The 101,557-nt window shown below is 43.0% G+C and overlaps 4 protein-coding genes, 1 long non-coding RNA gene and 1 pseudogene across 9 annotated transcripts; 4 read left to right on the top strand and 2 right to left on the bottom strand.

The window, feature by feature from the left end:
• The first annotated feature begins 11,316 nt into the window (after window positions 1-11,316).
• ehd1b (EH-domain containing 1b) lies at window positions 11,317-40,472 on the top strand. The gene is made up of 5 exons (XM_029769736.1): window positions 11,317-12,144; window positions 18,321-18,418; window positions 37,603-38,015; window positions 38,179-38,343; window positions 38,497-40,472. The coding sequence occupies exons 1-5, from the start codon at window positions 11,756-11,758 to the stop codon at window positions 39,016-39,018; spliced, it is 1,587 nt and encodes a 528-aa protein (XP_029625596.1). The 5' UTR covers window positions 11,317-11,755; the 3' UTR covers window positions 39,019-40,472.
• On the bottom strand, window positions 36,729-37,586 carry LOC115204284 (uncharacterized). The gene is made up of 2 exons (XR_003880343.1): window positions 37,066-37,586; window positions 36,729-36,977 (listed from the first exon to the last, which is right to left on the bottom strand). It is a non-coding gene; the product is annotated as an uncharacterized LOC115204284 (long non-coding RNA).
• Window positions 40,473-53,262: 12,790 nt separating the features above from the next.
• Window positions 53,263-61,176, top strand: LOC115204283 (adenylosuccinate synthetase isozyme 2-like). Its single transcript, XM_029769737.1, has 13 exons — window positions 53,263-53,525; window positions 54,539-54,641; window positions 54,736-54,804; window positions 54,909-54,959; window positions 55,056-55,122; window positions 55,376-55,483; window positions 55,617-55,698; window positions 58,322-58,448; window positions 58,556-58,710; window positions 58,875-58,999; window positions 59,174-59,271; window positions 59,398-59,547; window positions 59,654-61,176. The coding sequence occupies exons 1-13, from the start codon at window positions 53,301-53,303 to the stop codon at window positions 59,704-59,706; spliced, it is 1,413 nt and encodes a 470-aa protein (XP_029625597.1). The 5' UTR covers window positions 53,263-53,300; the 3' UTR covers window positions 59,707-61,176.
• A 667-nt stretch (window positions 61,177-61,843) lies between these two features.
• Window positions 61,844-70,036, top strand: LOC115204281 (syntaxin-5). 3 transcript variants are annotated; one of them, XM_029769733.1, is made up of 11 exons: window positions 61,844-61,940; window positions 63,774-64,011; window positions 65,827-65,897; window positions 66,038-66,093; window positions 66,173-66,243; window positions 66,403-66,519; window positions 66,633-66,689; window positions 66,831-66,912; window positions 67,889-67,989; window positions 68,209-68,330; window positions 68,524-68,683. In XM_029769733.1, exons 2-11 carry the CDS (start codon window positions 63,796-63,798, stop codon window positions 68,681-68,683), a joined length of 1,053 nt encoding a protein of 350 aa, XP_029625593.1. In that variant the 5' UTR covers window positions 61,844-61,940; window positions 63,774-63,795. The 3 variants fall into 3 exon arrangements, with proteins under 3 accessions (XP_029625593.1, XP_029625594.1, XP_029625595.1); XM_029769734.1 differs by having other exon boundaries at window positions 61,854-61,940; window positions 63,777-64,011; XM_029769735.1 differs by lacking the exon at window positions 61,844-61,940 and having other exon boundaries at window positions 63,796-64,011; window positions 68,524-70,036.
• Window positions 70,037-80,434: 10,398 nt separating this feature from the next.
• LOC115204277 (potassium channel subfamily K member 4) lies at window positions 80,435-96,641 on the top strand. Of its 3 annotated transcripts, XM_029769725.1 has the most exons (9): window positions 80,435-80,618; window positions 82,366-82,495; window positions 83,024-83,288; window positions 87,699-87,816; window positions 87,913-88,073; window positions 88,190-88,376; window positions 89,948-90,090; window positions 90,291-90,923; window positions 91,035-91,734. In XM_029769725.1, the coding sequence occupies exons 3-8, from the start codon at window positions 83,100-83,102 to the stop codon at window positions 90,906-90,908; spliced, it is 1,416 nt and encodes a 471-aa protein (XP_029625585.1). In that variant the 5' UTR covers window positions 80,435-80,618; window positions 82,366-82,495; window positions 83,024-83,099; the 3' UTR covers window positions 90,909-90,923; window positions 91,035-91,734. The 3 variants fall into 3 exon arrangements, with proteins under 3 accessions (XP_029625585.1, XP_029625587.1, XP_029625586.1); XM_029769727.1 differs by lacking the exon at window positions 80,435-80,618 and having other exon boundaries at window positions 82,310-82,495; XM_029769726.1 differs by lacking the exons at window positions 80,435-80,618; window positions 82,366-82,495; window positions 91,035-91,734 and adding an exon at window positions 96,567-96,641 and having other exon boundaries at window positions 82,789-83,288.
• Window positions 95,768-97,562, bottom strand: LOC115204280 (high choriolytic enzyme 1-like; annotated as a pseudogene).
• Window positions 97,563-101,557: the final 3,995 nt, after the last annotated feature.

The raw sequence follows: 101,557 nt of genomic DNA, 5'->3' as shown, positions 1-101,557 counted from the left end.
CTGAATGACAACTGATAACCTGACTCTCGCCCTGAGGACATGATAAGGGAAAATACATATTTTAAGAGGAAAAGCACATTTTTACCACCCAAAAGAAATCCCTCTCTTGAAACATATTTCCGCCTAGTTGAGAAAGATGTACATAATCTCCTGGCTAAGAAAAAACAGTACAAGGTATTCCACAATATGTCCAAAGCAGAGAAATAATCTCTTATGGAACTGAAAAATGACTCCAGTATCATTATAAAACCTGCCGACAGAGGTGCAATAGTGATACTAAATGCAGCAGACTATGAAAAGGAAATTCTGATGATGAATTTTACAAAAGACTCCCAAAGGACCCTTCTAATCAATTGAAATCGCTGATCCATGATAAAGTGTCACAGTTTTTTGAATGAAGGGGAAATTACAAAGACAGAATATGAGTTTATGAAAGTTGACTGTCCAACCACACCTGTCATATACGCTCTACCCAAAATTCACAAGAACATGACACCACCTATACCAAGCAGGCCCATTGTGAGAGGTAACGGATCTCTGACAGAGAATATCTCTACCTTTGTAGACCATTTTGTGAAACCCTGGGTGATCTCCCTCCCCACATACACTAGAGACTCTATTGATTTTGTTAATCTGTATAAATCTGTGGACCATATACCTGAAAATTCTATTCTGTGTACTTTTGATGTTATCAGTCTATATACTAACATCCCCCATCAGGGCGGCCTAGAGGCCCTTATGTTCTACCTCAATGAACGTCCCCCTAATGCTCTACCCAGCACCAATTGTATTGTGGACTTCGCTGAACTGGTACTAACCTCCAACTATTTTCTCTTCAGAGGAGACTTCCTCCAGACCAAAGAGACAGCAATGGGGAGCACTATGGCTCCTAATTTTGCTAACCTATATCTAGGAATGTTTGAAAAGCAGGTGGTGCTGACCAGACCTTAACCCTTTTCTCTCCAATATTCTCCTAATTCTGAGATATGTGGATGACATTTTCGTGATCTATACAGGCACCCAGGAAGAACTTTTGGAATTCCATGCTAAACTCTATGAATGAACACCTTCACTTCACCATTAACTATGACCTATCACAAATCAGTTTTCCTGATGTGATGGTTATTAAGGACAAAACATCCCTCTCTACAGATCTCTACAGGAAACCTACAGACAGGAATACCCTCCTTAAAGGTGACAGCTTTCATCCACGTCCACTTATTAAAAGTCTCCATATGAGTGAGTTAAGTCGAATCAGAAGAATATGCAGCTCTGATGCCTCTTATCAGAAAGAGACCACAGACCTTACTCAAAGGTTTAAGGAAAGGGGGTACAAAGACAATTGGGTAAAACATGCCAATGATCATTTTGAAGGACTAACACAGTTGGAAAGCCTTCAACCAAAAGTCAAAGAAAAAGCAGAACATGTCCCATCATGCTTCACCCAATACTCACCATTGGGGAAGGCATTTAAGGACATTATCCGGAAGCACTAGTACATTATTGATACTGACCCACAATTAGAAACCCATTTTTAAATATCCCCCACGTATGGTTTTTAAAAGACCCCCAAATGTGAGAGATATTGTGGTTAAATCTGATTACCCTCCAGAGAAAAGGGAAACTTTTTTGGACAAGGAGGGTAATTACAAATGTGGCCAATGTGCTCAATGCAGCTTTACGTACAAATGCAACTAATTTACCCACCCCCACACAGGACAAAGATTTAAGATCAAGGGCCTGATTACCCCTATGTCCACGAATGTTATTTACATGTTGAAATGTCCTTGTGGTCTGTTTTACATAGAGAAAACCCATAGAAGCCTTAAGACACGGATCAGTGAGCACTGCAGCAATATACGGACAGGTGAGACAAAACATCTGGTTGCTGCTCATTTTGTACAAGCTGGACATCCTATTAGTTTTCTGAGATACATTGGAATAGAAATGGTCAAGACGTCACACAGGGGAGGGGACATTGAGAGGAAACTTCTTCGAAGGGAATCTTTCTGGATCCACAGGCTCAACACACTGTCTCCTCTTGGCCTTAACGAGGAGTTTGACTTGAAATCATTTTTATAGTTTCAATATGTCTAAATTGTGTTTTTTAAATCCTAATTGAATATTGCACGTGTATGTATATTACTGTAAATATTGATCACGTTCCCTGTGTATGATCATATTTTTTGATACATTGAATGTTAATATTGTGAAACTATGTTATACATTTTTTACCTCCTGTTTCAGGAAGTGAGGGCACTGAGTACTGCCCCTATATATATATATATATATATATATAGGACCTTCCACCCCCACCTGGGATATGGATGCCTGATGAAGACATAAGGGTCGAAACGTTGTTGTAAATAAATATCACCTGGGACCATGAGCAGCAGTGTGCAGCATTTTCCTTTCTGTTTTCCATGAGTTTGCCTATAACTCCAGAACCTGCGAAAAATACCTGGATGTACAGTTGAAGTTGGAAGTTTACATACAGTTAGGTTGGAGTCATTAAATCTCGTTTTTCAACCAGTCCACAAATTTCTTGTTAACAAACTATTGTTTTGTCAAGTCGGTTAGAACATCTACTTTGTGCATGACAAGTAATTTTTCCAACAATTGTTTACTGGCAGATTATTTAACTTATAATTCACTGTATCACAATTCCAGTGGGTCAGAAGTTTACATTCACTAAGTTGACTGTGCCTTTAAACAGCTCAGAAAATTCCAGAAAATGATGTCATGACTTTAGAAGCTTCTGATAGGCTAATTGACATAATTTGAGTCAATTGGAGGTGTACCTGTGGATGTATTTCAAGGCCTACCTTCAAACTCAGTGCCTCTTTGCTTGACATCATGGGAAAATCAAAAGAAATCAGCCAAGACCTCAGAAAAAAATTGTAGACCTCCACAAGTCTGATTCATTCTTGGGAGCAATTTCCAAATGCCTGAAGGTACCACGTTAATCTGTACAAACAAGTATAATACGCAAGTATAAACACCATGGGACCACGCAGCCGTCATACCGCTCAGGAAGGAGACGCGTTCTGTCTCCTAGAGATGAATGTACTTTGGTGTGAAAAATGAAAATCAATCCCAGAACAGCAGCAAAGGACCTTGTGAAGATGCTGGAGGAAACAGGTACAAAAGTATCTATATCCACAGTGAAATGAGTCCTATATAAAAAAAACTGAAAGGCTGCTCAGCAAGGAAGAAGCCACTGCTCCAAAACTGCCATAACAAAGCCAGACTACGGTTTGAAACTGCACATGGGGACAAAGATTGTACTTTTTGAGAAAGTCCTCTGGTCTGATGGAACAAAAATGGAACTGTTTGGCCATAATGACCATCGTTATGTTTGGAGGAAAAAAGGTTCTTGCAAGCCGAAGAACACCATCCCAACCGTGAAGCATGGGGGTGGCAGCATCATGTGGGGGTGCTTTGCTGCAGAATGGACTGGTGTACTTCACAAAATAGATGGCATCATGAGGTTGGAAAGTATGTGGGTATATTGAAGCAACATCTCAAGACATCAGTCAGGAAGTTAAAGCTTGGTCGCAAATGGGTCTTCCAAATGGACAATGACCCCAAGCATACTTCCAAAGTTGTGGCAAAATGGCTTAAGGACAACAAAGTCAAGGTATTGGAGTGGCCATCACAAAGCCCTGACCTCAATCCTATAGAACATTTGTGGGCAGAACTGAAAAAGAATGTGCGAGCAAGGAGGCCCACAAACCAGACTCAGTTACACCAGCTCTGTCAGGAGGAATGGGCCAAAATTCACCCAACTTATTGTGGGACGCTTGTGGAAGGCTACCCAAAACGTTTCACCCAAGTTCAACAATTTAAAGGCAATGCTATCAAATACTAATTGAGTGTATGTAAACGTCTGACCCCCTGGGAATGTGATGAAATAAATAAAAGCTGAAATAAATCATTCTCTACTATTATTCTGACATTTCACATTCTTAAAATAAAGTGGTGATCCTAAGTACGATCTTTATCCCCATGTGCAGTTGCAAACCGTTTCCGGATTTTTTATAGCGGTTTTGGAGCAGTGGCTTCTTCCTTGCTGAGTGGCCTTTCAGGTTAATTCGATATAGGACTCGTTTTACTGTGGATATAGACACTTTTGTACCTGTTTCCTCCAGCATCTTCACAAGGTCCTTTGCTGCTGTTATGGGATTGATTTGCACTTTTCGCACCAAAATACGTTCATCTCTAGGAGACAGAACACGTCTCCTTCCTGAGCGGTATGACGGCTGCGTGGTCCCATGGTGTTTATACTTGCGTGTTTGTACAGATGAACGTGGTACCTTCAGGTGTTTGGAAATTGCTCCCAAGGATGAACCAGACTTGTGGAGGTCTACAATTGTTGGAGGTCTTGACTGAAATTTCTTTTGATTTTCCCATGATGTCAAGCAAAAGAGACACTGAGTTTGAAGGTAGGCCTTGAAATACATCCACAGGTACACCTCCAATTGACTCAAATTATGTCAATTAGCCTATCAGAAGCTTCTAAAGTCATGACATCATTTTCTGGAATTTTCCAAACTGTTTAAATGCACAGTGAATTTAGTGTATGTTAACTTTTGACTCACTGGAATTGTGATACAGTGAATTATAAGTGAAATAATCTGTCTGTAAACAATTGTTGGAAAAATTACTTGTGTCACGCACAAAGTAGATGTCCTAACCGACTTGCCAAAACTATAGTTTGTTAACAAGACATTTGTGGAGTGGTTAAAAACAAGTTTTAATGACTCCAACCTAAGTGTATGTAAACGTCCGACTTCAACTGTATGTTCTTCAGCTTTTATCTATAATGCATGACATGATTTATACACATGTATGCATAAAGAATAATTAGGCACTCATAAAGAAACGTCTCCGTTGGAGGACAAAATGTCATGCTTTGGCGCAGGCATTTACATTATTGTTACTATTAAAATCTTTATTTTGGCTTGACAGCTGACAAAAAAGAACTTCCCTAATTTTGTTGTATAACCCACAGTAAAACAAGGCATGAACTTCAGTTTCAGTAGAACCATCTTTACAAAATGTACATACACATTTATCTAGGGAGTGTTTGTGTATCGACCAGTCGTGGCCACTCCACACAAAAATGTTGCTAAAGTATGAGAAGCACACAATAACATAAGCGGTGGGGGAAAAAATACACTGTCACGACTTCCTCCGCAGTCGGTCCCTCTCCTTGTTCGGGCGACGTTCGGCAGTCAACGTCACTGGTCTTCTAGCCATCGCCAATCCACCTTTCATTTTCCATTTGTTTTGTCTTGTCTTCCCACACACCTGGTTTCAATTCCATCAATTACATGTTGTGTATTTTACCCTCTGTTCCCCCCATGTCCTTGTCCGGTATTATTTATTGTAAGTGCTTGTGCACGTTATGTCTTGTGTGCGTCGGGTTTTGTACCCATTTATTGATTGTTCTGTTTTCCGGTGGTTTTTATTATTAAACTGCGCCGTTGGAAACACAGTTTTTGCTCTCCTGCGTCTGACTTCTCTGCCGCCAGTACGCACCCCTTACATACACAATATCTTTGGGGAAATGTAACACTCCAAATTAGCCTAAATAATTCCCTAAATGTACTTTTTTCTCCTAGGAATTATTTTTTTTTTAAATTCAGGTTTTGTCATTATATAGCTCCTTCCTTGTTTTAGGCTATACTGCTTCCATTTAATAAATGTGAATACAAACAGTCTATTATTATCTGCCCTGTTGTCAGGCCAGAATGGTTAGGGTTTCCCTTGCAAATTCATAAAGCTCATCAGAATTGTATAAAGGGGTATTTTTATTTAGTTAGTGTGTTCTAGCTAGCTAGTGTGCATGTAATGACGTAATGCATGTAGTGACACAATACTAATAGAGAGAAATAGTAATGACGTCTTTTTGTAGGCACTAACTCCGCCATGAATGGAGTTTTTGGATAAACGGCAAAAAATAAGGTCTGTGGTAAACACAGGTTTATGAGATTTTGTCCATTTTGGTCCATTAGATAATCTTCATCGGCTAACGTCACGTTTTGTGAAATTTGAAGCAATTATTTAATTTAAAAAAGCACATAAAGGCTTCATTACTCATAAAGGTCATGTTAACTGACTGATATTATCTCATAGAACAAAACGTATAAGATCTCCTAAACCTGTGTTAATCTCAGAATTTATTTTTGTCATCTATCCCAAAATGCTATTGTTTCCTCATTCATTTAAGACTCACCTTTATTCACCAAGTACATTTACACATACTCAGAAGTTTACTTGGTGATGTGGTGTTGCTAGTGACAGACAACATTTACAGACAGAATACAGACAACAGAGTTTAAACAAAGTTTACATACATTATATACAACTAGGTAAAGTGAGCATAGAGCTGTAAAGAGAGAGAGCAGACATACAGATGTACAGTGGGTATACGGCTGATATACAGTGGGTATACGGCTGATATACAGTGGGTATACGGCTGATATACAGTGGGTATACGGCTGATATACAGTGGGTATACGGCTGATATACAGTGGGTATACGGTTGATATACAGTGGGTATACGGCTGATATACAGTGGGTATACAGCTGATATACAGTGGGTATACGGTTGATATACAGTGGGTATACGGTTGATATACGGCTGATATACAGTGGGTATACGGTTGATATACAGTGGGTATACGGCTGATATACAGTGGGTATACGGTTGATATACAGTGGATGTAGAAATGTACAGTTTCAGTATGAATATATCTAAATACAGAGAGATGAACAGAGTGCAATGCAGTATAGTGCAGTTATTTTGTGTACAAATCAGAGATGGCTTGATGCGTTGTCCAGAATAGAGTTCATAGTTCTTTAGATTATCTTTCCTGTACGCTTCCTTGCCCTGGAGTCGTGCAGGACTTTGATAAAGGGCAGGTGGCAGCCGATGACCCTCTCTGCAGACCGGACAGTGCGTTGCCATTTGTCCTTGCAGCTGCAAGATGTAGACCCAAAACAGATGGTGATAGAGGAGGTGAGGATGACTCAATGATTGATGCATAAAACCGGATCAGGAATGACTGGGAGATTTAGTTTTTTCAGCTGCCGCAAGTAGAACATCCGCTGGTGTGCCTTCTTGGTGACTGCTGTGATGCTGTCTTCCCACTTGAAGTTGTGGGAGATTATGGTCCCCAGGAATTTGAATGATTCAGTCGTGCTAACAGCTGAGCCATCAATCTCGAGGGGGAGAGATGGTGGCTGGCGTTTTCTGTAGTCAACCACCATTTCCATGTTTTTTTTCTGTTCTGAGTTCCAGGTTATTGTGACTGCACCAGGCCACTAACCGGTAGACCTCTCTATGTTACAAGGACTCATCGCCGTCGGTGATGAGACCGACCAGAGTGGTGTCATCTGCAAACTTCAGTAGTTTGACCGATGCGTTGTTGGAGGTGCAGTCATTGGCGTTGAGTGAGTATAGTAGAGGTGAGAGCATGCATACTTGCGGTGCATCAGTGCTGAGGGATAAAGAGTACGAAAGGTGTTTTCCCAGCTTCACGTGTTGTGTCCTGTTGGACAGGAAGTCAGTGATCCACTGACAGATGGAGCTGGACATGTTCAGCTGAGAGAATTTGTTTTGTAGCAGTTATGGGATGATGGTGTTACAGTTTTTTCTGATTGCTTAGTTTCAGATAGTGCATCTTTGAAACTATAGACTATTTTTGCAAAACTCAACACACTAACCACAAACCCTTTCACTAAACCAGCAAAACAGTATACATCTCTTGCAAAAGCAAACAATTCTTGCAAAACTCAATACAATACACACAAACCATAATTTGAATAAGCACACGAAGCTATGCACTGAAAGTATAAATGAAAAACACTTGGCTTTTTCTTTTTCTGTGTGCAGGGCATAGCAGTTTGCAAGAAAGTTTTGTCATTCATGTAGTAAACACACATACACACAGGTATCCAAATGTGTAAAGTATTGATGTGTATTCCGAACATAACACACTATCAATACAAATAAGGTGTAATGTTAAAAAAAAAGTTTTAATGTTCTAACACTCCTCAAACAACAAAAGCGCAGTAGGAGAAAACAAAAACATTTGTGCTAGAAAAAAAAGAACAGAAAGAAATAGGCTACAGCTCGCCTTCTTTGTGGGTCTGGCCGTATCCAGGCCTGGCATGACCCCTGATTGATGTCTCCACAAGCCTCCTCCATTGCCTGTAGAAGGCGTATGCATTGATGGGACTGACGATCATACACCTTCCAACGCCATGCAGAGAAGAATTCTTCAATAGGATTCAAGAACGGAGATTATGGGGGGAGATTGAGTGCGATGAAAAGTGGGCGACCTGTGAACCAATTGCGGACCACAGCAGCCCGGTGGAAACTAACATTGTCCCAAATGATAACATACCTGGGCTACTCTGGCCCCTGGTCATTAGGGATCAGTCTGTTGTGGAGGGTGTCCAGAAATGTGATAATGTGTGCAGTGTTGTATGGGCCTAGGATTGCATGATGGTGAAGGACACCGTTTGACTCATAGCCGCACACATTGTTATGCTGCCACCACGGTGTCCCGGGACGTTGATGATGGCACGGTGCCCGATGATAATGGCCCCTTGTTTTTGCAAGGTTGAAACCTGCCTCGTCCACATATATTAGCTCATGATGCACTGCATCTGCTTCTAGCTCCATGTCTCTCTGAAAGAGACAAGATAAAACAATGTAGCACAGTACGAAAAGACAGGGATCAATCAATATGATGTAGCACCATACACTTCCAGATCCAGTACCAATGATAGGATAGTATAACTTACCTGCACATATTCATATCTCAGTTGTTTTACACTGTCTGAGTTTCTTTCCAAAGGAACTTTGTACAGTACTGATTCTATTGAGTTTCAGTAAACGAGACAGTGCATAGAGACTCACTCTGTTGACGTTTTGGAATATGGTGTTATCTGCCATTATGTGGTCCTGCAGTCGGATGCAGTTATTTGCAAAGACCATATTTAAATTGTGGGTCTCCTGCTCTGGGGTGAACAGTCGACCTATTCCACCAGATACTGGTTTTCTTGCAGTTAATTAAAAACATTTGAATGGTTTTATTGATAGATCCTTCTCATTATGAAAGTACAGTACATATTACTGTACCAGTAAGACTACAGCACTTACAGTTACTTACCGGTTCTCATTTCGAAATATCCGGATTATACCTGCAACAATATAGGGGCTCAGATTTGGTTGAACCCGTTGCCCAGCCTCCCTCATGTTCATCCCACGGTTGACAACATGGTCAACCACAGTCGCTCGGATTTCATCAGTTATTGTGTTCCTGACTCCCCTTCCCTGTCCTCTCCTTATAGCAGCTCAGATTTGGTTGAACCCGTTGCCCAGCCTCCCTCATGCTCATCCCATGGTTGACAACATGGTTGACAACATGTCTTCCCTGTGGCTCAGTTGGTAGAGCATGGTGTTTGCAACGCCAGCATGGTGTGTGCAACGCCAGGGTTGTGGGTTCGATTCCCACGGGGGGCCAGAAAAAAAAAAGAAAATGCATGAAATGTATGCATTCACTACTGTAAGTTGCTCTGGATAAGAGTGTCTGCTAAATGACTAAAATGTAATGTAAATGTCAACCACAGTCGCTTGGATTTCATCAGTTATTGTGTTGCTGACACCTCTTACTCTCTGTCCAATATTGGCCTCCATTGTTGTCCAAATCAAATGTTTACCTGTGGCCTATTTATAGTGCTCAAGCTCTGATTTGTAAGTGAACTCATTATCTGAAAGTGTTTTCACATGTGTCAATGTGGAAAGGCAATTGGCGAAATAGTGTAGCAATGTAGAGACCAATGTTTAGAGTTTTGTTTGAAGTGTTTTATTAAATTGCAAACTGAGTGTAAAGCAGAGAATGTGCATTCTGTTCGGCACACTTGGTAAATGCATTGGCTACAAGTGTTAATGGTTTCAGAGATAGTGCTTCAAGAATCACTGTTAGTGTTTAAGCATTCCGAATTTTTTTTAAATGCAGAGCTAAAATCCACAAACAATATCCTTTGGGTTATTGAGGTGTTTGAGAATGTAGTGTCGGCCCATGTTGACAGCGTCCTCCACAGACCTGTTAGTTCTGTAGGCAAACTGCAGTGGGTCGAGAGGGGTGTCAGTAATGGTTTGGAGATTTTCCCCATAGGAATGGATGAACAAACCAGAGATAACTCATTTGTGTTTTTTAGGACTGGGAGCCCATTATATTGATCACATGCTCTAGTGGCCACTCTAAGGATGAAAAAAAAATATCTTCAAAAATGAGAGGCAGTTGGGACCAATGAGAGGACAGATACACATGTGAACAAGTTCACAACGCTGACATTTATTTTTAGCATGTATCTAACAAATTCTTATTTACAATGACAGCCTACCCTGGCCAAACCCTAACCCGAACTAAGCTGGGCCAATTGTGCACCACCCAGTTGTGATACCAGGATCTGTAATGACACCTCTAGCACAGAAATGCAGTGCCTTAGACCACTGCGCCACTCGGGAGCCCCGATATAAAGTATTTTTTCCTGAAAGTTGCCGGGATGTCACGTGTCCGTACTACCTAAATCAGTCCTCCTTATACTTATAACTTCTATTCGATCAAATAAACCCCACGTTGCAAATAAGCCATTCAATTTTTGTTAACCAAATTCGACACTCTCGTTGACCTCCATACAAAAACTCATCGCTAGGTGAGTAGAAAAAACGCCAACTGCTGGAGAAGACAGATTTTGGGCCCAATTATACCTCTCGCTTTGCCTTTTACTCTGCTATACAGGCGTCATATTGAATCGATTCAATTATCCTGAGCCGCAAGACACCGGTCTATGGCCAGTGAGGTGAACGGGCAAAAGTGGTAAGGGAGGAGTGCCCGTATCAAATCTAACAGTAATCTGCACCGCTCGGCCATGTTGTCAACAAAGCAGCATGGTGCATTGGCCAGAAACATACATCTCTTTCACATAAAATATATGTTTGAATTTTAAAACTAGTTTTCATTGGGAAAGCAGATAAAGCGTTTTTTAAAAAAGCAATCACGTTTGTATGTTAAAACACAGAATTATACTCATTACTCATCGTGCATAATGACATCACTTTTGTTTTGAGCCGACTTCGCCGTTGGCTTTGAACGGGGCACCTGGCTCACGCCCGGGGGTTAGCCCTTTTCCAAAACGAATGCAATCAACTTTCACCCTGTGCAAAACACGCCTACCCGGGCGCCCGGGCAATATTAATCGAATCCCCTCACTATTATAAGCCTTCTGACGTTCCACTAGGGAGGGCTCGAGACCTGACTGGAGAAGCACGGTTGTCTGACAAGAGACGGTTTCTTGGTCTGCTGCTAGCATTGCGGGTTGAGTTCCAGAGTTGGAGCAAACGTATTTGATAGCTTCATTAATCTATTGTAAAAGTAAATAACTTCGAACAGATAAACCGTCTGTTAATTTGCACAAATTGTGCTAGCCGAAACCCTCAGACCGTTATCACATTCTTCTCAGTGAAGAGGAGACACTGAGCTAGCTAGCTATTTAAGACACTTACAAAGCTAACCGGCTGGCTGGCTAGCAAATTTACTAATTCAAACTTTCTACCTCATCGGGGACAGACACAGAACCGTTATCCAGCGATATCAACAGCTGTACTTCATTGAACAACTACCGCTGCATTGAGACAACAAGTACATCTGCAATATTTGCGAATTCGGGCACCATGTTTAAAAGGGATGGCAAGAAGGACCCAGAACTATTCCAAAATGTCTCTGAAGGGCTGAAAAAACTGTACAGGACCAAACTCTTTCCATTGGAAGACACCTACCGCTTCCACGATTTCCATTCACCCGCTTTGGAAGATGCCGACTTTGACAACAAGCCTATGGTGCTCTTGGTTGGCCAATACTCTACAGGTAAAACCACATTTATCCGGCATCTAATGGAGCAAGATTTCCCCGGCATGCGGATAGGGCCCGAACCGACCACCGACTCCTTCATAGCGGTCATGCATGGAGAGCAGGAGGGGCTGATCCCAGGCAACGCTCTAGTAGTTGACCCCAAGAAACCCTTCAGAAAACTCAACGCTTTTGGCAACGCTTTTCTTAACAGGTGAGTCCCAGTCTAGTGTAACTAGTTAGCGAAATACTAGTTTATTTGGACAGCTAACTGGGAATATTTTATGAATCCCCCAGCCAGGGAATTAAAAAGATGGCCTGAGCTAGCACTGTTGGTGGATAGCTAACGTTAGCTAGCTCTTCTCTATTGATTCTTTATTTGCCCGAGGATAATTGGATAATCATGCAACTTCTTTCTCTCTCCATATATTCATATTTGGTATTTATTCTTATCCTCTGTTCAGTTTGTGACAGTATGGAGGGGAGTGACTGTGTGTTTGTGTTGAACGTTGAAGAGCCACCTCTGCTCAGCCCATGTCCTTTGACTGAGACTGATCAAGTTAACAAGTTTACTACCTGAACCCCCCCCCTCCCCATCTATGCTTTCATAATGCTCCCACACAGAGCTGTCATGGGAGTATGACAAATATTATTAAGGTCATGTCTCTTAAAGTGAGATGGGGTGTGGTCAATAGGTCCATCCTGATTTGACATGACCTTGCAATCAACTTCTGTACATGAATGCAATAACTGTCATAGCTTATGTAAGAAATGAGAATCAACTCTGATAGTAGCTAGACTATTACCCTTACTCTGAGAAAATGTGTGATCTATTAATTACACTGTACGTATTGTAAGTATGATAATTGTATTGCAGAATGTTTCCTCCCCTCAGAGGACCCATCGACACAGCCTCTGTCCTGGTACAAGCTCCAGAAGCTGCTGTCGAGTTTGATCAATTATTAACTGGCGCTGCTTTCATTGTTACATTGCTTCCCACATTCATGCAGAATACCTGGACAGACAGGGTCGAGTAGTACTTTACTAATCCCAATTTGGGACATTATTTTATCACTTCAGCATCAAATCGGTTAAATTACAAAGACCGGACCCGTATCGGTGAGAAAAAAAAACGCATGATAAAACACATATGACACCTGCGTGTTAATGGCCAATAAATATGTTGTCTATCCTCCTGGGAAACTGCAACAAGTCATTAAAAAGGCATACATTTATAATTTACACCAATTCTACAATGTTGTATCCTGACTAACTATTGTTTTATTTAATGTGTAACTGATGTCAGAAACATACTCATCTTTAGTGGATTGTCAGTGGTATGGACCTTTTGCTTCACTAAAACTATGCTAAATCATGACCATTGCTCTATGAATCATTTCACTTGCAACAGTCTATGGCGATTCCATGCCATGTGGGAGCGGAAAATATTTTTGGAATCTCAGATTGTTCCAGCAATTCTCACAGTTCCTCCCGTGAGGTTTCTGTTTGACATGCATTTTAACATTTGTATCACAAACCATTTTTGAGGAAATCATGATGGAAGTAGCCCTCTTTAGACCTATACATTCAAATCAAATTGTATTTTTCACATGCGCCGAATACAACACCTTTATCATATGTGAACCGTATATGATACAGACAACATCTTGGTGTCATACTACTTATAGTGTGCGCTAATTTATGGAGTATGTCTAGATTATGAAATGCACCTTTTCACAGTAATTTATTCAACATAAAAAATATGAATGTCAACTCAAATGGTTTATAGCTATGTTTCCATCCATTTGGTGACAGATTTTCAGGCGATTATTCAAAAATCCACATGTAGAACATTTTGTGTTTTCCCACCAGTGGTGCGTTTCCACCAAAACGATAATTAAATAAATCACGTCCCTGAACCAACACTTGCACTTGACTCCCCTCTACCGATAGTTTTGTCACAAACCGTTGTGTTAAATGGCAAATGTGACTTCTCTGGACTGGCCTTGGCACTTGTGCTCTAGCCAACAGCGTGCAGATACAGTGGGTAGGCTAGTCTACACGAGAACATTTTTCTGTCGAAGGGTTGTCAAGCATTGATCATCATGTCAACAGAATAAGACCCACCTCCATTTTCTCACATAATTAAATATATTATTTAGGTTACACATTGAGCTGTGCTACTGTAGCTACATTTTGTGACTACCTGGACTGTGCATCACTTTATCCTGCATTCCAGTAGTGCATATGGAAAATAATGTTTTTTGGGTGGCAGTTGAAAAGCAGATGCTGTATTTGACATGTGGGCTTCTTTTGCTTTGTGTAAAATGTTTTTATATATATATATTACACTCACACACACTCTAATGGATTTTGAAATATGAGAACAGAAATAGAGAACAGAGACTGTACAACCCCCCCCCCCCCTACTTAAAATTGCCTTTGAAAGTTGAGGTGGATGTGTCATGTCACATGTCAGTGTTTTTATCACTGTGTTCAGAACCTCTATTTTCAATCAGTTGTGCTTTTCCCTTGGGTGTGACCCAAGTTGACACTAGCCTGCCACTTGAGGAATGGGATCCTCTGTATTGAATGTTGTCATGTGGAGGGAGTGGGGACTGGGGTTTTAACAGTAGGAGGGAGTGGTGACGCTCTCCTGGGGAAGCGCTGATAAAAAGCTACAATAGCGGTACTTACCAGCTGAGTTTATACTTGGCTCTATGCAACTGTTACCCCCTGCCCTGAAACATTTGGCCCGTTAATTGACTATTTTAGTGCAGGGGTTCTTAAATTCTTTCTGTGTCTGTGGACTGGTCAAGCTTTCTGAGCAGAAAGGCCAGAGTCAGTCCCTTACTTCAGCTTTGCCTTGGCAGAAAGAACTTGGGTACTGAATCAGCCGTTTCTCCTTCAAACAATAGGCAGCTCATTCTGACCCGTAACGTGTTTCCTTTCTCTCTTGGCAATCATGCATAGCACTGTCATCCATAACCTTGCTGTTCTAGCCAGCCCCACTCTGCTGCATCTCTCAACCTCTAAACCCCCTAACAGTACTCCAGATGCATGATGAACCTGTCAGGGGGGTGTATGCTGCTGCTGTCAATGCCTCCCAGAGCCCCCTTTCTGTTTTGAGTTTGCAGCTCACACACAGAACACGTCCGTTGGCAACAGAGCCAAGGGAACGCCAGGAATTCGGGATGAGAGTAGATGTGGGGAAAAAATTGAGGGAGCGGAGACTCTGAGGAAGAGACCCAACATGGATGGGGCTTTGGAAAATCTAAGGGAAACATCCAGGAAGGGTGGGTGTGTCGTGAAGATAAGGGCTGCCTCTGGCTGAGTGATATGTGGAGGGTTGCAATTGAGGGGTTAGTGTTTTAAATTTTTTAATGTTATTTAATTTTATGACTGCAACCGGCAAGTATGTTTCAGGATTGGGTGATGGTGGCTGTGTGAGCGACATGGAGTGGTTTAGTCAGGAGTTATGCACACGCATCCAGATACACTGAGGAAACTGTTTCCATGATCAGATGAGGTAAGGGGTTAGAAAGATAAGACCTCTGCCACAATAAGGGAATTCCTGCCACTCTGTCACATTGGGGGGAGAGGAAAGCGAAAATCACTTTTTCCGGTATGCTCTGCTTTTTGCCATTACTCTCATTTCTAAGAAAATGAGCTCATGTACAGGTTCACTATATCACTCCACTGAAGGCCCTTCACACAAGACTCTACTACATTTGAATTGCCTGACAACGGCTAGATAAGTCTGTCTCGTCTTGTAAATGTCTAGATTGCCAACTAAATGTACTGACTGCCTCTGAGGGCGGATGAAAAATGAAAGCTACTTCAAGTACATGGTGTTCAAATAATCATGCAGGAGTCATGTGTTTATTGTTCTCCGGTGTTAAGGCCTAGCTAGCTGCCAACATTTCCACAAGTGATTTTTGTTGAGCTCTTTCTCTAAATAGTTTTATAACAGAGTGGACAGAAAGTGTGTGGGTGTGCTTGTTGTATTGAGTGTAGCATATGGTTTTGTGCCTTGATTTGGAGAGTCTCCAAAAACAATAGTCAGTCTATTTCTAGAGGAGCTGGACAGCTCAGATACAGCTCCTCATCTATTGTCTTGTAAGATGTCGGAGGATGTAGGTTTGCATCAAAGCTCAGTTCCAGTAATTTACTTGTCATCCGAACGTATAAATAAGCATAAATTAGATCAAATGTGTTGATAATGTGAAGGGAAAAACAGGATCAACTAAACTATATAAACGAGGGAATGTTTATTGGTTACTCAGGCGGTAGAGGGGAATTCAGATATGTGAAATAAATTTGACTAGTTGTGGAAAATACTGGCGATTTTTAAGAAAAGGTCAGGAGCAAGTGCTGCATGCCAAACAGGTGCTGTTAGATTACAATATCATTTTTCTGAACATTTGGAACATTGTAAACACTAAATCAATTATAAGCATACCAGAATTTTTTGTTTTTGTAAAGCCTTTATTACAGAAAAAACAGTTGCATTCATTTGTGAATTCAATTTCTGAAGTGGAACGGTTTAGGCCTATTTATTGCTTAGGCTAATTATTCAATGGTTGCTTTATTTTTAAACTAAAATGCCTGATTGCATTTCAAACTGACTCGTATGCTGTGTGATGACGAACAAATAATTGATTGATACAGAAGCCTAGAAGTATTGAAATATAGGCCTAAGTTAGGGTATTGAAACTAAACAGGATGTGCTCTACAGCTCGATGGTGATTATACTAAGCCTGCTAATGAATGACATTACTTATTTTAATGATTGATGATGACAATAACAGACAAATTTGCGAAATTGTTTAAACAACGTGTTGTGTGAGGCTTGGTGCTCACGGAATCAGTAGGTTATTAAACAAACACTCACACAGGCTTTATTAAATAGTTTTTTTCTCCCCTCAATCCACACACCACCACATAATGACTAAGCAAGACCAGGTTTTTGGACATTTTTGCAAATGTATTAATGTAAAACACACATTTAGATAAGTATTCAGACCCTTTGCTATGAGACTTGAAATTGAGCTCAGGTGCATCCTGTTTCCATTGATCATCCTTGATGTTTCTACAACTTGATTGGAGTCCACCTGTGGTAAATTCAAATGATTGGACATGATTTGGAAAGGATCACACCTGTCTATATAAGGTCCCACAGTTGACTGTGCATGTCAGAGCAAAAACCAAGCCATGAGGTCGAAGAAGTTGTGCGTAGAGCTCCGAGACAGGATCCTGTCGAGGCACAGAACTGGGGAAGGTTACCAAAACATTTCTGCAGCATTGAAGGTCCCCAAGAACACAGTGGCCTCCATTCTTAAATGGAAGAAGTTTGGAACCACCAAGGCTCTTCCTAGAGCTGGCCACCCGGCCAAACTGAGCAATTGGGGGAGAAGGGCCTTGGTCAGGGAGGAGACCAAGAACCTGATGGTCACTCTGACAGAGCTCTAGAATTACTCTGTGGAGACCTTGAGAGGATCTGCAGAGAAGAATGGGAGAAACTCCCCAAATACAGGTGTGCCGAGCTTGTAGCGTCGTACCCAAGGAGACTCGAGGCTGTAATCGCTGCCAAAGGTGCTTCAACAAAGTACTGAGTAAAAGGTCTGAATACTTATGTAAATGTGATATTTCTTTTTAAATATGTTTTTTTCTTTGTCATTATGGGTTATTGTGTGTAGATTGGTGGAAACAATTCAATCCATTTTAGAATAAGGCTGTAACGTAACAAAATGTGGACAAAGTCGAGGTCTGAATACTTTCCAACTGCACTGTATATATGGATGATTTAGAAAGCCAGGCACTTAACATTTTAGGGTATTGATTATAGACAAGTTGGTTTCCTCTCCTCACTGTTCTTAAGACAATTAAGGCAAGGGCTGTTTTCTCATCTCCTAACTCTTTGTTGGTGCCTCAGCCGCATGGTTCTCAACACCAATATGCTTGTTAACTTTGCTATTATGCACATAGCAGCATGGTCTAGGAAGGTGCCAATTCAACAGCGCAATAATGTTTCAGAACCGTGGACAGCTACCACTATCCAACGTGGGAGAAAGCGCATTTGTTATAGAATAATATCATTTTTATTTGTGTTGCACCGTTCTTACATAATATAACTATATACAATTTCAGTAGCACGTCTTAGACTAATAGATCACATCACTAATGTGCCAGCCCCACGGCATTCACAATGGATTAGTCCACTCAGACAGGCACCATCAAACAGGTGTCAGGTACACCATGATTTTAGTAAAACATTATTATTGCAGCTGCTCAACTGAAGAAATGCCGGCCGGTCGACCAAACAATCAACCATTTGACTAAATGGGGGTCTGCCCTACTACATATAAACGCTCTGTCTCTTTCTTCCAGGTTTGTGTGTGCGCAGATGCCCAACGCTGTATTGGAGAGCATCAGCATCATCGACACCCCAGGAATCCTGTCTGGAGAGAAGCAGAGGCTTAGCAGAGGTTGGTCCTTTACCTCCTATTTTTCATTCTTTTACTTCCCCATCTTTCTTCACTTTCTGCATTCTTCCCTCTCCCCCCTCTCAATTACTGTCCTTTATTCCTCTCCCCCCTCTCAATGACTGTCCTTTATTCCTCTCCCCCCTCTCAATGACTGTCCTTTATTCCTCTCCCCCCTCTCAATGACTGTCCTTTATTCCTCTCCCCCCTCTCAATGACTGTCCTTTATTCCTCTCCCCCCTCTCAATGACTGTCCTTTATTCCTCTCCCCCCTCTCAATGACTGTCCTTTATTCCTCTCCCCCCTCTCAATGACTGTCCTTTATTCCTCTCCCCCCTCTCAATGACTGTCCTTTATTCCTCTCCCCCCTCTCAATGACTGTCCTTTATTCCTCTCCCCCCTCTCAATGACTGTCCTTTATTCCTCTCCCCCCTCTCAATGACTGTCCTTTATTCCTCTCCCCCCTCTCAATGACTGTCCTTTATTCCTCTCCCCCCTCTCAATGACTGTCCTTTATTCCTCTCCCCCCTCTCAATGACTGTCCTTTATTCCTCTCCCCCCTCTCAATGACTGTCCTTTTATTCCTCTCCCCCCTCTCAATGACTGTCCTTTTATTCCTCTCCCCCCTCTCAATGACTGTCCTTTTATTCCTCTCCCCCCTCTCAATGACTGTCCTTTTATTCCTCTCCCTTGATAATTTCCTCTCCTGCTCTCCATCTAATCTCTCCATATTCTGTCTCATGATTAGCTTTTTTTTTGTGCCCTTGAGAATTCAGATTCATACTGTAGGCATTTCGGACACACCCGTAGTGAAGCAGAGGAATGAAATTGAATAAGTTGCATTACCAGAGCATAACACAGCATGTATTTTTAGCCGTCCTGTTTATTACTGCAGAACAGCCTACACTGATTTCTAGGCTGAATTCCTGTGTGTGTGATCTGCGTCAGAAGACTACTACCTCCTATATATGGTCCTAGGGCAAGTGCATTGGGTGGAGATATAGCCTAGTGGTTTTGTTCAGGAAACAATTGTTCACCTTTTTGTTTAGAGTGTAGGGTGTTAAGCGGTGTTACCTTCCTGTTGGGAGTGTGTGTGTGCTGCAGAAGAGAGGATGTCAGAACCTCTCCTCGCCCCTGCCCCCCTCATGTTGTACACAGTGACAGAATGTGTGTGAGTGCCATCCCACTCTAAGATAAATGTCCTGACAAAGAGGAAGGCCATCAGGGTCCAGGAAACAGTGGGAGCCTCAAGAGGGACAGGGCTGGAGGATGGATGGTTAGGGCAAAACACTGACTCCTGGGCAGGATGACGGGAAGAGTTGCTAGTTTAACTCAATGTTGAGCCTGGAACTTTTTGACTTCATCCAAAGCATACATTGAGTTCTAGGTATGTGTTTTTACACACACTTTCAGGGATGGGCAACAGACTAGTCTTGTGAGGCTTGTGGGTGCCCTAGAGCACGTGTTTGTGAGTCTCCCCTTTCCAGCTACACCCTGACTGGTTCACCCTTCACTTTTCACCTTTCACATGTTCTACCCTGGTTAAATAAAATAAATATCCTGGTCCTTACGCCTTAGCAGATTAGTCACCTTGGGTGTGAGGATGCTAGCATAACCACCACAGGGTCACCCCAGGGTAAAACAACCTTCTGGGGACAGAAGAGAGATGCAGTGGTAGGTAGGTGAGAAAACGGGGAGGCTTTTATAGTTGGTCTTTTACTAAAACCTTGGTGGTATAAAAGTTGACTTGTCAAGTTAAATTAACTCTTTGATGTTGGGAGTGCTGAAGGCAGGAGATCGAATGAGTGTTTGAAGTCCAGCGGAGTTGATGAGAGTGGAACGATGGTGTGCTGTACCGTCCTTGACTTTAGGTGGGAGAGTCGGGGACTGGGACATTGCAACAGGGCTTTCATGCACTTACTGGAGAGAGTATTGAACACCTCCGTACCCACGAGTCACATGAGCACCATGGTGAAGTAAAATTGGGCAGGCCAGAATGTATTTGAATTCACATTTTGACACAGTATATTGAACCAGGATTGATGAAACTGGGGTTACAACAGTTTGTAGAGTGCTTATTGTGGTCAGAATACATTTTTCATTAGGCAATAGTGGGGCCAGTTGCAACAATGGGGAAGCCCTGCTACAATCATTAGTCACTGATGGAAAATAGGTTGTTGGTTGCATTTTCCCCAAGCTGTCCTCTTATCTCTCTATAACATGCATACTACACAGACACGGGCTAAAACACACATAGGAAACACGCATAGGAAACCCACACCATAGTCAATGCAGGGTCACTGCAGTACACTTCCCCATTGTCCCTGTGACTGTGGCACATGTCCAAATTGAACGCTGTCAGTCCATCTCCCTTCACAAATTCTCTCATCCCATTCCAAACTACTTTCCCTTTCATCTTTTTGTTTTCATTTTCATTGAATAGCTCTGTTAACAGAATGGCTTTGTTGGACATTATTTCTTTGCCCAAACCTAGCTGAAATTCCAGATGTCTGATTAAAACGAGGCTACAGCATCCATTTAGTGACCATTAGACTTTCCACCTTTCAGACTGAATATGTTTGTAGGAATTTAAATAGATTTTGCTATGGCAGGTTTTTCACATGGCTGAAGTCATTTGTGTACTGTAATTTCCGGACTATTAAGCGCACCTGAATATAAGCCGCACCCACTAAATTAAAAAATATATATTATTTTGAACATAAATAAGCCGCACTTGTCTATAAGCCACAGGTGCCTACCGGTACATTGAAACAAATGAACTTTACACAGGCTTTAACGAAACACGGCTTGTAACAAAAATAAATAGGCTTTAACGAAACACGGCTTGTAACAAAAAATTTGTGCTAGCATTGAAAACAATGACATCCGGTTTGCCGTCTACCATCTAAAACGCTACAAACCCTGTCATGAACGCATTATCTTGACACTATTTAAAATGGAAAGTCTGGTGATGACAGAACACTTGTTCTTCATTCACTCAGTACTGATTGAACTTTGTTTTAACCATGCAAGAGAAGTAAAGTCTAAAACAGTTGATGTGTTGAAAACAGTCACATAGCTAACCAAGTATTGCGTTCTTTTGACTGTGCAAAGGTAGCGCAAGCAACGATGTTGGTGTATAACCTGGGTGCACCCTCACCCTCTGGCTGCTTTTTACTTGGATGGCGGCTTAAGGTTTTTAGGGAATACATTGAAAAGTAACTCGACACTTAATCAATAGGCACAAACTTGGATAAGGACAAGAAGAAAATTGCATTGATAGAGGGAGCATACTAAATCAATGCATAAGGTAAGGACTGCAACGTTAGCTAGCTACATTTGTAAGCAAGCAGGATTGACTAATGTATGGAGTAACGTTAGCTAACGTTAATTGATCGATCCCCATTGCATGCATAATGTGTGGCAGTTTCCCAAAGTTGCGCATTGACTAGGAACTTTACTTAGCTAGCTGTGATTTGTTTGTGGAAGAATGCGGGATAGCTAGATTGTGCCGGGGCATGATCCGTCCATTCAGCTAACATTACAGCCTTGGTGCTAGCTAACGTTACAGGCTAAAGTTAGTTGGCTAGCCAACTGGCAACATAAGCCAAGGACGTTTGCTATGCTATTTGTGCTTATTACACGCAAGTGTCAAAGACCAACAGTTTACCGTAAATTCCGGACTATAAGCCGCAATTTTTTTCCCACGCTTTGAACCTCGCGGCTTAAACAATGACGCGGCTAATATATGGATTTTTCCCGCTTTCAATTTTAATTTTTTTAAAAACACATTGTGACGTGCTCAGTTTTTTGGCGGCATGAAGCATTCATTAGACCAATGAAATTGCCGAACGGGTTAAGGTCAAACAACTTTTTGTTTACTGTTTAGATTAAATCGAGCGCTCTCAAACTTCCCATCATTCTGATTACGGTAGTAATTTTGTCACCCTCATAGCAAAGACACGGAGAAATGCATATGATGCAGCTTTCAAGTTGAAGGCGATTGATCTGGCTGTTGGAAAAGGAAATAGAGCTGCTGCACTGGAGCTTGGTCTTAATGAGTCGATGATAAGACGTTGGAAAAATCAGCGTGAGGAATTGACTCAGTGCAAAAAGACAAAGCTTACTGCTAATTTTACATTTTTTGTTACAAGCCGTGTAACAAAAACAAATGTATTTTGTCCCTCCACACCAAACGTGATCACGACACGCAGGTTAAAATATCAAAACAAACTCTGAACCAATTATAATAATTTGGGGACATGTCGAATGCATTAAACATGTATGGCAATTTAGCTTGCTGTTGCTAGCTAATTTGCCCTGGGATATAAACATTGAGTTGTGATTTTACGTGAAATGCACAAGGTCCCCTACTCTGACAATTAATCCACACATAAAACAGTCAACCGAATCTTTTCTAGTCATCTCTCCTTTTTCCAGGCATTTTCTTCTCTTGACTTTATAATGCAATTGGCAACTTTCATAAATTAGGTGCATTACCGCCACTGGTTTCGTTAGTCTTTCAGTCACCCACGTGGGTATAACCAATAAGGAGATGGCACGTGGGTACCTGCTTCTATAAAACAATGAGATGGGAGAGGCAGGATTTACAGCGCGATATGCCTCAGAACTAGAACTGACTTCTAATTTAGCCCTTGGCAACGAAGACGCTCATTGGCGCGCGTGAGCAGTGTGGGTGCAATAATTGAATAACATAGATGTCTACATTTATTTTGCAACGCTCGCACATGCGATGGGAGCGGTGTAGTCAGCCTGTAAGCGTTAACGTTAGTCATGGAATCTGAAGGGTTGCCACAGTCAAAATTGGTTATCGTAAAAATTCATAAATATTAGCTTTTTGGTTTTAATTTATGGTTGGGGCTAGGCATAAGGTAACCTGTGTGGTTAGGTTTAAAATCAGATTTTAAGATGCGAAATGGTAGAAATAGGCAGGGTTTTAACCATTTCTCTTTCGTGTATAGTTTTGACACCCCAGTCCCAACATGCGCGCACGCACACACACACACACACACACACACACACACACACATGCGGTGTGTGCTTATTAGTTGGCTCTTCAGAGCATTGCAGAGTTGCAATGGACAGGGACTGTGTGTGTACTAGTGCGCGCGTCTTGCCAATAGTGTGTGATTGCGGCCCGCAATTCAGACCTCGAGCATCCCATTGGGTTCCTGATAGCTAACTAGCTAGCACCGTGTCCTTTGCTCCTGCATGCCAACCACCTGCAAAGTACGCTGTCTACTGGTGTTCGAGCTAGCTAACAATCCCGCCTGCTATGTACTGAAGTCCTACTTAGCTAGCTAGCAACCAGTGTCCTTCGCTAACACCTACCAAACACCTGCCCTCGCCGTCGTTCACAGAACTGCAGGAAAACAGTGCCCGACAGGCTGGGGTGAAGGACACTGTCTACTGTTGTCCTAGCTAGCTACCAACCAGCGTTGTTGCCCCCGCCTTTTCTTCTGTGGAGTTTATCGGCAGTTGGCATCCAACGTTATGGTGAATTACCATCTACTTTACTGGAGTGCTCCCGCCAGTGTACCGGAGTCCTAGCTTAAAAATTACCAATAGAAGTATAAAGAATGCCCAGATGCACTCCACCCCTACGGTACATCCCAGGGACACACTGCTTAGTGGCAGGGTGGTGGATTGTGTTCCCTGAAATGCGTACACCAGCTGATTGATGGAGCACAAGGCCCTCTCTGCACTAGTTTATTCTGGAACATCCAGCTTCTATGCTGTGTGATATCAGAGACGACCACCGTTGTCCCGGGAAACCTTTGGATGACCAAATCCGTGCATCTGCCACACCAGTGCCGTCCCCTAGGTGTATCCCAAATCGTTTACATCGGGGGGTGACTAGGATGTCATGGGGAGAAGTAGCACAGGCACTCTGCTGGCGCAGAACACAGCGGTTTGTGCCACTTCATGCCTTGCTCTCCGAGCCACCTAATGTGACTGTCAATAATGTATGTAAATGGTTGATGGGTAGGCTACATATTGATTTTTATTTTCCAGGAGCTTGCTCGATTTTCTTTTTTCCCAGTTAACGCCATATTGACTTAAATGGGTTTCTGGTTTTTCGCATCCCTCTGAAAAATCTGCTATTTTACTATTAAATAAATATTAATTACTACACTATTTCTGTTGCCATTTGTCATTGTGTATTTTTACTTATGTATTTTTGTGTTATAATGTAATCACCTTCCGATGTAAAAACCATGGATATTCAAAACAAAAACATTTAAGTGAAGTATGCATCAGTCTTAAACAAAATAGGAAATTCACATGAGCACCACAATTCCTACTTCACCCATGCTCTACCAAGGTTTTCCAGCACACAGCTTTGACCTCCTACAGCAGCTTTGTTGGTCTATTGTACTTCAAACAATGTGTATGCAGGTTGCTTAGGATTCAAACCTACGCAAACAGCCTAATTCTTCAGTGGAATAACTTTAGTGTCCTGTTATTAAAATGTTTATAAATTGGGTGGTTCAAACCCTCAATGCTGATTGTCTGAAAGTCGTGGTGTATCAGACCACGGGAATGACAAATTACTTTTTACTGTTTTAATTACCTTGGTAACCAGTTTATAAAAGCAATAAGGCACTTCTGGGGTTTGTGGGATATGGCCAATATACCATGGCTAATGGCTGTATCCAGGCAATCCGCGTTGCGTTGTGCAAAGGAACAGCCATATACCACACCCCTCCGTGCCTTAATGCTTAAATATATACTGAGTCAACAAAACCAAAAAATTTAATATTGAGTTGCACCCCTGTTTTTAATACATTAGCAAACATTTCTAAACCTTTTTATGCTTTGTCATTATTGGGTATTGTGGGTAAATTGAAACCATTTTAGAATAAGGCTGTAACGTAACAATGTGGAAAGTCAAGGGGTCTGAATACTTTCCAAATGCACTGTATATAGATGTCCTAGCCTACCCCTTTCCGGTAATGAATTCAATGCAGTATTAGCTTTATTTAATTCTGGGTTATGCATAATAAGCTTAACTTATAGCCACTCTCTTGCGCAAGCACCTGTGCTCTGCTGGCCTCTACTTTAACAAATGCTCCTTAGCTCTTGGAGTCCCATGCAGAAAATGCTAGACTAGAATAGCTTGCTGGACATTATTTTTCTTAAACCAATAGACTATTCAAAGAGGGACACAAGCTCTTTTTTTGCCTAATGTTAAATACAGCAGCCCAATAGAACTCACAGGTACATTGAAAGGAGCGAACCCGTGATGGCGGTAGGCTATAGCAGTTATTTATTTAGACCCATAACCATTCAATCTTCCTGAAGAGAAGTGAAAGTCTTCTGCTTCTAGTCCTATATTATTCAAGGATGTCATTCGAATGAAGATAAGGACAAACATATTTAACTTCTGAAAGCGAGGAATGAATGACGCAACAATGGAGAGGAGGAAGGCTAAAAATACTAGGGGAAATATTGTGCGCGCGTCAGCCTACTAATTATACAATTGGGCCCTATTATATTTCACTAACCTATACTTGTGACTTTGTAGGCCGTGTGCTTCACCAGAATCGCATGTTCTCTTCTGCTTTGTCATAGTTTGAACCATGTGTAATTCCACTCCCTATAATACAGTTCACACTCAAAGATTAGCCTACTGGAGCTAGTTTCATTTATTTACCCAAGAGGGCATATACACTATATATACAAAGGATTTTTCAGCCACAACCGTTGCTGATCGGTGTATACAATATAGCACACAGCCTTGCAATTTCCATAGATAAACATTGCCAGTAGAATGGCCTTAATGAAGAGCTGTGACTTCCAACGTGGCACCGTCATAGGATGCCAGCTTGTCAAATTTCTGCCCTGCTAGAGCTGCCCTGGTAACTAAGTGCTGTTATTGTGAAGTGGAAATGTCTAGGAGCAACAACGGCTGAGCCGCAAACTGGTAGCCCTCACAAGCTCACATAACGGGGCCTCTAAGTGTTGAATGAAGTGCATAGCCCCTTAGTTCCAGTGAAGGGGAAATGTTAATGCTACAGCATACAATAATATTCTAGAAGATTCTGTGCTTCCAACTTTGTGGCAACAGTTTGGGAAAGGCCCTTTCCTGTTTCAGCATGACAATGCCCCCGCGCACAAAGCAAAGTCCACACAGAAATGGTTTGTGAAGATCAGTGTAGAAGAACTTGACTGGCCTGCACAGAGCCCTGACCTCAACCCCATCGAACACCTTTGGGATGAATTGTAATGCTGACTGCGAGCCAGGCCTAATCACCCAACATCAGTGCCTGACCTCACTAATGCTCTTATGGCTGAATGGCAGCAAGTCCCCGCAGCAATATTCCAACATCTTGTGGAAAACCTTCCCAGGAGAGTGGAGGCTGTTGTAGCAGCAAAGGGGGACAAACTCCATATTAGTGCCCATGATTTTTAATAAGATGGTTGAGCATGTGTCCACATACTTTCGGTCATGTAGTGTAACTAGCTACATCTATTGGCTTTTTTGTGTGCGTAATGTGCAGTAGCCTATATCATTTTGGCCATGTATTGGATAACAGCACAATAATTTGGGCTTGTGCTCATAATGTATTTAATACAGTTGAAGTTGGAAGTTTACATACACCTTAGCCAAATACATTTAAACTCAGTTTTTCACAATTCCTGACATTTAATCCTAGTAAAAATTCCCTGTCTTAGGTCAGTTAGGATCACCACTTTTTTATTTTAAGAATGTGAAATGTCAGAATAATAGTAGAGATTTATTTCAGCTTTTATTTCTTTCATCACATTCCCAGTGGGTCAGAAGTTTACATACACGCAATTAGTATTTGGTCGCATTGCCTTTAAATTGTTTAACTTAGGTCAAATGTTTCTGGTAGCCTTCCACAAGCTTCCCATAATAAGTTGGGTGAATTTTGGGCCATTACTCCTGTCAGAGCTGGTGTAACTGAGTCAGGTTTGTTGGCCCCCTTGCTCGCGCACACTTTCAGTTCTGCCCACACATTTTTTTTTTTATGGGATTGAGGTCAGGGCTTTGTGATGGCCACTCCAATACCTAGACTTTGTTGTCCTTAAGCCGTTTTGCCACAACTTTGGAAGTATGCTTGGGGTCATTGTCCATTTGGAAGACCCATTTTGCGACCAAGCTTTAACTTCCTGACTGATGTCTTGAGATGTTGCTTCAATATATCCACAGAATTTTCCAACCTCATGATGCCATCTATTTTGTGAAGTGCACCAGTCCCTCCTGCAGCAAAGCACCCCCACAACATGATGCTTCCACCCCCGTGCTTCACGATTGGGATGGTGATCTTCGCCTTGCAAGCCTCCTCCTTTTTCCTCCAAACATAACGATGGTCATTATAGCCAAACAGTTCTATTTTTGTTTCATCAGGCCAGAGGACGTTTCTCCAAAAAGTACGATCTTTGTTCCCATGTGCAGTTGCAAACCGTAGTCTGGCTTTTTTATGGCGCTTTTGGAGCAGTGGCTTCTTCCTTGCTGAGCGGCCTTTCAGGTTATTTCAATATTGGACTCATTTTACTGTGGATATAGATACTTTTTTTTCTAGCATCTTCACAATGTCCTTTGCTGTTCTGGGATTGATTTGCACTTTTCACACCAAAGTACGTTCATCTCTAGGAGACAGAACACGTCTCCTTCCTGAGCGGTATGATGGCTGCGTGGTCCTATGGTGTTTATACTTGCGTACTATTGTTTGTACAGACGAACGTGGTACCTTTAGGCGTTTTGGAAATTGCTCCCAAGGATGAACCAGACTTGTGGGGTCTAGGTTTTTTTTCCCCTGAGGTCTTGGCTGATTTCTTTCGATTTTCCCATGATGTCAAGCAAAGAGACACTGAGTTTGAAGGTAGGCCTTGAAATACATCCACAGGTACACCTCCAATTGATTCAAATGATGTCAATTAGCCTATCAGAAGCTTCTAAAGCCATGACATTTTCTGGAATGTTCCAACCTGTTTAAAGGCACAGTCAACTTAGTGAATGTAAACTTCTGACCCACTAGAATTGTGATACAGTGAAATAATCTCTGTAAACAATTGTTGGAAAAATTACTTGTCATGCACAAAGTAGATGTCCTAACTGACTTGCCAACACTATAGTTTGTTAACAAGAAATTTGTGGAGTGGTTAAAAAACAAGTTTTAATGACTCCAACCTAAGTGTATGTAAACCTCTGACTTCAACTGTAAATGTCTCATCAGGCTCAAGTAGAATCAAGTTTTGCATTTCCATGCTGATCAAAGCTCTAATCAACTCCAGACATTTATGTTTTAATATTCTTTTGAATGACACTTCCGGTTTCTGTGGGAAATACCAGGTTACCAAGAAGAATAGGTATTTTATTTTCGAGATGGAATTTAATATTTACAGTACCAGTCAAGTTTGGACACTCGGGATTTTCTTAATTTTTACTATTTTCTACATTGTAGAATAATAGTGAAGACATAAACTATGAAATAACACACAGTGAATCATGTAGTACCCAAAAAAGTGTTAAACAAATCTAAATATATTTGAGATTCTTCAAAGTAGCCACCCTTTGCCTTGATGACCGCTTTGCACACCCTTGGCATTCTCTCAACCAGCTTCACCTGGAATACTTTTCCAACAGTCTTGAAGGAGTTCCCACATATGCTGAGCACTTGTTGGCTGCTTTTCATTCACTCTCTGCTGTCCAACTCATCCCAAACCATCTCAAATGGGTTGAGGTCAGGTGACTGGAGGCCAGGTCATCTGATGTACCACTCCATCACTCGCCTTGGTCAAATAGCCCTTATCCAGCCTGGAGGTGTTTTACAGTAGTTATTTTTTGTTGTTGTACTCCTGTCCTTCCTCATCTATTTCTGATGTCCATCTGGTTTAATTTCTATTTGCCATATCTTTCAAACTGTTCTTTCTCAAAAGTTCTTAACTAATGTAAAACGTATATGGGTTATCTTATTATTTGCTGTCATTTGTCCTAACCTTCAGCTCCATTCAACCCCTCCCATCTATCTCTTAATACCATTGATATTGGATTTCTATATGCCATGTATTTTTCAACTGTGCTGTGATGTTTCATAAAAGTTCTAAACGTTTCTATTCTCATTTGTTTCTACAGATTTGTAAAGTTAATACTTTTAGCAATTTTTATTTTATATTATTGATCGATTGACTTTTCAGATCACCCAGTAGTGCTATCTGCAGGGTTAGCTCCAGGTAAATATTGTAATTCTTCAGCCATTCCTGGCCCTGTGACCAAAAATGGACAGTACCAAAACAAATTATCTAATGATTCAGTCTCTTCGCAGCCAAATCTGCAGAGCTGGGATGGTTTTTATCCCCCATATAACGTTCTATTGGTTGCAAGAATTGTGTATAATTTAAATAGGAAAATTCAACGTTTTGAGTATCAGTTCATTAACCATGTGCGTCAAAAATATCTTACCAACTATTTTGCAATCTATGGCACTGCTATCAATTTTCTGGTCCTTAAATGAAACTGGTATTTTTTTTATCACAATTTTACTTAACCAGTTATGCTTTTTAATACAGGACCGACGGATAAGTCCCCCCCCCCCCCACTTTCCTTTTCCCGCTTTCTTTTACATTTGGAACGTTTGTAAAATTCTGGGGAAAATTTTCAACCCTACTACTGACCCAAAATATTTAGATTTTTTTTCTCGCTATATGTATTTCTAAATGAGGTTTAAGAAAATATAGGCAGGCACCACATTACTGCAAGAAAAAAAAACGCTCAATCAAGCATGATGTAAGTATAAAAGCAAAGCATGTTTTCATATAATTTAACCTTCATACACCTGCAGTGTTTGAATTACAATAGACCAACATAGCTACTGTAGTAGGTCAAAGCACTGTGCTGGAAAACCTTGGTAGAGCATGGGTGGGGTGTAGGCATTGTGGTGCTGATGAATTTCCTTTTTTGGCCTCATACCGATGCCTACATGTCACTTAAAACACTTTTTGAATTTTTTTTAGTTGTAGTGGTGTTATCTGCCTCAAAGTGATACTTGTCTCATTTGCCCTGGCTTTGACCTTGCAAGGGCAGTTAATAATCTCAAGTCTTCTGACTCTGTATTTGTCCACTAGCTCAGCTCCACGGCTGCTTTACAATTCTGTTAATCATAATACTATGGCCTGCTTGACTAGGCTATATGGAAAAAAGAGTAGGCTATTTAGCTACCTTTCTTTTAGGGTGCTAGAGTGGACTTTTCCTAATAAGGGCACTGCTATTTTGCCTCAGGGTTACAGTAGTGAATCTAGGTTACTACTTCATCTGTGAAGGTCCGGCAGGTGAATGAGGCGATGTCCTTGCCACTCTAGCATGTCCTGCAAGGTTCACTAGACAGACCGTTCATTATTTACTGTATACATGTTCAAGGTCCTCCTCGGTGACTCCCAAGTTTTCTCCCGGTTTCGGGTGTCACGGGCATTCTCTCTCACGCTTAGACAATTCCTGGCAAATTAAGGCTGGTAATAAAGGGGTTGCTGTGTCTGCTGTCAGCAAGCGAGTTGGAAGAGATTTGAACCCATGTGGTTAACCAGTGACAACAAACAGCTTATGCAATGTGGCTGGTTCTTTAAGGAGAAAGTGTTCATGTCCACCACCCTATGCCTGTTTCTTTTATATTTCTGAAATGTATTAACTTCAGTTTTTTTGTTTATTGAACGCATGCATACATTCACACACAACCCACAATGAATCGTTTGACCTCAGGCCATACAGGATACCAACATGTTCTATCAAAAGCAGGCCCTGTGCCAACAAATAAGTAATGATCCATTGTATTGTGGAATTCTAATTTCCATTCCATGAACATATTCCTAGATCCTTCCTCTGTTCCAAGCCTTTCTATTAACTGGAGAGGGGATGCCATGCGTATGACCCCCCCCCATTAGTGTGAAAAGCTAGCCATTTCCCAAGGGGACACAGAGGAGATAGTTATTACCCAGGCTCCTGTTCTATCCACCAGGACATTGATAATGACCCTGCCTATTGTTAGGGGTGAAGGAGTTGAGTTGTTGGGGACTACCATGTACCAAACAACCAGTAATGTAACTCTCATGACAAGGCCAGCGGTGTTCATGACCAACAAGTACACGTCAGTAGGACCACATAGTAGGAAGTGATGCCAGGCAGGGGGTGGTTAACTGTCAGTCTTTTGAAAGCATTCTTTCTCTCCCCCCCCCCCCCCCCCCCCCCCCCACCCCACATGGATCAGGTTTCACTAGCATGGTTTATTAGGTTCAGACATGATTTACACAGTTAATATCTAAGCCAAACTGATGGAATGCACTGACAATAGGTTATGAATGTGTGGATGTCTATCTGGACAGTATTTTGAGTAAGCTGTGTAGGTGCCTAGGCACATACAAACATGCATGCTGCTATCAGACAGCTGGGTATGTCTATTTCTGAGCCCTGCAAGGATTGTCTCAAATTTCTAACCTATGCTTCATATAGGCATCTGAGTATGACGTGGACATTCTCCACCAGCTCAGCATACAGTGATCATTCTCACCCTAGATAGTGCCACATTCTCTATTACATCATTTTGAAATGAGAAATCATCTCCCCTAGTTTGGTATTGTTTTCAACTCCATACGTGTGTTCATAGCAGATAGTTGCTGATATTTTTGGCCATGTGTATCTGCTCTGTGGACACCTGCTCGTCGAACATCTCATTCCAAAATCATGGGCATTAATATGGAGTTGGTATTTGTATTTATTATGGATCCGCGTTAGCTGCTGCCAAGGCAGCAACTATTCTTCCTAGGGTCTAGAAAAATTTAAGGCAGTTAAATGTTTTAAAACATTACAATACATTCACAACATTAAGTGTGTGCCCAATATGTGTTGCTTCACAGTCCCAGTTGTTCCTTAAGGTGTTTAAAATATTTGTTTAAATCATTTTACTGCTTTGTTATTTGATGTGGAACAGAGTTCCATGTAGTACTGTGCACCTACCATAGTCTGTTCTGGACTTTGAAGAGATCTCTGGTGGCAGGTCTTGTGGGGTATGCATGAGTATCTGAGATGTGTGCCAGTAGTTCTCGCCTCCAATTTTGAGCCAGGAGAGCTTGACATGCATATTATTGTTAGCTATCTGTGTACGTCCAATGTCCCCCCCCCTTTGCTGCTATAACAGCCTCTGCTCTTCTGGGAAGACTTTCCACTAGATGTTGGAACATTGCAGCGGGTACTTGCTTCCATTCAGCCACAAGGGCATTAGTTTGGCACTGATGTTGGATGATTAGCTAGATGTGCTGCTGGAAAACACAACTGAAAAATTCCTTCCATTAGGTGCACTTTCACCTCTACCAATAATTGGCTCCATAATTGGGGGCAATTCTACTCTAGTTATTGCAAGACAAGCAGAATTGACCCTGACCGTATCTGTATCAGGCAGATCAGTGAATAAGGTGATAAATAATGCCATTGTTTGAAACAGACTTTGGGTGGGCCTGATATACAGTTGATTGGCTGGTAAGAGTTGAGGTTGAATATTCAGAATGTCCCTTCTCTCTTGTGATTGAGCTCACCTTGAAGTGTTCAACTTTATTTCACCAGAGATTGATTGTTCAGTTACAATGTGGTGTGGCAACAATTAACCTTCAGGTTAAATGTGAAGAATTGTGACCTGCAGCGCTGGGCTTTTTGATCTTCTCAGTGTAGATTTGACATCCCTGACTTTATTACCAGCACATCCCTCAGAGGGAGTAGAGATAAGCGGAGCTATTCTCGTGGACTTTGCCAGGTAACGCCCTCATTGGATCGGTCCAGAGATCACACATCCTGCTGACGTTGACACAAAACCCAGACTGACGGAAGAATACTTTCCTGTGATTCACTACAGCCAACTATTATTACTCTTTGTGCTTATTATCCTAGTGAATAACAATCCTAACAAACTACTGTACTGGTTAATTGGCTCTTGGATCTTGTCAAAAAAGTTTGACAAAACAACTTGCATACATACAGTTGAAGTCGGAAGTTTACGTACACTTAGGTTGGAGTCATTAACTCTTTTCAACCACTTTCTTGTTAACAAACTAGTTTTGGCAAGTCTGTTAGGACATCTACTTTGTGCATGACACAAGTAATTTTTCCAACAATTGTTTAGACAGATTATTTCACTTATTCACTGTATCACAATTCCAGTGGGTCAGAAGTTTAAAGGCACAGTCAACTTAGTGTATGTAAACAGCTTGGAAAATTCCAGAAAAATGTCATGGCTTTAGAAGCATCTGATAGGCTAATTGACATAATTTGAGTCAATTGGAGGTGTACCTGTGGATGTATTTTAAGGCCTACCTTCCAACTTAGTGCCTCTTTTGCTTGACATCATGGGAAAATCAAAAGAAATCAGCAAAGACCCCAGACAACAAGTCTGGATCATCCTTGGGAGCAATTTCCAAATGCCTGAAGGTACCACGGTCATCTGTACAAACAATAGTACGCCCGTATAAACACCATGGGACCACGCAGCTGTCATAACACTCAGGAAGGAGACGCATTCTGTCTCCTAGAGATGAATGTACTTTGGTGTGAAAAATGCAAATCAATCCTAGAACAACAGCAAAGGACCTTGTGAAGATGCTGGAGGAAACGGGTACAAAAGTATCTATATCCACAGCAAAACGAGTCCTATATCGAAATACCCTGAAAGACTGCTCAGCAAGGAAGAAGCGACTACTCAGCAAGGAAGAAGCCACTGCTCCAAAACCGCCATAAAAAAAAGCCAGACTACGGTTTGCAACTGCACATGGGGACAAAGATTGTACTTTTTGGAGAAATGTCCTCTGGCCTGATGAAACAGGAATAGAACTGTTTGGCTATAATGACCATTGTTATGTTTGGAGGAAAAAGGGGGATGCTTGCAAGCCGAAGAACACCATCCCAATCGTGAAGCACGGGAGTGGCAGCATGTTGTGGGGGTGCTTTGCTGCAGGAGGGACTGGTGCACTTCACAAAATAGATGGCATCATGAGGTTGGAAAATTCTGTGGATATATTGAAGCAACATCTCAAGACATCAGTCGGGAAGTTAAAGCTTGGTCGCAAATGGCTCTTCCAAATGGACAATGACCCCAAGCATACTTCCAAAGTTGTGGCAAAATGGCTTAAGGACAACAAAGTCTAGGTATTTGAGTGGCCATCAAAGTCCTGACCTCAATCCCATAGAAAATTTGTGGGCAGAACTGAAAAAGTGTGTGAACAAGGAGGCCTACAAACCAGACTGTTACAACCGGCTCTGTCAGGAGAAATGGGCCAAAAATCACCCATCTTATTGTGGGAAGCTTGTGGAAGGCTACCCGAAACGTTTGACCGAAGTTCAACAATTTAAAGACCATGCTACCAAATACTAATTGAGTGTATGTAAACGTCTGACCTACTGGGAATGTGATGAAAGAAATAAAAGCTGAAAATAATTCTCTCTACTATTATTGACATTTCACATTCTTAAAATAATGTGATCCTAACTGACCTAAGACGGGGAATTTTTACTAGGATTAAATGTCAGGAATTGTAAAACTGAGTTTAAATGTATTTGGCTAAGGTGTATGTGGACTTCGACTTCAACTGTACATGCATACTAACACAACATTGAACAAATCTATAGAGGCACAACAATTACGTAAAGTGATATTAGTCGAGCACTAATCCTTCGACAGAGGAAGATCGGGCTCTACGAACACAGGTTGACAGGCTTCTCTTCTGGTTTAATCAGCAGAAATGCGATTTAAAAAATAAATTCATTAATTTTTACTAGGCTATAAGTAAGTAGCCTAGTTATTGCATAAAAAAGAACAGCTCTGCACCATTTTACAATGGATATTTTTAATGTGTTAGGGAGAGTGAGAGAAACAATGAGATCGGATGAAGACAGCTGTTTCTCGCTGCTCAAATGGAACGCTGAGTCAGACTGTTCTCTGCATTGTACTTCCCAAGCACTTTTTAAACTGTGGACGTTGATGGTAATTGTGGCCTTTCCCTTTTAAACAGTTTTTTTTTTTTTTTAAGTCTCCGGCACAGCGTGCCAAGGCAGAGTCAGTGCCCTGCTGCCCTCTAGTTCAATTCAGAATGAACAAATAAATAACCGTTCTAAACAGAGGTGAGGAAGAGGTCTCTTTGTGGTCCCAGTGTCTCCCCGCTGCACAATTAATGCGCCAAAGGCTCTTTCCTGTTTGTCATTCAGGGGAGGATATTGTGTGGGGCGAAGCCATCCCTGTTGTAGAAAGAGTGAATAGAATTTACTTTCATTCATTTAAAAGATAAGTGTGAATCAAGTTTGATGGGACAAATTTTAATGTATAAAGCGTCTCTTCTCATTCAGAACCAAGAATTTCTTACGATTTCCTTTGAATGTTGATCGTAAACGCTTAAACATTGAATTCTATTTGAGTGAAGTAAATATTACACACACACTGAATAAAAATAGAAATGCAACATGTAATGTGTTGGTCTCATGTTTCATGAGCTGAAATAAAAGATCCCAGAAATGTTCCATATGCACAAAAAGCTTATCTCAAATGTTTACATCCCTGTTAGTGAGCATTTCTCCTTTGCCAAGAGAATCCATCCAGCTGACAGGTGTGGCATATCAAGCGGATGATTAAACCGCATTACATAGGTGCACCTTGTGCAGGGGACAAAGGCCACTAAACTGTGCCGTTTTGTCACACACAATGCCACAGATGTCTCGTGTTTTGAGAGCGTGTGCAATTGGTGTACTGACTGCAGGAATGTCCACCAGAGCTGTGTATGGCGTTGTGTGGGCGAGCAGTTTGTTCACAACGTTGACATCAGCAAAGTTCCCAAGGGTGGGGGTTATGGTATGGGCAGGCATTAGCTACGGACAATGAACACAATTGCATTTTATTGATGGCAACTTGAATGCACAGAGAGAACCTGATGAGATCCTGAGGCACATTGTTGTGCCATCCATCTGCCGCCATCAACTCATGTTTCAGCATAATGCATGGCCCCATGTCACAAGGATCTTCTCACAATTCCTGGAAGCTGAAATGTCCCAGTTCTGCCAAACATGCTCATCCGTTGAGCATGTTTGGTATGCTCTGGATCGACGTGTACGACAACGTGTTCCAGTTCCCGCGAATACCAACAACTTCGCACAGCCATTGAAGAGGAGTGGGACAACAATCAACCAACTAATGCATATCTGTATTCCTGGTCATGTGAAATCCATAGATTAGGGCCTAATGAATGTATTTGAATTGACTAATTTCCTTATGAACTGTAAATCTAAATTGTTGCATGTTTTATATTTTTGTTGTGTTTTTATATAGGGTAGACCTAGTGTTCAACAAATTGTGCTCCAGAAAACAACTATGAATAAGACCTGCCGCTTATCTTTTAGAACATGAGGGTGAAATGTGAGGCCCAAATTCGCTTGCATCATCACATCAATTTCATAAGGCTTTACTAAGTGTGTCACGTACAATGAACTGGATTCTGCTTTATCCATTTCTATGCTCTTGGAGGTCATGGGTGAAGGGTCAGTGTCGGTGTCACACTGTGAGAAGAGGAAGATGGAGGGTGTTTGGTTAAGGTTTTCCTGGCACAGGAAAAACACATTTTGTGTGTCTCATTGTGAAATATACCTGTTTTTGGATCTGTAGCTGGGGGGTGTCTGTTGCCGTGTGGAGAGGGACCATGGAGACAGGATAAGCTGGAATCTGAGTGATTTGAATAGAGAAACAACCACACTCTTACTATAGTCTAGTCTAACGGTCACACACCAAAAAATGTTGTTCAGAAAACCACTATGGTTAACATATTTCCTTGGATCATAATTTTGATTAAAGATAAAACTATTGATGTTAAACTTACAAGTTTTGAACCACTGTGTTCATATTCATAAAATGATCTATGTAATGATGTTAACTTGCAAATTTGTTTCCTGGGTCACATACCTTTTTCTGAAGCCTTTTTTTGTGGGTGGCCCATGAACTCACACCAATTGAAATCAAATTGGTGTTGATTTATGTGAATATTTCCACTCCTTACATAATCAGATGCCATAAACTTGTTGGAATTTGTTTGAATGCGTCTCACACAATTTTCATATGATTTAAATCTTAACCTTTTTGATAAAAGGATTTAATTCACTACTTTTAACAATTCTCTTTCCTCTTCAGGTTATGATTTTGCTGCAGTGCTGGAGTGGTTTGCAGAACGCGTTGACCGCATCATCCTGCTCTTCGACGCCCACAAACTGGACATCTCAGATGAATTCTCTGAGGTGATCCGCGCCCTGAAGAACCATGAGGACAAGATGCGGGTGGTTCTGAACAAGGCTGACCAGATTGGCACGCAGCAGCTGATGAGGGTCTATGGCGCCCTCATGTGGTCTCTTGGTAAAATTGTTGGCACTCCAGAGGTGATCCGGGTGTATATCGGTTCTTTTTGGGCTCAGCCGCTCCTGGTCCCAGACAACCGGAAGCTTTTTGAGGCTGAGGAACAGGACCTTTTCAAGGATATTCAGGGGCTGCCTCGGAATGCTGCTCTGAGGAAGCTCAATGACCTCATCAAGCGGGCTCGCCTCGCCAAGGTGAGACCTAGGTCTCAAATGTTGGGGCTTGTTAACAGTAACGTTAATCTCTGAAAGCAATTACTCTACTGCATTATTATATCACCCTCATTGTGCTGAAATCAAAATTGATCAGTGGTTAGCTGTTTAGGTCCAGATGTGATTTAGTCTTCCCTCCCTCCAGGTCCACGCTTACATCATCAGCTCTCTAAAGAAGGAGATGCCCAATATGTTTGGGAAGGATAATAAGAAGAAGGAGCTGATCGCCAACCTGGGGGAGATCTACACGAGGATTGAGAAAGAGCACCAGATCTCACCTGGAGACTTCCCCAAACTAGCTAAGATGCAGGTACACAAATATACATTATTTTTCCAGTGGAGGTAGTACTTCTGTTAACCAACGTGGCCATGTAAGTAATGATTGCGGTAGTAGTGATGAGCATTGCAGATACCTTTTTACTTGACTAGAATTCCCCTGACCTCCAACTTTATGAACACACAGGAGATCTTGGCAAACCAGGACTTCAGTAAGTTCCAGGTGGTGAAGCCCAAGCTGCTGGAGGCCGTTGAGGACATGCTAGCCAACGACATCGCCAAACTCATGACCCTCGTCCGCCAGGAGGAGGCAGCCATGCCCAGCCAGTCAGTCCAAGGTGGTGCCTTCGAGGGCACCATGAATGGGCCCTTCGGCCATGGCTACGGCGAGGGTGCAGGCGAGGGCATTGATGAGCTGGAGTGGGTGGTGGCACGAGACAAACCCACATATGATGAGATCTTTTACACCCTGTCTCCTGTCAACGGCAAAGTGTCTGGTGCCATGGCCAAGAAGGAAATGGTGAAGTCCAAGCTGCCCAACACAGTGCTGGGGAAGATCTGGAAGCTGGCCGACGTAGACAAGGATGGTTTCCTGGACGACGAAGAGTTTTCCCTTGCCAATCACTTGATCAAGGTGAAGCTTGAGGGTCACGAGCTTCCCACTGACCTGCCAGAACACCTTATCCCCCCCTCCAAAAGGGGACTGTAGAATTGGAAATCTGTCATATATGGCATTGGAATAGGCCTGAACAAATAGAATGGTGCTTAGAGGTGTTTGGGAGAGTGGGGTGGGTGGGATGAGTTGAAAGGGTTAGTATTTTGGCCAAGGTAATTGTGACCATTAAGTGGGTGTTCGATAGCAAACCGCCTAGATAAGGTGTTGTGGGGTATGGGAATGTGACATAAATTGTGGTGTTGGGGTTAAAGTAATGTTAGACTGTATCTATATGACAATTGGCATAGTCCATTCAAAAATAGAAAAAGAGAAATAAACATTTAACTTATTCATCACCTGTGTATCCCTGATCTTTATTATTACTTATATTTCTCATCTTTATCATAAAGCCTTTGATGTAATTTGTGCACACAGTACAATCACATTTAAATTTCCACATTGGGCCATGTCCAAAAGTGAATTCAATTCATCCCTTTGATAAAAAATGTCTCGTATAAGAGGGTTTGTATACTTATACAGGTCACTCAACAAATCAAACGATTAAAGAAATAAGGGGCGCTCATAACAAATATGCTTCCATTAAGTTCAATATGATTTGTGTCCGAGTTTAGTCAATTGTTTATTCTACTTACAAACATTTAATCGTATGATATAATTTCTAATCAAAGCAATGTGTATGTTTAGCTTTTCTAAAGCCATTATAAAGCAAAGTGTTCTTAGAGTCTGAAAACAAGAGTTGCAGAAGCACAGGCACCCATAGAAAGAAAAGCCTGAGCCTTTGGGGTAAAACACTGGGGTGAATCCTCAAAGGAAATGTGGCTTTAAAGTCAGAAAACAAGAGTTGCAGAAGTGCAAATATAGGTCACCCCACAATGAATGATAACAATAGACAAGGTATTAGTGTTCTTCCCAGCATGCCAAACGCTTCTGCTTTGTTCTCTTGTGTAGACTCAACTGACATGCAGATGGTACATCAACCTTACATTATCTGAACTTATCATTATTGAATGATAAGTTCAGATTGTTGTGCCTCATATTGTCACTGACTTGTAGATTTATTAGATCACAGACAAATGTTTATCTTGGACAACATTGCCTAGCTCCTGGTGTCTTTTGTAACAGCTGTCTCCTGTAAACCATATATTTTGTCAAATTTTGAAATATGTGACATTTAAGCTACATTTTTATGCCATTTTTCAGTCTATCATATGGATTTTTTTCTGATATCGTCCAGATCTAGTTGGGCATACAGTATACATTGACAAAATGTCTGATCAAGTATATTTATGGAAAACCAATTAACTGATTTTAGGGGACAGTACTAGCTTCAAAATCCCAGTTTGATCCCTGGCAGTCACATCTTTGGTTAGCCTTCAATGACAGTCGCTGTAGACGTTTTTGTAGAAGTGCCTCAACTTTACAGCTCTTAAATGTTCATATATACATTGTTTTTAGTCTATTTTGAAATAAAATTGTATTATAATACATTTGTTTTTCATAGACTTGTCTGTTTTGATATGACTGGATAAAACATTGCTAAAATTGTCCTTGTTCATTCCAGTGCAGTAGTCCTTATAATTAACTATTTGAAAATGTACTAATTGTTCAAATGCATTAGTAAAATACACTTTGTACAAATATGCTTTAATTTTGCCAAATGTTCAGTGGGAACATGTGAACTCATGCAGCCAAGCTTGCTGTAGTGATGCACGGTTTGACAGCGTCAGCATGCTTCAGTTCAGCTGGCGGCTAGTCGAACCGAACAACTTTGTTCACATACTCCCTTAAGACCTTAACTTGAAAAAAGCGACGACAGTACAGTTTGTCCATTTTGATATGCTGTAGCCAGTACACACTTCCTCAAGGTAACTGAAATCTGTTACTAATTTGGAAGAGGTCTTAGTTGTTAAATTTTACATCAAACTAAGATGTTTGGTGCAGTATTTTAATGGAAAATGTGCATGAATACGTGTTGTCTCTTCTATAGTATAATGGCATTTGCAAATAATTGGATGTGCAATCCGCCACCTACTGTGCAGGTGGATAATAAGGATTCCAAAAAGGAAATAGTGTGGTGGGGGGGAAATGTAAATATACATGTGTTTTTACATAACAAAATCAACCTGCTTTTTTTGTAAAAAAAAACGAAACATTTCTAATCAGGTCCTACACATGCTCAAAAGTCTCCTGTGAGGGTGGAATATTTCTTAGCGACAATAGTCCTTGCAGTGCTTCTGCTGTGAAGTCTTGGAGCCCCAAACGTATCGGCTGCAGATATGTCCAGCTTCTTGGACTTCTTAGACACTTGTGCTGTACAATTAATCATTGTGGCTATAAATGCAACTTCACTTGATTGATTTAAAACATCAGCAACTGGTTGCAATGCATCCACCGCCATATCTTCAACATTGTGGCCTCTTGCTCCTCCTTTGTGGAAGCGGTGAAGAGTTGATCTGCTGTACAGCCCTGATCCTTGACACCTCAACCTCTTCCTGTGATAACAGGAACACCTGTGACACGTGTCAGAGGAGGCATCCATCCTGCCTGCACAAAGATCGTACTAAAGAAAGGTCAAGGGACAGGAAGACAGAGCCCCCACAAGATAAGGGGACAAGTGCGTCAAGTGAGGCCATATCTAACAGAGTCGTAAGGGACATTAACAACACTCACACCTCCACAATCATTCCAGTATGGGTGTCAACCACAAGCGAGCCCGATCGTGAAGTTCTCGTGTATGCACTTCTTGACACCAAGGATAAAGGTGGTGTCACTGGAAGAGACAAAGGCTCTCAATACAAGGAAGGAGCCAGTACAACTGAAACTCTCTACAATGGCTTCAAGGAATACCATCGTGCCCAGCCAAAAGCTGTCTGATTTGCAGGTTAGAGGGTTTTACCTGGAGAAGAAAATCCCTCTGCCAACTACCTACTCGAGATAGTTTATTCCTGCAAACAGAGATCATATTCCTACTCCAGAGACGGCAAGAGCATGGTCTCATCTTGAACACATTGCGGAGGAGATTGCTCCTCAACAGAGCTGTGATGTCGGTCTCTTAATTGGCTACAACTGCTCCCAGGCTCTCCTTCCAAGAGAAATTGTGTCTGGTAAGGGAAATCAGCCTTTTGCTCAGAGAACAGACCTTGGCTGGAGCATAGTCGGCTATGGAAACCCATGTATCGACTATGGCGACGCTATTGGAGTTAGTCATCAGGTTATCGTTAGACAGGTGATGCCAAGTCTTCAATCTTCTTCCAACCTCACAAATCAAGTACACTATGTTTGTAGAACACGCGTAAGAGAGGTAATCACAGCACTGGACATTATCAAGACGCTTGAATCCGACTTCAATGAGAGAGCTGCAGAAGAGGACCTCATATCTCAAGAGGATATCCGGTTCCTGACAAAAATGAAAGCGGGCATCAGACGCAAGGACAATGGACATTACGAGATGCCGCTGCCGTTTTAAGGAAGAAAGACCCAACCTGCCGAACAATAAAACGTGCAGTTCACCGTCTCAAGTGCCTGGAAAGGAGGCTGAGGAGAGACAAGCAGTACTACAAGGACTACACAGCATTTATGGAAGAGACCATAGCTCGTGGAGATGCTGAGAAGGTCTCCAAGGAAGAAATTAACAAACATCCAGCATGGTACATCCCACATCATGGGGTTTATCACCCACAAAAACCTGGGAAGATACGAGTCGTCTTTGACTGCTCAGCTAAGTTTCGAGAGACGTCCTTGAATGACCATCTCCTCACCGGTCCAGAGTTGACAAACACATTGCTGGGTGTCCTTTGTCGTTTTCGTAAGGGTCCAGTTGCAATCATGTGTGATGTAGAGCGCATGTTCCACCAGTTTCATGTGAAAGCAGAAGACCAAGATTATCTGCGGTTCCTTTGGTGGGAGAACGGAGATCTAGAGTCTCAACCCTCAGTGTATCGTATGAAGGTCCACTTGTTCGGCGCAGCATCATCTCCTGGTTGCGCCAACTATGGTCTCAAACATCTTGCTGCCGAAGGACGAGGAAGCTTCAGTGAGGAGTCTATCCAGTTCATAGAAAGGAACTTTTATGTTGATGATGGGTTGACGAGCGTATTATCTGAAGCTGAAGCGGCTCAGCTGGTGAAAGAAGCAAGAGAGCTTTGCAGCATCGGCAAACTTCGGTTGCACAAGTTTATCTCTAACAGCAAGGAAGTTATAGCCACAATTCCCAAGGAAGAATGTGCTGAGGGTGCCAAAGACCTGGATATGGCTCTGGGTGAACCACACATGGAGAGGGCGCTTGGTGTACTGTGGTGTGTCGCATCAGACGAGTTCCAGTTTAGGGTAGTTGTTAAGGAACGCCCACTCACAAGAAGAGGCGTGTTGTCTACAGTAGCCTCTGTATATGATCCGCTTGGGTTTGTGGCACCCTTTGTCCTGGCAGGGAAGCAGATCTTGCAGCAGATGTGTCGTGACAAGATCGACTGGGATGACCCCATTCCAGATGACCTACGTTTCCAGTGGGAATTCTGGCTCCAAGGTCTACAAAAGTTGTCGGAAGTAAGAATCCAACGAGGCTACTTGCCATCAAGTTTCAAGGAAGTGCAGATTTATGAGCTCCATCACTTCTCTGACGCTAGTACCTCAGGTTATGGAGAGTGCTCATACCTCAGAACAATCAGCACAGCAGGAGAAGTTCATTGCTCCCTAGTTATGGGGAAGTCGAGAGTCGCCCCTTCCAAGATTACGACCATACCACGACTGGAACTTTCAGCAGCGGTGGTAGCTGTTCGAACAAGTGACATGCTCAAAAGGGAGCTAGAGATACAAGGTCTACAGGAATACTTCTGGACAGACTCAAAGGTAGTTCTTGGCTACATCAACAATGAAGCCAGAAGATTCCACGTCTTTGTAGCTAACCGTATCCAACGCATTAAGCAAAGCACAGATCCCGAACAATGGAGATATGTGACCTCTGAAGAGAATCCTGCGGATCATGCTTCCAGAGGTCTCACATCAGAACAGCTCTTGGCTTCCAACTGGTTCACAGGTCCAGACTTTCTTTGGCAAGAAGAACTTCCCAAAGGACAAGTCAAGGGGGGAGAGTTCGCAGACAATGACCCAGAGCTGCAGAAATCCCTGGTCCATGATACCCAGGCAAAGGAAGAAAGATCGTTACTAGATCACCTTCACAAGTTCTCAGACTGGGCAAGAGTGGTAAAAGCTATTGCCAGGCTCAAACGACGTGTCAAGGAAGCCATAGGCTTAAAATTGAGGTCTAGTGAAGCTACAAGCATAGAAGAAAGGAGAGAGGCAGAGCTCACCATTATAAGGATGGTTCAAGAAGCAGCCTTCTCCCATGAGATACACAACCTTAGGCACCAGAAAGACATCAAGACCAAAGATAAAGCAAGCAAGTTGCATAAATTGAGTCCATTTCTGGATGAGCAAGGTATCCTCAGGGTGGGAGGTCGCTTGGCTCATGCAACTCTTCATTCCCACGTGAAGCATCCTGCAATCCTGCCAAGAGAGAGCCACTTGTCAGTGCTGCTCGTCAAGCACTATCATGAAAGAGTACGACACCAAGGACGTGGAATAACGATCAATGAGCTGCGATCCAACGGTATATGGATCCTAGGATGCAGCAATGCAGTTTCCTCGCACATCTACAAATGTGTGAAATGCAGGAAATTCAGAAGATGTACAGAAGAGCAAAGGATGGCAGATCTTCCGAAGGAACGCATGGAGACCACGCCTCCCTTCACATACTGCGGGATGGACTGCTTTGGACCCTTCTATGCCAAGGACGGAAGAAGAGAGTTAAAGCGTTATGGACTCCTACTCACTTGCATGGGCTCTCGAGCAGTTCACATTGAAATGCTTGATGACTTAACCACCGATGCCTTTATCAATGCCCTGCGTTCATTCATCGCCATACGTGGTAATGTTCGTCAAATCAGATGTGATCAAGGCAGCAACTTCATTGGCGCAAGACGCGAGTTTGTGGACGCCCGGAAGGAAATGGATCAAGAACGATTGAAGGAACTTGGATGCGAGTGTATCATGAACACCCCATCTTCAAGTCACATGGGTGGTGTTTGGAAAAGGCAAATCCGCACGATACGAAGTGTCTTGACATCCATTCTTGATCAGTCAGACGGAAGACTCGACAGCGCTTCTCTGCGTACCTTTCTCTATGAAGTCATGGTGATTTTAAATAGTAGGCCCCTAACTACGGAATATCTGAATGATCCATTAGGTCCAGAACCGCTCACACCAAATCACATCTTGACAATGAAGTCCACAATTCTCTTACCACCACCTGGACAGTTCATCAAGGAAGATCTTTATCTCCGCAAGAGATGGCGCAGAGTACAATTCTTAGCCAATGAATTCTGGGCAAGGTGGAAGAAAGAGTACCTCCTAAACCTCCAACACAGGCAGAAATGGAATAAAGACAGAAGAAACGCAAGTATTAATGACATTGTCATATTGCAAGATGATACTGCACCACGCAACCAGTGGAAATTGGCAAAGGTTACAGAAGTGTACCCGGGACAGGATGGCCGGGTGAGAAGATGCAAGTTACTGATCAGCGACTCAACCCTGGATGAGAGAGGTAAACGCATCACCAAACCCACCTATCTGGAGAGGCCCATCCATAAGACAGTCACCCTCCTGGAAGCCGATCAAAAACCCTGCAGACCCCTTTCACAGAAATCACAGGTGATTGGTGGGAGTGTAACTGACAGTTAATCTGTAAGTCTGTCGTTGTTTTTTGTTTGAATTGTTTACGTGTTCGCTATACGGGGGAAATGATAAGACAGGTGGAACTACGTGGCTAACAACTGTTGTAACGGGGATCATTATCGTAGCAACACATCTTTGGGGGTGAAGGCTTTCCCGCGCGATGTTAGCTAAGCTTTCATGTTACCGGGTGTAGTTCGTAAAGGTGAAATGTGTATGTTAGGATGAAGCGTGAATTCATGCCAGGAATATAAGTGTGAAGTTTGATTTCCTCCCTTCTTTAATAAGCAGCCAATGAGTTCTCACTGTAACTCCCTCCAGTAACCACGAGCACAACCGTTCCTTGATTTTAACTGGAAGGTGATAATTCTGACTAAACTACAGAATAAAGCCGCCAGTTAAAATCAAGGAACGGTTGTGCTCGTGGTTACTGGAGGGAGTTACACTCGTTACTGAAGAGTCATCGATGATTCTCCGAATGATATTTTAAATAAAACTTTTGAATGAGTGAAGCTTTTAGAGAGAGGTTTAGTGCTTTTATATTTAATAATCTCAACCCAGCCAATTCATATTCATTATATAGGTAGGCTCATTTTATTTTGTCTGGTTTAGCGTCCCAGATAAAGCGAAATATTTTTGGCTCATATGATTTGAAAAACGAATCATCAGGAGTTGGCAGCGCCATAAGTAAATGAGTAAACTGAGATATGACTGACGAGTTAATCAGGGCAATTTTTCCATAAAGAGACAGGTATTTACCTCTCCATGGTTGCAGGAGCTTGTCTATTTTTAGTTTTCCATTGAAATTAATTGTGGAGAGCTTATTTATATATTTTGTGATATGAATACCGAGTATGTCTACTTCACCATCAGCCCATTTTATAGGTAAGCTGCAGGGAGGGTAATGTAAAAATTGTATTGTTTAAGGATCCAATACGTAATATTGTACACTTATCATAATTAGGTTTTAGTCCAGAGAGTACAGAAAAGTTATCTAGATCTGCCGATAAGAATACGGTGATTGACACAGTCGAAAGCCTTGGCCAGGTCGATGAAGACGGCTGCATAGTACTGTCTTTTGTCGATGGCGGTTATGATGTCGTTATGATGTCGTTTAGTACCTTGAGTGTGGCTGAGGTGCACCCGTGACCAGCTCGAAAACCGGATTGCACAGCGGAGAAGGTACGGTTCAAAATGGTCAGTGATCTGTTTATTAACTTGGCTTTCGAAGACTTTAGAAGGGCAGGGCAGGATGGATATAGGTCTATAACAGTTTGGGTCTAGAGTGTCACCCCCTTTGAAGAGGGGGATGACCGCGGCAGCTTTCCAATCTTTAGGGATCTCAGACGATACGAAAGAGAGGTTGAACAGACTGGTAATAGGGGTTGCAACAATGGCGGCGGATAATTTTAGAAAGAGAGGGTCCAGATTGTCTAGCCCAGCTGATTTGTACGGGTCCAGGTTTTGCAGCTCTTTTAGAACATCTGCTATCTGGATTTGGGAGAAGGAGAATCTGGGGAGGCTTGGGGAAGTAGCTGCGGGGGGTGCGGAGCTGTTGGCCGGGGTAGCCAGGAGGAAAGCATGGCCAGCCATAGAGAAATGCTTATTGAAATTCTCGATTATCGTGAATTTATTGGTGGTGACAGTGTTACTTAGCCTCAGTGCAGTGGGCAGCTGGGAGGAGGTGCTCTTATTCTCCATAAACTTTACGGTGTGCCAAAACTTTTTGGAGTTAGAGCTACAGGATGCAGATTTCTGTTTGAAAAAGCTATCCTTTGCTTTCCTGATTGACTGTGTGTATTGGTTCCTGACTTTGTGAGGAAATTACTTTTAAGATGGTGAGGAAATTACTTTTAAAGAACGACCAGGCATCCTCGACTGACGGGATGAGGTCAATATCCTTCCAGGACACCCGGGCCAGGTCGATTAGAAAGGCCTGCTCGCAGAAGTGTTTTAGGGAGCGTTTGACAGTGATGAGGGGTGGTCGTTTGACCGCGGACCCATAGCGGATGCAGGCAATGAGGCAGTGATCGCAAAGATCCTGATTGAAAACAGCAGAGGTGGGTTTGGAGGGCAAGTTGGTCAGGATAATATCTATGAGGGTGCCCATGTTTACAGATTTAGGGTTGTACCTGGTGGGTTCCTTGATAATTTGTGTGAGATGGAGGGCATTTAGCTTAGATTGTAGGACTGCTGGGGTGTTAAGCATATCCCAGTTTAGGTCACCTAACAGAACGAACTCTGAAGATAGATGGGGGGCAATCAATTCACATATGGTGTCCAGGGCACAGCTGGGAGCTGAGGGGGGTCTATAACAGGCGGCAACAGTGAGAGACTTATTTCTGGAGAGATTCATTTTTAAAATTAGAAGCTCGAACTGTTTGGGCATAGACCTGGAAAGTATGACAGAACTTTGCAAGCTATCTCTGGAGTAGATTGCAACTCTAGCCCCTTTGGCAGTTCTATCTTGACGGAAAATGTTGTAGTTGGGTATGGAAATCTCAGAATTTTTGGTGGCCTTCCTAAGCCAGGATTCAGACATGGCAAGGACATCACGGTTGGCGGGGTGTGCTAAAGCAGTGAATAAAACAAACTTCGGGAGGAGGCTTCTGATGTTAACATGCATGAAACCAAGGCTTTTTCGGTTACAGAAGTCAACAAATGAGATTGCCTGGGGACACACAGGGCCTGGGTTAACCTCCACATCACCCAGGAACAGAGGAGTAGGATGAGGGTACAGCTAAGGGACAGAGAATAAAAGGAGCAGATTTCTGGGCGTGGTAGAATAGATTCAGGGCATAATGTACAATCAGGGGTATGGTGGGGTGCGGGTACAGTGGAGGTAAACCCAGGCACTGAGTTAAGAGAGGTTGCATCTCTGGATGGGCTTGTTATGCTGGGTGAGGTCACCGCATGTGTGGGAGGTGGGAAAAAGGAGGTATCTGAGGCATGTTGAGTGGGACTAGGGGCTCCGCAGTGAACTAAAACAATGATATCTATCCTAAACAACAATATACAAGGCATATTGACATTTGAGAGAGACATAAAGCGAGGCACGAAGCAATCACAGGTGTTGATTGGGAGAGCTAGCTAAGACAACAACGGGTAAGACAACAACAGCTAATCAACTAAGACAACAACAGGTAAAATGGCGATGAATGGGCAGAGAGGGTCGGTTAACTACACACAGGGCCTGAGTTCAAGGCTGGGGCCGACAGATAAACCAAAAAAATGGAGTACCGTTAATGAACAGTCCAGCAGGCATCAGTTATGTAGCCAAGTGATCATAGGGTCCAGTGAACAGCAATAGATGGAACAGGGAAGCCGCGGGGTAGTCGTTACTACGCTAACACGTGGGAGACACAGCGTTTAGCAGGGATTACAGCCTCGAGTCTTCTTGGGTATGACACTACAAGCTTGGCACACCTGTATTTGGGTTTGAGATTCTCCCATTCTTCTCTGCAGATCCTCTCAAGCTCTGTCAGGTTAGATGGGGAGCGTTGCTGCACTGCTATTTTCAGATTTCTCCAGAGATGTTTGATCAGGTTCAAGTTCAGGCTCTGGCTGGGCCACTCAAGGACATTCAGAGACTTGTCCCGAAGCCACTCCTGTGTTGTCTTGGCTGTGTGCTTAGGGTCGAGGTCCTGCGTGCTCTGGAGCAGGTTTTCATCAAGGACGTTCATCTTTGCGTTGATCCAGTCTCCCAGTCCCTGCCACTGAAAAACACCCCGTCAGCATGATGTTGCCACCACCATGCTTCACCATAGGAATGGTGCCAGGTTTCCTCCAGACGTGACACTTGGCATTCAGGCCAAAGAGTAGAATCTTGGTTTCATCAGACCAGAAAATCTTGTTTCTCATGGTCTGAGAGTCTTTAGATGCCTTTTGACAAACTAAGCTGGCTATCATGTGTCTTTTACTGAGGAGTGCCTTCCATCTGGCTACTCTACCATAAGGCCTGATTGGTGGAGGGCTGCAGAGATGGTTGTCGTTCTGGAAGGTTATCCCATCTCCACAGAGGAACTCTAGAGCTCTGTCAGAGTGACCATCAGGTTCCTGGTCACCTCCCTGACCAAAGCCCTTCTACCCTGATTGCTCAGTTTGGCCAGGTGGTCAGCTCTAGGAAGAGTCTTGGTGGTTCCAAACTTCCATTTAGGAATGATGGAGGCCACTGTGTTCTTGAGGACCTTCAATGCTACAGATTTTTTTTGGTACACTTCCCCAGATCTGTGCCTCGACAAAATCCTGTCTTGGAGCTCTACGGACAATTCCTTCGACCTCGTCGACCTTATATAGACAGGTTTGTACCTTTCCAAATCATGTCCAATCAGTTGAATTTTTCACCGGTTGACTCCAATCAAGTTGTAGAAACATCTCAAAGATGATCAATAGTAACAGGATGCACCTGAATCTTATGGCAAATGGTCTGAATACTTATGTAAATAAGGTATGTTTTTTTTGCAAACATTTCAAAAACTTTTGTAAATATTTCTAAAAACACTTTATTCACTTTGTCATTGTGGGGTATTGTGTGTAGATTGCTGAGGATTAAAAAAAAATGGAATAAAGCGGTTGGGGCTGGGTTATTATAAGCAATTGCAGGTGGGTGCGGGTGAACAAACAGCTGACCCGTGCACCACTAGACAAGTGCCTGTTTCAACTGATCACTTCCTTTCCCGCCAGGGTTGCCATATAGGCGGGTTCCAGAAAATTGGTCTGTATTGGTTGTGGGTTTTTGGGCTCCTTCTAGGTTACACCGCGGCCGCCATGGCATTTCCAAAAAATTATTTCAATGTGATCTGCTGCTGCTGACTGTCAGGCAGTTTCTGATTGATTGAGTGAGTGAGGAGGGCCGAAGCCTTTTAGCCATGACCGCAGAGCGCTACAGCAGTCAGATGAAGACAGAGAAGCACGCCGTGAAAACGTTTTACAGTTGTAGGTTTTATTTATCTATGCAATTCAGTTAAGAACAATTTCTTATTTATAATGACGGTCTACCAAAAGGCCTCCTGCGGGGATGGGGGCTGGGATTCAAAATAAAAAAATATAGGACAAAACCCACATTCCGACAAGAGAGACACCACAACACTACATAAAGAGAGACCTAAGACAACAACATAACATGGTAGCAACGCAACATCAGCACAAACATTATTGGGCACAGACAACAGCACATCACACGAAGGTAAGTTATTTAGATTGACATTATGGAGACACCTATTTCCAAACCTTTTTCCATAAACATAATCAAGAAATAACGCTGACAATACTGGAATGCAAATGTAGGCGCATTAGATGAATTCGGTCGACGTGATTTGCATTCTAATGTCGAATTTACTTATGGAAAATTGTATCAAGCGATGGGTTTTATGCATGCTCTGTTCTAGCGCTGTGCAAGTGGACATTTGAAATGGAAGTTAAGGAACTCCCTCGCATGCTTCTGTTGTGGAGAAAAGTCCACAATGAAACTGACATTAAATGTGGAGTATGATACATGTGCATTAGAGCACTAACCTCTGTCGCCTTGAAGTGCTTTGAAAGGCTGGTCATGGCTCACATCAACACCATTATCCAATAAACCCTAGACCCACTCCAATTTGCATACTGCCCTGACAGATCCACAGATGATGCAATCTCTATTGCACTTCACACTGCCCTTCCCCACCAGGACAAAAGGAACACCTATGTGAGAATGCTATTCATTGACTAGAGCTCAGCGTTCAACATCATAGTGCCCTCAAAGCTCATCACTAAGCTAAGGACCCTGGGACTAAACACATCCCTCTGCAACTGGATCCTGGACTTCCTGACAGGCCGCCCCCAGATGGTAAGGGTAGGTAACAACACATCCGCAACGCTGATCCTCAACCCCCTCAGGGTTGCGTGCTCAGTCCTCGCCTGTACTCCCTGTTCACACATGACTGCACAGCCAGGCACGACTCCAACACCATTCAATTTGCTGATGACACAACAGCCTGATCACCGATCAAGATGAGACAGCCTACAGGGAGGTCAGAGACCTGGCAGTGTGGTGCCAGGACAACAACCTCTTCCTAAATGTGATCAAGACGAAGGAGATGATTGTGGACTACAGGAAAAGGAGGACCGAGCACCCTCCCATTCTCATCAACGGGGCTATAGTGGAGCAGGATGAGTGCTTCAAGTTCCTTGGTGCCCAGATCACCAACAAACTAACATGGTCCAAGCACACCAAGACAGTTGTGAAGAGGGCACGACAAAACCGACTGGTTGTATCAGTGCCTGGTATGGCAACTGCTCGGCCTCCGACCGCAAGGCACTACAGAGGGTAGTGCGAACGGCCCAGTACATCACTGGGGCCAAGCTTCCTGCCATCCAAGACCTCTATACTAGGCGTGTCAGAAGAAGGCCCTAAAAATTGTCCAAGACTCCAGCCACCCTAGTCATAGACTGTTCTCTCTGCTACCGCATGGCAAGCGGTACCGGAGCGCCAAGTCTAGGTCCAAGAGGCTTCTAAACAGCTTCTACCCCCAAGCCATACGACTCCTGAACATCTAATCACATGGCTACCCAGACTATTTGCATTGCCCACCCCTTTTAGGCTGCCACTTTAATAACTCTACCTACATGTACATATTACCTCAATTACCCCTGCACATTAACTCTGTACCTGTACCCCCTGTATATAGCCTCTCTATTGTTATTTTACTGCCACTCTTTAGTCATTTGTAACTTATTTCTTATTCTTACTTTTTGTAGGTATTTTTTATTTATTGCATTGTTGGTTAAGGGCTTGTAAGTAAGCATTTCACTGTAAGGTCTACACCTGTTGTGTTCTGCGCATTTGACAAATACAATTTTATTTGGATATGTTGGCCTACAAATAGCCTATTAATTTATATGCTAATGTAGACTTATCCTACATTTGACACAATACGTATGTTGAAATGATGTTATCTCTGGAGTCATTGCAAATCAATTTGTGCCAACTATTAATGTCTGTTTGTTTAGTTAATACAATTGTAAGTTATCACTTGTGATCATGGTCACAGCTCTATCGCAATTGCCAACTTGTTGTTAGAATGCATTAGATTGACGGTAAAACAAAAAAAATGTTTTCAAGAATATTCAGTTCATATCCATATTATTAATATTTGTTCAGTGATTGAAATTCCAGCAACAAAAGCAATGTTACATGTAAATCTGATGTAGTTATGTACATGCCAAAAGGGATTTATAATAACAGCATTCAAACGAGTTAATTTTCCATCAATGCGGGTCGATTTATCTGGTGAGTTTAATAAAGGCGAAATATATATTTCTTGCAACAGTATTATGTCACGCTAGCTCGCAATAATATTATTTTGATGGAAAACTGAATTTTGATAATTTCGTCTACAAGTTACGTAGATATTCATTCTTAATTCGCCGTATTATGTTATGGAAAAGGGGTTTATTAGGTTTAATGTGTCAAACTCCTCTATTACTGCGAGAAAAGGGCTCGTTTTCAGGGCTTGTTGGTGGGTTTTGTATGAACAACAAACATTTTACAAAACCTGGCAACCTCGTTTCCCGCTAATTTTATCTTCCGGATTTAAGCAAAGAGCATGGCAGCAGATAGCACAATGTGTAATGGCGAAGAAACGGCCTCCATGAACGGAGAGCCAGTTTTTAAGCGACATCGGGAGAGTGGACAGGTCGAGTCCCTGCGGATTCCGAAGGAACCTCGGAATAAAGTAACCGTGGTCCTCGGTGCGCAATGGGGAGACGAGGGAAAGGGGAAAGTGGTTGACCTGCTAGCGCTGGACGCGGATTTAGTATGCAGGTGTCAGGTACGTAGCTACTCTAACTAGCTAGCAAACAAGGCATTTAGAATTGGACAAAAGTACGCCAGTCGTTCGGCTAGGCAAAACCAATACTAGTTAGTGTATATAATATTTAGGAAATGCGCTTAATAGATAAGTTGCTAAATAGCTAAAGTTATCATGCGAACGTTAGCATTGCTAGCTAGTTAAGCATGTTATCTGGTGGTAGTGGGTAACGACCCACAACAACAAATGGGTTATTTAGCTACAGTAACGGGTGGGTATAGTTTGTGGAAGGTGCCAAACCGGAATCTGTTCCAAACATTTAGTAAATAACAAGGTTGCCAACAAACAACGCATACAAAGTTGTATAGCGGGCAGAATAAGGTAAGTGGACATTTTTACGTTTCACTCACCACGTTTTATTCCGGAAAAAATGTCTGTCCTCCCTCTGGTAGCCTATGGACAAACTAAGTTTAAGCTACATGGTGAGTTGATGCCTATTCGGCAGCTAGTTAGCTAGGTGAATTGATCATCCTACTTTGTGCTGTTTGTTGGCATCCTTGTTATAAGTTTGACAGATTCCTGTTGTAAAGTTCCACAAATTATACCCACCCTACAGTAACTAACAATTGCAGTTCGCTAAATTTCCTTTGTCGGCTTCCCTGGTAAAATACTGCCTACATTGGTTTCATTCGACTAGTTTTGACCGAGTAATAAACCGTTATCTCCTGTGAACTACACAAACACGTGTCCGTATTTTGTACTAAACTATAGTTTTATAGCTGTTGAAACAAAGCTTTACCAGTTAACAGGTAGTTACTTATTCACATATGTCTGTGCTTGGTGATGTAGTTGTCATTTTTTTTTTAATAAACTCTGGAGGTGAAACAAATGCATGCTCTCTGTACTTTCAATGCATTTTTCCTCAAGGTGGGTAAACAATGGTGCAAAAAATGTTGCCAGTTAACTGGTACTTACATGTTTGTTCACTGCTGGCTGTACTCACTTTCTGCTCGTGTAAATGTTGTCTCTTTCAGGGAGGCAACAATGCAGGCCACACAGTGGTGGTAGACTCTGTGGAGTATGACTTCCACTTGCTGCCCAGTGGAGTGCTCAACAAGAAGGCTGTCTCATTTATTGGTGGGTTGACCCTCTTACACTTCAGCCATCGACAATGTTTTCATTGGTTTGGTTTCCTATTCAAACCATCCATAACTGAACTGCTCATCCACAGGGAACGGGGTTGTGATACACCTGCCTGGCCTCTTCGAGGAGGCTGAAAAGAACCTGCAGAAAGGCAACGGTGAGTATTAGCAATTGAAGAGGCCTGCAGGAAAGATAAAAGGATGAAGGAAGTGGATTCCACTGATAACACTTGACCTGCTATTTGTTTTTGTCATTGTCCAGGACTGCAAGGATGGGAGAAGCGGTTAAAGATATCTGACCGTGCACACATTGGTAAGACATGGCTGTTTGTTTTACAGATCTTTAGTTTAGTGTCTTGCAATTCTATGAATTTATATGTTTTATATTTTTTGCGTTATCTGCTCTTAGTGTTCAACTTCCACCAAGCTGTTGATGGGATCCAGGAACAACAGAGACAGCTACAGGCGGGAAAGAAGTGCGTGGGCTTTATTGTATGAGGAAGTGATGGTGACTCCGTGTTCATAAAGCGTCTCCGATTAGGAGTGCTTATCTGAGACTCTTTGACGACGCCCTGTTCCTCATTTTACTGTGTGGTGAAAGTGGTTGTAGCAATAACAACAAAAAATTCAAGTCATGGTAGCCTTTTAGGGCTACTGCCAAGGCAGTGTTTATTATTGCTGTGACAGCATTCCTGAATGTCCATTCTTCTGTTTTTGATTGTTTTCCAGTTTGGGAACCACCAAAAAGGGCATTGGACCTGCCTATTCTTCCAAAGCTGCTCGCAATGGACTGCGAATCTGTGACCTTGTGTCTGATTTCACTGTCTTTGAGGAGAAGTTAGTACCAAAATTATTGTTTGTAAGAATGCATGTAAGTTACTTGAAATGAGCTTTTGAACCTTAATGATTTTAATGATCAATAAAAAAGTTGATGTTGATTGATAGCTGATGGCCTTTTCTTCGTCCACAGGTTCCGTGTGTTGGCAGGGCATTTCCTGACTATGTACCCCAACCTAAAGGTTGACATTGACAATGAGCTGCAACAACTGAAGGTGAAAAGAACACTGCTTTAATGTCCTAATATACACTACCATTCAAAAGTTTGGGGTCACTTTTTAAGAAAAGCAAAAAAAGTTGGCCGTTAAAATAACATCAAATTGAATTACAGGGTAGACTTTTTTTTTTTTTATGGAATATCTACGTAGGTGTACAGAGGCCCATCAGCAACCATCACTCCTGTGTTCCAATGGCATGTTGTTAGCTAATCCAAGGTTATCATTTTAAAGGTTTTTGATCATTAGGAAACCCTTTTGCAATTATGTTAGCACAGCTCAAAACTTGTTCTGATTTAAAGAAGTAATAAAACTGTTCTTTAGACAAGTTGAGTATCTGGAGCATCAGCATTTGTGGGTTCGATTACAGGCTCAAAATAGCCAGAAACAAAGCCCTTCTGAAACTCGTCAGTCTATTCTTGTTCTGAGAAATGAAGGCTATTCCATACGAGAAATTGCCAAGAAACTGAAGATCTCGTAGAATTCTGTGTACTACTCCCTTCACAGAACAGCGCAAACTGGCTCTAACCAGAATAGAAAGAGGAGTGGGAGGCCCCGGTGCACAACTGAGCAAGAGGACAAGTACATTAGTGTTTCTCAAACTAGACAGACGCCTCACAAGTCCTCAACTGGCAGCTTCATTGAATAGTACCAGTCTCAACGTCAACAGTGAAGATGCGACTCTGGGATGCTGGCCTTTCAGCTGTGCTAACATAATGGGGTGGGGGTGTCAATTTAAATAGTCCGGGTGGCCGTTTTATTAATTGTTCAGCAGTCTTATGGCTTGGGGGTAGAAGCTGTTAAGGAGCCTTTTGGACCTAGACATGGCGCTTCGGTACCGCTTGCTGTGTGGTAGCAGAGAGAACAGTCTATGACTACGGTGGCTGGAGTCTTTGACAATTTTTTTTTTGTGCCTTCCTCTGACACGCCTAGTATATAGGTCCTGGATGGCAGGAAGCTTGGTCCCAGTGATGTATTGGGCCGTACGCACTACCCTCTGTAGCGCCTTACCATCAGATGCCGAGCAGTTGCCATAAGAGGGGGTGATGCAACTGGTCAGGATGCTCTCGATGGTGCAGCTGTAGAACTTTTTGAGGATCTGAGGACCCATGCCAAATATTTTCAGTCTCCTGAGGGGGAAAAGGTGTTGTCGTGCCCTCTTCACGACTGTCTTGGTGTGTTTTGACCATGGTAGTTTGTTGGTGATGTGGACATGACCCTCCTTTTCCTGTAGTCCATGATCATCTCCTTTGTCTTGATCACGTTGAGGGAGAGGTTGTTCTCCGGGCACCACACTGCCAGCTCTCTGACCTCCTGTTTAGTCCCAGGGTCCTTAGCTTAGTGATGAGCTTTGTCGGCACTATGGTGTTGAATGCTGAGCTGTAGTCAATGAATAACATTCTCACATAGGTGTTACTCTTGTCCAGGTGCGAAAGGGCAGTGTGGAGTGCGATTGAGATTGCGTCGTCTGTGGATCGGTTTAGGTGTTATGCAAATTGGAGTGGGTCTAGGGTTTCTGGGATGATGGTGTTGTGAGCCATGACAAGCCTTTCAGAGCACTTCATGGCGACCGACGTGAGTTCTACGGGGCGGTAGTCATTTCGGCAGATTACCTTTGCATTCTTGGTGACATGGACTATGGTGGTCTGCTTGAAACATGTCGGTATTAGCTTTGGTCAGGGAGAGAGAGTTGCTGTGAGTACACACCCTGGTAATGCATAAAAGGAATTTAGCTTGTGTGGTAGACTCGCGTCACTGGGAAGCTTGCGGTTGGGTTTCCCTTTGTAGTCCATAATAGTTTGCAAGCCCTGCCACATCTGGCGAGCGTCAGAGCCGGTGTAGTAGGATTCAATCTTACTCCTCTATTGACGGTTTGCCTGTTTGATGGTTCGTATGAGGGCATAGGAGGATTTCTTTTAAGCATTTGGATTAGTGTCCCGCTCCTTGAAAGCGGCAGCTCTAGCCTTTAGCTCGGTACGGATGTTGCCTGTAATCCATGGCTTCTGGTTGGGATGTGTACTTATGGTCACTGTGGGGACAACGTCGTCGATGCACATATTGATGAAGCCAGTGACTGTGGTATTCCCCTCAATGCCATTGGATGAATCCCGGAACATATTCCAGTCTGTGCTAGCAAAACAGTCCTGTAGAGTCCGTGTCATCTGACCACTTTCGTATTGAGCGAGTCGCTGGTACTTCCTGCCTTTGCTTGTTAGCAGGAATCAGGAGGATATAATTATGGTCAGATTTGCCAAATGGAGGGAGAGCTTTCTATGCATCTGTGTGTGGAGTAAAGGTGGTCTAGAGTTATGACACATGTGACATGCTGGTAGAAATGAGGTAAAACTGATTTAAGTTTGCCTGTGGATAAAGTCCCCGGCCATTTGGAGCGCCGCTTCTGGATGAGTATTTTCTTGTCTGCTTCTGGTTAGGGATGCTAGTCCACTTATCTCTTGTTTGTGCCCAATGAATGTGATCCTGTTCTCTCTACAGGCAATTACTGTCTCAATTGAGCTGATTCCATGCAGAACAGCTCTTGTTAGTCTTTCAGGGGGAGCTAGAAAGCTTAAGATACTGAGATGTTTTTCTATGTCGGTGGTCTCTGATTTTCCCTCTTTTCCAGGTGTATGCTGAGAGGTTGCGGCCCCTTGTCACCGATGGGGTGTACTTCATGCACAAGGCCCTCACTGGGCCCAGTAAGAAGATTCTGGTAGAGGGAGCCAATGCAGCCCTCTTGGATATTGACTTTGGTGAGAACAGAAGGGTTTGAGGGGGGTCAATTACTATTCTACTCTGCTATTTAGTGATGGCCATTGGAATATAATTTGAAGGAAATCAAATAATTTGTCTTTTTCAGGCACCTACCCGTTTGTGACATCCTCTAACTGCACTGCTGGGGGGGTGTGCACTGGCCTGGGTGTGCCCCCGTCCTATGTGGGGAGAGTGTATGGTGTGGTCAAGGCCTACACCACCCGGGTGGGCGTTGGAGCTTTCCCCACTGAGCAGGACAATGTGAGTGGATAGTGTTTATGTTTTGCAGAATTGTCTGAAGTCATACAGTATGAATTTGTAGGGATGTAAACTTACTGTCTATGAACCGTCTCTTCTAGTACTTCATATTTACATTCAGTTTATAGTGAATCCCAGATCTGACTGCTGTGTTGATTGTGGTCCAGGAGGTTGGAAACTTGTTGCAGTCCAGAGGGAGGGAGTTTGGTGTGACGACGGGCCGGCGGCGCCGCTGTGGCTGGCTGGACTTGGTCCTTGTCAGATACGCCCACATGGTCAACGGCTTCACTGCGTAAGGCTCGGTCTCTCCTGCTTGTCCTTCTTTCTGGATGTGTTCCATACTGTATGCATTGTAATTATTGGATCACTGTGTTCAGTCTATTGTACTTGTGTATGCCTCCATTATGTTCCATTGCTGTATATCTATTGCATAACCATGTTTGACACCACTGTTTCTCTCCGACAGCATCGCTCTGACCAAGCTTGACATCCTCGACACGCTGCCAGAGATCAAAGTGGGTGTGTCCTACACTGTTGATGACGAGCCCCTTCCCAGTTTTCCTGGTACGTTTCTCCCTGTCTAGGGGGACTTATTTTATACAGTTGCTCCTTTCACTTTACCATTACACACTTGATTTGGCTTGCCCTGCATGCTGGCTCCCATCTTATTCCCTGTCTTTCCCTCTGTAGCCAATATGGACGTGCTGATGCGGGTGTCAGTGACGTACGAGACGCTACCTGGATGGTGCTGCAGCACTGAGGATGTGCGGTGCTTTGAGGAGCTGCCCTCTCAGGCACAGAGCTACATCCGCTTCATCGAGGACTTCTTGCAAGTGCCAGGTTAGTCAAGAAACAAGTATTTATGGTGATTAAGCAGCCTTACTGAAAACCAACCTTGTTTTGATAATTGATGATATATTCACCGTGAATTTGATTTTAATTGCAGTGAAATGGGTTGGAGTTGGGAAATCCAGAGAAAGCATGATCAAGCTGTTCTGATCACTTTGGGAACTGATATCTTTTGGGTTTCTTGCCATTACAACAGCTGCTTGGGAGAAGAATGATGTTGATGAATACTTAGATTACTATAAACCTTGGGTTAAAGTCCCAAAGTCTGTTCTGCAGAAAAGCAAAAACCTCACCAGCAACGTTATTAGTGAAATGTATAACCTGCATTCCATAGCTTTCTTTTCTTCTGGTATGACAACACAATATATTGACCATTATGTTCATCCTCCGTATGTAATGGACAGACAGGTAATTAAATCTTAAACAACTGGTAACCATACCAGGCTTTCATCAACCTTTATCATTTCATTGAACTAGTAATATGTTTTTACTAGTAATGTTTTTACAACTTTGGGTTGTTTGGTTTCTTTTAAAACAAGATTTTTTTTAATGACTACCTTGCAGTTATTTTTTACACAATCTTTGCTTAAGGGTTGCGATACTAGGCTAATGTTTTTAAGGAGGCCTCATAATTAGGTCTTTGGATGAGCTGGCCTGTTGTACGAAGGAATTATTGGCAGGATTTTAGATTCTAAAGGGATGCTGTCTGAATGCCTTGATTTCATATTGATCATTAAGGATCGGCCCCTTTTTTTCTATTTTCACCTAAAATGACATACCCAAATCTAACTGCCTGTAGCAAGGATATACATTTTCTTGGTACCATTTGAAAGGAAACACTTTGAAGTTTGTGGAAATGTGAAAGGAATGTAGGAGAATAACACATTAGATCTGGTAAAAGATAATATAAAAATACATGAATTGGTTGTTTTTTTTTGTACCATCTTTGAAAATGCAAGAGAAAGGCAATAATGTAACCAGCCCAGGTGTAATTTAGATATTGGCCACTAGATGGCAGCAGTGTATGTGCAAAGTTTTTTAATCTGATCCAATGAACCATTGTATTTCTGTTCAAGATTTGTATCAAGATTGCCCAAATGTGCCTAATATGTTTATTAATAACTATGTTCAACTGTGCACTTGCCTCAAACAATAGCATGGTATTCTTTCACTGTAATAGCTACTGTAAATTGGACAGTGAAGTTAGATTAACAGGAATTTAAGCTTTCTGCCAATATCAGATATGTCTAAGTCCTGGGAAATGTTCGTTACATACAACCTCATGCTAATCGCATTAGCCTACGTTAGCTCAACCGTCCCGCAGGGGACCCACCAATCCTAAAGAAGTTTTAACCTCTTAAGAGATCAAGTACTTGTGATTGCACACAAACACACTGGCTGATGTTTAGAACCTGGGTGGAACTCCATGTTAATGTATATACAAACTACACATGTTTTCCATTATTTCTTTCAGTGTAATGAAGTAAACAATATGCTTCTACTCACCTACAATTATCAATAAAATACTAAGTGTCACTGCTGTTTTGTTGATAGTATCATGTGTATATTCTTCTCTGTGGCGTATTGTCTGCTGTCCAATAAAAGCGGTAATTTCCCATCCCTCTTTCTTTGTCAATGGCCCTGTTCAAGAGGATCAAAACCGTAATGTTGTTCATAAATTGACTGACTTACTGATCAAATTATGAGTAGTTATTTATGATTCAAGGTTCTTTGTAGGTCAGTCGGCAGTTGTCTGCAATGTGGAACAAGTCCATTTTCGAGACCATCAAATCCATGATGCATTGTGGGTAAATGGTGACTGACTGAGCGACAAATCTGTTGGAGCTAGAAACACAAGCATTTCGCTACACCCGCAATAACATCTGCTAAATGTGTATGTGACCAATAACGTGATTACAATAAGTAGTTATTTATGATGCAATGTGATTTGTAGACCAGTCAATAGGCTGTTGCCTGCAATGTCGAACAAGCCCTATTTCACCCCCTTTTTCTCTTGTGTTAATCACCTTTACGACCTGTGACCAGTCTATACACTGACATTTCACACAAATGAGCCATTCAAGCTGCAAAGGTCCTGGTTACATCCATTTCATAATGTGAAAAAATATCCAAACTAGTACATAATTATTTGATCACATGATTTTAGGTTCAAGTCTCATAAGGGCTATTCTCTGCCAATGTATGTGGGATCTACAGCAAAGACATGCATGATGAATGGACTGGTCGGAATTTGTCCAACTGGGCACCCTTACAACGTAATGTGCTAAACTAGACGTATACGTGGCGCTGACGTCAGCGTTTAGCGGAAGGACCAGTTCCTTCGTAGGCAGTGGAGTGATCAAATACATTTTATTTATTTACCGGTAAGCTATTGTTGGTATTTGAAACTTGATTATGGCTCGAAAAGATATCCTGATAACACTTGCTTAGTCATGTATCTACTCTGTTTTTGTCGTGCCAATATTTTATAGCTAACGTTAGGCTTATTCAGCTTAGGAAGCCAGAACGCTAGCTACTAATAGCAGCAGGCTTGTTATGACTATTGGGCGTGTTAGTTTTGCATGGCCCGATTACCTCGGGTTGCGGGTTGGAACATTTTAAACCATTCCATTGGTCCTTAAGTGAAATCTCCACCCACCCGGGGCACCGGGTCTTGTGAAATGAAGTAGCCCATTTGCCGTTCACTCACCATCCACACAACCTTTCCCTTTTCTGTTAGTGCTAGCTTGTTACCTATATTCTCCTACATATGTCTAACATTATTTATCAATATTGATGCCGTTTGTCCTATATAATATACTGTAACGACCATGGGTTTATAAGCGCGGGTATCGACTCTACCAGTCGAGCATTCTTTTGGGGCACAGTCGATAGCGCGCTGGACTTCGGGCTAGAAGGTCGAGGGTTCGAGCTCCCTGCTTGCTTCATTACAATACTTTACTGAATTCTGAGAGTAGCCTGAGCTATTTTGGACTGTTTGGCCAATCACTGAAGCTGGAGACTCATATCTCCCTCACTAGCTTTAAGCACTAGCTGTCAGAGCAGATCACTGCACCTGTAACTGTTACATAGCCCATCTGTAAATAGCCTATCCAACTACCTCATCAGCATATTGTTATTTATTTGATTTATTTTGCTCCTTTGCACCCCAGTACCGCTACTTGCACACTCATCTTCTGCACATCTATCACCCCAGTGTATAATTTGCCATACTGTAATAATTTCGCCACTATGGCCTATTTATTGCCTCACCCCCCTTATCCTACCTCATTTGCACACACTGTATATAGACGTTCTCTATTGTATTATTGACTGTATGTTTGTTTATTCCATGTGTAACTCTGTGTTGTTGTTTGTGTCGCACTGCTTTGCTTTATCTTGGCCAGGTCGCAGTTGTAAATGAGAACTTGTTCTTAACTAGCCTACCTGGTTAAATAAAGGTGAAATAAATTAATAAAAAATGAACTAACAATCAAACATGTGCAAGGCATTCAGTGGATAAACAGCTAGTACCTCAACCAGTATAGGTCGATGAACACATTGTAATCTGGATTTGTTGGATTGTTCTATTTTGCAATCCTGGGTTTTGTAGATTTTTTAAGCAAGCACACTTTTTTGACCAGAAGATTCTTGGTTGAGTTGTGAGTAAACCCCTTGATTGTAATGAGCTATGGGTCATTCAAGCTATTAGCATGTTTACAATCAGGCACATTATTTAACAGTACATTATGCTTTTTCTGGGAATCAGGATTTGGTGGTGGCTAAGAAAAAACAGTTTTACCTAACAGTTATTTACCTCACACATTGGTTATCACATTTTTCATTGACTACTCTGTTCTTTTATCTTTTAGTAAACAAGAGAACACGAATACTCTGAGAAAAGTCTAGTAGACTAGTCTATCAGTGTATTGAGTGCAACTTTCAAACCCAGAAAGTTCTTAAAGAGGATGTGTCTCTTTTGCTGTGTTTGCAGAGTGTCTGTATACATTCACACCAGTTGGTCTGTGGGCTTTATTCTATGGTCAAGAACTCAAGTGAAACAATGTCCTTGTTGACTGCCTAGTAGCTACTGTCTCATTTCAGACCCAGGGCTTTCTGGGGCAGTTTTTGAGGAGCTTGTCATCTTGAGTACACAAGTGTTTTTGATGGATCTTTAACATTATTCGTTCTGAAATCTGACTCCGTTTTTCCTCCAGCAGGTGATGTGCCTGAGCATCCATGAACACGCGTCGTCGCCACGGTCCTAGGAACAGCCAGGAAGGGGTGTACCTAGGGCCTGCCCAGACCCAGTCACCGCTGATCCAGTTGCAGGACCCACAACTCACAGCCCCCAGTCCACCACCACCTCCCCCACTGGTGGACATAAGCAACATGTCTGGCAGGGACCGCACCAATGAGTTCCAGTCAGTCTGCAGGTCCCTACAGGGGAGACAGGTGAGCAACATGGAGAGACCGTAGGTCTTTTAATAATAATATGTTCTGAATTAGTGTTAACTAGCTTTACCAAAATAGATGTGACAGATTAGCACCATAGAGAGATGTTTATTTATTATTGTTATGTACAGTACCAATCAAAAGTTTGGACAAAACTACTCATTCCAGGGTTTTTCTTTATTTTGACAATTTTCTGCATTGTAGAATAATAGTGAAGACATGAAAACTACGAAATAACACATAAGGAATCTTGTAGTAACCAAAAAAGTGTTAAACAAATCAAACTATGTTTTATATTTGAGATTTGTCAAAGTAGCCAGCCTTTGCCTTGATAACAGCATTGTACACTCTCGGTATTCTCTCAACCAGCTTCATGAGGTGTGCCCTGTAATGCATTTCAATTAACAGGTGTGCCTTGTTAAAAGTAAATTTGTGGAATTTCTTTCATTCTTAATGTGTTTAAGCCAATCAGTTGTGTTGTGACAAGGTAGGGGGGAAAACAGAAGATAGCCCTAGTTGGTAAAAGACCATGTCCATATTATGGCAAGAACAGCTCAAATAAGCAAAGAGAAACAACAGTCCATCATTACTTTAAGACATGAAGGTCAGTTAATCTGGAAAATGTCAAGAACTTTGAAAGTTTCTTCAAGTGCAGTCGCAAAAACTATCAAGAGCTATGATGAAGCTGGCTCTCATGAGGACCGCCACAGGAAAGGAAGACCCAGAGTTACCTCTGCTGCAGAGAATAAGTTCATTAGAGTTACCAGCCTCAGAAATTGCAGCCCAAATATATGCTTCACAGAGTTCAAGTAACAGACACATCTCAACATCAACTGTTCAGAAGAGACTGCATGAATCAGGCCTTCATGGTTGAATTGCTGCAAAGAAACCACTACTAAAGCACACCAATAATAAGAAGAGACTTGCTTGGGCCAAGAAACTTGAGCAATGGACGTTAGACCGGTGGAAATCTGTCCTTAGGTCTGATGAGTCCAAATTTGCGATTTTTGGTTCCAACCGCCGTGTCTTTGTGAGACGCAGAGTAGGTGAACGGATGCTCTCCGCATGTGTGGTTCCCACTGTGAAGCATGGAGGAGGAGGTTTGATGGTGTGGGTGTGCTTTGCTGGTGACACTGTCTTTGATCTATTTAGAATTCAAGGCACACTTAACCAGCATGGCTACCACAGCATTCTGCAGCGATACGCCATCCCATATGGTTTGTGCTTAGTGGGACTATCATTTGTTTTTCAACAGGACAATGACCCAACACACCTCCAGGCTTTGTAAGGGCTATTTGACCAAGAAGCTGAGTGATGACCTGGCCTACACATTCATCCAACCTCAAACAAATTGAGATGGTTTGTGATGAGTTTTCCTTCATCGCAGAGTGAAGGAAAAGCAGCCAACAAGTGTTCAGCATATGTGGGAACTCCTTCAAGACTGTTGGAAAAGCATTCCAGGTGAAGCTGGTTGAGAGAATGCCAAGAGTGTGCAACGCTATCATCAAGGCAAAGGGTGGCTACTTTGAAGAATGTAAAATATTTTTTAAACACTTTTTTGTTTACAACATGATTCCATATGTGTTATTTCATAGTTTTGATGTCTTCACTATTATTCTACAATGTATAAAATAGTAAAAATAAAGAAATACCCTTAGATAGGTAAGTGTGTCCAAACTTTTGACTGGTACTGTATGTTTTGAACGAGCACCAACTGTCGAACCATAACATTCAGGCACACCAAAATAGTTGTTCTTGACATTTGCACACTGATCAATGTTGATTGATGTTCCTTATTCTTTCTGTTTTCTTCAGAATGGGGTCCAGTCCAGCAAGCCAGCCCTCAGTGCAGTCAGACAGCGCAGTGACTTTACACTCATGGCAAAGTTAGGAGCATTACACTGTGTTATTAACATGTTATTGAATGAGAATAGTAGATGGTTATGAGAACAGATACATTTTATGTATAGCCCTCTATTAGTGTCCATATACTCAACTGTTTGTTATGTTTCTTTCTATTTAACAGGAGGATTGGGAAGGACTTGAGTAACACTTTCGCCAAACTGGAAAAACTCACAATATGTAAGGAAGCAACTATTTTAGTTTTTGCGTCCACAATGTGGTGGTGCATATGGAACTCACTGACTATTATCTTGTCTAGTTGCCAAAAGGAAATCCCTTTTTGATGACAAAGCTGTGGAGATTGAGGAGTTAACCTACATCGTTAAACAGGTGAGGAGATATATATATATATATATAGTAGATTCAGCTGCTATACTTTGTTGTTACTCTACAGAGTTTATATGTACAGGATGCTGTTCAGGAATACTTTATTAGATGCCTGTTTGGATGTAAAAGCAAGCTGTCTGTTTTTTTATTTTCTTTGTCCAGGACATAAACAGTCTGAATAAACAGATAGCACAGCTGCAGGGGCTTGTGCGCTCCAGACAGAGTCAGAATGGCAAACACCTACAGACACATTCCAACACCATCGTTGTCTCCCTCCAGGTAACTTCCATGCTCTGACATTCTGATATGTCCATTGGTTTTATCCAATGAAGAATAGTACATGTAACTTTTCTATGTAGCGTTCATTTTATAACAGCCCTTTTCTGTTCTAGTCCAAACTGGCATCAATGTCAAATGACTTCAAGTCAGTGCTGGAGGTCAGGACAGAGGTAAGGCAGACACACATCTTTCACTGTAAATATTTTGACCAGACTAGTTTCGATTGGATGTTCCATGTATATTTTGTTGATTTATAAACCGTTTTAAACAGATTTTCTTCTCAACTCCCCCACACTCTTTTCCCTCTGCAGAACCTCAAAGAGCAGAAGAGTAGAAGAGATCAATTTTCTCAAGCCCCAGCATCCTCCTCCCGTCTACATGCCAGCAACTTCGGTGAGATAAACTATTATCAGCTCCACACTACAAAACAAACACTAAACAGTACAACCTGACCTCTCTCTCTCTCTCTCCCCCCCTACTCTCTCTCTCTCTCTCTGTCTCTCTCTCTGTCCCCCCTACTCTCTCTCTGTGCGAGCTCTCGAGCTCTGTCCCACTTCCTATCTCCTCTACACGTCATCAAGTACCCCCCGAAGCCCCTACTCGCCTCCTGATCATTACCCACCTACGATCTAGGTGCTCTCATTCTCTCTCCCACCTCTTCGCATCTTCCCCCCACTCCTACCCCCACAGGCCCACAGCCGGAGACCTCCTATTCTCTCCCCTACTCCCTATCGCTATCCTCACACCTATCTGTACTCCTCTATCTCTCCGATCTCCTCCACCTCTCTACTCTCTCTTCGCTACCTCTCATCCTCTCGTCCTCTCTCCTACGTACCTCCCCCTACTCATCTCTCTCTCTTCCTCCACCCACCTTCCTCTCTACTCGCCCCTACTCTGCTCTCTCTCGCCTCGTCTTCTCTTCATCTCCCCCCTACTACTCCTCTCTGTCTCTCTCCTCTCTACCTCTCTCTCCTACTACTCTTCTCCCTACCTTCTCTCTCTCGCTCTCTCTCTCTCTCCGTCTCTCCCCCCTACTCTCTCCCCCTACTCTCTCTCTCTCTGTCTCTCTCTCTCTCCCCCCCCTACTCTCCTTCGCTCCTCTCTCTCCCACGTACTCTCTCCCCCTACTCTCTCCCCCTACTCCTCTTCTACTCTGTCTCTCTCTCTCCCCCTCTCTCTCTCTCTCTCTCCCCCCTACTCTCTCTCTCTCTCTCTCCCCCTACTCTCTCTCTCTCTCTCTCTCTCTGTCTCTCTCTCTGTCCCCCCTACTCTCTGTCTCTCTCTCTCTGTCTCTCTCTCCCCCCTACTCTCTCTCTGTCTCTCTTTCTCTCCCCCCTATACTTCTATCTCTCTCTCTCTTTTTTTGCAGGTAACTCATTGTTAATGCAGGACGACTCTAAAAGGACAGCTGAAGTCTCTATAGACATGGACTTCCGTGCCAGCCAACAGCTGCAGCTTATCAACGAACAGGTATTACCTCCAATCCTCTTGATGATGAGAATCATTATAATGATCGTGACAATAACAGTGACATTTAAAACACACTTGACTCAGTGTCCTCTTTCGATACAAATCCTTTTATTGACTGAGACTTGTTTCTGGATTCATGTGTCAATCAATAATACTGTTTGTTGCTTAATAATTTGCATTCATTCTAAGTGGTGTCACTCTTATGGTGTGTTTGTATAGGACTCGTACATCCAGAGCCGTTCAGACACCATGCAGAACATAGAGACCACCATCGTAGAGCTGGGTTCCATCTTCCAGCAGCTGGCCCACATGGTGAAGGAGCAGGAGGAGACAGTGCAGAGGTGAGGGAGACGTGAAGAGAGAGACAGAGATGATCAATCCACTAGTTAAGATGCTTTCCCCCTGATATAACATTGTTGATGTTTTGTTGAGCTCGCATATCCAGCAATGATCAGACAGGGCATGCAGTGGTAAGCAGGTTAATGAAACCTCTGACCCTCATTCACCTCCCCTTTCCCATCCTCTTTCCTGCAGAATTGATGCCAATGTGGAGGACACCCAGCTCAACGTGGACATGGCACACTCAGAGATCCTCAAGTACTTTCAGTCTGTCTCATCCAACCGCTGGCTCATGGTCAAAATCTTCCTCGTCCTCATAGTTTTCTTCATCGTCTTTGTGGTCTTCTTTGCTTGAGGAGCAGGGGGGCACTTGGCTAAGGATGAGAGAGGGAGGAATTGTGCTGGAGGAGAGCAGTTTCTCTTTTATGTTTCATACTTTCTCTCCTTGTGGTTTAAAGAAAATACCACTACTAACACAGAATTCTGCATATGCTAAGATGTGGTTATGTTGATAATGAATAGCTGTATGGTAGAAAGAAGATGAAAAATATGATTATTATTATTACCATCCATTAAATGGAGTGAATAGATGAGGAGAAAATCTATGATGCAGGATAGAAGACTATTGCAGTTGGATTGAAACTCTCTTTGTTGTCTTCATGCGTTCTTTCTGTAATTTGTAGAAAACATTCCTACTTCTTGAAGGACAGGGTCAATCCAAAGAGAAATTGAGTCGGAATAGGAAACTGGTAGATTTATTTGGCCTTAAAAGACCTGTATGCTGAATCTCTGAGAGACGTTACTCCTCACAATGCACCTCACTGCCAGCAGTAATACCTCCTTTAGGAGGTTAGGGCTGATTGACAAGGCCATGTGAATGCCCTCTGACCTTCAATCTCTTCTTTGATGGTTAGAAAAGCTGATAGGAAATGTTTGGCCACTCTTAACCTAAACTGTACATGCATTGTGTTCCACAATGATATCATGCATATGAAAGGACATCCATCATGACAGTCAACTTGCCGTGGTTGACCTGAGATAAATGAATGTACTGTGTAAGTGAAGCATTGCCAGTACTTCTGATGCTTTTATTTTCTCTAGTCAGATACTGAACTGTATGTGCACAACTGCTTTGCCTTTTACAGCTACCATAGAATATCTTTGAATTAAGATGCATTATTTTCCATAAACCCGTTATTTAAATGATGTTGAATCAGTCTGCACATAACACCAGATGAGTGATGTTTTACACATATATGTTCTACATTTTCACCCCCTTCCTCCCCCTAATACCCATCCACATACACACACACACTTCATAAATGTTCAGTGTTCACACATTTTTTGGGGACTAAATCTCTGTTTTATCTATGTCTCTGAAGTATCTGTAAAGGTAAATGAATTGTAATTCAGATATGTCATGTCTCTCCTTTTTGTTCAAGAGAACGACTTGGAGACACAAAAAAATATTCATATATACAAACTCATCTGCTTAGCTCATATTCTGGAACCCAGAAATGTTGGATTGGACATTTAAAAGAAAAAAAAACGGTTTCACACATTTGCTCTCCTCTGTCTCTGGATATCTTGGAGGAAGTATTGTAGGTCACTGCTAATTTTATTGATACCCCTAATTTCTGTATTTTATCATAAGCTTTTGTTGTAGAAACTGCAAATGTGTAAGCAAAAATTAAAAATAATTTTAAAAGTTTTGTTTTTTCATTGTCAACAGGAATGTGTTTGTTTTAGTCTAGTCACCACCATAACACTGCATAGGTTTATTGTTATCAAGTTTAGGGTTCATTCTAAATTAGTCAAACAGTTTGTTTGTATTCTTTGGAAGCTGAACAGTTTATTTACATAGCCTTGTTTTTCAGAATAATGAAATCTTCCATTAAGAAACAGAACATCTACAGTGCCTTCAGGAAGTATTCATACCCCTTGACTTATTACACATTTTGATATGTTACAACCTGAATTCAACAGTTTTTTTCCCCCTCAGCAATCCACACAAACACAACACCTCATAATGACAAAGTGAAAACATGTTTTCAGACATTTTACAAAATGTTCTTGAGAATGAAATATCTAATTTATATAAGTATTCACACCCTTGAGTCAATACTTTGTAGAAGCACCTTTGGCGGCGATTACAGCTTTGAGTCGTCTTGGGTATGTCTGCTTTGCACATCTGGATTTGGGGATTTTCTCCCATTCTTCCTTACAGATTTTCTCAAGCTCTCTTAAGTTAGTTGGGAAGCGGCGGTGAACAGCAATCTTCAAGTCTTTCCGCAGATTTTCAATGGAATTTAAGTCTGGTCTCTGGCTGGGCCACTCAAGGACTTCACATTCTTGTTCTGACGCCATTCCAGCGTTGCATTGGCTGTATGCTTGGGGTCATTGTCCTGTTGGAATGTAAATCTTCGCCCCAGTCTAAGGTCGTTTGCACTCTGAAGCAGGTTCTCATCAAGGATTTACCTCTTATTTGACTCCATTCCTTGTTCCCTCTATCCTTACCAGTCTCCCAGTCCCTGCCGCTGAAAAGCATCCCCATAGCATGATGCTGCCACAAAGCTTCACAGTAGGGATGGTGTTATATGGGTGATGAGCTGTGCCTGGTTTTCTGCAGACATAGCGCTTTGCATTCTGCATTAATTACTGTTTATAACTGCATTACAGACAAAGGTCCTTGAGCTCCATTAGTTTCCCAGGGGTAACAGTGTATGTCTGCCTCGGGGGTGGTCCTAGTCAGCTGTAGTAAACGTCTGCATATTTCTGTCAGCCTCTCTTGGTGGAGACGGTCAGTGTGTTTCAGCAGGGCTCCAAACTCCAGCACCAGGATGTGGGCGACCAGCTCCTCCGGGGAGTGCTGGGCTGGGACTGTGGTGGGCTCTGTGGAGGAGAACACATGTCCAGCAGAACATCTGAGGAGAAAGGGAAAGGTTGCAAACTAGAGGAGAGTGTTAAGTGAACACAGTGTGTTGATAGTTCAGAGTAGATAGGGTATGTTTGCCAGGAGAACAAAGCATGTAAAAGTTCCGACCAGTATTTTACAAACAAGGTCACAGATAAACATATGGTTCTATCTTGAAATACATTCATAAACAAATAAGTAGAATGATAATTATGTTGATGGAACAAGTCATTATATTTTGGTGATCCAATTAAAGTGTGTTCTTACCATAAAAATGTCCAATTAATATAAATAATCAGGAGTAACTAAGAACAAGTGACTGATCCAATGGGAGGCAATGTATGACAGTATACTTTATCCTGTGATAGCCTCTGTTAAACCTCTCTAGGGGGTGTGGGACGCTACCGTCCCACCTGGCCAACATCCAGTGAAATTGCAGAGTGCCAAATTCAAAAACAGAAATACTCATTATAAAAATTCATAAAACATACAAGTGTTATACATAGGTTTAAAGATGAACTTCTTGTTAATCCAACCACGGTGTCAGATTTCAAAAATACTTTACGGCGAACAAAAACCATGCGATTATCTGAGAACAGCGCCCAGCAGACAAATCATTACAAACAGTAACCAGCCAAGTAGAGGAGTAACAAAAGTCAGAAATAGCAATAAAATTAATCACTTACCTTTGATGATCTTCATATGGTTACACTCACAAGACTCCCAGTTACCCAATAAATGTTCATTTTGTTCGATAAAGTCCCTCTTTATATCCAAAAACCTGCGTTTTGTTGGTGCGTTTTGTTCAGTAATCCATTGGAACAAAGCGCGGTCACAACAGACAGATGAAAAAACAAAAAAGTACCATAAAAGTTCGTAGAAACATGTCAAACGATATTTATAATCAATCCTCAGGTTGTTTTTGTCATAAATAATCGATCATATTTCAACCGGACAATAGCTTCGTCAATAGAAAACGAAAATCAAGAAAGGCACGCTCCCGTTCACGCGCAGGACTCATGTCTGGAAATTTCCACTGTGCTCTCATTGAAAGTGGTGTTTCTCCCTAAGTTTTCAGAATAAAAGCCTGAAACAATGCCTAAAGACTGGCCACATGTAGTGGAAGCCATAGGGATTGTGAATTGGGTCATAAGTCTTTGTATGGTGGATAGGCTTTCAATGGAAAAACAGCCATTTCAAAATAATAGCACCTCCTGGATGGATTTTCTTCGGATTTTTGCCTGCCATATCAGTTCTGTTATACTCACAGACATTATTTTAACAGTTTTGGAAACTTTAGAGTGTTTTCTATCCAAATCTATATGCATATCCTAGCTTCTGGGCCTGAGTAGCAGGCAGTTTACTTTGGGCATGCTTTTCATCCAAAATTCCGAATGCTGCCCCCTACCCTAGTGAAGTTAAGTGAGTACAGAAGCGTGTGTCTAAACTCTAACCCGCTGTTAATAGAAGTCTGTGTGAGCCCCTTATTGATGTGATCAACATTTCCCCTGCCACTGGCAGCTTAACGTGCCTTGATTTAGTTTGGAAATAACTGCCACCGTCTGAGCAGAAGCACAGTCGCCATCTCCAGTTTATTTATTAGGGGGATTTTAGAATAGAAATAAATAACATTTTAGTAGCCAAACCCCCACATGTACAGGGTTAAGGCCAAATCATGACTACATCAAAAACAACAGAACACACAAAGTCTCGGAAGCGAACCAGAGGTCTCCTTTGTCTGTGCAGGCGTGATGGGGGCAGAGTGTCCACTCCTGGACCCAGGGGGCTCAGTCTGTGGTAGGGGGCTGTCCCTCTGATGCACGAGATAAAGGCAGGGAAATGGAGGGAAACGATGTGGGCAAGGGGGATACAGTCTGTGGCTCTGGGGAACCATGCAGTGGCACAGGAGAGACTGCGTGAGTGGGCCATGTCGAGCCCTGTCTGCGGGGCCTGGACGTGTGTGTGGAGGGAGCGGTTGTGGGGGTTCCTGGGGTTAGAGGCCCGTCTGTATGGGGCTAACCTGTCCAGGTGCAGTACCAATTTTCTCCCCCTAGGAGACAGCTTGACCCAGTGTACCACCTCTCCCATCCTCGCCAGGAACCTGCAGGGCCCCACCAGTGACTGTCCAGCTTGGGGCATTGTCCTTTCTTTCTCAGGGGGCTGTAGACCCAGATCAGCTCCCCAGCCTCAAAGTGCCTTCCCCGGGTGTGCACATCATGGGTAATTTTCTGCCTCACACGTGCGTTCAACAGCTGTTCTCTCTGCTGATGATGTGGGCTGTCTCCTGGCGTACCCCGGGCGTCGGGGGGACGGCAAGGCTGTCACGGGGCCGACCAAGCAGCCTGAGTAGGGCATGAGTAGAGCATGAGTAGGGCATGAGTACTGGACAGCGGAGCATCACGCCATGAGAACCATAGGCAGATGTTTGTCCTAGTCACGCTGTGTTTGGCAGAGATTATTAAAACCCTCCACGAAACCATCGCTTTGAGGGTGAAGTGGCGTCATGCCGATCTTGTGCATACCCAGCCTCTCACACATGGTGGCAAACAGATGGTTTTTGCCTTAGCCGCTGTAAATTGATTCAACAGCGGCTTGTTTGCTCTCTCTCTCTCTCTCTCTCTCTCTCTCTCTCTCTCTCTCATCCTTGTTTAAAAGCCTTTCTGGACAAGATGCGATTAGATTAAAGTGTAAAGTTCCTAGGCATATCGATTACAGTGTAAGAGTGTGCTGGTGGTTTGCAGGTGGTGTGTTGGACCTATGGGGAAACGTCTTTCAGCCTCAGTCAGCTACCATACATGGCCACAATTCTGTAATGTCATGCACTGAACACTGTATAGACTGGAGGAATATGAGAAAACCATAGTAAAATGTATTTATTGGATACTGACTGTAATGTTTTTAAATCAATTGTCACTGGCAAGCTTCAATTTTATAGAAATGGTGAAATGAAGTCTCTGAGTGTATATGTGTGAGAACATTACCACAAGCTACATGAGACGACCAACCCACACGGCAGTTACTACGTTGTTGTACTTTTTTGCTAAGCCGCTGTCACGTCCTGACCAGTAATAGGGGTTATTTGTTATTGTAGTTTGGTCAGGACGTGGCAGAGGGTATTTGTTTTATGTGGTTCGGGGTGGTGGTTTGTTTAGTAGGGTATTTGATTTATTTTTGGGCACTGTTCTATGTTAGTGTATTTCTATGTTCTGTGTAAAGCCTTGTGCCTTACCAGCCTGTGAATACTCGTTGTGTTTTCTTTGTGTACGTGTTTATTTTGGTTCTCCTTGTCCAAATATAATAAAGAAGATGAGTGCACATTTCCCCGCTGCATTTTGGTCTATATCCGACGACAGCCGTTACAGAATCTCCCACCAACCAAGGACCAAGCAGCGGGGTAAGGAGCAACGGGAGAATAATATGGACTATCGGGAAAAGTGGAAGTGGGAGGAGATTATGGCCGGAGAAGGTCCATGGAGAAAGTGGAGCGAAGACCGGGAACGCTACAGGGGAACATGCTGGGCCAGGCAGTAGACCTAAGCCAGCTCACTGTGCTTTTTATGGGAAGCGTTTGGAGTGGAGAGCGCCGAGGTATGCGGAAGTGCACACGATCTCGCCCATGCGCACGCACAGTCCGGTGCGAGTGATCCCAGCCCCTCGCAAGTGCCGTGCTAGAGTGGGCATCCAGCCTGGTAGGAGGATGCCTGCGCAGCGCATCTGGTCACCGGTGCGCCTCCTAGGTCCAGGCTACCCTACGCCCGCTCTACGCACGGCTACCATCAGGCCCCTGCACAGCCCAGTTCGCCCTGTACCAGCACTCCGCTCGTACAGGGCTACTAGTTCCATCCAGCCAGGACGGGTTGTGCAGGAGGTGCGATCGAGACCGCCAGTGCTTCTCCACGGCCCGGTATATCCAGTACCAGTACCACGCACCAGGCCTCCAATACGTCAGCCCAGTCCAACTCAGCCGGTTCCTGCTCCCCGCACTAGCCATGAGGTGCGTGTTCCCAAACTGGCACTTCCAGTACCAGCACCACGCATCAGGCTTCCAGTGCGTAATACCAGTTCCACTCAGCTGGTTCCTGCTTGCCGCACTAGCCCTGAGGTGCGTGTCCCCAGGCTGGTACCTCCACTACCAGTCCCATGCATCAGGCTTCCAGTGCGTCAGCCCAGCCTCGAGTGTCCGGAAACAGTGCCCCGTCCAGAGTATCCGATGACAGTGCCCCGTCCAGAGTATCCGACGACAGTGCCCCGTCCAGAGTATCCGACGACAGTGTCCCGTCCAGAGTATCCGACGACAGTGCCCCGTCATGAGTATCCGGTAAGAGTGTTAAGCCTGGAACCGAGTGAGACGGCCTACAGTTCGGAACCAAGGGAGACGGTCCACTGTGCAGAACCGAGTGAGACGGCCTACAGTTCGGAACCAAGGAAGACGGCCCACTGTGCAGAACCGAGTGAGACGGCCTACAGTTCGGAACCAAGGGAGACGGTCCACTGTGCAGAACCGAGTGAGACGGCCTACAGTTCGGAACCAAGGGAGACGGCCCACTGTGCAGAACCGAGTGAGACGGCCTACAGTTCGGAACCAAGGGAGACGATCCACTGTGCAGAACCGAGTGAGACGGCCTACAGTTCGGAACCAAGGGAGACGGCCCACTGTGCAGAACCGAGTGAGACGGCCCACAGTTCGGAGAGGGGTGAATGGAACCGAGTGAGTCTGCCTGCGGTCTGGAACCGAGTGAGTATGCCTGCGGTCCGGAACCGAGCGAGTCTGACTATAACTCCGAACTGTGTGAGTCTGCCTACGGACCGGAACCGAGTGAGTCTGCCTACGGTCTGGAACCAAGCGAGTATGCCTACAGTCTGGGTGGCTGTAGACCAGAACCTGAGCCACCTCCAGTATAGGTGGGTTGGGGAGGGGTGGTGTAGCACAGGTGCTGTCGTTGACGGCAGCCACCCTCCCTTCTCTCCCTTTAGTTTAGGGGATTTATGTTTGTTTTGGGGTATTTTGTTTTTTTGTGTGAGGTGCATCCGGGGTCTGCACCTTTGGGGTGGGGGGGTACTGTCACGTCCTGACCAGTAATAGGGGTTATTTGTTATTGTTATTTGGTCAGGACGTGGCAGAGGGTATTTGTTTTATGTGGTTCGGGGTGGTGGTTTGTTTAGTAGGGTATTTGATTTATATATTCCGGGGGTTTTTGGGCACTGTTCTATGTTAGTGTATTTCTATGTTCTGTGTATAGCCTTGTGCCTTACCAGCCTGTGAATAGTCGTTGTGTTTTCTTTGTGTACGTGTTTATTTTGGTTCTCCTTCTTGTCCAAATATAATAAAGAAGATGAGTGCACATTTCCCCGCTGCATTTTGGTCTATATCCGACGACAGCCGTTACTGCCGCCTTGTAACAATATTTTACTTCTTGTTATCAGTGCATTGTGGCAAGCCCATCTTCCACTAAATGGGACAAAATTGCAGACGCTTGCAAACAAATCAATTTCCAGACCCAGAAGTCCATGCATCATCAAAAATGGCAGAAAGGGGGCTTAGATGTAAAAAGGCCCTAATTGAAAAAAGTGCTCATGATGGAAGTCAAGTCATCATCTACCTCTTCTTTACTTCTCATATCCCTCCTTTCCTCGTTTCTCCCCTCACCACCACCCACTCTCTCCTTTTCGCATGTAATTGCCGGTCAATTTGCCATCAGTTAAATCAATGTAGACGTTTCATCCCAATGAAGCTTGTTTTTCACTCCGTTGCCCATCCCTTGTAAATCTGCCCCTTATCTCTCTGATCACCTCTCTCTTCATCTCTCTCTCTTCATCGCTCTCTCTGTATTCTTTCTGCTTTCTCTCACTTGTCTTTGTTTAGGTAAACATCTTGCCAAGACAGAGAATACTAAGAAACCAAGGAGGAGAAGAACAAATGGGAATCTGAGTCCTGCAGTCATCTCTAAGGGAGCATAAGTAAGGACTCTTACATTTTCTTATCTTTTCCTCTTAGAAATTACAAGCTAAGTTGCAATGGTGTTGATGACAACAACAATGGTGTTTGACAGTATTGACATTTTGAGAATAATTTGTTATTAATTGAAAATGTTTTTCTCTTCCAATTCAGTTATTATTTCCATGTTGATCTCTTGAAATGAATCAGGGGCTGTGACAAATCCAACAGATTGAACACAAATCTTTGATCCTTAATCTTCAGTCAGCAATACGTCACTATTTCTACACCATTGAATCTCTAGAGTTTATTGAAGGGAGTCTATATTGGTTGATGGTCTTCTGGCCACCGGTTGGCTCAAGGCAATTCTAACAACCACTTCCCTCTTCTGTACTTTCATCGTCAAATGTCCAGTTTCCACTCAGACCAGATATTCTGATTCTTGTCAGCACTATATTCATTATTGTATATTCCTGTCTGTTTCCTTCTCTGAGTAATCAGTTCCTCTTTTATGTTTACTTCAATATTCTCAGTATATGCAGTATATCTCCTGTATGCCTCTGTCTGTGCTTGGCCTTGATTTACCGACTCGCAGCCCTCTGAGTAATAAGACTCCTGTTTCATAGCAGTTGGACTCAGTTCAGTTTTTTTGTGAGCAAAGGGGATCTGTAGGCTCTCTCACAGATTGAATTGACGAAGTTAAATGTGTCTCAAAGTTCCTTTGGTGGGTGTATATAGCTAATCAAATTATCCTTGTCTGCCAGTGCACCAGTAGTACAGTATAGAAGAAAGATTGGTATAACTTCCAAGAATTTTCTTGATAGACCGTCTTACCATTTGCATGCAGGTATTATATTTATGCTTATTTTGCCTTAAAACTGTTTCATTTAACATAGTATACATTGATTAAATGACTCCAGTATATGCAGTGACAAGGGAAGAGACCGCCCCGGGAAGCTGATCTGGCCAGTGAGAGAGGGAGAAAGTTTATGTTTTCCGGTCAAAGTCTTGTTAAACTGAGTAGGTGACTAATATATTTCATACTCACTGACAATGATGGCAATAGGCCCAGAATTGGTACATCAGTTAATTGCAAACTGGGCTTTTTAATCTTAGAGACTCCTTCTCTGACAAACAGGACCACTCTGAGGAACACAGTCTCTGAAGGTGTCTCATGCTTCATCCAGATTTCCTCAGAGGGGTCTTTTTGGTTAGTGATACCGAGCTAAGAGTCCATTAGGGAATTTAGGATTTGAATCCTACACTCTTAGAAAAGGATTCCAAAACAGTTATCCAGCTGTCCCCATAAGACAACCCTTTTCGGTTCCAGGTAGAACCATTTTTGGTTCCATGTAGAACCCTCTGTGAAAAGTGTTCTACATGGACCCCAAATGGGTTCTACCTGGAACAAAAAAGGGTTCTTCAAAGGTTTCTCCTATGGGGACAGCCGAATAACCTATGTAGGTTCTAGATAACACCTTTTTTTTCGAAGAGTGTATGAGAACACAGTACAGAATTTTCATTCCCTCAAAATATAGTAACATTTATTCCAATTCAAAGCTTAAACACATCTTTAGCCAAATACATTTTGTTTATTCAATCATCAGTTAATTGACATTGACTTGACCCATCAGTGAGACAGAGACAGAAAGAGAGAGAGTGCTAATGGTGATTAAAGTGCATGTCAATGGTGATCTTGTTGCTGCTGTCACACCAAAACAGTCTGGTATTGTCATGAATAATAAAACATCATTGATCATGCGTAGTAGTCCATATTTGGTGTTTAAAGTTGATGAGGCCACTGTAGGTCTGGTAAATTGTGTCAGTCCCATTCCTGATGCCCTCTCCTTGTGGTTGTGAAATTCCAACCAATTTCACCCATTCTGTTTGGTACTGTGATGGTAATAACATCTCTTTGATACAGCACAGTTCTGAAAAATAGTTAAAGGTATTCTAGATACCTAATATGCTACCTGGCAGCTGTATGTGTAGAGTCCAACTGTAGTACCAAATACATACCTCATACATTTCAAATGTTTCATTAGCTGTGTGGATGCAGAAATAAACTGGCACTTCTCAAGTTGGTTTGGAGAGGAAGAGAGACAGGAAGGAAAATGGAAGAAGATGGAAGAAGATATATACACACAGGAAAGATAGGAGCGCGGTAAGAATTAAGATCACTTTATTGGTCAATTGCACACAAGTTCCAACCGAAATTGAACTTCCACTTTTAACCCAAACACACCCAGGTTTTGGGAGAGGTGCAGGGGTCTGCCACATTGGGAGCTGTTGTGTGGGGTTAAGTGCCTTGCAACCCTCCAGTTGCCAGCTCACTTCTCGACAGATTTTTACCATCAGACCTGGGATTTGAACTGGCAATCTTCCGGTTACAGGCTCACCTCTCTAACCACTAGGATACCTGCCACCCCATCACATCACATCTTTGATCGGGGTATTCTGGGAGCTCACTCCTATCAACTGCATAGCCCTGGAAAGCATAACCACAACCTTACTGCTGCACACAAACACACACAAATGCACACACACCACACACAGCAGCAGCAGTTCCAGGGTGCGGCTGGGTTCTTTGACGGACTCTGCTGAGGGTAGCAGAGGGAGGGGGAGCCTGTTGCCCATTGCGGAGTCGGCAGTGTAACGCCAGCAGACCTCGTAAACTCCACTAGAGGAATTGATCCTGGCACTGTCAGACTGAGACACTGATACTCTGCTACTCATACCCATGGAGAGAGCTACACGACTACAGTATATTGTAGGAGTATGAAAAAGTGTTACACTGTATGTCTGAATAGTGGAATTGCTCACTACCACACATACATGATGTAGTAGCCTACACCACAATGTCAATATCAGTGGAGGCTGCTGAGGGGAGGACGGCTCATAATAATGGCTGGAACAGAGCAAATGGAATGGCATCAAACACCTGGAAACCATGTGTTTTATGTTGTTGATACCTTTCCACCTATTCCAGGTGCCCGTCCTCCCCAAATAAGGTGCCACCAACAGCCTGTGTCCGATTTCCACAAGAGACACTGTTAGTCCCTACCCTCCTCTCCACTTATTACCTTGGAGAAACTGAGTGATCCAAATCAGGGTAGAGGAAACAAAAAAAAAGCAATAAGCTCATTCTAGCTCAGTGTATCTGCATTGACCCCTCCCTCCCTCCATCTCTCCCACTCCCTTTCTCTCACTCATTCCACCTCTCCCTCTGATTCCACCTCTCTCCCTAGCTCTCTCTCTTCTTGGAGTCAATTTGATGGAGTAGCTTTTCATTTCTTGGACACTCAGCAACAGCCTCTCCCACGCGCTCATGCACATGCACGCTTGTGCACGTTTACTCTCCTAGCGTCTAGTGTGAGTGTGTGAAAGGGATCCTTCCTATAGCTGCTGATATCCTGGATTTTTAAGATCGTTCATTTTGAGGTAAGAGATGACCACAGGCTTCACCCCGTGTGTTAGAGAGACCACAAATCCTGCTTCCATTGGATGAGATAATGAACATTGCAATTGTTTCATTGTTACAGATAAAGTACCCCATATTAACTTCATTCTGTGTAATCTAAGGATGTATTCTCAGGCATTTTGACTGTGTTGTGTGAAGTATCTGTACTTTAGAAGGGCTATGACTTGAGCGTGATAGGTATCTCAAGGATGACGTCTTTATACGACAGTTAGGCATTAAATCTGTTCATGCTTTTCTATAACTGTGCAGTTATGTTAAAATGGAGAGATTTTAATTAAGAACAATTCAAATACAACCTTGTTAAAGTTTCAAATTATTGTTTGGTGGCACTGAAAAGGCCTTTTTGACAGCTTTTGAATTTTTATAAAACATAACTTGACTGTCACTAGTGATTGATGCCAGCTAATGCACATGACTAAAAGGGAGGTTGAAGGGCAGTTATTTTGATCTGAGAGCATGTGCAAAATAGCTGCACGTTAGGATGAAAGGCTTGTCTGTCTATGCATTTTTTTGTGTATCCCGAGCAGCTGCTGAAGTTGTTTGGCTGGGTAGTGTAAATTTCACTGTGTGGGTGACAGGTTATTGGTCTCAGGTTAAATCAGGCCCAGAGGAGTTGCTGACTGCAAAAGCAATGTTATGTCTTAGATGAGAGAGAGAAAGCACAGATGAAACCTGTCACACACTCACAGTACATACAGCGTAGGCCTACTGCACAACGTCAATACAGAAAATCAGACAGAAGACAATATTACACCTACATGTAAATATACAGAATTAGTGTGTCCCTGGGGTCTTGAACCTGGGCTGACTAAAAATCTATAGCTGCATCAAGGACTAAATTACCCAATCACTCAGCAGCTTGGAAAGGACATTACACTAAATGTGTAATTCAGCTCAGTCACATCACATCCGGGACCTGAGAATCATGGGGTATAAATTCTTCACACAGCCGAGCCTGCTAGTGTGGCATGTCTGGTATAGAATAATGTTTCTCCCCTGTAATGGACAGACATGGCCGGAGGCACGTGCACACACATACACACACACACACCTTTTTCGGGCTCTAACCCAGTCTGCTGGCTGAACCACACCTCTATTTGTCTATTGCCGCGTTCAAGACGACTCGGAACTTGGAAATTCATTGTAGAAAGATAAGGTCATAATTTCCCACTTGGAAAGTATTTGAATCAACCAATAGGAAGCTCTACGCCAAAAAAACATATCTAACTTTAACCTCAGAGATTCAGAGTTTGCGAGTTGTCTTGAACACAGCATTTTTTATGTTTATTGACTCTGCATTCTGTATGTTTGTGTATCTTGCTCCATCCACCATTATATCAGCTGGATGATTTTTTTCTCTCCCCAATGTGATCCATTAGAGATATGCATCTGTTGTATGTTCTCTCTCTCACACAGGGTTTTGGTTGACAGCTCATTTTCTGTCGTTTTGGTGACGTTACGCTTACAATCAAAAGCATCATGTAGCAGTGCTGAACCCCATGTTTCATTGTCAAACAGGGAACCTCTCATCAATGGAAAACAAACAACAAACAATTCTGAACAACAGGGAATTGTCGTGTTCAAAGTTTATTGATCTATGATCTTTGTAATGTTGTCATACATTAATGAGTAATCTCTTCAGTAACTAGTGGTCCAATAACAATGTTTATTTTGTTCAACAACAACGTCTTGGTATAACCCACCCAGTGTCCCCACCTTCGGGCTGTGAGGAGGACGGCCACCCCCGCAGCTACGGGTCCAGAATCTCCATCCTCAGCCGCAGAGGGAAGAGCAGCTGGAAGAGGAGGAAGAGGGAGGAAGAGAAGAATAGAGAGAGGTAACCAAGTGATGAAGAGTAGTGTGGTAGATAGTAATGATCCTTTACTTAGACACATCTCTGGTAGAATTCAAGTCCATTCCTGGTTTCAACTCATACCGCATCCATGATGCCACTGAAAAACAACACTAGGCTCGTCTGCTCCAGTGAGGCATGATTGCTTCATGCTTATTAGACTGTATACAGTACACTCAGAAAAAAAGATGCTGTCTAGAACCTTACATGGTTCTTCGGCTGTCCCCATAGGAGAACCCTTTGAAAACCCCTTTTTGGTTCCAGGTAGCAAAAAGGGTTCTCCTATGGGGACAGCTGAAGAACCCCTTTGAAACCCTTTTTTTTAAGAGTGCAGCCTACACATATAGTGTAACCATAAGCAACATGTTTATAGGTTTCCGGTCAGTAATATGGTGGGGGTACAGTCTGTATTATGTTTAGTTTCCGGTTAATGATTACCTTGCAGTTTAGCTAATGTGGGTGACATCTGTTTCCATGGGCTTGCTGTCTGTGTTTGGTCTGTTTGTTCTGCAGCTGGGCCCCAGAGCGCTCCAGCACTGGCAGCGGGGGGAAGAAGCGTGCTTCTTTGGGGCTTAACGAAGGTGCAAGCATGCGCTGCTCCACCCTTCTGTGTATCCTGACGGGGGTGCTGCTCTACCTAGTGCTGGGGGCCGTGGTGTTCCAGGCCCTGGAGGCTCCCCATGAGGAGGGCCAGCACATACAGCTGCAGGACACACGCAGAGCATTCCTGGAGAACTACACCTGCGTCAGCCCAGACATCCTGCAGGCCCTCATAGAGGTACCCTACATAGGCTACACACACCTACAGAACAAACAGGTTAATATGACTGAATGACTGGAATATTAGACTTTCGGGGTGTCCAAGGCATCGGTCATGTAATCCAATGAGACCTCTATAGTTGGGTTGCAGTACAATCAATCAATCAATCAATCAATCAAATGTATTTATAAAGCCCTTCTTACATCAGCTGATGTCACAAAGTACTGTACAGAAACCCTGCCTAAAACCCCAAACAGCAAGCAATGCAGGTGTAGAAGCACGGTGGCTAGGATAAACTCCCTAGAAAGGCCAGAACCTAGGAAGAAACCTAGAGAGGAACCAGGCTATGAGGGGTGGCCAGTCCTCTTCTGGATGTGCCGGGTGGCGATTATAACAGAACATGGCCAACATGTTCAAATGTTCATAGATGACCAGCAGGGTCAAAAATAATAATCACAGTGGTTGTCGAGGGTGCAACAGGTCAGCACCTCAGGAGTAAATGTCAGTTGGCTTTTCATAGCCGATCATTCAGAGTATCTCTACCGCTCCTGCTGTCTCTAGAGAGTTGAAAACAGCAGGTCTGGGACAGGTAGCACGTCCGGTGAACAGGTCAGGGTTCCATAGCCCCAGGCAGAACAGTTGAAACTGGAGCAGCAGCACGGACAGGTGGACTGGGGACAGCAAGGAGTCATCAGGCCAGGTAGGCATGGTCCTAGGGCTCAGGTCCTCCAAGAGAGAGAAAGAAAGGCGAGAAAGAAAGAGAATTAGAGAGAGCACACTTAAATTCACACAGGACACCGGGTAAGACAGGAGAAATACTCCAGATATAACAGACTGAGCCTAGCCCCCCGACACATAAACTACCGAGGCATAAACACTGGAGGCTGAGACAGGAGGGGTCGGGAGACACTGTGGCCCCGACCGGACAGGGTCAAACAGGCAGGATATAACCCCACCCACTTTGCCAAAGCACAGCCCCCACACCACTAGAGGGATATCTTCAACCACCAACTTACCATCCTGAGACAAGGCCGAGTATAGCCCACGAAGATCTCCACCACGGCACAACGCAAGGGGGGGCGCCAACCCAGACAGGAAGATCACGTCAGTGACTCAACCCACTCAAGTGACGCACCCCTCCCAGGGACGGCATGGAAGAGCCGTGTTTAGCACTAACTGAAGTGTATTTAGTGCTTTATCCGGGTAGCCGGAAAGTAGAGCATTGCAGTAGTCTAACATAGAAGTGACAAAAGCATGGATGAATTTTTCTGCATCATTTTTGGACAGAAAGTTTCTGATTTTTGCAATGTTACGTAGATGGAAAAAATCTGTCCTTGAAACAGTCTTGATATATTCGTCAAAAGAGAGATCAGGGTCCAGAGTAACGCCAAGGTCCTTCACAGTTTTATTTGAGACGACTGTACAACCATCAAGAATAATTGTCAGATTCAACATAAGATCGCTTTATTTCTTGGGACCTAGAACAAGCATTTCTGTTTTGTCCGAGTTTAAAAGTAGAACATTTGCCTACATCCACTTCCTGATGTTTGAAACACAGGCTTCCAGGGAGGGCAATTTTGGGGCTTCACCATGTTTCATCGAAATGTACAGCTTGTGTGTCATCTGCATAGCAGTGAAAGTTAACATTATGTTTCCGAATGACATCACCAAGAGGTAAAATATATAGTGAAAACAATAGGGGTCCTAAACGGAGCCTTGAGGAACACTAAAATGTACAGTTGATTTGTCAGAGGACAAACCCTCCACAGAGAGAAACTGATATCTTTCCGACAGATAAGATCTAAACCAGGCCAGAACTTGTCCGTGTAGACCAATTTGGGTTTCCAATCCTTCCAAAAGAATGTGGTAATCGATGGTATCAAAAGCAGCACGAAGGTCTAGGAGCACGAGGACAGATGCAGAGCCTCAGTCTGACGCCATTAAAAGGTAATTTATCACCTTCACAAGTGCAGTCTCAGTGCTATTATGGGGTCTAAAACCAGACTGAAGCGTTTCGTATACATTGTTTGTCTTCAGGAAGATAGTGAGTTGCTGCGCAACAGCTTTTTCTAACATTTTTGAGAGGAATGGGAGATTCGATATAGGCCGATAGTTTTTTATATTTTCTGGGTCAAGGTTTGGCTTTTTCAAAAGAGGCTTTATTACTGCCACTTTTAGTGAGCTTGGTACACATCCGGTGGATAGAGAGCCATGTATTATGTTCAACATACGAGGGCCAAGCACAGGAAGCAGCTCTTTCAGTAGTTTAGTTGGAATATTGTCCAGTATGCAGCTTGAAGGTTTAGAGGTCATGATTATTTTCATCAATGTGTCAAGAGATATTGTACTAAAAAACTTGAGTGTATCCCTTGATTCTATGTCCTGGCAGAGTTGTGCAGACTCAGGACAACTGAGCTTTGGAGGAACGCGCAGATTTAAAGAGGAGTCCATAATTTGCTATCTAATGATCTTTTTTTTTCCTCAAAAAAAGTTCATGAATTTATCACTGCTGAAGTGAAATCCATCCTCTCTTGGGGAATGCTGCTTTTTAGTTAGCTTTGCGACAGTATCAAAAATACATTTTGGATTGTTCTTATTTTTCTCAATTAAGTTGGAAAAATAGGACGATCGAGCAGCAATGAGGGCTCTTCGATACTGCACGGTACTGTCTTTCCAAGCTAGTCAGAAGACTTCCATTTTGGTGAAGCGACATTTCCGTTCCAATTTTCTGGAAGCTTGCTTCAGAGCTCGGATATTTTCTGTATACCAGGGAGCTAGTTACTTAAGACAAATGTTTTTTGGGGTGCGACTGCATCTAGGTTATTGCGCAAGGTTAAATTGAGTTCCTCAGTTAGGTGGTTAACTGATTTTTTACTCTGACGTCCTTGGGTAGGTGGAGGGAGTCTGGAAGGGCATCTAGGAATCTTTTGGTTGTCCGAGAATTTATAGCACGACTTTTGATGATCCTTGGTTGGGGTTTGAGCAGATTATTTGTTGCGATTGCAAACGTAATAAAATGGTGGTCCGCTAGTCCAGGATTATGAGGAAAAACATGTAGATCCACAACATTTATTCCACGGGGAAAAACTAGGTCCAGAGTATGTCTGTGGCAGTGAGTAGGTCCAGAGACATGTTGGACAAAACCCACTGAGTCTATGATGGCTCCGAAAACCTTTTGGAGTGGATCTGTGGACTTTTCCATGTGAATATTAAAGTCACCAAAAATTGTAATATTATCTGCAATGACTACAAGGTCCGATAGGAACTCAGTGAGGAACGCGGCATATGGCCCAGGAGGCCTGTTAACAGTAGCTATAAAAAGTGATTGAGTAGGCTGCATAGATTTCATGACTAGAACCTCAAAAGACGAAAACGCATTTTTGTAAATTGAAATGTTCTATCGTAGATGTTAGCAACACCACCTTTGCGGGATGCGCGAGGGATATGGTCACTAGTGTAACCAGGCGGTGAGGCCTCATTTAACACAGTAAATTCATCAGGTTTAAGCCATGTTTCAGTCAGGCCAATCATATCAAGATTATGTTCAGTGATGAGTTGATTGACTACAGCTGCCTTGGAAGTGAGGGATCTAACATTAAGTAGCCCTATTTTGAGATGTGAGATATCACGCTGAAGCTATGTTGGGCTTGGTGACCTCTGACTGTTTCATATTAACATCGTTGGTGCCGATGTGGATAACAATATCCCTATACTCGCCAGTTTTAGCTTTAGCCTGCACCATCTTCAGATTAGCCTTAACGTCGGTAGCCCTGCCCCCTGGTAAACAGTGTATGATCACTGGATGATTCGTTTTAAGTCTAATACTGCGGGTAATGGAGTTGCCAATGACTAGGGTTTTCAATTTATCAGAGCTAATGGTGGGAAACTTCGGTGTCTCAGACCCCGTAACGGGAGGAGCAGAGACCAGAGAAGGCTCGGCCTCTGACTCGCTGCTTAATGGGGTGAACCGGTTGAACGTTTCCGTCGGCTGATTGAGTGACACCGGTTGAGCATTCCTACAGCATTTCCTTCCAGAAGCCATGAGAAAATTGTCCGGCTGCGGCTGGCCTTGCAGCACAGCTATCCTCGTGGTAAGGCGATCGTTCTCCTGTATATTATGAGTACAGCTTCTGCAGTTAGAAGGCATCATGTTAATGTTACTACTTAGCTTCGGCTGGTGGAGGTCCTGACGAACCACGTCCAGGTAAAGCGTCCGGGGTGAAAAAAATGTAATGAAAAAAGTCGAGCGACGGGAAAAAAAATATATAAACGGTAATTAAAAAATAAAAACCGTATGGTTAGCAACAAACCGCACAGCAGCACGTAAACAAGTCTACAAGTTGTACAATGCATATACAGAAATATTCAGGTACAAACACTACCACATCTCTCTCTTATCACTTTAACTTCCTGACTGTCCCATCCCAGGAGGTGGCAGATGCTGTGGGTGCGGGTGTGGATCCTAGCAGCAATTCCTCCACCTTCACCAGCCAATGGGACCTGGCCAGCGCCTTTTTCTTCTCTGGGACCATTGTCACCACCATCGGTAAATCAGCAGGCTGATCTCCCCTATGTTTAATCCATTGTTACACACTGACACTACCTATCCCAATCCTAAAGCTCTACAAACCATCATCCTAAGGTTTTGGGAACATCTCCCCGAAGACAGAAGGGGGGCAGCTGTTCTGTATCTTTTATGCCCTGGTGGGGATTCCTCTGTTTGGTATCCTGCTGGCTGGAGTTGGAGACCATCTGGGGACCGGGCTGAGGAAGGCCATCCTCAAAATAGAGTTTCTCTTAGCGGTGAGACGCTAAATATTTGGTTTAATGTGTTTCCTCTGTCTTTCTCGGCCTGTCAGTATTTCAGACCCTCCATTTCCTTCTTTCCTCATTTTCATGTTTTGCTGTCTCCCTCTCAGAAATGGAAGGTGAGTCCTACTATTGTTCGAGTCATCTCAGCCATACTCTCCATCCTGTTGGGGGTAGCACTCTTCGTTGCAGTGCCAACGCTGGTGTTTCAGGAGGTGGAGAAGTGGACTCTCCTGGAGGCGTCCTACTTTGTTGTCATCACCCTGACTACAGTGGGTTTTGGAGACTATGTTGCAGGTACTAACGCCACTGCATTTAGGATTGGGTCAAGGAAACACACACATTTCATTGTTGAAACTCTCTTTCATTGTTGAAACTCTTTCATTGTTGAAACTCTCTTTCATTGTTGAAACTCTCTTTCATTGTTGAAACTCTCTTCCCTCTCTTTTCCCAGTTGAAACGCTCTCTTCCCTCTCTTTTCCCAGTTGAAACGCTCTCTTCCCTCTCTTTTCCCAGTTGAAACGCTCTCTTCCCTCTCTTTTCCCAGTTGAAACGCTCTCTTCCCTCTCTTTTCCCAGTTGAAACGCTCTCTTTTCCCAGTTGAAACGCTCTCTTCCCTCTCTTTTCCCAGTTGAAACGCTCTCTTCCCTGTTGAAACTCTTTCAGTGTTGTGACACATTAACAGACACAAACACCTGCTACTCCAGATGAATGTAGTTTAGGAGGCCTGAGTGATAAAATACAGTCACTCATTAAACTGGACATTTCATTTACTCTTTGTGAATAATTTAATCTTTGAATGAAAGTTGAATTATTAACCCCATAGAGTTTTCCGGCAGCTTAGTCTGTAATGTTCACTAATGTGAGATTAATTTAATAAACCCCGAGTCGATGTCCACGCCCCCGCTGAAATCTAATTAGCATAATAAAAAAACTCCCCATAAAAAATCTGGTTTTAAAATGATATTTAACCAGGTAAGTCAGTTAATAACACATTCTTATTTACAATAACGGCTAACCCCCCGGCCAAACCATCCTCCGGACAACGCTGGGCCAATTGTGCACCGCCCTATGGAACTCCTGATCACGGCTGGTTGTGACACAGCCTGGGAACAAACCAGGGTCTGCAGTGACACCTCTAGCACTGCAATGAAGTGCCTTAGACCGCTGCGCCACTCAGGAGGACTGTTTAATCTAGAGATATCTCTTTGCATGGGCTACGTCTTAATTCACCTCATCCGCCGATGTCTGCCTTCCGCATCTGTGGTGAAAGGTGGCAGAGCTACAGCGCTGCTTGTCAGACCATGAGGCATCCCGAAAATCGGTCTTCTAGCGAAAAAGTCTGTAGCAGTTTTGGCCTACAAACTATTATGACCCAGCTATGGAAAGATGAGACAGTTTTTCCATGTATAAATCTATTATTCAATGTGTTTCTATGGGCTAACAACAGTAAGGCCAAATTCAAAGTTTAATCAAATATGTTTTTTATACATAAAGGGGTCCTAAAATTCAAAATCAAATAGCTAAATTATCCTTGGTATGATCATTTTAAAACATCATGCCACTGAAAAACAACACTAGGCTTGTCTGCTCCAGTGAGACATGATTGCTTCATGCTTATTAGACTGTATACAGTACACTCAGAAAAAAATATGTTATCTAGAACCTTAAATGGTTCTTCGGCTGTCCCCATAGGAGAACCCTTTGAAACCCCCTATTTGGTCCCCCCCCAGGCTTAGATTCTAGGGGGTTTTAACAGCAGGTCTGTCATGTGTAAACTAACCTTTAGACCTGTAAAGTTGCTGATTCTCCATTGTCTACACCTGTAAACCCCTATCTATCCCTATCCTCTTGTTTATCTCTGTCAGGTGATAGCGGAGATGGTGGTAAAGACCACTGGTACAAGCCCCTGGTGTGGTTCTGGATCCTGCTGGGCCTGGCCTACTTTGCTTCCATCCTGTCCATGGTTGCAAACTGGCTTCGGGTCCTGTCCAAGAAGACCAGGGCTGAGGTGTGTAAAAACTGATCGGGCCCAAAATGGGAGAGTACAACCTACAAGCAAATGAGCTGCACTGTACACTTTGTCACCTATAGCCACCTGTTCTATTTCTCAATGATCCTCCCTTCCTCTCTTATCAACTCTCAAGTGTGTTGTGACTTTATTAAATTCTCTTTAAATAGTGATTTGATCTCTTTCCTCTCTCTTCCCAGATGGAGGAGCTCAGAGCCCGTACCACTGACTGGGGTCAGAACATTCAGAACATGTCCGTGGACTTCCGCATGCCAGACGACCCCTTCAAACGACAACGACGAAAGCGTCGACATGGCCCTCGCAGCCGAGGCAATGGGGCAGGCCATGTGTCTGGGGCCCCTGGGGAGGGGGGCAGAGTGATGGAGAATGGCCAGCTGAACAGCCAATCAGAGACTGGATCGTCCTCATACTCTTACTCATCCAACGAGTCAGAGTCTGGATCTGCGACAGGGTCAGAGGTCACACAGCATGAGCAGGTAGTACAGGGAAAAGAGAAGGATGTCGATAAGGAGAACGCCTTCCCAGAATCCCTATATTCCCAGCCTCTGGACTACTTTGGAGAGAACCTGGCATACATTGATGAGTCCTCAGATGCAGTTAGTGGAAAATTACATTTGGATCCCCTGTTGGATCAAACACAGCCCGTATCTACACGCTCACAAAAGCCCAAGAGGAGACGGCTCAGAAGGCCACTCCCAGAGAAGAGCTCTAAAATTAGCCCTATCAAGCCTGAGAAGAAAGAGCCCAATGGAGACATAAAACCCCCAGAAAATCCACCGCCACCAAAGGATAGATGAACCAAATCCTCAAGGGTGAGTTTGTATGTTTTTTTCAGAGCATGTTGAAAATGGATAAACATATGAAAAAAAAAGACAAATTATGAAACTGTCAAGCTAGAAAACCCCTGACTCTGCTCTTTTTAGGGGTGAAGGGAAGAAGACGTTATGTGGGATGAACTGAACCTGATTGATTGTTTTATTCACTACACTGTTCATGTTTCATAAACATAGTTTGAGTGTGTGTATGTTGTGTATGCCTGATTAAAATATGGAGTGAGCCTTGATGTAATAGAGTGACTTATTCAACTAATCCTAACAAAACTTAACCATGTCACTTCTTTAACCTGATGTTGCCTTGGTAGCGTTTTAATAAGGAACACAATCTTATGTGCCCCACTTATCCATGTTTGCTTACGGAGTGAGTGCTCCCTACTGGGCAATCATGAAACTGCACAGCTCTGTTTTCTCTGGATAAAATAAGCAGTGAAGCACACCAACATTTTTTTTTACTCTGAATCCATTTATATTTTTTGCCTTTAGGGAAAAAAGCCTTATGACAATAACTCTCCCATAATGAATTTGTCCCTGAATGTCTGGAGCCCAAACTTTAGAGAACAAAGCTTTGGTGTATATAATAGGAAAGTTCTAATTCAAGGCATGAGTAAATTCTGTCTCTGCCAATAACCATATCTGGTCTTGCATGACCTTAGCCTACGTATTACACTAGTGACGTTATTACTGTGTGCACTGTGTACAGCGTATGCCATTGTATATATTTTTGAGTATTATTCTTTGAATGTATTACACACAACTGTCCTGTAAAATAAACAACACATTTTTTAAATAATCAGAATACTATTTTGTGTGTGCATGCGTGTGAGATTTTCCAGCATTTATTGTTTTCCTGCGGAACGAAAAGATGACTCTCAGTAAATGAAGGACAATGAAGATACAGTGGCACGCTGAGAATGAATAACAGTCATTTAGAATTATATTGCATGCAGCCATCTATTCTCAGTTCTTCAATTAACAAACTACATACCTGAAATGAGAAAAACAACATGTCTTATCAACACATTTTGCAACCATTTGCACTTAAGAACACTTAAGGAAATTAAAATTGGGAAATAAATTGTTAAAAGTTCATACTCACTGCACTGACACAGGTTGTTGATCATTTGGCAAATCTGACCATAGCTCTATACTCATGATTCTTGCTTACAAGCAAACGCTCAAACAGGAAGTACCAGTGACACGCTCAATATGGAAGTGGTCAGATGAAGCAGATACTAAGCTACAAGACTGTTTCGCAAGCGCAGACTGGAATATGTTTCGGGATTCATCCGATTTCATACAGTTTACCACATCAGTCATGGTTTCATTAATAAGTGCATCGATGACATCATCCCCACAGTGACCGTACTTACATATCACAACCAGAAGCCATGGATTACAGGCAACATCCTCACTGAGCTAAAAGCTGCCGCTTTCAAGGAACGGGACACTAATGCGGACGTTTATAAGAAATCCCACTATGCTCTCCGAACAGACAAAGAGTTAATATGGGACTAAGATCGAATCCTACTACTCTGGCGCTTGCCAGATGTTTTTATTTTTACCTTTATTTAACTAGGCAAGTTAGTTAAGAACAAATTCTTATTTACAATGACGACACCGGCCGAAACCAGACAACGCTGGGCTAATTGTGCACCACCCATCCAATCACAGCTGGTTGTGACACAGCCTGGATTTGAACCAGGGTGTCTGTAGTATTGCCTCCAGCACTGAGTGCAGTGCTTTAGACTGCTGCGCCACTCGGGAGCCCCTTGAAACATATAGGTTGTGGCAGGACATCGAAACTATCACAGATTACAAAGGGAAACCCATCCGGAAGCTGCCCAGTGACACGAGACTATCAAACGAGCTAAATACCTTCTACGTTCGCTTTGAGGCAAGCAACACTGAACCATGAGAGCACCAGCTTTTCCAGACAACTGTGAGATCACGCTATCTGTTGCCGAAGTGCGTAAGACCTTTAAACTGTTTAACATTCACAAGGCCGCAGGGCCAGACAGATTACCAGGACGCGTACTCAGAGCATGCACTGACCAGCTGGCAAGTGTCTTCACTGACATTTTCAACCTCTCCCTGACCCAATCTGTAAAACCTACATGTTTCAAGCAGGCCACCATAGTCCCTGTGCCCAAGAACGCCAAAGTAACCTGTCTAAATGACTATTGCCCCGTATCACTCATATATGTAGCCATGAATGCTTTTGAAAGGCTGGTCATGGCTCACATCAACACCATCATCTCAAACACCCTGGACCCACTCCAATTTGCATACCGCCCCAACAGATCCACAGATGACGCAATCTCTTATTTTATTTCACCTTTATTTAACCAGGTAGGCAAGTTGAGAACAAGTTCTCATTTACAATTGCCACCTGGCCAAGACAAAGCAAAGCAGCTCGACAACATACAACAACACAGAGTTACACATGGAGTAAAAACAAACATACAGTCAAAATACAGTAGAAAAATAAGTCTATATACAATGTGAGCAAATGAGGTGAGTTAAGGGAGGTAAAGGCAAAAAGGCCACGGTGGCAAAGTAAATACAATATAGCAAGTAAAACACTGGAATGGTAGATTTGTTGTAGAAGAAAGTGCAAAGTAGAAATAGAAATAATGGGGTGCAAAGGAGCAAAATAAATAAATACAGTAGGGGAAGAGGTAGTTGTTTGGGCTATTTATAGATGGGCTATGTACAGGTGCAGTGATCTGTGAGCTGCTCTGACAGCTGGTGCTTAAAGCTAGTGAGGGAGATAAGTGTTTACAGTTTCAGAGATTTTTGTAATTCGTTCCAGTCATTGGCAGCAGAGAACTGGAAGGAAAGGCAGCCAAAGGAGGAATTGGCTTTGGGGGTGACCAGAGAGATATACCCGCTGGAGCGCGTGCTACAGGTGGGTGCTGCTATGGTGACCAGTGAGTGGAGATAAGGGGGGACTTTACCTAGCAGGGTCTTGTAGATGACCTGGAGCCAGTGGGTTTGGCGACGAGTATGAAGCGAGGGCCAGCCAACGAGAGCGTACAGGTCGCAGTGGTGGGTAGTATATGAGGCTTTGGTGACAAAACGGATGGCACTGTGATAGACTGCACCCAGTTTGTTGAGTAGGGTATTGGAGGCTATTTTGTAAATGACATCGCCGAAGTCAAGGATCGGTAGGATGGTCAGTTTTACGAGGTTATGTTTGGCAGCATGAGTGAAGGATGCTTTGTTGCGAAATAGGAAGCCAATTCTAGATTTAACTTTGGATTGGAGATGTTTGATGTGAGTCTGGAAGGAGAGTTTACAGTCTAGCCAGACACCTAGGTATTTGTAGTTGTCCACATATTCTAAGTCAGAACCGTCCAGAGTAGTGATGCTGGACAGGCGGGCAGGTGCAGGCAGCGATCAGTTGAAGAGCATGCATTTAGTTTTACTTGTATTTAAGAGCAGTTGGAGGCCACGGAAGGAGAGTTGTATGGCATTGAAGCTCATCTATTGCACTCCACACGGCCCTTACCCACCTGGACAAGAGGAACACCAATGTGAAAATGCTGTTCACTGACTACAGCTCAGCATTCAACATCATAGTGCCCTCAAAACTCATCACTAAGCTATGGACCCTGGGTCTGAACACCTCCCTCTGCAACTGGATCCTGGACTTCCTGACGGGCCTCCCCCAGGTGTTGAGGGTAGGCATCAACACATCCGTTACGCAGACCCTCAACACGGGGGGCCCTCAGGGATGCATGCTTAGTCCCCTCCTGTAATCCCTGTTCACCTACGACTGCCTGGCCATGCACGACTCCAACACCATCATTAAGTTTGCTGACAACACGACAGTGGTAGGCCTGATCACCGACGACGATGAGACAGCCTATAGGGAGGAGGTAAGCGACCTGGCAGTGTGGTTTCAGAACAACAACTTCTCCTTCAACATCAGCAAGACAAAGGAACTGATTGTGGACTACAGGAAATGAAGGGCTGAGCATGCTCACATTCACATCGACAGGGCTATAGTGGAGCAGGTCGAGAGCTTCAAGTTCCTCGGTGTCCACATCACTAAGGATCTATCTTGGTCCACACACACCAACAGTCATGAAGAAGGCACTACAATGCCTCTTCCCCCTCAGGATGCTGAAAGGATTTGGCATGGGCCCTTAGATCCTCAAAAAGTTCTACAGCTGCACCACTGACAGCATCTTGACTGGCTGCATCACCGCTTTGTTTGGCAACTGCTCGGCATAAGACCGCTTGGCGCTACAGAGGGTAGTGCATACAGCCCAGTACACCACTGCTCCTTGCCATCCAGGACATTGATTCCAGTCGGTGTCAGAGAAAAGCCCTAAACATTTTCAAAGACTCCAGCCACTCAAGTCATAGACTATTCTCTCTGCTAGGGCACGGCAAGCGGCACCGATGCACCAAGTCTGTAACCAACAGGACCCTGAACAGCTTTCTACCCCCAAGCCATAAGACTGCTAAATAGTTAATTAAATAGTTAACCAAATAGCTACGCGGACTATCTGCATTGACCCTTTTTGCACAAACTTTTTTTGACTCATTACATACGCTGCCGCTACTGTTTATTATCTGTCACTTTATTCCTAGTTATATGTACATATCTACCTCAATTACCTCGTATCCCTGCACATCAACTCGTTACTGATACCCCGTGTATATAGCCAAGTTATCATTACTCATTGTGTATTTATTATTACTTTTATTATTAGGTGTTTTACTTTTCTATTATTTCTCTATTTTCTTTCTCTCTGCATTGTTGGGAAGGGCCTATAAGTAAGCATTGTACTGTTAGTCTACACCTGTTGTATAAGAAGCATGTGATGAATTAAATGTGATTTGATCCTCTGAACATCAACATCCTATTTTCACAGACGGGTTAGGAATAGGAGTGATGGTGTCCTTCCCATTCTCAATTGAGAAGGCAGGTCCTAAAATGGAAGAGGGACACATTTTATGAGAAAAGAACAGTATCAAAACAGTAGGCCGTGGCAATTGACTCTTAAAAAGTGTGCCATCATGTCTTACAAAGCTTGAAAGCCAAATTGGGTAATGCATAACAGATGAATTGTCATATGGCGTATTTGGATTGTTGGTGTCCTGTTTCTGGAAGTATAGATGGATATGAGTATATGTGAAAGTGCTTCTGATACTTATTGATGTTGTTGAGGTAAGATAGCGCAGTTCTTAAAAGGTGTGGATGAATTTGATTTGATATATGGGCACTTGACCATGAGAGTGAGAGGATAGTTTTCCCCAATTGACCAATAGATCTTGACATACTGGTCTCTGTCACTCCTGTTGTGCTCATGGTAGATGCCCAGTGTGTGGACATGTGAGTAAAACTCATCCAGTTTTACTCTGAATGTCAATGTAGTCTGACTGGCCACTCCAGCGACCAAATCGAATGCAGGTTCTTGTGTGAAACGATTTCATGGACGTCTCAATCATAGCTTTTTCGGAGTCATCTGTGATGAAGACCAATAAGACTTCTGTCTCACTTGCGTTATCACATCATAACATCAGGTCATATGTGTTCATGGCTTAAGAATAAATAAGGAATGTGCTATGTCAATTTATAAATAAAATAATTATTTTCACTTACAGAAGTAATCATCTTATGATATAACGCCTCCACCAGTCCAGAGGAGGATTTGGTCCATCTGCAGTAGTTGCTGTTGCCCCAACACTTCAAGGCGTTTCTGGTCCTGAGTACAGCTACATCTCCCTCCATCAGCATCTGGCTCATCCCTAAGTGCAAAGAGTCAAGTGGATGGCTCATCCCTTAGTGCAAAGAGTCAAGTGGATGGCTCATCCCTTAGTGCAAAGAGTCAAGTGGATGGCTCATTCCCTAGTGCAAAGAGTCAAGTGGATGGCTCATCCCTTAGTGCAAAGAGTCAAGTGGATGGCTCATCCCTTAGTGCAAAGATTCAAGTGGATGGCTCATTCCCTAGTGCAAAGAGTCAAGTGGATGGCTCATTCCCTAGTGCAAAGAGTCAAGTGGATGGCTCATCCCTTAGTGCAAAGAGTCGAGTGGATCACATAACGAAGATATGGATTGTAGATGTTATGTTAATCAGATACTGACTTGTGAGCTTATGAGTAAATCATATGCACCTTTGTTTGCCTCAAGGATTCTTGTAGTGATGTCTAAAGTATTAGATGATTTGGTAATGACATCTTAACAGGAGTGTACAGTTACACGGCAGCTGCCATACTGCAGTATTTCAATATTTCTTGCTAGCTCAGCATTGTGTTTCTAGCTAGTGTTGTAAATTGCACAAATAATATGTTCCTTTTCAATATTCAGTAGACTTGACTATTATATAGCACTGCACAATATTGTGCATTTAAAGTGAAGACTTGCCATCCTCAATGGGCCATTCTTGCAGAGGACACAATCACTGCGTGAGTGATTCTGAACACTACAGTGAGGTGAGAGTTTAGATAGGAGCTCAGCCGTGCCGAGGGCTCCAGCTTTTACAAGGGGAGAGTGGGCCTGGGAGAGGCCAAGCAGGAGCAAGGCCAAGATGGCGAAGTTGAGACTCTGGTCCATGTTCCTTTAGCGTGTGGAGATGCTCAAGGTGGAAGCAGGTGTGTGAGTGAGACAGAGCAAAGTTTTTATACAGTGAGGGACCACCAGTGGGTTTAGGCCATATGTCAACACGAGGGGCCTAAAACAAGTATTTTAGAAGAGGGATTAGTACAGTAACCTCGCCCATCCATTCAGTCACTGACTCAGGATACATCTACAAGGGCAGGTAGAGTTGTGATAGCTGTTTTCATGAATAATCTTAGCTCTAATTAATCTTCATCTGATTACAGATAGTAGGCCTAGGCATCTACAATGTATAAGTCAAGCTGGACATATGGGAGTACGGAGTTGGCAAAGCTCCCATACTAAGACATTAAAATATCCCTCAAAGAAGAGTGAATTTATAGAATCCATTAGAACATTAATTAAATGCTGTATATATTACAAGGATTCTTTGAATTTAACATATTAACAAAAATCTGTATTGTAATGCAGACGGATTAAGGGCTCTATTCATTCCGTACTGCTAAAATTCAGCATTAAAGCATGTTTGAAATTTAAAGGCAATGTTCCTGTGTTAGTAGAGACTGCATTCATGGTAAACGCTGCAGATGTCAGCTCAATAGGAAATTACCTTTACATTTTTAGCGTGCTCTCTGTAACACTTCAGCGATACAGATTTAAAGAGCCCTAATGGTCCAAATGCTTCAGTTTTAAGCGAGGGAGTTCATTGTGGATGTTCTGTCACTAAATAAACCCCTACTTTTAACAGTAGGCTAACACTTTACATTAAGGTACCATTTAGGGCCTCCCGAGTGGCGCAGCGGTCTAAGGCACTGCATCGCAGTGCTTCAGGCATCACTACAGACCCAGGTTTGATCCCAAGCTGTGTCACAGCCAGCCATGACTGGGAGACCCTTGAGGCAGTGCACAGCGTGGTTAGGGGAGGGTTTGACCGGTCGGGATGTCCTTGTCCCATCATGCTCTACCCACTCCTTATGGTGGGCGGGGTGCCTGCAAGCTGACGCCGATTGCCAATTGTATGGTGTTTCCTCCGACACATTGGTGCTTCCGGGTTAAGCGAGCAGTGTGGCAAGAAGCTTGGCAGGGTTGTGTTTCGATGGAGGCAACCCCTTTGCCTCTCCCGAGTCCATACGGGAGTTGCAGCAATGGGACAAGGCTGTAACACCAAATTGGGGAGAAAAAAGGGGTAAAAGTACAAAAAATATATACTGTACCCGTCAAAAGTTTGGACACACTTACTCATTCAAGGGTTTTCTTTATTTTCTACATCGAAGATTAATCATGAATACATCAAAACTATGAAATAACACATATGGAATCATGTAGTGACCAAAAAAGTGTTAAACAAATCAAAATATATTTTTGATTCTTCAAAGTAGATTCCTCAAAGGTACCATTTATAAAGAGTATACAGTTGTTTATAAATAGTAAATAATAAACTACAGATAATAGTTAGTTTACTATAGTTAAATTATAGTTTATTGTATTACATTGTTTAACATATATAGAAAAGAGTTTTGATCCTATAACCATGTAATCTGACATACTGGGTGAGGTTGCTGCAGTAATCTAAAAGGCATGTTAACCCAAAGTGATGATAAAAAGCATAAGCCTGACTGGTAGCCCCTCCCTATGTGGGTCTCTGACAGTCTCACAGACCTGTTCCTATGCACCGGATGACGGTATCATAGGTCAGCCATTTAGATAAGGTAGAGGTTAATCAAACTCGACCAAGACAACAGAATTGCCATGGAATCGTGTGGGAGAAAGGGCCGTGGGGGAAAGTTCCTGAGTCTCCTCGTTGCCCTCCAGAAAAATGTGCCTACATTTAGGCTATTGTTCATATGTGTATTTCACATGTTGCGGTAAAAAGCTGAGTATAATGCTTGTATGGATGTCAACCCCAACACATGTTCATCGTCATCTGGGGTGGCAGGTAGCCTAGTGGTTAGAGCGTTGGGCCAGTAACCGAAATGTTGCTCGTTCGAATCCCTGAGGTGGAAAAATTGGCCGTTGTGACCTTGAGCAAGGCAGTTAACAACAACTATGCCAATGATGTTGATTAAGGCAGGCCCCCCCACCTCTCTGAATCAGAGCTTAAATGCAGAAGAATCATTTAGGTTGAATGCATTCAGTTGTCCAACTGACTATCACCTTTCCCAATCAACTGCATTACAGTAAAAAGCAACTGACTACCACCACTGAGTTCTGTATACTAACCATCTCACAGGAACAGGACTTTACATTTAGCAGTCACTTCTAAACCTTAAAAGGGACAACTTGTACAGCCAAATCTATCCAAAGCAGACTTTAGTAACCATAATTTTGTGGGCCTGTTAAAATACATCAATCATGACAGATTTGATGAATATCCAATATTTTTAGATCAGATGTGTGGAATGTGCTCCAGTCTGGCCAATGGAACGGTCTACACTCCTTTACCGCATCGACGGTTGCTATTTTCATACCATTCTGGAACTGTGAGGGGTCATGACATAGTCTCTCTAGTAATTCAATAGGATTTCAATGAGCTTATTCTACATTGCAGTGCAGGTGAGTTTGAGAGCATCAAACTGTGATATATCCAGTGCTTGACTTGGGCAGGAGCTCACCAGAGCTGAGTACCAGCACCTCAAATGTTCTTCTGCTTGAGCTCCTGTTCCTCTTATAGAATATTAGCTCAAAATAATTGTGGTGCTCCTGCACCTAAATATAAACAGTAGGCCTACCGGCACCCAAAATGAGTACTGGCAGCTATTTCAGTCCAAGTCAAGCACTGTATAGGTAAATTGTGACTGACTGACTCATCTAGAAATAATAATGAGTGGTTATTTATGATGCAAGGTGATTTATAGATCAGTCAGTCGGCTGTCGCCTGCACCTATGGCTCTGATAAACCATCAAGCCTGCACGCGCAGTTGATTCTGTGACCTTGTGCTTGAGGACACGAACGCAGACGTCACCACAGACAGGCAGGCACATACTGTAATTGGCAATGTAATAAAGACACCACTAGAGAGCGCTACAATACAACAACTAATAAAATGCGACAATTCAGATTCCCCTGACATTGAAAAAATTAAAAATAAATGTATATTGATCAAATATGTTTGTCCTCTTTCTAAATCTATACCATTTATGTATGCTAAAATATTGCCACTCAAATCCAATGCTGACAGGTGACAGGTGTCCTATTCCACAACGACCCAGTAATAACTAACACAATAACTAACACGTCATGTGACATGCCATGCGGCCTAACAGTTATGTGTGTTTGGCTATTGGATGAGTAAAATTAAGATACCAGTATGCTTTCTCCATTCAGACAGGATAGGGTTGTCTACTATATAGAGGGTGCCGGTCTTCAGAGATGCAATGCCATGGAAGAATGGGAGTCCTAGAATGTAATGTTCGGCTGTCTGGTGGAACATTTCCTGACATGACAAGGCTTACTTTTTATTTTTTATATCACTGAGGGTCTCTCTTTCACCCCTTCTCCCATTTCGACCATGCCCCGTTCCCCCATTTGTTCAGTTCACTCTTGGTTACTTAACCTTAGATGGACAAGAACAGGCTGAGGACACCCTAAATAATTAACTCCCTTTATATCTGCCTCTGCAACCATTTGGCAGCAGATCCCCAACGCCAGGATGAAAAAGCATAATTCAATAAAAAATGCTTGACATAGCCAAGCCATCTCATTAAAAGTATGCAAAACAATTAGATGAGTGGGCTACAGTAGTAAGATACACCTATGCACAACAACTGGATCACAAAGAGAGTAGCCTAGCTTTGTGGAAGCTATAGTCGGCATACACTTTTCACTATACAAAGCATTATCTGTGTGGTTGCTTGTTTTAGTGCCTGTGTGTCTGTTGTTCACACCCGTCTCTGGTCATATGACCCGTCAGCATGCCACCATCCCAGGCCATGGCCTCCTTCACATACAGCACATTCGTCCATACCTATTCTAAAGTCGTACAATGCTTCACGTGACTACTCTAAAGAGGACTAGGCAAGGCATCTTACGCTCTAACAA

This window comes from Salmo trutta, chromosome 12 (assembly GCF_901001165.1).
Source record: "Salmo trutta chromosome 12, fSalTru1.1, whole genome shotgun sequence".
Taxonomy (NCBI): Eukaryota; Metazoa; Chordata; class Actinopteri; order Salmoniformes; family Salmonidae; genus Salmo; species Salmo trutta.
Note: the sequence above shows the minus strand (reverse complement) of the source record. Positions and strands in the feature narration are given on the sequence as shown.

Excerpts from the sequence above, each read along its gene's own strand:
- ehd1b (XM_029769736.1), top strand. The coding sequence starts at position 11,756 with ATGTTTAAAAGGGATGGCAAGAAGGACCCAGAACTATTCCAAAATGTC. Across the intron at positions 12,145-18,320 it reads GGCAACGCTTTTCTTAACAG|GTTTGTGTGTGCGCAGATGC; the intron begins GTGAGTCCCAGT and ends TCTTTCTTCCAG. Across the intron at positions 38,016-38,178 it reads AGCGGGCTCGCCTCGCCAAG|GTCCACGCTTACATCATCAG; the intron begins GTGAGACCTAGG and ends CCCTCCCTCCAG.
- LOC115204283 (XM_029769737.1), top strand. The coding sequence starts at position 53,301 with ATGGCAGCAGATAGCACAATGTGTAATGGCGAAGAAACGGCCTCCATG. Across the intron at positions 53,526-54,538 it reads ATTTAGTATGCAGGTGTCAG|GGAGGCAACAATGCAGGCCA; the intron begins GTACGTAGCTAC and ends TGTCTCTTTCAG. Across the intron at positions 55,484-55,616 it reads TTCACTGTCTTTGAGGAGAA|GTTCCGTGTGTTGGCAGGGC; the intron begins GTTAGTACCAAA and ends CTTCGTCCACAG.
- LOC115204281 (XM_029769735.1), top strand. The coding sequence starts at position 63,796 with ATGAACACGCGTCGTCGCCACGGTCCTAGGAACAGCCAGGAAGGGGTG. Across the intron at positions 64,012-65,826 it reads GGTCCCTACAGGGGAGACAG|AATGGGGTCCAGTCCAGCAA; the intron begins GTGAGCAACATG and ends TGTTTTCTTCAG. Across the intron at positions 66,244-66,402 it reads TAACCTACATCGTTAAACAG|GACATAAACAGTCTGAATAA; the intron begins GTGAGGAGATAT and ends TTCTTTGTCCAG.
- LOC115204277 (XM_029769726.1), top strand. The coding sequence starts at position 83,100 with ATGCGCTGCTCCACCCTTCTGTGTATCCTGACGGGGGTGCTGCTCTAC. Across the intron at positions 87,817-87,912 it reads GACCATTGTCACCACCATCG|GTTTTGGGAACATCTCCCCG; the intron begins GTAAATCAGCAG and ends CATCATCCTAAG. Across the intron at positions 88,377-89,947 it reads TTTTGGAGACTATGTTGCAG|GTGATAGCGGAGATGGTGGT; the intron begins GTACTAACGCCA and ends TATCTCTGTCAG.